The sequence below is a fragment of the Bubalus kerabau genome, chromosome 16, assembly GCF_029407905.1.
Source record: "Bubalus kerabau isolate K-KA32 ecotype Philippines breed swamp buffalo chromosome 16, PCC_UOA_SB_1v2, whole genome shotgun sequence".
NCBI lineage: Eukaryota > Metazoa > Chordata > Mammalia > Artiodactyla > Bovidae > Bubalus > Bubalus kerabau.
In genome coordinates, this window is record NC_073639.1 from 57,978,205 (window position 1) to 58,120,794 (window position 142,590).

Here is a 142,590-nt window from a genome sequence, read left to right on the forward strand (position 1 = left end):
CGGGCGGAGGCAAAGTTGCAGTCCTGTCTCCCGCGCTCCCGCGCCCCGGCAGGTCTCTGCCCTCCTCGCGGGTCCGCAACCTGTCCCGACCCCGCTCCAGGCCCTGCCTCACTTCCCTCTCCTCCGCCTCCTCCCCTATCTTCTCCTTGCCCTCAGCCGCGCCGCTACTTTCGTCTCCTCAGGCTCCCGCCTCCTTCCCCTCCTCGGCGCGCGGCCGAGCCCTCGGGGGCGCGCGGCAGGCGCGGGTGGCTCCGCGCCGGGGTTTCCAGAGGCCGCAGCCAATCTCCGCGCAGCCCGCGGCCGCGTCGCGCCCGAGCCGGGACCCGCCGGCTCCTCCCTCCCTGCCCCCCGCGCGCCCGTCAGGGCCGCGGAGAGGAGCGCGCGTCCGCGCCGAGCCGAGCCGAGCGGAGCCGAGCCGGGGACGCAGAGCGCGGGAGGCGGCGGCGGCGGCAGCGCGGAGCCCAGGTGAGCCGGCGGGAGCTGGGCCGCGGGCGGGGGACGCGGCCGCCGCAGCCCCGGCGGGCGCCCTCGCCCTCTCAGGGTGCGGGACTACGGCCCGTATTGCAGACAAAGCCCTGAGGCCGACCCCGGGTTCCCGAAGCCCAGAGGACCCCACGTGCGCCGCCCCACGCCCCGCCACGTGGGGACGCGGCCCCTGGCGCCCCTTCCCCCTCGTCTTCGGGGCGCAGGGGGCCTGGGGGTGGCCGCCTCGGCTGGGCCGCGCCCGGCCCAGGGTGGCAGGGGCGGTCCCGGAGTTTGGAACCGTTGTCACCGGCGGTCGGGGCAGTTAAGGATTTCGGAGGCGGCCTAGGCCCACCCCCTCGCGTTTGACAGGTGGCGAAAGCCGGGGCGTGCAGGCGGAGAGGGCTGACAGACTTTGAGCGGCCCATCCCCGCTCCTCTCCTGTCTCGGGGTGGGGAGTGGGGGGGGGGCGGGTGCACACCGGCGCCGTGGTGGGTTGGACATCTGGCGGCGGGACCCTGGACCGGTTGCTGTGGGACCGGGGGGCCCTCAGCCTCTCCTCTCTTGGCCCTCTCTGCCCCCGCCCCCTTCTCTCAGCCGGAACCTCACAAGCTTGGTCTTTTTTTGACCTAAATTCACCTCGGGGCCGCTGCATTCTGTGAACGCGGGGAGGTGCCTTCGCCGGTACCCTCCACCTGACTCTTGGGGACGCGGGGATGCTGGGCCCGGTCCCCGCTCAGCTTTGGTCTAGGTGCCTGGGCTGCCCGCCGTGCCCGCCCCCCGCCCCCCCGCGCCCGGTTCCAGCCTTGCGCTTTTTCTGGCTTCCCCACCCCCTGCACTGCCCAGTTTGGGAAGCGGAGTGTTTTCACAGTTCTGCCAGCGGCCCTGCTGCTCTCACTTGGTGCTGAAGAGGTGGCGCCGAAGCCCCTCCTATCTCCTTGGTAAGGTTGGGGCAGAGGGATGATGCTTGCGGGGCCGGGGATCTCGGTGCCCGCAGTAAGAGGGGCACGCTGGCCCGGGGTGGGTCGTGCAGTGCCCTCCTCCTTAGGGGCAACTTTTACCTTCCTCAATCTGGAAGTTCCCACAGCCCTAGAGATAGAAACTTCTGTTTCTATCTAGAGCTAAATAGAGCTTTGCTGTTATTTACCACCCACCTCAGGTGGCTCTGCCTCCAGGGGAGAGAGAAGTAGATAGCTGTGTCCCCATAGAGTCCCTTGTTCCTAGGGGGAGGCAGGGGCAGCACCACGGGGAGGGCTTTGCGGGAGTTACCCCCTACCCCGCACCCCACCCCGCCAAAGCGCCTCACAAAAACATTCAACTTAGGAACAAACTGTGCATGCTTCCTGATGGGTCCTAGAACTTCTTTCCGGACCGAGGGTCCTAAACCCTTCCTGTATAGAGAGCAGCCTTTTGTAGGGAGAGCGCACAGCCTGTTTTTGTGATAAAAAGTAAAGCCCATCATTTGATGGGCCCCTAACTTGGATAATAATAATAGTGTTCATAACCAGCATTTATGGAGTTCTTACTGTGTGTTAGATGGGCTTCCCAGATGGCTCAGTAGTAAAGAATCTGCCTGCCAAAGCAGGTTCGATCCCTGGGTTGGGAGGATCCCCTGGAGGAGGAAATGGCAACCCGCTCCAGTATTCTTGCCTGGAAAATTCCATGGGCTACAGTCCATGGGGTCACAAAGAGTCAGATATGACTGATTGACTGAGAGCATGTGTTAAATACTATACTGTGTGTTGCAGGCATTATCCCATTTATTGCCTACCAAAATCTTGTAGGGTGGGGATTTTTATCTCCATTGTATAGAGATGAGGAAACTGAGGCTAAAAACAATCCTGCAGTTTGCTAGGAGTTAGCCCATTTTATAGAAAGGCTCAGGGAAGCTAAGTAACTTGCTCACGGTCACACAGCCAACCCAGGTTGTGGTCCTAAAGCCGGTGCACTTTACCACCTGTTCTAGAACAGAGGCCTTTGCAAGGCTGCCCTAGGCTTCTTGAGGAGCCCAGAAAAGTTTGCTAAAACAGCTTGAGGTGTCACGGTGGTGATGCTGATTGACTTGGGCTTGTGTTTGTTTCCAGGTTGTTAGTGGGCTGTTAGACAAGTATATTCACTAATAACTATGCAGTAGTTCTCATCAGAGGTGTTTCCATCTTCCTGGTGAGCATTTGGAGAAGTGTGGGGGTGACTTTTGGTTGTCAAAATGAAGCTGAGCACTCCTGACTTCTGGTAGGCAGAAGCTGGGGATGCCAAATATCCTGCAGGCAGGCCAGATTCACAGCAGGCGTGAAGAATTGCCCTGCCGTAAATGGCTAAGAGTGCTCCTGCTGAGAAATACCAGGAGGAATAAGTGCTGTGGAAATGAGGAAGCAGAGGGCAGTGGGGGTTCTGGAGAAATCCCTTCTGGCAGGTGTGAATACAGGAGGCTTTCTGAAGGAGGTGTCATTCGTGCTGAACTTTGAAGGATGGGCTGAAAAGTGGAGATTGGATAGGACGAGGGAAGGGGAGTAGGATGGGATGACCTACCAGAGGGAGCTTTCTGGAGTAACCTGGAATCCCCTTCTTGAGAACTGCATCCCAGATGGGCTGGTTGGTGGGGAAGCGCCTCTCTCAGGAGGAAGGGATAGGCGGGTGGGGCAGGCCAAGCCTGTTTTCAAGGCTTTTTGGCTGAGATTTTAACGTGGGCCATGGAGTTGCCCTGACCGCATCATGAACCCATTTCATGGATGGGCTTGGAGAGGCTGAGTAGCTCGTTCAGGATCATGGTGGTTGTGGGAAGCATATGGTTCTCGTTTCCTGATGCCGGTGATTTCGGGCACATGCTATTTCAGATTTTCCTTTGGGTCAGAGGGCCTTGTTTTGCTATTTTGCACAGATGTTTTGCTTTTCCCAGTAGCTCCTCCCCTTTGGGCTGGGCCAGATAACCCAGATGCAGGCTTCGGCCTTCAGCCTCACTTCTGTGCCTTCTTAACTGGAAAGTTGAGGAAATGCCATTTTCCTTTGGGAACTGACTTTTCTCCCTTCAGGCTGTGCTTGTTATATACTGACCTGTTAGGAATGTAGGACCTATTGTGTCTGGCTTTCATTGAACAAAATGTTTTCAAGGTTGTCCCTTGTTGTAGAATATATCACTGCTTCCTTTCTATGACTGAATAATCTGTGTATGGATACACTATATTTTGTTTATCCATTCATCTGTTGACTGACACTTGTATTGTTTCTGCCATAAGAGCTTCTTCTTTTCTTTTTTAAATTTTAATTAATTAATTTACTTATTTTTGGCTGTGCTGGGTCCTCATTGCTGCATTTGGGCTTTCTCTCATTGTGGCGAGCAGGGGCTGCTCTCTAGTTGGGGTGTGTGGGCTTCTCACTGCGGTGGCTTCTTTTATTGTGGAGCATGGGCTCAAGAGCTCGGGCTCAGTAGTTGTGGCTTAGTTGCCCTGTGGCATGTAGAGTCTTCCTGGATCATTGGTAGGTGGATTCCCATCCACTGGACCACCAGGGAAGCCCCATAAGAGCTTCTTAAGGCCTTTGCACTTTAAACTTCTTTGTACTTTCCTTTGCCTCCGCAGCCCCCAACTAATAAACTTCTGAGTACACGACATTACTTTGTCACTCTGTTTGCAGGGAGAAAGTGATGGAAGAAAGGTTCTCCGAAATCAACTGGAGACCAGCTTCCTGGAACAAGGAAACTCCCTTACTTTTCAAAACTCTCTCACTTTATCCTCCTAGCTCCAGTCTAAGCCCATCACTTCCCAGGTCAGCTCACAGTGTGATTTTCAGGGAGAGCCTGGATTTTATTCAGTTTCATTCATTTCAGTCATGATTTGTTAAATGCAGGTTCCTGTGTGATTTTATTGGTATGTATACTGTGAGATCCTTTTCCAGGTAAGGAAATCCACAGAGTAGAGAAAGCCTCACCAGACAGATGGTGCTGGCACCCTGTGGCCAGGCATGGAGCCAGCTCAGGTCCTGATAGCTTTGCCAGGAAAGCCCACCAAGAACATGGAAATGGAGTGGTGTGATCAATGAGCTGGGAGGAAGCCCAGAGAATTCCAGCCCCTCAACCCCTCCTATATGATGGCTGGGAAAAGTGGAGCACAGAGAAGAAGGGAAGGGAGAACGTAGTCTTTTTAGAGAGAGCATTGCTTATGGGCCATGTTGTATGTTGGGCATTTTTCTAGAAGATTGACTCTACAGCTACCCTCTAGGTAGGTTGCCGCAGCTCCGTTTTACAGATGAGAAAATCAAGGCCCAAGTCCCCTGAGATCTGTATAGTTTCCTGACGTACCTTCTCATCCTGAGCACTCGTGTCTCCCTTGGCCTCCTTATGCTGCCAAACGATGCCCATGTTCTCATGGAGTGGAATCAACCTTCCCCAGGAGATTATGGTGTGGAAATGATTTCCAAATGGTTGTGCTCTCAAAAAAATAAAAAGATTTTGAATGGTTACTTTTTCTTCCTTCCCTGATTGGATCCCTTCCTTGATAAAACCAAAAAGAAGGGCATATTTAAAAGGAGCGCTGTTTGACTTCACAGAAAAGACCTCTGGTATTCCCTGCTGCGGGATGCTAGTGACCAAAACGGGGAAGGAATTATTTTAGCTGCCAGTGTTTTCAGTTTCAGTCATGTGTGTAGTGTTGCTGCTGAATTTTTCTTGTCAATTATGAAACATTTTAAGGATAGAGAAAAAAAAAAGTGGATAGAGGAAAAAAATTTTTCGTTGTTGACTGGCTCATGGTTTTGGAAGGCTGGAAGGAGGCCCAGGGGCAGAAATGAGGCAGAGCAGGGTGCTGGTGATCTTTCACTGAACCCACACTTTCGGGAGGGGCTGGTGACAAGCTCCGTCCTGGGAACCAAGGAATGCTGGGACTTGATCCTTGTCCCTAAGGAGCGCCTGAGTGAGCGGTCTGGAACTGTTGAGGATCCGTTTGGAAAAGATGAACAATTCTAGCATTTTTCCATTTTGAAAAGAAAGAAGAAAGAAAATGGGAAGAGTGTGTTGTGCCCCTACCCTCCTCACCCCCAGAAAGCTGCTGAGCAACTATTTTTATGTTGTCCCTTTTTATCCCTGTTGGCTTCTGTAAATAGTTGAGAGATGGCGGTTGCAGAGATAAAAATGCTAATTCCAACCTGGGGAGGAGACACTGATAGTCCCCCAAGGAAATGGGGAGGAAGGCCAAGGTCTTGCCCCTCTGCCCCTCCTGCTTGGGCATGGGGTGGGAAGTGAGTGGGGGTGGGGTGGGGAAGGCACACAGTGGGAGGTGCCTGAGATAAGCCTTTGTTGGAGAAGTTTAACTGGGGAACCAGTGGTTTGGTTGGGGGGCAGGGTGTGGAGGAAAGGACATCTCCCTTGTGAGTTTTTAAAACCGCTTCGGGATTTTGCCATTAAGGCCTCTGGCAGAGATTTTATTTAGATTTGTTCCCAGACAATTCTACTGCCCTCTGGGTCCAAGTGTGGGGGACACGATTGGACCCCCAGAGCCAGCTCCCAGCCCGTCTTTGCCCCGGGCTGGGGCTGCTTTGTGCTGGAAGCTGGGAAGGGAGGAAGCTAGATTTAGCATCACCTCCAAACAGCAGGGAAGAGGAAGGGAGAAGGGCTGTGGGTGGGCGAGGCCCAGATGCCTGTAGATTCCCAGTTGGCCCCCTCCCTCTGATTTGTCAAGCTGCAGAATGTTGGAGTCAAGTCTTTTTCTTTTCATTACAAATTGAAATTTCAATTGTTTCCCACTTCTTCCTTGTTGTTGTCATCGTTTAGTCATGTCCGGCTCTTTTTGGGACCCCATGAACTGCTGGACTTCTTCCTTAGGTTCAGTAAAAGACTGGGAGGGATTCGGTGGGAAAAGAGGAAGTAAGATGATTCCTACCTCGCTTTTCTAAGTACCCTCAACATCCACACCCACACTTACCCATTCATTCATGCTCTTCAAGGCAAGGACCATCTGCACACACCTGGCCTTAGGTACCTGGCATGAGATGGGGGATGCTCTCTCTCTGCTATACGTCATTATTGACCTAACAGTAGCAGTCTAGGAACTCTTAAGACAGTGGAGGTTCTTACTCTGCCAGCATCCAGGGCAGAAGGGGACACTGCAGGGGTCAGGGGTCATACCCTGGCCTAGCCTGGGACCTGCTGGGCTGCCTAGGAGAGGTCATCTCACCTCCCTGGGTCTCAACCACTACTTTTGAAGCCCTAGTGTGTTGATTATGAAAGCTGTGAGAGTGTGTGCAAAATTCTTGACACAGATAAGCAAGGATGCGAAATTATAGGCACACTCTGCTTTTAATTTTGTAAAAAGTGATGCATATGGATAAGAATTAGAAGGGAAGATGGAAAGAGTTAAGTTAGCATGGTGTGATTAGAAAAAAAATTATTTTAATATAAATTGAAGGGGCTTGAACTTGATAGCCACTGAAGTGCTTTCTTGGCAACAGCTTCTGTTTAGGGAGCATTTGCTGTGTGCAGGGCCCTGTGTGGTGGTAGGTGAGGTAGGCATTGTTATCCTCAAGGTCACCAGCTAAGAAGGGCTGTGCCCTGGATCACAAATGTTTCCCCCTCTCTGGGAGCCTTTGATTTCACACCTGTACTTTCCCAAATCACTGTGTGATTTGGTACAGTTCAGTTCAGTCGATCAGTGTCCGACTCTTCGAGACCCCATGAATCGCAGCATGCCAGGCCTCCCTGTCCATCATCAACTCCCGGAGTTCACTCAGACTCATGTCCATCGAGTCAGTGATGCCATCCAGCCATCTCATCCTCTGTCGTCCCCTTCTCCTCCTGCCCCCAATCCCTCCCAGCATCAGAGTCTTTTCCAATGAGTCAACTCTTCGCATGAGGTAGCCAAAATACTGGAGTTTCAGCTTCAGCATCATTCCCTCCAAAGAAATCCCAGGACTGATCTCCTTCAGAATGGACTGGTTGGATCTCCTTGCAGTCCAAGGGACTCTCAAGAGTCTTCTCCAGCACCACAGTTCAAAAGCATCAATTCTTCGGCACTCAGCCTTCTTCACAGTCCAACTCTCACATCCATACATGACCACAGGAAAAACCATAGCCTTGACTAGAGGGACCTTTTTTGGCAAAGTAATGTCTCTGCTTTTGAATATGCTATCTAGGTTGGTCATAACTTACCTTCCAAGGAGTAAGCGTCTTTTAATTTCATGGCTGCAGTCACCATCTGTAGTGATTTTGGAGCCCAGAAAAATAAAGTCTGACACTGTTTCCACTGTTTCCCCATCTATTTGCCATGAAGTGATGGGACCAGATGCCATGATCTTTGTTTTCTGAATGTTGAGCTTTAAGCCAACTTTTTCACTCTCCACTTTCACTTTCATCAAGAGGCTTTTGAGTTCCTCTTCACTTTCTGCCATAAGGGTGGTGTCATCTGCATATCTGAGGTTATTGATATTTCTCCCGGCAATCTTGATTCCAGCTTGTGTTTCTTGCAGTCCAGTGTTTCTCATGATGTACTCTGCATATAAGTTAAATAAGCAGGGTGATAATATACAGCCTTGACGTACTCCTTTTCCTATTTGGAACCAGTCTGTTGTTGCATGTCCAGTTCTAATTGTTGCTTCCTGATCTGCATACAAATTTCTCAAGAGGCAGATCAGGTGGTCTGGTAGTCCCATCTCTTTCAGAATTTTCCACAGTTTATTGTGATCCACACAGTCAAAGGCTTTGGCATAGTCAATAAAGCAGAAAAAGATGTTTTTCTGGAACTCTATTGCTTTTTCCATGATCCAGCGGATATTGGCAATTTGATCTGGTTCCTCTGCCTTTTCTAAAACCAGCTTGAACATCAGGAAGTTCATGGTTCACAAATTGCTGAAGCCTGGCTTGGAGAATTTTGAGTATTACAAGTCACTCAGATTCTGTGTTTCAGTTTTCCTTATCCGTGAGATAAGCATGATAATAGTACCTAACTCATAAGGTTGTTGTGATGGTTAAATGAGATGATACATGTACGGTGTGGTAGTGCCTGCCACTCGGCCAGCACTAAAGACTAGTTATCACTATTATTGCATCTACAACTCCTATGGCTGCTGCTATAGTGATGTCATTAAAAAAAAATTTTTTTTAATTGGAAGAAAATTGCTTTACAATGTTGTGTTGGTATCTGCCTACAACAACGTGAATCAGCCTTAATTCTGTACATATCCTCTCCCTCTTGAGTTTCCCTCCCCTCCCGCCTTCCCACCCCTCTAGGTCATCACAGAGTGCCAGGCTGAGCGCCCTCTGTTATATAGCTCCCTCTGTTATATGTCAATGCCACTTTCTCAACTTGTTGATTCTTGTGTTAAAAATACTAGTCAGTTTCTTCCCTTCATTCCATCCTGTTGATAAGCCTTTTCCTTCCCTGTTTTTGATTTTTTTTTCCGCTGTTAAAATTAAAAAAAAATTGAAAAGCAACTTGAAAATGCTGGTGTCTGCCAAACTGTCAGTGTGAAGGCTGTCAGGGGTTTCAGCTGCTTGGCAGTTTGGCCTGGTTGGGAGCCTTAAAGTGTAGGGAACTGATCATCTGTCAGGGAGCTTAGTGGATAAGCTTTTCTGTCAATCAACTCTGTATCATTTATCTGTTAGGACTTTTGGTTGTAAATGTCAGAAAACCAACTGCGAACTAGCTTATGCAATAAATGGGAATTTACTGGCTCATGTAGATTAAAAACTCCTGGGGATACATGGACTGCAGGCAGGGCTGGATCCAGGTGCCACACAGTGTCTCCAACTTTAATTCTTTTCTGTCTCTCTCCTCTCTCTCTCTCAGCTTCATTCTAACGAAGGGTTCTCTCAAGCCCTTGGTAACTCTAGAAGTACATCTTCACTGCTCTGTGTTCCACAGAAAGAGACATTCTTAATACTTCCACAAAATCCTAGAATAAGACTTTAGTAGACTGACTTGGGTCACACATCCACTCTTGAAACAATCACTTGAATAGAGCAGTTGATGCCCAGTTGACCAGACTTGAGTCATAGTGGAACCCCTAAAGCTGACAGCACGGCCAGCTCCACGGAGTCCCCTTTGACACAGAAGGATTGGTTCCTGATGTGAATCAGGCTGCTGTTATCATACTAAAGGAACTTGGATGGATTCAAGGCCGGCTAAAGAAAACGTCTGACCTTCTGAGTGGTCTTGGGATAAATAAAATAAACAGTGACCTCTGGCCAGTATTTATTGAGTGCTGGCAGTGTTCTGGAAAGTTCTAGGTCCTGGAGTCCAATAAACAAGAAAGGGAAAGGCAACGCTCTCACAAGTTCAGTTGCACTGACATCTCTGTGCCCAGGCACATCTTCCCGAGCACTGTAAGACACCGCACCTTCACATTCTCGCTTCTCACACAGGTTGGAGTGTCGGGGAGCCAGAGGAATGGGCTCAGATATCCCTCTTTGTTAGAGATTTTGGCTCAGCCTGGACTTCCTTCTGGACACAATATGTGGACATTGCAAGGCTGTACCTGTCATTTTTAGCCCCTTTCTGAAAAACTCAACCAGTTTTAGCCCTGCTTGGAACACTGCGTAACTTTGGACAAATCAATAAATCTGTCTGAGCCTTCCTTTTCTCGTTGGTGAAATAAAACGGTTGGAATAGGTGATCACTGACGTGTGCCCTTTATAGCACTAAGGTCCAGTGCATCTCAGAGTAGGGCCTGTAGGGGTGAGATAGGTGGTGAGAGGTGGAAAAGAAGGAGGATGTGTAACATGGCACTCAGCCTGTCCTTGGCGTTGGGAAGCCAAGGGGGAGCGGTGAGGACTGCGGCATGCAGGCCAGTGTGTCTACTGTCCACAGCTACAGGGAGAATTCAGGCCCAGTGCTATCAGTGTTCAGTTTTTCAAGAGCCTGGACATTTTGATTTTTTATCTGAAATCTCCTGGCTCTGAAATGTTGGCATCTCATTCAAACAGTTTTAAACACAGTGTAGGCCAAGCAAAATACATCGGGTGGCCAGACATCACATGAGAGGCACTTTGGGCTCCAGGGACTGTGATGGGGATGGAGTCTGTTCACTCCAAAGCCAGCACTATGGGAATTCCCTGGTGGTCCAGTGGTTAGGACTCTGCGCTTTCATTGCTCAGGGCCCTGGTTCAATCCCTGGTCAGAGCACTAAGATCCTGCAAGCTGTGCAGTGCAGCCAAAAATAAATAAATAGTAGATTAAAGAAAGAAAAAAAAGCCAGCACCATCCCTCATGTCCTCTGTCAAGGAAGGACCCTTGTCTCGGGGGGAAACAATCAGTTTCAGTGCCTCCAAACTAAAGACTATATAAGGAGAGACAGTTTTAAGAGTCTGTCACTAAGTCTGATAAAGACTGCTTGGCTGGGCCAAGGCCCAGAATCTGGAATATTCCTGCTGATGTCAAGTCTCAGCGTTGTGTCAACTGCTACAGCTACAGCCGAGCCTCCCAGTTCTCCCACTTAAGTTCTGGGAGACACCCTCTGCATCGTGGCCTCTGGGGCAGCAGGCTTGTGTGGTTGGGTGGGGAGCTGTGTTAGTTTGCTAGGATTGCCATGACAGAGTACCACAAACTGGGCAGCTTCAGTGACAGAAATGCATTAGCTCACAGTCCTGAAGGCCGGAAGTCCAACAGGCCAGAAGTCCCAGAGGCTGAAAGTCCCAGAGGCCGGAAGCCCCAGATGGAGGTGTTATAGGGCTGGGTCTTCCCAGGGCCGTGAAGGAGAATCTGTTCCTGTCTCTCTTCTGACGTCTGGTGGCTGTTGGCAGTCTTGAGCATTCCTTGACTTGTGGGTGCAGGACCCCCGTCTCTATCTTCACATTCTCATGGTGTTCTCCATGTGGTGTGAGTCTGTCCAGATTTCCCCCTTTTCTTAAGGACACCAGTCATATTGCATTAGGATTCTGGCATATCTTTTTGGGGGGACACAATTCCATGACCCATAACAGGTGCTGAGTGGGGCCTCTGTGGCTTTGCCTGGGCCACCCCACCTGCTCCCATCAGCTTCCAACGAAGTTCTTGTGCTCTGGCCCCTCCAGCTGCCCACTGTCCCCTGGCCCCATTCAGCTCCAGGAGTCTTCTTTCTGCTCCCTCCCTTCTCCCGCCTCTTTCCTGGTGCAGGGCTTTCTCAGAAGCTCTTTCGTCCTCCTGGAACAAGTTGCTACCCCCTTAGTACCAACTCACCAAGTTGGTCTCAGCCGAAATGTAACTGCCCCAAGTGAAGCCTCTCTCGACCCAGACCCTCCCACTCAGACCGTACCCCTCCCCGGGTCCCTGTGTTGTTCTCTTTGATATTATCCTGGTTTTCTCCTCCAGTTTGTGCTTATAGAGTCACTTGTGTGCCTGCTTTTCAGAAATTACATTTATTCTGTTTATCTGGCACATAGTAGGTCCCCAGTAGTTACTTGTTGAAGAAAGGAATGGATGAGTGAATTTCCTTTTGGACTTCCCTAGGCCTCAGTTTCCCCAGGTGAGAGAGGATGTGGCTGGCCAAGCCTGTTATCCCAGGGAGGACATCGTCTCTGGCCTTGGCAGCATCCACACAGCTATTTTGGGCCCCTCTGTTGTCCTGGAGTGTCTGCTGGGACCTCTGGGGAGCCTACAGAGGACCCTGTGACATGGGTCTGGGCATATCGCTGGCTCACTCACTGGCTACTTGCTGTGCTGAGGCTCCCGTGGTGGTGGCTTGGCACTTGGTAAGCAGGGCAGGTTGGAAACTGCCCCCAGGAAACGGGAGCGCATTTCCTGGAGGCCCGTGCACTTGGCTTCCTGGCAGAGGAAGGAGTGTTCCCTTCATCCTGGCCTGTAGCCCGGTCCATCTGCTCCAGGAAGGTTCTGGTCCTCCGTTTGAGCCACCTGTGAAAGGGGAGGGAGTTGAGGGAGGGGTTGCCAGCCAAGGGCGGTAGGGAGGCTTCAGGGCCTGGGGAAGGAACCATAGATTGGGCAGGAGGCTCGAGGAGGGGACTTTGCGAATTTTCTCAAACCTCAACTCTCCCCGCCGCCCCCCCAAAATCGAGTGTTTAGCTGTCCCTCTCTTGCAGAGGGCCTGTGAGGATTAAATGATAACCTAGACAGAGCCTTAACCATGATTGGTAAAGAAGTGCTCAGTTAGATGTAGCTGTTATAATGCAAACCACTGTCTTTTGTGTGATTCCACCCCCCCACCCCCTGCCCCCAGTGTTGATGACTTTCATCAGCTCCTTTAAAGGCTGTGACCTCAGAGGATATGTGACCTTAAAACCAATCAGACTCCAGCTTAGACTCCATGGGGTCAGTGGTGCTGAATGGCCAAGGCCTTGCCTGCCAGGTGGCCTTGAGGCACTGAGGTTTGAGTCCCCTGAGGCTCTTTCTTGAGACCTGGACACACCTGCCCCTCCAGTACAGAGGTCCCGACTTCCATCCCAACTGCTGGCCCTGCCCCAGCAGGTGCATTTTTTCCCCCTCCTTTCTCCTCCAGGCCTCGAGAGCCAAGGCACAGGCCAGACACTAGCTTGTCATGGAGACTGATTAAAAGCAGCTTTGCCTGGAGTGGATGGCTTAGTGTTCTTGGCCTGGAGTGGTGATTGATAAGCAATTGTTTTCCTGTTGGCAAGAAAAAAAGAATTCTCCATTAACTTTCTCAGGTGCTGCCAGACTAGTTTTCTTTTCAGGAACTCCGCAGCCCTGTCAGAAGTGGCCCTGGGAAGGAGGACGGGCCTGTGGAGGGGAAACAGGCCCTCGATGCCAAGGCTGCAGAACACACACAGGAGGAAGAACATTCTGGAACACAGCCTGGCAGGTCGTGGGCATTCAGTAGGTTTTTGTTGGAAGAGGAGGTTTTTGAGCACTTTAAGCACGCACCAGACATGAATATTGAGTTCTTAGCTCAGTTAATCTTCATGACTTGGCTGAGTGCCCATTTTATAGATAAGAACACCGAGGCTGCAACCCCAGGCAGTCAAACTTCAGGGGCTCTGCTTTTCCACTTCTGGGAAATAAGGATGATAAAAAGGATATGTAAACTAACAGCGACTGGGACTATGGAGAACATTGAACTCAGGTTGTGTTCTTTCACTGAAGAGAAAGCCAAGACAGGGGAACCGTTTAATGATTTTTTTCTCAGATGCAGCCAGAGTGGGACAGAGGGTTAGGAGACAAGGTCAACTCTTCCCTCCTCCAACTTCTCCTGCAGTCAGGCCTGATCATCCTAATTCCTCTTGTAGTTACAGTTAACTTTCTTTTAAAAATTCATTTCTGAATAGTTACTATTTGCATACTTACTTTTATAGGAGTAAATGTAAATATAGTGAAAATTTAGTCCCTTCCACCCTGCCCCCAACCCCGACTTCTGCAAACCGGTTGTCTTCTCTTGAGGCCACTGTTATCATTTTCTTGTGTATCTTTTCAGAAATATGCTGTGCATACTCGATAATGTCCGGATGTACGGTCCTTTCTCCCTGTGCCAACAACAGCATGCTGGTGCCTTGGTTTTTTCCCATGGAACAGCATGTTTTGGAGCTAACTCATGTTAGGATGTACAGAGTCATCTCTTTTAAAATAAATGCATGATTTTTTCCTGGGCTACATTACCTCATTTTATTTACTCAGTCCACCATGGACAGTCATTTCAAACCACACTACCAACATAATCTTGTACGTATATCATTTTTTATGTGTGAGATTGCCTATAGGCTGAATACTCAGGTACAGAATTGCTGAGTCAAAGGTATGTGCATTTGGAATCTTATTAGATAGTGGTGAATTTTCCTTCATAAGGATGCTACTAATTCATTTGTTGTTTTCAGTCTCTCAGTCATGTCTGACTCTTTGTGACCCCATGGATTGCAGCACGCCAGGTTTCCCCATCCTTTACCATCTCCCGGAGCTTGCTCAAACTCATGTCCGTTGAGTCAATGATGCCATCCAGCCATCTCGTCCTCTGCTGCTGCTTTCTCCTTTTGCCTTCAGTCTTTTCCAGCATCAGGGTTTTTTCCAAAGAGTCGATTCTTCACATCAGATGGCCAAAGTATTGGAGCTTCAGTTTTATGTCCTTCCAATGAATATTCAGGTTTGATTGCCTCTAGGAGTGATCATCCTCCCCATGAAAATAGTGATGTTACTATATTTTTTGTCTTTGCCAATCTGATAGTTGGAAAAAAGGTATTTTTTTGTAGCTTCATTGTTATTTTCTTAATTTTGGTAAAATATATATAATATAAAACTTACCATTTTAACCGCTTTCAGGTGTGCAATTCAGTGGCCCTGTTTACATTTAGAATGTTGTGCAGCCATCACTGCTAATCCATTTCCTGAACTTTTTCTTCACCCCAAACAGAAACTCTGTGCCTCTTAAGCAATGACTCCCTGTTTCTCTCTCCCCTAGCCTCTGGTAACCTCTGTTTTAAACTTCCTGTCTCTCTGAATTTGCCTGTTATCTAAGTGAAGTCATACAGTATTTGGCTTTTTAAATGTTTGGTTTGTTTCACTTAGCATGTTTCCAAGGCTCATCCATATTATAGCACGTGTCAGAATGTTATTCCTTTTTATAGCTGACTGATATTTTATTGTCTAAACAAACCACATACTGTTTATCCATTCTTCCACTGATAGACCCTTGAGATGTTTCTAGCTTTTGGCTATTGTGAATAATGCTGCTGTGAACATGGGTGTATAAGTTTCTGTTTGAATTCTTGCTTTCAGTTTTTTGGGGTGTGTGTGTGTGTGTGTGTGTGTGTGTGTGTGTATATATATATATATATTATATATATATATGGAATTGCTGAGTCAAATGATAATCCTACATTTAACTTTTTGATGAACCCCAAACCATTTCCTTGTAGTTTATTTATTTGGGGCTGTGCTGGGTCTGCGTTGCTGCGTGTGAGCTTCTCTAGTTGTGGTGAGCAGGGGCTACTCTCTGGTTGCGTTGCTGAGGCTTCTCATTTTGGCGGCTTCTCCTGTTGCAGCGCACGACCTCTAGGGCACACAGGCTTCAGTAGTTGTGGCTCATGGGCTCCGGAGCGTAGGCTCAGTAGTTGAGATGCATGGACTTAGTTGCCCCACAGCATGTGGAATCTTCCTGGACCAGGGATCAAACCAGTGTCCCCTGCATTGCAAGGCAGACTCAACCACTGGATCACCAGGGAAGCTCTTCTTGTAGTTTGAATTTGCACTTCTCTTATTGTAACTGAGGCTGAGCATCTTGTCACATGATTGGGTACTTTGTCATTCCTTTACATGGAACTCTGTGGGTTCATAAATCATGCCATGTCTGGGCTAGGATGCTGTTTTTATTTCCTTAATGCCTTTCCCAGTCGTCTTTCCCTGCTCCACAAGGGACCCCCATCTGCCCAGTCATGGTCCAGATTGCATACATGGTAATTATTCCATAAATACTTCTCATAGGACTGACCCAAGAAGGCAGGTTGCACTTCTCTGGCCCTCAACCAGGCCCTCCAGGAAGCACTGGCTTTCTGCTCCCATCTGTGCTTTCTTCTCCACGACCCCCCACCACTCTCACCCAGTGTCCTAAAGAGAGATATCATTATATTCATTCATAAAATATCTCTCCTCGGTCCTCACTGTTTTCCTGGCACCTTCGTGACGTGGGTGATCAGTGTGGTGCTGCCATCTGTGGGTGTACTTCCTGAATTCCAGTGGTACCTGTGACATTTGTCCAGCAGAATTTGTCAAACATACGAACCAAAGGTTAATATTCTGTCCCAGAGTCAGAAGGAATTGACAGTCTGAGGGAGTGTCAATCTTTTTTTTTCTTTTTCTAAATTCATGTAACATAAAATTAACTTTTAAAAAATGTATAATTCAGGGATTTCCCTGGTGGTCTAGTGGCTAAGACTCTGCTCTCCCAATGCAGGGGGCCCGGGTTCGATCCCTGGTCAGGGAACTAGATCCCGCATGCTGCAACAAAGACCTGCTGCAGCCACATAAATAATTAAATAAATATTACAATAAAAATAGTTTTTAAAAAATCTACAATTCAATGGCATTTAGTCCATTCACAGTGTTGGGCAACCATCACCTCTGTCTAGGTCCAAAATATTTTCATCACCCCCAAAGGAGACCCCATACCCACTGGCAGTCACTCCCTATTTCCCCCAACACCTCTCCACTCCTAGGCAACCACTAATCTGCTCCCTGTCTGTATGGATTTGCCTGTTCTGAAAACTTCATATAAATAGGATCATGCACATGTGATCTTTTGTGTCAGGCACCTTTCCCTTAGCATCATGTTTTTGAGGTTCATGGGGGTTGTAGCCTGTGTCGGTTCCTTTTTAGTCATATTCCATTGTGTAGACAGACCACATTTTGCTTACCCATCATCTGTCAGTGGATGTGTGGGTTGGTTTTCTCCCTTTTGGCTGTTGTGAGTAAAGCTATTTGGGTATATACCTAGGAACAGAATTGTTTGGTCATATGGTAATTCTCTGTTTAATCTTTTGAGGAACCACCAAGTTATTTGATGTTAACTTCTTTTTTTTTAGTCTCATGTTTGCCTTTCATCTTGCAGGTACTAGTTGGGGGCTGAACTAGGGGAACATTAGATCATAGGTATGTGGAGCCTGACTCTTCACACAACACAAATCACCCAGGCTCACATACTCTGAGTGCCTGTTCTTCTTCTGGTATGACCCCTGACCCCTTACTCCTCAGTTGAGAATTGTTGGCCTGAGATCAGGCCAGGCGACTGGACGCCCGTGTGCATGGTCTTCACATTAGGAGACCTGGACAAATCCCTCTCCCTCTCTTGAGCCACAGTCTCCCCATTTACAAAATGAGGTTATAATGGCAAACCAACAACGTAGAGTGCCTGTGAGATTATCCTGATGTGTGGAAGATATGTTATAAACTGTAAAGTGCTGTCTGAATTGTTGCTGTTATGAAATGATGCAGCCTAGAGGTCACCATGCAAAAGTGTTTCATTTCACCTGCCCAGCATTTTAAAATATTTAAAATAACTGCTGACTTAAACAAAAAAAAGAGATCTCATTTAACATCCTGGCTTTAGATCTTCTCTTGGGAAAAAAAAAAAGAGAGAGAGAGGTGAGGAGGTAACCAGAAAATTCTAGGCTCCAGTCCTTGCTTAACAATTGGCTTGAGCTAGAAGTAGGTGCCACCTCTGTAGGGATGTGGGTGCTCAATTTTGGAGGTTTTCTCATACTTGGTTTCTACAGGATTGAATTTGGGATTTTTGTTTTGTGTGAGGAGGAGCTTTTAAAATAAGGAAATGTGAAACTACCAGGGGCTACTGTATAGTCCAGGGAACTAGATTCAGTGTTCTGTGATACGTCATAGGGCTTCCCAGGTGCTAAAGAGCCCGCATGTCAATGCAGGAGACACAGGTTTGACCCCTGGGCCAAGAAGATACCCTGGAGGAGATTATGGCAACCCACTTCAGTATTCTCGCTTGGAAAATTCTCTGGACAGAGGAACCTGGCGGGCTGTAGTCCATGGGGGTCTCCAAGAGTCAGACACAACCAAAGCGACTTAGCATACATGATAGGTCATAATGGAAAAGAATATAAAAAAGAATGTATACAATACATAACTGAATCACTTTTGCTGTACAGCAGTAACTAATGTAACTGCTGTGTAAATCAGCTATACATTAAAAAAAAAAAAAGGATACAATGAGGAAGAGTGCCCTAAGCTCTTGTATATAGACTCAAAAGATGTATGATCACACAGTTTTTTAAGCTTTTTTTTTTTTTTAAGGACGTCAACTCAAAGCAGGAATGAAGTATGGGCCTGGGCCAACAGGAGAGACCCCTCTTGGCTATAGCCCTGCCGCCCAGGGTGGGGGCAACTGACCCTTCCTCTCCCTGCAGGTGGCTCTGCTGCCGGATGGGAGTGCCTGGGCGTGTCTGTCTTGCATGAGGTCCGCACATGCACCATGTCATCATGCGTCTCTAGCCAGCCCAGCAGCGACCGGGCCGCCCCCCAGGATGAGCTGGGGGGCGGGGGCGGCAGCAGCAGCAGCAGCGAAGGCCAGAAGCCCTGTGAGGCTCTGAGGGGCCTCTCCTCCCTGAGCATTCGCCTGGGCATGGAGTCCTTCATCGTGGTCACTGAGTGCGAGCCGGCCTGCGCTGTGGACCACGGCCTGACCCGGGACCGGCCCCTGGAGGCCCATGGCGGAGATATCACCCTTGACGCCTCGGGGTCTCAGGCCCGGCCCCACCTCTCCGGTCGCAAGCTCTCTCTGCAGGAGCGGTCCCTGCTGGATGCCAACGGGCGCTGCGTCTACCCGGCGCTGCCCCACTCTCCAGTGGGCTCCCCGCAGTCCTCGCCACGGCTGCCCCGGCGGCCCACGGTGGAGTCGCACCACGTCTCCATCACTGGGATGCAGGTGCGTGAGCGGCGGCCCCTGGTGCCCTACCCTGCACCCAGAATGTCTCTACCTTGGGCTGGGGTCCCCCGGAAGGATCCCGGTGCAACCAGTTGACTGGAAAGGCTACCCTAGGAAATCCAGAGAGATGTCAATAAAACATACATGATGGAGCCAGTTATCACTGTGGACAACTGGGGCCCCCCCACCACTCTGGGCAGCCCTGTGGGACAATGTAGGACATGAGCCCCAGACTTATTCCACCTGAGGGCGAGGGAGCTGGGCCTTTTACACCAGCTGCTGGCAGTCCCTGGACCCAGAGCCTCTCCCGGTCAGAGAGAGCCTCTAGCAAAGAGACCCTCACGATGGCAGTTAGAAGTTGTGCCAGGGACTCTGACATGGGGCTGACGGGTCAGTGAGAGGCCTCGGCACTGTAAGTGCACTTCTCCCATGGTTTTTACTGTAAACTTCTGGGAGGTAGGTTGAAACTCAGACCCCCAGCTGGTTCACAGGGCCTGATCCACCCCTACCCCACCTCCTACCTTTGTACTGCCAACTCAGGGCTCCAACCTTACCCACTTCTTTGTCTTCCTCAGATGTCCAAGCTCATTCGCTCCCTTAGGCCTTTACCTTCTTGTGCCCTCTGTTTGAAACCCCTCCCTCCTGCAAATCTCTTCAAGGCCATCTCCATCTGGCTTCCAAATCTCAACTCAGATGTCACCTCCTTGGAAAGGCCTCTCAGACACCCCTTCTAAGCAGCCTTCAGCCCCTCTCTGGCCTGTTGACTGTCCTTCATAGCACTTGTCACCATCTGATTATCTGTGTCTGTTAAGTTGTTTATTGCTGTCCCTCTGCCGCCCCCAGCTAGGATGTTAGGAACAGTCCTGTTCACCACAGGGTCCCTAGCACCTGGCATAGTGCCTGGTAAATGGTGGCTCAAAAATATTTGTTGAAGGAAGAAATAAATTTAACTGGGAGAAGGCTGGAAATCCAGAATGACATTCTAAAGGAGCTGATATTTAACTACCATCTGAGGGCTAGGTATAATTTTCTCAGTTGGAGATGGGTACACACTCAGAGTTCACTGCAGGGGAGTGAGCACAGCATGAGCAAAGACCCCCAAGGGAGAAAGCCATTTTTAAATTGTTATTGTTTGTTTCATTTCCTAGTTTATTAACTAGCCACAGGCCACCTAGGTGACAGAGGTAGTCTCATTCCTCTAATATTTTCGTTTTAAAAGTATGATTACCATACTCCAGCTAAGTACCAGCTATGTACACCAACATATTTCTTTTCCATAGAATTCAGGAAAGGTTAGGGATTCAGTTAGCAAGAGTGTGGGGCCCCAAAGGGGAACACTGTGGCAACAAGGCTGGAGGGAGAATTTCCGTTTATATCAGCTTAGAGAAACAAATCTCCCAACAACAGTGGCTTTAACACAATAAGGCTTATTTATCATGTAAAATAAATGCATAGGGTTAGGCATTGGGTATTGGTGAGATGGTTCTGTTGTTGCTTTGGTCCTTAAAACCTCATGATGTCAAGATGGCTGTTGTGGCTCAAGCCTTCACAGCTCCATTCCAGGCAAGAAGAATGAACAGGGAAGGAAAGCAAAAGCTGTGTGCCATCTGAGTCAGTCCTCTTTCCTGGAAACTCTACCCAGCAATTTCTACCTGTCTCACATTAGCCAGAACATAGTGACATGGCCACCTTATGTGTAAGAGAAGCTGGAAAATGCAGTTTTCCAGCCTGGACTGTTGCCACCCAGTGTTCCAGTTATAAGGAAGAAAGGAGAGACTGGTATTTGGTGGGCAACTAGTCACCTCTGCCAAGGTCAGAGCTTTTGAGGGTCTGAAGGCCAGACCATGAAGTCAGGACTTGACCCTGGAAACAGCAGAGAGCTGGGCTGATGTGGTCAGAGTGGATTCTTGAAGATGAATTCAGCAGTATGTGGGGGTTGGATTCGAAGGCAGTGAGACCCCCAAGACAGTTCTGCAGGGCCCCACCTCTGCCTGTCACATCCCTTCAGGACTCGGTGGAATGAAACAGTACTGGAGAGAAACATGAAACAAACTAAAAAGCCCAGCAGTGAGGGGAGAGCTCTGTGGGCCTGACCTGGCCAGGTCAAAGATACTGATCTGACGGAACCACCTCCAGTCAAAGGGAGTTGAGAACTGATTTAGTGTGACACTGTTTAGGCCTCCCCAACCCCATCCCAAAACAGTGCACTGTATTTTCTGCAGGTGCATGTATGCGTGCATGTACACAGAAAAAGACCTGGAAGTTTATACATCAAACTGATATCAAGGTTCGGGGAGAGGGATAGAACTGGGGCTTGGGAGGGGGTTCAAGGGAAAGTTGGGCTTCTCTGAAACACTTGATGGTTTGCTTTCTATCATGCTTCTCTTCCCAGTTTCCTATATCACTTAACATTTCCCCCTAACTCTATTGAGGTATAATTGAAGTGAGATAAACTGCACATATTTCAGATGTGCAGTATGGTCAGTTCTGATGTATGTATACATCTATAAAACCATCAACCCTATCAAGATCCCAGACCTTTCCAGCACACCCAGCAATGCATCCCTCCCCCACTTCCCCTTTCCCAGGTACTCGCTGACTTGCTTTTGATCATTATAGATTAGCTTTCAAATTCTGGAATTTTATATATGTGGAATCATTTAGTACATACTTTTTTTTTTTTTTTTTTTGCTTAGCTTCTTTCATGGTATAGTGATTTTTGTGATTTATCCATGTTTTTGCACATATCAGTAGTTCATTCCTTTTTATTGCTAAATAGTATTGGACTGTATGGATATACCATGGCTTATCCATTTACCTGTTGGTGGGCATTTGGATGGTTTCCAGCTTTTGACTACTACAAATAAAGCTGTTGTGAACATTTGTATACCCATCTCTACATAGACACGGGTTTTCCTTTTCTTTCTTTAGAGTAAGCACCTGGATGTAGAGTGACTGGGTTATATGGGAAATGCCTGTTGAGAAGTTTTGCCAAACTATTTTCCAAAGAGGCTGTACCTTTTAAATTCCCACCAGTAGCCTCTGAAAGTTTCATTTGCCCTACATTCTGACAATACTTGATTTGGTTAGTCTGTTTCACTTTAGCCAATTTGGTGAATGTGGTTTTAATTTGCATTTCCCCAATGAGTAATGATGCTGAGCATCTTTTCATGTGCTTATTGATCATTTGTGTATCTTCATTAGAGAAATATCAGATCTTTAGCCAATTTTTTTTTTTAACTGATGAGTTATAGGAGTTCTTTATATATTCTGATTACCAGTCCTTTGACTATGTATTGCAATTCGTTTCTCTCAGTCTATGGCTTGCCTTTTGTTTTCTTAGTAGTGTTTCAAAGAGCAAAGGTCTTAATTTTGATTGAAATCCAATTTATCATTTGTTTCCTTTTATATTTTGCACTTCTTGTACAAAAGAGACCCTTTCAGAAACTGTTAAGAAACCTTTCTCCTCCCTAAGGCCATTCAGATTTTCTCTTCTTGTATCATTTTGCATTTTTTTTTTTACAGAATAGCACAGTCATGGATTATTGTTTAATTTTACCTTAACTTTTAAAAAATAAGTAAATAAAATGAACTTTTGAAAAATGGGAAGAACCTTTAAAATGGGTATTAAAAGAGTACGTACTATATGATTACACTCTCACAATGTAAAAAAAACTGTGCTGGTAGAGACTTCTCTGGAGGTCCAGTGGTTAAGACTCCATACTTCCATCGGGCACAAGTTCAATCCCTGGTTGGGCAACTAAGCTCCCACGCGCTTCGTGGCATGGCCAAAAGAAAAACAACTGTGGTACTAGAAGTCAGGATAATGGTCGCCCCGGACAGGGGCCAGCATATGGGAGGTGCCTCTGGGGAGCTAGGAATGTTCTCTTTCTTGACTTGGATTCTGGTTCAGGCGTTTGTTTGTGAAAAATATATCTTGCTACAAATTGACAATTCATATTCTGTGCGTTTCTACTTACTTTCCAGGATTGTGTACAGCTGAATCAGTACACACTGAAGGATGAGATTGGAAAGGTAACTATCCCAGGAGACAGGCTGGTTTTCTGTACCTACCAAGGATGTCTTGGATACTGTGGCTCTACCCGGCTAGAGCTGGGAGTGAGCGAGGAATCCTTGGAGAACAGGCTGGGAGGGGGAGGGTTTTGTTATTAATGGCCCGTCTGTTTTGCTTTATTTTGTTTTGTTTTTGCATCAGACTGTGTTTCTACAAAAGCTCACAAAGTTTCCAGAGTAATTCTGTATCACCAACACTGGTGTTGGTTTTTTTTTCCTTCTTAAGGTATTCTCATATCTGTTTTTGCTTTTACATCAGTATCAAAAGTATCAAGTGGACAGTATCAGTGGACAGTATCAAAATTCAAAAACTCAAATGTCAATAGAGAGCAAGTGAGTAATATATGTGAAAAAAACATGCTAGGTGTAATACAATAGGGAGTGGTGAGGACCGTGGCAAACTGTTAACACATGGAAATGATTATGACTCCATATCCACATCAGAATCTGGATTTTTATATCTGAACTGTTTTAAATGTTGGCCATTCATTCAAACATTCTAAAAACCGGAGATCCAACACAATACAGGGCAGATTTTGCCAACAGGCTACCACTTTGTCACCTCTGTATTAGGGTCCTTATTTTGTGGATCATAATGTCTGGATACTGTGTCACGGGCATCTCCCTTTCTCCAGGGCTCATATGGCGTAGTCAAGTTGGCCTACAATGAAAATGACAATACCTACTACGTGAGTACCCACATCCTCCTCCCTGCCCTCCTCCTTGTCCAGAGAAAAGGCCTTCTATCCAGAACTTGGTTTCCTGGAAGGTTTTCTTAGCTGTTGTCTCATTTTATTTTTAGGTCATGTTTATTTTATGCATTAGGAAGGAAGTGGGGAAGTGGGAAGGTGAAGCAATTGGCCCAGGAAGATTGAGTGAATAAATCCAGCAAATATCTCATATCCTTTCTCTGGGCTGCCCTTTCTACATCCTCCATAGCACCAAGAACTAATTAGTCATGAGATAAAATGCCCTTGTTTCTGGAGCTTTGGAATCGGTCCAGTATGGGTTCATATCCTGACTCTCCCATGTGCCAGTTGTGTGTCCCTGGGCAAATGATCTAAATGCCGAACATCAGTTTCTCCACATGTGAAATATCCCTTGCCCATCACGCCAGCTCACTCATGTCTTGATTTAGTGGTAGCCAGTCCCAGGGCTTGTGGTCTCCCAGATGGGAGAGCTGATCTGGAACCTTAGAAGTACCTTCTAGGCTGGAGGGACCCCGAACGTCCAGCCTCCACATAACCTGTGGGGTTGACCCATTCCAATGGCAAGGTGCTCACTACGTGGTCCCAAGGCTGCTGGTGTGCCGAGAGCTTGGGCAGGCTCAGGAGTGGAAGGAACTCTCCCTCCATCCTCCTCTCCATTTTAATCAAGATGCGGGGTCTTTTCTCCCACAGGCAATGAAGGTGCTGTCCAAAAAGAAACTGATCCGACAGGCGGGCTTTCCACGTGAGTTTGCCGGGCCTTTGTTTTTAGTTGCAGAGGCTGGGGCAAGACAGGGAAGACTCACTGAATGGTGTCCCCTGCAGAGTGTGCCCTGGGTGGGTTCCCCAAAGATAGTGCTGGGCCTCCGGCTGAGGTTTTTAAAAAATTCATTTTCTTGTAAAAATATTTATGAAAGGAATATAGGTATCAAGTAAAAAAAAAATCTGTTAGAGGAAAACAGTCTGGTGGTTCCTCAGAAAGTTAAACGTACTATTACCATATGACCCAACAATTCTACTCTTGGGCATATGTACCCAAGAGAACTGAAAACACAGTCACACAAGCTCATACATGAAGGCTCGTAGCAGCATGATTCAAAATAGCCAAAATGTAGAAGCAATCCTAAATGTCTGTCAGCAGATGAATGAGTAAACAAAAGGTGGTCTGTCTAGCCAATGGAGTATTACTCAGCCATAAAAAGGGATGAAATTCTGATATATACCTCAACACAGATAACTTTGAAAACATACTGAATGAAAGAAGCCAGACACAAAAGGCCATATATTGTATGATTCCACTTACATGAAATGTCCAGAATAGGTAAATCCAGAGACAGAAAGCAAATTAGTGATTCCTAGAACCTGGGGTTAAGAGGGAGTTGGGTATGACTGATGATAGATAAGGGTTGTGTGTTTTTTTTTTTTGAGGGGGGCCGTTGAAAATGTTTAGGACTTAGTGGTGATGGTTGCAGAACCTTGTGAATGTACTAAAAAGCATTGCATTACACATTTTAAAATGCTCAATTTACAAAATTTAATTACCATAAGGTATTTCAGTTATATCTACAACATGCAAAAGAACAGAAGGATGTATAATGGAGGTTACACATTTCTTGCTGTACTCCTCCGTCTCTCTATAGGCACCCTACCCACCACTTTTAGCTCTTTCAGGAGCTGGTAATTACCGCATGTGATCGGGTGTAGGTGAGCATATCAGAGGCGGCTCCAGCATAAGCTCCCTGCCAGTGGAGCTGAGCAAAATGTCCGCTTGAGCCAAAAAGAGAAAATAGATAAATGTAAATCCCCCAACCCCACCCTGTCACTACCAGCACCCTGATCCTGCTTACCTGAACTCTGAGCCAGATAATATCCTTATGTCATTATTTCTTGATTCATTAATTTCTGACATTTACTTCTGACTTCCTCTAGGACAGCTCAAACCAGTCCTTTCTCCTCCCTTCCGCAGCTGGGCAATGAGGTGATACCAGGATGTTCAGCTCCCTTGTCGCTACCATTGTCACTTTCCTTCTTGTTCCAGCAGGTGCAGCAGGTTTCTTTCCTTTGAACTTGCCTTTCCTCAGTCCACATCTCACTTCTGATACCTGCACCTCAGCTTTTACTTTCCAAGGCTGACACATCTACATTCGGTTCTGTTAGTCACATTTAGATCCTTACTTACATGTAATAGGGCTTCCCTGGTAGCTCAGCTGGTAAAGGATCCACCTGCAATGTGGGAGACCTGGGTTTGATCCCTGGGTTGGGAAGATCCCCTGAAGAAGAGAAGGGTTACCCACTCTAGTATTTTGGCCTGGAGAATTCCATGGACTGTATAGTCCATGGGGTCACAATGAGTTGGACAACTGAGCAACTTTCACTTTCACTTTTCACTTACATGTAATATGCAGTGTGTTTTCACTGTGGACCTTTCCATCATTGTGACCTTCTGACTGTCAGTCACTACTGGGCCAAGCAAGTTTGTTTTTTTCCTCTCATCAGTTCTTACTTCTTTTCCTATCCCTGACTTTTTTTTATCACCTATATTTCCACATGAGTTGTGGAGGCAAGGAATAATATTTTTGTCCCTCTTATGGAGTGGGAATACTGAGCCCCAGAGAGGGAATGTTGAGATTGATCCACTAGACCCCAGACTTCTTTTCCTTGTACCTCAGTGAACTTTTGATGCTCACTGTGACCCAGAGCATGGGACAGGAAGAAGAGAATTAACAGAAGGCTGGGCAAGGGGACTGGGTCTCCAGCCTCATTAGTTTCCAGCATCAGAGAAGACAGATGAAAAGAAGGCTGATTAAAGCCCCTGGTGGCATCAGCCACTCCATCTTTCTGAGACACCACCCCCCATAAATTGTCCTGCTTACAGTCCCCCTCTGCAGAGGAGAGTCTCTTTGTCCTGACTCTGGGATGGTTCATGTTTCCTCCAGGTCGCCCCCCTCCCCGAGGTACCCGACCAGCCCCTGGGGGCTGCATCCAGCCCAGGGGCCCAATTGAGCAGGTGTACCAGGAAATTGCCATCCTCAAGAAGCTGGACCACCCCAACGTAGTGAAGCTGGTGGAGGTGAGATGAGGGGGACACGGAGGCGGGAGGAGGAATGGGGATGGTCCAGCCTTGGCTCTGTGATTACCAAAATGCGACACCACTGGTTCCCGGGGAGAGCCACGTCACATCCAGCACTGTTACAGGGCTGAGTGGTGGTTACTTCTCCAGGCTCCTTCACCCTGTCATTGCATGTAATCCTTGCCCCGTGCTTAGACTGTTTATTACTCCCATTTTACAGATGAAGGAATTGAGGCTCAGAGGAGTACTGAGGCTTGCCCTTTACCTGTTTGTCTTTTTGGAGCTGGTTCTTTTTCTACTACACAAATGTGTATAGTTGTAGCATGAAAGCAGCCATTTGCCTGTAAACAAATGCGCCTGGCTATGTTTTGATAAAACTTTACTTATAAAACTGTTTGATATCAGCATTTCTTATGCTTTTGGTCTCCAGACCCTCTTATGCTCTTTTTTTGAAGCATTTTTTTAAAAATGTATTTTTAGTTGGAAGATAGTTGCTTTAGTCCATGAGGTCACAAAGAGTTGAACATGACTGAGCGACTGAACTGAATTGCTTTACAATGTTGTATTGGCTTCTGCCATACAACAATGTGAATCAACCATGAATATACATAAAGTCCCCGCACTCTTGAACCACCCTCCCACCCCATGCTCTTAAAAATAATTGAAGATTGTAAAAACCTTTTGCTTATGGGGGTTATATTTATCACATTAGGATTTAAAATTGAGAAGCTAAAAATTATTTTTTAATTCATTTAAAATCAACAATAATCCTATACATTAATGTGATTTTTTAAAAAAGAAAAATAACAGAACTCTATAGATAGGCAAGTGCCTGGGTCTGACTTTTCCTGGAAGGGCAGGGCTTAGGGGTTCCAGGCTGGCTGTCCTGGGCCTCTGCCTCGGGTGCGTCCCTTTCTCACGGTTCTTGTCCTGTGACTCTTGGCTGACTGGGGAAGTTGAGTATGATGTGTCAAGAGGTGGGAGGATCAGTCTAGCCCAGGAGCCTGCCTTTGTTTCTTCCCAAAAGGAGAGATGGCAGGTGCAGGCCATCTCCATCTGCCACAACAACTCTCACAACTTCAACCCATGGATGCTTGGGTTGCCGTCCTAGAGAAAACCCAAGGGCGCTTGGTTGGGGTGTGTGTCGGGTCCTGGCGGGATCTCCCTCCTCCTTCATGCCTTGTGGTGTGTGGGCTCCCAACAAGACCTTTTGACAGCTTGCCTGTTCATTCACCCGTCAGACATTCCCTGAGCATCTACTAGGTCCCTAGTCGTGTACAGGGCACCATGGAGGCAGCCGAGGTGGATGCAACCTGGTGCCTGCTCTTTGAAGAGAGGAAGATAGAAATTGTGATAAGGTGAAAACAGGAAGGCTGTGAAAGAGAGAAAGAAGGCACTGCAGCAGTTCCAGGCAAGAGGACATCATTTCCTGCTGGGGCAGGGGGATGGGGAGAGAATTTGAATTTTGACAATTCTGACAGCCAATCCATTGTCTCCTAGGAGACAAGTGGGTTTCTTATTCAAGCTGAGACATTTTCCAGGGGAGGAATCTGCCCCCTCCCTTATGTAACCTCCTTTCTGGGTGCTTTGGACCCTTGAAAATTGGGCTAGAAAGCGCTTATTTTCCAGATGGCCGTTTGGATCACACATTCCTGTGCCCTTCATCTTAACTGGGAAAAACAGTGGAAAGCACAGCCCTCCCGTTGGCAAGTGCAGTCATGTGGATGCTGCTTCCTCCCTGCTCATGTCTTCTCTCTCTCTTCCTTTCCCCTGCTTCTCATCTCCGGCCTGTTCCATGCGGCTGTGCCAACAGGTCTTGGATGACCCCAATGAGGACCATCTGTACATGGGTAAGAGAGCCCTTGCCTTCTGCCACCCTTGCTCATGCAGCTACACCTGCCCAAAGCCCAGGGGAACTCTCCATCCGGCCCCTGTGCCTGGAATCTCCCACCCTTTCCTGCTCCAGTGGGGCCCCACACAGAAGGCTGTACCCGAGGTTTAAAGCAGGAGGTGGAGAGGAGTTCTTGCTGGGACTTTATCTGGGTGTCCTGTTCATCCGTCTTCTGATATCTGTTGAGTGCCTACTGTGTGCTGGGTACCGTTCTAGGCACTAAGGATGCACTGATGAGTAAGAAAGATGAAGCTGGTGTTCTGATCAGGGGAAACAGCCAGTCAACAACTATAGTTGGCCTTCTGTGTCTGCACGTTCTGCAACTGCAGATTCAACCACCTGTGGATCAAAAATATTACAAAGAAAAAATTCCAGAATGTTCCCAAAAGTAAAACTTGAATTTGGCATGCACTGGCAACTATTTACATAGCATTTACATTGTATTAGGTATTATAAAGTAATCCAGAGATCATTTAAAGTATAGGGGAGGATGTGTGTAGGTTATATGCAACTACTACACCATTTAAGGGACTTGAGCAGCTGTAGAGTTTGGTATCTACAGGGTTCCTGGAGCCAATTCCCTGTGAATACCTAGGGATAACTAAATAAAGCAGATGATCAACTTCAGACTGATGCTCTGAAGAAGATTAAACAGGGTGATGTGAGAGAAAGATGGAGGGGCCGCTGCAGATAGGAGGTGAGCATTTAGCACCTGAATGTCGAGGACTCAGCCCTGTTAAATCTGGGAAAGAGCATTCCAGGTAGAGGAAATAGCAGGTCAAAGGCCCCAGGGCTGGTGAGAGCTTAGAGTTTAAAAAATGTGGCTGCAGGAGAGAAAACCATGTATGGAGGGAAGGTGAGGATGGAGGGTCTGGGGTGGGGGTGGGTGGCCCTGGTGGGGCATTTGGAGCCTTGAGGGGCTGTTGAAGGGTCCTGCACACAGACCTAGAAGGACTCAGGTATGTCCTCAGAGACCTTATTTTAAAAAATGATAGGGACACAGGACAGCGCTCAGTTCTCAGTATAAGCACTGATGAGGGAGGGAAGAACAGGACTAATGCAAAGCTGGACAGCAGACTATTAGGCCCAGGAAGGCATGATCAGCAGGTCATGTGTCCCGGTGATGTGTGGCTGGGGGAGGCATTCAGACAAGCTTGTGTATTTCGAGTGGGTACAGATGACAGCCAGGAGGGGAATCAAGGAGATGAGTGGTGTGGGCAGGGCCAAGCCCAGCCCGGAATCCAGATGTCTGCTGGATGAGCACAGCACGATCCTTTGCTGCACAGGGAGTGATGAATCATAAAGTAATGGGTCTGGTTTGGAACTGGAGCTCAGAGCTCAGTTTCCCCTAAAGTAGTTGCTATGGTTTCATTCCAAGGATGCTGTTGTTGCTTAGGATATTTTATTTCTCTTGTCCCCACGCAGGTATTTTTTGTTGGTTTGTTTTTTAAATTTGGCTGTGCTGGGTCTTAGTTGTGGCATGTGGAATCTAGTTCCCTGACCATACAGTTGAATCTGGGCCCTCTGCATTGGGAGCTCAGAATCTTAGCCACTGGACTATGAGGGAAGTTCCCTCACCCAGGTTTTATTATGAAAAATGTTAAAGTTGAAAGAAGAGTACAGGGAATACCTGTTTACCTATCACCCAGATTCAATAGTTAGTAACTTTTTGTCATATTTGCTTTATCAGTTTAGCCACCCACCCATCCATTTCTCTATTTTTTTTTTCTGAACCATCCAAAAGTAAAGTAGCAGACATCCTGACACATTAGTTCCTAAAAACCTTAGCCTGCATCTCCTAGTCACTTCAGTTGTGTCTGCCCCTTTGCCACCCTATGGGCTGTAGGGGCTTCCCTGGTAGTTCAGTCGGTAAAGAATCTGCCTGCAATGCAGGGGACCTGGGTTCGATCCCTGGGCTGGGAAGATCCCCTGGAGAAGGAAATGGCAACCCATTCTAGTATTCTTGCCTGGAAAATCTTAGGGACAGAGGAGTCTTGAGGGCTATGTCCATGGTGCATTGCAAGAGTTGGACATGACTTAGCGACTAAACCATCACCACCATGGACTATAGTCTGCCAGGCTCCTCTGTCCATGGGATTCTCCAGGCAAGAATACTTGAGTCATGCCTTCCTCCAGGGGATCTTCCCAACCCAGGGGTCAAACCCATGTCTCTTATGTCTCCTGCATTGGCAGGTGGGTTCTTTACCTCTTGTGCCACCTGGGCAGCCCTCACAATACCACAATACCACAATCGCACCTGAAAAGTTAATGCCAATTCCTTAGGAGCATCTAGTGTGTAGGTCATCCTCAAATTTTAGAACTTTAAAACCCTTCCTTAAGAAACATTTTAGAAGTACACAATAAATACCATTAGGTATGAAAACCTAAAAAAATTGTGAAACATTCATATAAAATTATGAACATCACAGAGTCACAATTTCTCAATGTGGTACATGCACCACTTTAAATGTATGAGACAGGAACTTCCCTGATGGTCCATTGGTAATGAATCTGCCTGTTGGTGCAGGGGACACAGGTTTGATCCCTGGCTCTGGGAATGTCCACGTGCTGCAGGACAATTAAGCCCATGTGCCCCAACTACTGAGCTTGTGCTCTAGAGCCCGTGCTTTGTAACAAAAGAAGCCACCACAATGAGAAGCCTATGCATCGCCACGAGGAGTAGCCCCTGCTTGCTGCAATGAAGACCCAACACAGACAAAAATAAATACAATTTAAGAAGAAAGATGATTTGAAAAAAATATATGAGATCATTTTAGGTGGTATATGGACAACCATTTAAAACATTTTTTAGACTTATTTTACCATTTGTATAGGAAAAACTATAACCAGCACACTAAACTCATGATTTCATGGATTTTATTACCTGAGATAAGACTAAAAGTTTTCATACTAAATCAATTTAAAAGTGTGAAATAAATGATAGTTTACATAGTATATAAATATAGCCAGATTATAACCATGGTAGGCAAACAAGTGAAGTTTGGGGGAACACAGAAGAAAACACAAAATATAAAAGGTCATTTGGGGCCCAGAATGGCATCCCCAGCATTGTTCACTCACCTGAGGCCCCGGACCTGACTCTGAATGGCTTTGAGCTGTTTTTGAGGAGGTGGGTTGTCCATTCAACAAATGTCACAGTTTGTCAGGCCCTGATCCCGGCTCTTCAGGGAATGAAACTCAAACCCTGGCCCTCCACCCTCAGGGCATTTTAGTGCTCTGATGAGGGCAGACGGATACATGCGACCTAAGTATTAGAGGTGACAGCTATGCTGTGTGTTTAGTTATTTAGTCGTGTCCGATTCTGTGACCCCATGCACTGTACAGTCCATGGGATTCTCCAGGCCAGAACACTGGAGTGGGTAGCCATTCCCTTCTCCAGGGGATCTTCCCAACCCAGGGATTGAACCCAGGTCTCCCACATTGCAGGCAGATTCTTTACCAGCTGAGCCACCAGGGAAGCTCGAAGGTGACAGCACCATGGACAAAAGCTAACCTGAGCAGGGTCAGGGGACTCAGGAGTTCCAGGTTGGAGGCTTGGGAAACAGTGGTTCCTGGGATGCTTCATGGAGGTGAGACCTGTGCAGGACCCTGGGAACCAGATGGCAAAGGGCATTTCATGTCATTGTAAGACTGCCTTTTACTCTGAGAGAGAAGGGGGCCCTTGGAGGACTTTTTTTTTTTTTTAATATTTATTTATTTGGCTGTGATTGGTCTTAGTTGTGGCATGCAGGCTTCTCTAGTTGTGGTACGTAGGTTTAGTTGCTTCATAGCATGTGGGATCTTAGTTCCTTGACTGGGGATTGAACCTGCATGCCCTGCATTGCAGGGCTGATTCTTAACCACTGGACTGCCAAGCATGTCCCCCTTGGAGGGTACTGAGCTGAGGAGTTGAATGAGTATGTAAAGAACATGACTCAAGCCTCAAAGAGGAGTTGCCTAAGCCGTTTGGACCAGGCAGCTTCATGGACAGAGTTTTTCACTTCTTGAGGTGGCAAAGTGGGATGGAGCCATGTGGTTTTGGTGTGTTGATTCCAGTGATTTTGAAACAATCCCAATACTTTATTTTTTCATTTCCAGCCATAGCTGTGTGTGGCTAGGACAGAATAGGCAGCGTGTGAAGCCAGTTAGCAGATATCGGCAAGGGTTCTGCACCTGCAGGCCTGACTCTCAAAGGGTAGAGAACATGATCAGTATTTCTCGAGGTTAAAAACTTCCCACCTGCCACTCAGGCCCAGGAGGGGTTAAACTGTGAGTGACTTGAAAATACACCTGTTTCAACAGGCCAGCTTCCCTCATGCCAACTGAGTTTTGGTGCTTGGGAGGAAACATTGAAATTCATGAAGCAGCTCTTGAAAGTTAAGTTTACAAGGTGGGAAAGCGGGAGCTGAGGGGCCCAGCGCTCCTCTTGGTGGGAGCCTTGCCATTGCCTTTGCTTCTAACCACAGCCTGAAGCCACAGCAGATTTGCCCTAACTCGGGTTTGGCCATTGCTGGTTGATGAACCTGAAAACAGGGTGTGGCCCTGGGGGAGTTAAGTTCCTTTTCTGATCTGAGCCTTTAAGCCTTCTTTTTGTCTGAGGAGCTGGTTCTTTCCCTTTGGCCATCTCAGCCTTTGGACAGCTTTGAAACACTTTTCTTCCATAAGAAGCTCAAGTGTTTGCTTCTAGAAAACAGAAAACTCCAAAATCATTCTCCATGGGACTTTGAAATCCACTGTCCTGTTTTTTTTCATTTCCTAAAGTACTGCTTCATAGTCCCAGTTATATCTGTTCAAGCAGAACAAAATTAAAATAACTACGCCACGTGACCTGGCAATTCTGCTCCTAGGTACCCCCAAAGAATTGAAAACAGCCACACATAAACACTTGTGCAGGAATTCTTGTGCATGAATGTTCATAGCAGCATTATTCATAATAGCCAAAATGTGGAAATAGCCCAGGTGTTCATCAGCTGATGAACAGGTAAACAAAATGTAGCATATCCATACTATGGAATATTATACAGCCATTAAAAGGGAGAAAGTACTGATACATGCTACAATGTGGATGAATTCTGAAAACATGCTAAGTGAAAAAGCATGTTACTAGGGGTCACATATTGTATGAGTCAATATATATGACATGTCCAGAATAGGCAAATCTATAGAAACAGAAAGCAGATTAGTGGTTGCCAGGGGCTGTGGGAAGGGGTGTGGGGAGTGACTACTAATGGGCACAGGGTTTCTTTTTAGGGGACTGAAAATGTGCTGGAATTAGAGGCGATGCTTGCCCTGGAGGCAGTGGACTGCTAGATACCACTAAATCATGCACTTTAGAATAGTTGTATATTCTGAAATTTCACCTCAACTTTTAGAAATGCAAAAAATACCGCCCTTCTCCAACAACAAAAACCCTGTGCATTCCCTAAACGTAGTGTATCTAATACTTGATGGTGGGGTGGGGAATCCCACATACACAGGGCTGTGAGGAAGCTAGCAGGCAGTGAGTCAAGAAAGGCCCTGTTGAGGAGGAACAGAATCAGCTGGCCTTTGAGGTGGCAGGGAGATCACCCTCCCCACCTCTAGCTCCAAGTCTTGATTTGATTCGAAGTCACTGGTTGGAGCGCCAGCTGACACAGAGTGCTAAAGAGCTGGAACAACATTATCCGACAATTCTTGGTTTACGTAGCCTGACATAGCCTAGCAGCTTGGAAAATGTGAGAGGGGTCATTGAAATTTGTTCTTGCTGTTTCTTGAACTGAAACTTTGCTAGGGTTCAGTAGACCCCTAGGGCTGCTGCTTTTGTGTCCACATAAATCCACATTAGACCTGTTCTTTGGCAGGTCTTTGGCTCAGGACGTGGATGAGTGACAGGACATAGTTTAGCATCAGTCGTATCCCTGGGACTCCCCTCCCACCCCCTCCCACCTAGGTATGAGAAGACAATGAAAGAGGCTGTCCCCACCTGTTTCCAGTCTCCCTGCTTTGTCTCCTCTGGCAGAGGGTCCTCAGCTGTTTTGAGGACCAGATGTATAGCCAGCCTGGGGTCCCAGGGACACCAGAAATCTCTGACCCCTAGCTTCCTGATGGGAACTTAGAAAAGCAGAACCTTCTGTGGTTTTGGTTCAGTGGACTGTTCCCCTCCCCAGCCCCCATGTTAGTTTCAGTGCTTCTCAGTGTTTCTAGGGGTGGTTGGGAGCTGGGGAGGAGGGGAGGAAGATGGATTTCCATTTTTCCAGTGTAACCATTCACCCCCTTCTCTCTCCTACAGTGTTTGAACTGGTCAACCAAGGGTGAGTGTCCCCATTCCCAGCAGGTATGAGGCCCGAAGCTTCTTGAGCTTTAAAGCTGAATGAGGTGGTGGGAGGGGGCAAAGGCTGGTGTTTCTGGTTTGCTTTTCATGTGTGTGTCGACCTTTCAGGCCTGTGATGGAAGTGCCCACCCTCAAACCACTCTCTGAAGACCAGGCCCGTTTCTACTTCCAGGATCTAATCAAAGGCATCGAGTACTGTAAGCGGGGCTCACAGGAGGACTCTCACCCAGGGGGTGGTTAGTGTTCCCAGATAGTGGATGGAAAGTGGAAGGTTTCTTACTTCCCTCCTGGAGCACAGGGAGGTGGGCAGGAAACAGAGCTGCCTGAGCTATGGCGACACCCCCTCCAAGCAGAAACCCTTCTTCTGGCCACACAGAAAAACTAAGAGCAATAGTGTTAGTGACTGTTTATCCAGTTCTTTCTACCAGGCACTGTTAATTTCCTAGCATCACCCTTTATTCCCAGGAACCCTGGGATCCTGTTAACCTCTGGGAACCTTAGTTCCTCATCTGTAAAATGGGAATAAAATATCTCTCACAAGGTCTGAAATCAGCCAGGACATCAGTGTTCTGATTGGCAGGGTGTCCTTTCTGCTACTGGTTGTTAAACATTTTGACTTACACCCTTTGCCTGGTGTTACACAGGCTTGTTGTGACACTGAAATGGGGTGAATGAGGAGCACTTAACACTTAGCATTCAGTAAAAGCAGCTGCTGCTCCTGTTACCAGTATCATCATCATCATCATCACCACCCCGGAAACACAGTTGGGTCTTCCAGATTGTAGGATTGTCCTTGCCCATGGGCAGACACCCAGGCAGGAACCGTTGGCCAAGTCCCAATCCTGCTGTGTTTCACACTTCAAATCATACCTGTTCCAGTCATTGTTGGTTTGGTGAACAGGTTGTGAGGTGGCGTTAATAAATGAAAACATGCTTGACTGTCACAAGTTTTAAGGCTTCTAGCTGGGAGCCAAGCTCAGCAAAAGCTCTCCATGCACACATGACTTAGACTGTGGCAGGCGGTTACCAATTACTATTGGCAGTCAGTATTTCACTCCTCACTTTGGAGGATGGGCCAGCTTCCTTAGAGACATTCCCCTTAACTTTTAGAGCTGAGGGTGTTTCACAGGTTTGGGAGGGGAAGGCTGGGAAGGGCCTGGGACCCTGGAAGAACAGAGGGCCTCCTGCCTGTGTCTCTGGGCTCTGTGGGCCGCATGGAGCTCCTCGTGTGGATTCTCTGTCCCCTCTCTCCCATCCTGCCCCCAGTACACTACCAGAAGATCATCCACCGGGACATCAAACCTTCCAACCTGCTGGTGGGAGAAGATGGGCACATCAAGATCGCGGACTTTGGTGTGAGCAATGAGTTCAAGGGCAGTGATGCCCTTCTCTCTAACACTGTGGGCACCCCGGCCTTCATGGCTCCTGAGTCGCTCTCGGAAACCCGGAAGATCTTCTCTGGGAAGGTAGGTTTGGACCTGCCTGAGATGTGCAGTTCTGCCTGTGTTAGGGTCCTTTCAGTTGTAAGTGGCAAAAATCTAACTCACTGGTAAAGAGTGATCTGTGGGTGAGGAGTGGGGTTCAGCTCTGTTTTCCTGAATTAGTTTCCTCCCCAGGTGAACGTCATTAGCAATTCCAGGCTATTTTCTACCAGTTTACAAGCCTCAGTGGAAAGAGCATTTTTCTTTCTGTAGGACTCAAATGAAAATCCTAGGATTGGCTGTAATTGGCCCAGTGTGGCCCATCCTCGAACCAATCACTGTGCCTGACGAAGTGTTGCTCTGATAGGACAGTTCCGGGTCATGTGCCCATCCTTGAACAAATCACACTGCCTGGGGAAAGTGTTGCTTTCATTGGCCAGGCCTGAATCATGTGCTCAGTCAGATGTGGGGTTTGATGGGCAGGAACAACCCTATTCAAACTCCCATGGTCTGAGCAGTGAAAAAGAGATGCTTCCCCAAAGGAAAGCTGGAGGATTGGATCCTGGACAGGTGAAAGAAGGTTATGCCCTTTACTGCCCCTTGCCCCCTCACACTGAGCTCTCTTTTTCTTGCAGGCACTGGATGTTTGGGCCATGGGTGTGACACTGTACTGCTTTGTGTTTGGCCAGGTAAGGTGGGATGTCCTGTGTCCTGGGTGTTGTGGGTGGCTCCCTTGGACTAATAGTTACCCTTGCAGGGAGATAGTACTTACTCATTTAAAAGTTATTTTATTTCCACAGTTAGATCTGAATATAAAAAAGTATGCCTTCCCAAATATACATAGCTGTGCATGACAGTCATATCTGTGAAAAGACAACCTGCTAAAACGGGGTTTTGGCAGAGGCTCTAGAGGTTGTAAATACAGTTGATGAATTTAGGTCAAGGACAGCAAATGTGCACCTCTTTCCACTTCTAAACAGGAGATAGGCATCACTAATCAATAACTGCAATCTTTCTTTCTGAGCCTGGTACTGCTTTGATGTTCTTCTCAACAGTGTTCCTAGAAGCTGTTGTTGGAAGAATAGAATTGGAATGGAATTTAAAACATTTGGCATTATTGATTTAGGGAGTGCTGTTTGTCTTCATTTTGTTGTTCTTTTGTTATTTTTATATTACTCGTATTTAGGGGCTTCTATTTTTAATTCTTGGAGAAGGCAATGGCACCCCACTCCAGTACTCTTGCCTGGAAAATCCCATGGATGGAGGAGCCTGGTGGGCTGCAGTCCATGGGGTCGAGAAGAGTCAGACACGACTGAGCGATTTCACGTTCACTTTTCACTTTCATGCATTGGAGAAGGAAAAGGCAACCCACTCTAGTGTTCTTGCCTGGAGAATCCCAGGGACGGGGGAGCCTGGTGGGCTGCCGTCTATGGGGTTGCACAGAGTTGGACACAACTGAAGCGACTTAGCAGCAGCAGCAGCATTTTTAATTCTACAGTTCAGACTGATTATGTGAGCAGTAAAAGTGAGAATTATTCCTTCTCCTGAGCTTATGCTCCTGTTGAGGAAAGCTTAAGAAACTGATCCCATGGAGAAGTAAAGGAGTTTATAATCTCCCCACAACCCAACATTTGATTAGAAAATTTTCAATCCTGTAGTCAAGTTGTAAGAATTATACCTTCTTACATATGCTTCAGAGTGCAGTCATTTGCCAGAGTTCACTATCTGTGGCTTTCATTTTTTTCTTTTGGGCTAACATTTACACATCAGGGAATCTACAGATGTTAAAAGTGTACTATTTGCTGAGTTGTCAAATGGATGCACCTGTGCAATCTTGACATATCAAGTTATTGTTTTTCATGGCATCATTTTCCTTGGACAGGAGTAGACAAGGTCACTTTCTGTGACCTTTTGCAGCCTTTTGAGCACCCTGCATAAAGGTTTCTTTTTCCAAAACAATCCCTGAGCTCCTCCTGGGTCAGGCCCTTCCCCCTGTGAGAAGATCGCCTTGTCACCCAGGAGGTGGTGTGTGAATAGGCTTCAGGGTACAGTCTAGGCTTAAATACCAGTTTCATGCTTTCTAGGACATGGCACCTCTCTGAGCTTCTGTTTTTTCTCTTCTGTAAAATGAGAATAATATTTGCTATTTTTTAAATTATTTATTTACTCATTTTTGGCTGCCCTGGGTCTTCGTTGCTGTGTGCAGGTTTTCTCTAGTTGCGGTGAGTGGGAGCTGCGCTCTAGCTGTGTCGCGTGGGCTCAGTAGCTGCAGTGTGCCTTCTCTAGGGTGCAGGCTCAGTAGTTGGGACTTGCAGGTTTAGTTCCCCTGTGGCATGTGGGATCTTCTTGGACCAGGTATGGAACCCGGGTCTGCTGCATTAGCAGGCAGATTCTTAACCACTTGACCACCATGGAAGTCCAGTATTTACTATTTTTTATGGCTTCTGAGAGGATCAGCAGAAATAATTCAAGCATTCATTAATTCACCAGCTATTTATTGAGCCCCTACTTTGTGCCAGGGATGTTCTTGGGCACTGGGTGTCAGCAGTGAGCAAGACAGACAAAAATCCATGCCCTCTTGGAGCTGACATTCCCGTGCAGGAATTAAACAGTGAATAAATCCATATGGTTTTATGTTTTGGCCACACCATGTGGCATGTGGGATCTTAGTTCCCCAATCAGGGATTGAACCTGTGTCCCTAGCAGTGGGAACGCAGAATCCTAACCACTGACCACAGGGAAATTTCCCTAATACATATGGAATATAATGTCAGGAGGGGACATGTGATGGTGAGAAATCATATGGAGGTGGAGTGGGTGTCCATTTTAGACAGGAGCTCTGGAAGACCTCCCTGAGAGGCTGAGCTTTGATCAGACACCTAAATGATGGAATAAAACAAGCCATGCAGATACTGGTATGAAGAACATTCCAGGCAGAGGTAACAGCCAAATGAGACGTTGGTCCTGAGAAACCTCAATACAATGCCTGGCCCAGGCTGAGCCCTCACCAATCACAGCTACTGCTGCTTTGTCTTTTGTATTTTTCTTTGTATTATTAATGTTCACAGGGCAGGTGGGTGAAGTGAGTGTTTGCTTTCGGTCTTTGCTTTATGATCTTCCTTGATGGCTCAGATGGTAAAGAATCTGCCTGCAGTGGGAGAGCCCCAGGTGCAATTCCTAGGTTGGGAAGATTCTCTGAAGAAGGGAATGGCTACCCTCTCCAGTATTCTTGCCTGGAGAATTCCATGGACAGAGGAGACTGGCGGGCTGTGGTCCATGGGGTCACAAAGAGTCAGACACGACTGAGTGACTAACATTTTATGTAGGTAAATTAAAGCACAGGTACAGAGGAAAGCCAGTGTAGTTAGAAAGGCTCTAACCCTTCTGGAAAGATACTCCTGGTCCTTTTAGATCTCTGGGGTATAGGAACTGCCTCCTCCCTGGACTGGGCTGCTGGGCTGTTTCTTTCTCTGCTGTGACCCATGTGGAGTGCCGCCTGCCCTTGAAGGACAGCTGTGCCAGCCCTTGATGGCCGCTGTGTCCCTGACCTCTCTTCGCAGTGCCCGTTCATGGACGAGCGGATCATGTGTTTACACAGTAAGATCAAGAGCCAGGCTCTGGAATTTCCAGATCAGTGAGTATCCTTCACGTACCATAAGTCGCTACCTTCTCCGAGCCCTTGGTGACGTCTCCCACCCTTGATGTATCTCCTCCCCCAAGGCCTGACATAGCCGAGGACTTGAAGGACCTGATCACACGCATGTTGGACAAGAACCCTGAGTCGAGGATTGTGGTGCCAGAGATCAAGGTATCTGCTGTCCCTTGGGGCGTGTTCCAGGGGCTCAGCCTGTCTCCTCTGCTTGGGTTTTTTGGCTCAACCCTGCCTCGGTCAGGCCCCATATTCCGCTGTTGACAGTGCCACACTCTCTTCTGCACCACTGCCCTCCAATGCCCTGTGGCCTCTAGGGTGCTGGGAGCCAGTGGGGGAGGATTTGGGACTTGTGTTCACTGTGATTGTGGAAGTGGGATCTGCTACCAGCCAAGCAGCTAGCACTTGCTCCACTTGGCTTAAATTGATGGCCTCTACCTCCCTAGACCAGACCAGAGTCTCTGTATGCTCCATTGTGGCTGCCGAAATCTTGGGGTCTTTTCCTTGACGCTTCCTATCCCTTTGAGAAAATACAGTTAGTAGAGGAAGTTAGTGAGCAATTTGACTGTCTACCTCTGACCCTTGCCTGCTGAATTCCGCTATGTTGTAAGAACAGCATTAGATAAGATCCCTACTGATCCCTTGCAGCCACGTGCACACACATGGACCTTTCAGAAATCTAGAGATTTCCTTCGGGAGCTAGGCACCTCAGCTAACTAGCAGTTGAAGAGGGGGCTGCCCAAAATGTTACAGATAAAGGCTTGGATCCAAGAGGCAGGTAGTTGGGGGGCAGACCTCTGCTGAAGTCCCCTCCCAATTGTGTTCTTCTCAGTGTTCTCCCTGTGCCACCCTGAGCCTCAGTTTCCCTTTCTGTAAAATGGGAAGGATGCTGCCTGCTCTGAGCTGAGCCTTCCAGGCATCAGAGAGAATTGCAGAGGAGTGATAGGTGCTCCTTGGACAACCATGCAAGGCAGATGGCAAATTCCAGGCCCTTTTGCCAAGACACGGGGCGAGATGGAGAATCCGGTCCAGCTCACATTCTGGCCTCGTGGCTCCCTCCCTCCATCTATCTCATGTTTCCTCCCACCTGGCTCACCCCCACCTTCTGCCTGGCTTGCCTGCTCTCTTGCATCCCTGACCTCAGGCCACTGGCTCTCCCCTCCCGCGTCCCCTCCCTGGCTCTGCTCACAGGCAGGGTCTCTGGGAGCCAGTGGCAACGGCCCCTCACCCCTCCTGTCCTTCGTTGAAGCTGCACCCCTGGGTCACGAGGCATGGGGCGGAGCCGCTGCCATCGGAGGACGAGAACTGCACGCTGGTCGAGGTGACCGAAGAGGAGGTCGAGAATTCAGTCAAACACATTCCCAGCCTGGCAACCGTGGTAAGGCAGGATGAACCGCTGCTCAAGAGCAGGGCCAGAGAGCCACAGGCAGCCTGGCAGGGATGAACCAGGACACGGGCAGGCAACTGAGAAGCAGGTGTTGGGCCTGAGAGTCAGGGATTGGCCAGGTCTGCCCCTCACCCACAGCTCCCAGCCCCTGGGCCTTGGTCACACAGCAGGCCAGGTGGCCCCTGCATCTTCTAGCTTGAGTTCTCTCTGCAGCTGGGTCCCAGGTTACTTAAACAGAGTAGCCCCTCTCTAAGGATTGTTCTGCCCTTTGTGGAATTCCTGCTTTCAGAGCTTGTCCAGGGGAGAAGGAGGAGCTTTAGAAGGCTCAGGGCAGGTGCCTGGGGGGAGCTGGAGCCAAGGTGTCTTTAGAGGGGCTATCCCTGACTGGGTCTCCTGTCCCCAGAGCAGACGGCTTAGCTCTTCTCATCTCTGCAGTGTGGGCAACTGCCGGGGTGACTCTTCCCATCTCCTAGAGGGGGGTGTTTGCTCAGGGACTACTGGATCCCCTTTTATGGCCTTAAATTTGGGTCCTGATCCAGGAAGATGGAGCTAGAGAATCACCTTGGAGACTCAGAGAATCACCCACTTGCCAAGACTGTGCCCAGAGGGTGTCTGACTCCAGGAGGGAGACCCTCAGGGGGCCGGGGGTTGGGCAACAGTCCTAGGGGAGCAATCCAGTGGGCTGCCTCACCATGGCCACCTCGGGAGTCCTGGGTGTGTTCAGTTAGCACCAGCCCCAGCAGGCAGGGCCCTGGGCTCTGCGGGGGGACCAGATACTGCATCCAGCCTCGAGTGACCTTAGGAGCCCCAGTGCTGGCTCCTTCGCTCCCAGCTTTGCACCTCGCCCTCTGCTTCCCCACACACTCTCTCTCCCTCTAGAACCTGAGCCCTGGGGGATCTATTCACATCCTCCTTCTCCTCCTCCTCCTCCTCCCCGACCAGGGGCCTCTGCATGATCTTCACTGTTGAAAACTCACCCACACCCACCCACTCCTTCTCCTCCGCCCACCACACCCATGTCCTGAGCCTGTGGTGGGGAAGGCAGCTGACGTCGGGCTCCCAGCACCCGCTGTGGGTTATTCTGTTCCTGGTTGTGAATATTCTTGGGAGAAGGTGTCTGATCCTAGAGGTCTGAAATAGGCGTTGATTATTCAGGAAACAGTTCTTGAACAGAGTGGTGTCTCAGGCCTGTGGTGGGAGCGGGGAATACAGAGGTGAATAAAACCAAGATGGTGCCTGCAGATGCTGGGCAAAGAACCAACAAGTAAACGTGCAAGTAACAGAGGGGCTGCGAGGGGAACCTCCTGGGGGGATGCAGCCCAGGTGATGGGTTGGGGAAAGCCTCCTGGAAGGCGTATGCTAAGAGGATGGCGGGGTGTTCAGGCCAAGAGGGTAAAGGGTGGGGTGTTCCTGAAAAGGGAGCAGCAAATGCAGCGACCCTCTGTTGGGAGGTGGCAAGGCCCACGAGGAACCTTAAGAAAAGCAGGGCAGCTGAAACAGGGCTAAGGAGGTGGATGGAGGGTGGCATGAGGCTGGACAGGAGGTGGGGCCAGAGCACACAGGTCCTGAGGCCACAGCAGAAATTTAAATCTTGGTCCCAGAAGTGTGGGAAGCATCTGCAGGATTTGATTCAGGGGAGTGGCATGATCAGTGTTGGCCTGAGGAAGGTCCCACGTGGAGACTGACTTTTGGGGGACAAGGAGGCCGTGGGGGCTTCAGCTGTGTGTGCCAGGCATGAGGTTACAGAGATGAGCACGGGACAGTGCCAGCCCTCATAGGGCTTCTGGCCTCTTGAGGAAGATGAATCTGGAAAGATTCACCCTCTGGTGCCATCACACACTGAGTGTCCACACAGTGACAGGCCAGCGGGGAGAGGGGCGGGACTGGGAGGCTTCGCAGGGTAGGAGCCCCTTCCGCTGGGTCCTGAGGGCTGGCCAGGCTCACTGGGGGAGCGAAACAGGTCCAAATGTTCCAGGAACCACAGAGCTTGGGCCTTGGCAAGTGAGGCACCATGCGTGCTTGTCAAGGGGCATGGCCTTCGTTCTCTTATCTCAGCATTTTTCTTTTCTTTCTTTAAATTGAGGTCAAATTCGTGTAATATAAAATTAACCATTTTGAAGTGAACAATACAGTGGCATTTAATACATTTACAGTATTTGCAGCCATCACGTCTCTAGTTCTGGAACATTTTCATCATCCCCAAGAGAAACCCCATACCTGTTGACAGTCACTCACTCTTCCCTCCCCAACCACCCCCAACCCCTGGCATCTACTGTTGCTATAGACTTGCCTATTCTGGACATTTCATATAAATGGAATCATACAGTAAGTGGCCTTTTGTGTCTGGTTTCTTTCACTCAACATAATGTTTTCAAGATTCATCCACATTGTACCCAGTCATTCCTTTTTAGGGCCAAATAGTGTTCCATTATAGGAGTAGAGCATATTTTATCTATTCATCAGTTGATGGACATTTGGTGGTTTCCACCTTTTAGTAAATCAGTGGTTTTTAAAAACACTTCCCCCTACTCTTTTAGCATGAAAATTTTTTTTTTTTTTTTTTTAAAGTCCAGAGGCTTAGTATATGAAACAGCTTGAAGAGACATCATACTTTACTTGGAAGGGAGGCCAGAGCCTTACAGGTGTTGAGGCCACTTCTTTGAAAATTCTTTCATGAACGACAGCAGCCAAAAGCATCATGAACCTTCCATGGCTCCGTGGCCTGTAACAGGTTAAGTTCCAAACTCATAGGGGTGAGAGATACCAAGTCAGGGGGTGAGGGAATCAGATACGGGTTTCAGAAAGGATAGGGCGAGAGACTTCCCTGATGGTCCAGTGGTTAAGAATCTGCCTTGCAGTGCAGGGGACATGGGTTCAATCCTTGGTCAGGGAACTAAGATCCCACATGCTTCTGCAGCTAAGCCCTTGCGTTCCAACTACTGAGCCCACATGCTCTGGAGCCCGAGCGCCCAAAGTAGAGAGTCTATGCACTGCAACAAACAATCCCACGTGATGCAGTGAAGACCCCCCTCGAGCCACAACTAAAGATCCGATGCAGCCAAATTAACTTTTTTTTTAAAAAAGAAAGGATGCGCTGAGGGGCAGACTGGGAGGCAGAGGAGGGAAGCTGAGCAGTGGCTGAGGGACGTGATAGAGGGATAGTGACCCTTTCCCCAAAGATCGCCTCCTCTGGCATGTGTTTCCCAACCAAGCTGCGGACCCTGTCTGTCTCCCAGTGGGCGGGGTGGGGGACACCAAAGAGTTCCATCTCACGGCCGTGGACAGGCTGGCTCCCAGCGCCTCTCAGGCGTAGAAGGGCTTTCAGGACCTCAGACCTCTCTTGCCCTCACATCACACCAACTTGTGGATGGGCCACCCTCCATATCCTGGGATGCCTCCTCAGCTCCTTAGACTGGGACCAAAGCTTCTCATCCTCAACAAAAATGCACCCCCACCCCCACCCCGAGGAACTGGTGCCCTTTTGTATTGCTCCTGGGACTGTAGAATGGTGCAGCCGCTGTAGAAGACAATCGGGCAGCTCCGTAAAGTGTTACACAGAGTTACCAGATGATCTGAGAATTCCACTCCTAGGTGTACATCCAAGAGAAATGAAAACATTTTGTGTGGAAAGTATGTCCACACAAACTCTTGTACACAGATGTACATAGTAGCGTTAGTCATAATAGCCCCAAAGCGGAAATGGTCCAAATATCCAGCAATGGATGAACAAATAAGCAAAATGTGTATCCACACAAAGGATTATTACCAGGCCATACAAAGGAATAAAGCAATGCAGCATGGTGGACCTTGCAAACATCATGCTTGCTGAGTAAAAGAAGCCAGACCCCAGAGGCTACATACTGAATGATTGCATTTATCCGAAATGAGAAAAGACAAACCCATAGAGACAGAAAGTGGATTGGTGGTTGCCAGGGACTGGGGAGGAGGAATGTGGGTGGCTGCTAATGGGTACTGGGTTTCTCTTGGCGGTGATGTAAATGTTCTGAAATTAGATAGTGGTGATGTGAATATACTAAAAACCATTGAACTGTACACTTTAAAGTGGTGAATTTTAAGCCGTGTGAATTACATTTAAATTAAAAGTGCAGTGATCCCCCTCCCTCTCAGATTATACCTGGGAAGCAGTAATTGGTTGCCTTTTGGGGTGGTTGTAGACGGCTTTCACCGCCAGGAAAAGCCTCGCCTTGAAGAGGAGACAGGTCGACGGGCCAGGAGGGCCTGTCCAGCGATGGCTCAGGTGAGACAGATGGTACCACGGACACTGGACAAACAGTGCAGGCCAGCTCTCCTGCAGTTGGGTAGGCTGAGACTAGACTGTGACGGGCTCTGGATGTCAGACTGAGGAGTTTAGACCATATCTTGTTGACAACCAGGGAGCCGTGGAAGATTCTGGCTGTGGGCCAGTAAGACTTGGTGATGGCTTTGGCTCCTGTATCCTGGGTGGATGTTTCTCAAAGGCTCGCCATCAGCAATCAGTCCTGGGAACTGGCAGGGGGCAGGGTGTTTGTGTGCAGGTGGGTGGGAATGAGGGGAGGGGAAGGGAAAAAGATGGGAGACTTGTGCTATGGCACGAGGGAGGCTGTTGCCTGGAGTCCCCCCACCCCCAGGTGGCTGAGCCTCCTCCTCTCCTTTCCAGATCCTGGTGAAGACCATGATACGAAAACGCTCCTTCGGGAACCCGTTTGAGGGCAGCCGGCGGGAGGAGCGTTCCTTGTCAGCACCTGGAAACCTGCTCAGGTGAGTATCCCTGGGGTGGGGAGCTGGAGGCCGCCCTGCCCCACCATCTCTGGGCCCATTCTCTCAGCAGCAGTGTCCAGACTCAGATCAGCCCTGCCAGGCTCTCTGGGGAAGTCAGAGCAAAGCTGCTGGCTTTGGTATTTGCCCCACCCTGGACCCAGCCTGCCTCCTTGACTGACAGAGAACTTTTACCTTTCTCCGGGGGTACATGCATTTTAACAGGGGTGGGAGAATGGTTGATTATCAGGCTGTTAGACCCCAGAGAATGCATGCTTGATGGTGGGATTGTGGCCCCATGAAGAGTGAGCAAGGACAATCTCACTCATGGGACCACCACCCCCCAAAACGTCTCACAGTGAGGGGGAGTATCCTGCTCCTGACCACCCTGGCAACAGCTCCGTGAAGCTGGTGTTCAGGGTCTGAGTGTCTTTGGGGGTTGGGGGACAGGCATGCCGTGGGTGCCAAGTGTCCCTTCTCACTTCCCTTTTCCCTCCCCTCTGGCGATTCCAGCAAAAAACCAACCAGGGAGTGTGAGCCCTTGTCTGAGCCCAAGGTAACGCCTGCCTGCCTGTGCCTTCGCCTCTGCCGGGGCCTGGGGGCGGGGGCAGCTGCAGAGCACGGGGCATCTGCACCCAGGCGGACCTTCCATCCAGCCCGGGGCCTCCAGACCCAGGAGGAAAACGGGGCATCCAGGGGCTTGGACCTGGTGACGGGTCGTGCATGTGGGCTGGGGCTGCGGGTGCATGGCGCTCCACCCGGAATGCCTGTGAACTCACTCGGGTCTTAGACCTAGTCTGGCACCCACCTAGGCTCGGTGCACGTCAACGGCCTTGAAGCTATGTCATGGGCCGAGGCCGCCCCTGATCTGGTCTGGTGGTCAGAGCCTAGAGCAGGCATGCTGTGCTCGGGGGCTCCCCCCCTGGGCTCTCCAGCATCCACCCCTTCTTCTCTGATGGGTTAAGACCTAGAAAATAAGTCCCCGTCCAGCCTGTTGCAAATGAGTGTGAAAGCTCCCCTGGTTCGGAGGAGGATCCGGTCCGCCATCCTCTTCCAAACACACGCCCAGCCTAGCTGTCCTAGCGCCTCCCAGGACAAAGGAGCATTTCTGTCCCCGCAAGCCTGAGATGACAGGATGATCACTCCCCACCCCGTGCCTGTGACAGGATAGCAGTCCTGGGACTCTCCCCACTGAGCCCATCTCACCACCTCATTCTCAGTTGGGAGCTCCAGGCAATCCTTTCTAAGTCTCAAAAGCTGCTGTGTTGAGCTATAAGTCACATACCATATACTTCACCCATTTAAAGTATGTAACTCAATAGAGTTTAATATATTTGCCGCTGTGTAACCATCACTACAGTCACTTTTAGAATATTTTCATTAGCTCAAGTAGAAACTCTGTACCCTCGTCTCTCACCACCCAACTCCCCCATCCGCCAGCCAGCATGAGGCTACTTGCAGTTTCTATAGATTGACATATTCTGGACATTTCATATCAATGGAATCATACAGTCTGCGGCCTTTGTGTCTGGCTTCTTTCACTCAGCCTAATGTTTCTGAGGTTCATCTGTGGTACAGCATGTGTCAGAACTTCATTCCTTTTTATGGCTCGATCATATTCCGTTGTATGGATATACCCACACTCTGTCTCTCCATTCATTCGGTGATGAATACATTTTCCACTTTGGGGACTGTCACGCATGAATAATGCTGCCCTGAACGATGCCTGTGCAAGCAGCATTTGTTTGTTAGGAGTTTGCTTATGAGATGAAATTTCTTGGCCACCATAGGAGCCAGGTGCTCATACAGTAACGTAGGAAGACCATCTGTGGATCATTTATGCTCTTCCAGAGCAGGGAAAACGGCAGTTAGCCCTCAGAACCGATCATGGACAGCCTGGGAAGGCTGCCTCCGTCCCTGCCACGGTGTTCTCAGGCGTCTCTACAGCCGCGAGATGAGGTGGCCCCACTTACGGTGTGAGCCTTACAAGGTCACAGGTTGAAGCCTGATGGGCTGGCCTGTATTTGTCCCTTCTCTTCTCAACCTGTTTTACGGTTTGCTTCCTTTTTTGTGCAAGTCTGTTTATTTCATCTTCTGTTTTTAATGAGATCAAAGTTACAGGACACCAAAGACTGAGATTGGCCCAAAAGACCTTACTGCCTCTCTCTTCCCTCATCTCCATCCCAGAAGCACCTGGGGATTATCTGCCCTTGCTCTTAGCCCACGGGTGGATGCTTTTGCTTGTCCCAGTAGTCCAGCACTCTGGAGCTCTTAGGGCTTAGGCAGTCTTTGGAGGGCTTAGGCAGTCTTTGGAGGCCTTGGGCCCATGGCCCGTCAGTAGTGAGACCAGCTGGTATGAGCAGACAGCTGTTGGGCCTCACTGGATATCCAATTACATCTCTCCTCCCCAGAGACTTGACCCTCTCTTCTTTGGCAGAAACATAATAGCCAATGTGTGTGATTTTTAAACAAAGAGGAGTTTCTTCCTAGGAATGTACGGACATCATGCCCTTGCCTGATGCACAGGGCAGTGCCCCTTCTGGCCAAAGACACTCAGTAGATACCAGTCCTGTGTGGCAAGCCCAGTGGCTGTCCTTAGGACAGGCATTCTTTGCTTAATGTTGGTAAAGTGTTTGGGCCTCTCCTTAGGGACTTCCCCTCACATTTCCCATCACGCAGCCCACATCCGTCACCCCAGGCAGCTCTAGCTGGGGGCACTTCAGGGTATGGCCTCTTGGGAACATGGGGACATTTCCCACCAACCTAGTCTCTTCTGCTCTGGTCACACATTGCCAAGATGAGGGCCCTTCTCTCTGTCAGAGGCATCCCTTGGGCCTGTGTGCTCAGCACATTTCTGTTGACAACCATGTCCTAAAGGTTGGCTTTGTGTCAGGCCGAGTCGGGTGGTCCTGCTTGTGTCCCCCACGAAACACACCTGGAGACTGAAGACAGTACAGTTCCTGCCCCGCAAGAGCTTAGAGCCTAAAGCGGGGTAAGCGAAGATGCCTAAATTCTGTGAACAGGGCCCAGTGTGGAGCCCATATGACCTGTATTCTGTGCTATGGTTTCAGGTGTCAGCCCATAGGTTCGCATCTATGTTTATAGTTTATATTCCTGGCACATGATGCTGGTTTTCCATTTACCAAAGGGATGCAAGGTCTCCTCTGAAACTTTCACATAAGCAAGAAAAAAGGGGGAGAGACTCTAAAAACGGAAGTAAATAATGGTCCAGGCAGTGCAGGACTGCCAGAGACAATGGTTCAGGGCCCTGTCCGCGTCGCCCCAGGACTTAATGTGGGTTTTTTTTGTTCGGTGAGCAGGAAGCAAGGCAGCGAAGACAGCCTCCAGGGCCCCGAACCGGCCCCCGTAGGGGAGGAGGAAGTGCTCTCATGAAAGGCGGCCCTGGCGTGGAGAGTTGGGGGGTCCCAGGCCCCAGCTCCCTAGAGCACACTCAGCCTGCGCGGCCGGACGAGGTGATGGAGTAGCGCCGGACCGCGACTGCGCATGCACGTCTCACCTCTGCTGGCGGCGCCCTGTGTTTCCATAGCAGCATGTCCTACGGGAAACCGAGCACGTGTGTAGAGCCTTGACAGTCATCTCTGGTTGTTTTGTTTTTAGTTTGTTTGATTTCTTTCTTGTTTTAAAGGGGACAAAAAAAAAAAAAGACGACTCCATGACATCGACTTTGGCCGCTGGCTGGCTGAATGGGCAGGTGTGAGGAGTTGCAGACCCAAAGCCTCGTGCATTGGGGGACAATTGCTTTTTAAGACGTTTTTATGCCAAAAATCCTTCCTTGTGAACTCAGAATGGTGTCAAGAGATACCAACTGAATGTGTGTGAGGTTTGAACATCGGGAAGAACTGGCGGGAAACTCTGGTGGTGTGGTCCGAGGCCACACTTGGCTGCATTTGAAAGGGAGAGGAAGAGCAGGTGTGACTTCGTGCAAAACCCCAAATCGTGGCACGTTCTAGAATGTGGATTCATGGAGTCAGGACAGGGCTAGCCCTCAGTAGCTGCAGCCTGATTCGACGCAACTTATTCCTAAGAAGGACTATAAATCTTTTTAATGAGTAGAGCTGTAATCAGGAAAATGGAAAGGGCTTGATACATAAGAGCTTGGGTGGGGGGGCGGGGGTACGGATTTTGCATTCCCAGAAGGGCATTTGGTGGTTATGGTGGGACATCTCCTCTCAAGGACTGTTCGAACGAGTGTGTTTATGACAGCCGCTCAGAGCTGAAACTTTTCTTAAATAGTTGAAGGGGCTCTAGTCAATCTCTTGTTAAATTACAGAAACTTCAGGGTGAAATTAAATCCTACACTTCCATGTACATTACATGGCTTAAGAGTAAACAACAACAACAAATACTTTCAATTTTCTAACTAGTCTGAACTCTTGAGCAGTTCAGAAATCATTTCGAGCTTCCAGGAGCTATTCCATGGCTTCAGGTGTATGATCAGAGTTAGCGCCAATGACATCTATCCTGTATATTAGCAGCTCAGCTTGCTTATAACCTGTGTATTCTAGAGGCTGCTAAGATTCTGTTTTCTTTTTCAGCAGTAGCTGATTGTTGTAGTCAGTGAAACAAACAGTTATCCAGTTTGTGGAGGGCTAGTTAGGAAGTACTTTCATTCAGCTGAGGCATAAATGATCATCCTTATTGGCAAAGCTCTGTTAGGATCTAAACAATAACTATAGGATACCCTTTTAGAGAAGATTCTTGAAACCTAGAGCAGTCCTTGGGTCCAAGACAACCAGAGCTTGGCACAGGAAGTCCCCTTTTGTAGCCAGCAGTCCAGAAAGAAAAAAGTTTACGTTTTTGACTTCCAACTAACATTGGGAAGTTTGGTTGCAGTTCAAGTGTGACTTCTTCCAGAGTCCTGTGTGGGTAACTGTGAAGTTCAAGAGGGAGGAAAATTGGAAGGACTTGGCCTGGGGGATTCCCAGTGCTTTGTGGAATCTGCCTTGAGGAAAATAGTGTCGGTAATCAGGATCAGAAGCATGAGCTCTCCTGTAGCTTCTGGCTGATCCCTGTTGAAAGGGGCACTTTCTGCAGAGACAGAGCAGCAGGTCTTGTGTCTGCTGCCAAGTACGTTCACAGAGCTTCCACAGATCTTCGTAAGCTCTTGACTGTCATTTAGCCAGACTCTTCTACTTTATAAGCAGTACAGAGTTAGAGAAGGCTGGTTTCCTAAAGCCAAGGACACCCATCTGATGGAGGGTCCTCTGGCCTGCTTTCTTTATTTCTGTAATCCAGTACTTCTTCCTCCTGTGCTTGTTTAAATCTACAGGCTCCACCCCTCCTGGGAACAAATGGGTCTGGTTAGTTTGCAATAAGCACCTTGCAGTGGTTCAAGTCAGCCGGCTCTTCATCTTAGTCCATGTGGACGCTGACCTGGCAGTGGGGGTGCTCGCCTGGAGGGGCGGGGGCTGGCAGCATGCAGAGCCTCTGCAGAACTCCTCCTGTGTTTACACAACTGCATCGGCGATGCCATTTCTCCCACCATGAAACTCTCCGTCGAAGATTTCACATGTGGAAAGCCAGCGATCAGACGGCACTGAACTGTTCAGGCAGGTGGGTTGGGGGAGGCCCATGTTCATTACTATTTTTTTTTTTTTTTTAACACTAAGACACACCAAAGAAAGCTGTGGAAAAGAACCACCCCACTGAGCAAAGGATAAGCAGAGAGGGCTGTAACAAAAAGCATTAGAGCTACTTGGAGCGCAGACTCTTGGGGTTTGTCTACACTCCTTAGAGCACAAACATTGATTTTTCCCCCCAAACCCAACTCTGTCAGGAAAGGGCAGAAGCTGATATGAGCAACTTTTCTAGGTAAGCAAAAAAGGATGCCTATCCTTCTCTTCCATTACTGGCTCATCTGTGGGACCAATTTTTAAGCAAGCAGTGGCCTGCACCTGTGGCCTTGAAGAAGCACATGTTCTCTATCCATCTTTCTTCCACCCTGTTTCACTTCCCCGTCTGTTCCACAGCCTGGCCAGTGGCTCCCACAAAGCCTTATCTAGCCCCTTGCTGGCACCTGGGGCCGGAGAGGCCATCTACCCGCTGGTCTGGCCTTTCTCATAAGCTAGGGCTCTCGTCCTCCAAGCCTTTCAGGACGAGGCGAAGAACTGTGCAATTTAGACACATAGGCTCCACCTGTCGCTCTCACCCATCTTCCAAAGGGGAGCTTCTTGTCACCAGGGGGAAGAACCAAGACCTCCACTCGCTTCCAAGGTGCTAGGGAAGGTTTCAAGGTCGTTGATTTCAATCTTCTCTCCAGCTTTACAGGCTGAGTTTCATGGGACTACTGACTTTTCTATTCTGTGGTTGATTTCATGCCCGATGCTTCTGTTTTATTCCTGATCCTTTCTACTATGCATTTTCCTTTTATCAGGTGTACAAAGTTAAATACTGTGTATTTATCACTGAAAAGTACATGAACTTAAGAAAAAATAAGCCTTCAGTGTTTTTCCACAAATGTTTAAGCTTCTCTGTAAACTTGAAATAAACAGCAAAATGGTGCAAAGTCTGGGCCTCTTGGGGATTTTTTTTTTTTGGTTGTTTTAAGTCAGTGGTCTTGAGGTCGCCTGTCCTCATGTCTGTTTGCCTTCTTTAGGCTGGCAGCAAAGTTGAATGCCCGAGTCAGGGCTGATGTACTCAGCAAGTCCCTAATTTAAGCATGTCCTAGTACCTCGCTGGGTCATCTTGGTGGTGCAGTGGTAAAGAATCCACCTGCCAATGCAGAGACACAGGAGATGAGGATTCGATCTCTGGATCCAGACGATCTCCTGGAGTAGGAAGTGGCAACCCGTTCCAATATTCTTGCCTGGAAAATCGCATGGACAGAGGAGCCTGGTGGGCCACAGTCCATGGGGTCAAAAAGAGTTGGACACGACTGAGCATGAGAGTACCTCCCTACTGAGAGGGTGGTCCCCACGTCAGCAGTACCAGCGTCACCTGGGAGTGGCTTAGCAATTCAGATTCACAGGCCCCATTCAAACAGGGCCCCAGGTGACTCACTTGATGCTGATGTTTGCAACGCACTGCTCTGAGGCAGCTCACTGCCAGATAGTCTTCTGGTGGAGCCCAAACAGGTGAGCCGCTATGGGAGCAGTTTTAATCACACACTGAATACATCTTGTGGGCAGTCATACTGCGTGACACTCCACCGCATAAGCTGGGTATTGAGCCCATTTTACGGGTCATCATCTGTAAACAGGCTCAGAAAAGGCTCCAAATTTATCAACCAATTCAGTGTTCTGCAGAGCCTTGATGGTTGCCAGTTTTCATGACGTCTGGAGACTGTTTTAGAACTGCTGCTTTCTCCAGACTGTGGGCTGAAGGTTCCCTGCACTTCAAATGTGAATCCAGCCCACGGCACTGCGTTACTGGCTTTGAACTTCAGTTCTCTGTTATCAGGGGACAGTGGATGAAGTCTGAAAGACTCCTGTTCCGTTATTGCAGAAATAACAGCCCTGAAATACTGGCCTTCGAGTCAAGAGCAGCTGTTGCTATTTAAAGGCTCCCCTCCCCCCACAGAGAATCTGATGAAAGCGAGAAGAAATGCCCACAGGTGCCTAACTTTGCAGAGTTTTAGGGGTTTCAGAGTCTCCTGGAAGGTCATCCATAGATGCAAGGCTGAAAAAGCTCTACTTAAGAGGCAGTGCCAAGGAGTGCCAACAAGCGGGGCTGTTAGCAGAACACAAGGCAGTTCTGGCGAGTTCAAGATCAGTGCCCCAGCCCTCACCCCATCTTTAGAAAGGGGGGGGCATAAGAAGTCTCTCCCACTCCAGCAACCATGACTCCTTAGCCTGCAAGAGAATAAACTTTTCCTAAACAGTCCAGCTCCATGGGACCTGTGTATTCAAGCAGGCATTTTTCAAAAACAGTAGCTCAAGGAACTTCCCTGGTGGTCCAGTGGTTAAGAATCTGTCTTTCAATGCAGGGGGCGTAGGTTTGATCCCTGGTCAGGGAACTAAGATCCACACTGTGTCCCATGGCTGGTGGGAGAAGGTAGCTTGAACCAAAACTTTTTCAAAGGGGTTGGTAAACTTTTTCTTTCCCTCCCAAAGCAAGAAAAGCCCAGGTTGTCATTTACCCCACAGAAGCAGAGCACTTCTAAAATAAATGTTCCCTTTAACAGTTGGAAATGAATTCCTGACAAGGCGGAGGGGCGGGCTGCTTCCTTTAAGGAGACGCTGAACACCTGATGCAGAATGAAGTCGGTGTGAAGGCCAGGCCAGAAATAGCTTCATTAACATTTCAAACCGGTGGCAAGGTAGATGGAGCTGGTGCTGCTTTTGGTTCAAGGCTTCTGGAAGGCAAATGGGGAGGGAGCATAAGCCAACTTCGTGTCCCCTAAAACTGTGTTCCCTGTAGTATACACCCACACTTTTATGTAAAATGTAAGCACAGGTAAGACACCACTGGAAAAAAAATCCTGTAAACTCCATAGGAACATAAGCTAATGAAGAACCAGACTTCTTAGGCTTTTAAGAGAAGGTTAAAGTAGGGGGAAAAAAAAAAATAAGCTCCAGCAATAGACTTGTTTCAGGAACCTTTCTGAACACAGTGAGCTGGGGTAACAGGTGGATTTACTGGTTGAAATAAAAGGGAAGGAAGGAAAGTTCTAGCCCATGCTGTGAAACCACACAGAGATTAAGAAAGTCAATTGTTTTAATGTTTGGTCCTCAGTCATCTTAGTGTAGCTCTTCACAAAGGAAAAACGCTGGCTCCGCCCCACGAGTGTGGGGTTGAAGCCTCGGTCGGGGAAGAGGAACAGTGGCCCAGAGTGCTAAAGAGCTACGACCATACCCGGGGTCCTGCCTTCCTCATAAAGTGCTTAATGGAGCTGTCGGGCCTTGGAGGACCGGCCTGGTCTCCCAGGGGGCTAGAGATGGAAGATTCTGAGGAAAGCCAGCCTTGGAGACGGCCCCCATGCAGCCATTGCTGCATCACTGGCCTTGGGCCGGAGCTCAGCCCAGTGATGCTGAACTGAAGGCACGGCAGAGGTGAGCTGGCTGCCACTGTGCAGAGTGGTTTACTGCACAAACCCTACACAGAGAACGCAGGAGCAGCTGGGCAACCCTGCAGTGCTTCTGGAGATAACTCAGAATCTGGAACTTTCTCTGGGATGACGTGGCAGCCTTTTCTCCTTCCTCGCTGTGCTCTGATGAGGCCTGTGGAGAGCCCAGGTGAGGGGTGGGCATCATTGGTCCATCTGATTACCAAGACCCTACAAAGAGCAACATGCCTGTTGTCAGTTGATGTGCTTATGGATATGTGTGCACCCACCAGTTGCTGCCTACAGGCAAGCCTAGACCATTTGGGACAAAGGAGGGTTGGGCACGTTCCCCGAGGACATCTGGATGACCCTCCACAACTGAAAGTACTCAGGCAGATCCTAGAGGTACCCAACCTTTCTTGCGCTACAAGTCAAATTTAAGTAGAGTGTGGATACAGATTTCGTCATGCTACATTCTCATAAATAACCTGTGCTTAGTCGCTCAGTCGACTCTTTGCAACCCCATGAACTGTAGCCCGCCAGGGTCCTCTGTCCATGGGGATTCTCCAGGCAAGAATATTGGAGTGGGTTGCCATGCCCTCCTCCAGGAGATCTTCCCAACCCAGGGATCAAACCTAGGTCTCCTGCATTGCAGGTGGATTCTTTACCAGCTGAGCTACCAGGGAAGCCCTAACTAGCCTGAGACGTCACTGTTTAAAATGATGCTAGATTTTAAAGGGTGAGTCCATCTGAAGAAAAGTATGAAGCAAATGTTAGTACGGATGGTCCAGAAATGGAGTGGATGATGAGAGTGGTGTGTGACTGCCTGGGTGGACAATACACCTAAATGTGCTGGGTTCTCACCACTGGTACAAGAGGCAGGTGAGGTCAGGTGCTTTGGCCTGCCTGCTGGGAGTTCAGGAGGCGGCCTACCTGCTCATAGTCTTCCACGTATTTATATTTCTTCTCGCGATAGTAGTATCTCTTCTTCATGCAGTAGAGGACTATGACGTCACACAGCACTGTCGCCTGAACGTGGCGCAGGGCGAGAAAGAATGAGCCAAGTTGCTGTGGTCTCTGCTCTTCTGTGTGTGCCCCTTCCCATGACACCTGGGATCCTCCAAGGAAAGGAAAGGCTCCCCCATCTCTCGGGGGAAACGATTAGGCCCCAAGGGGCATGGTCTTAGAGAATGGCATGTGGAGGCAGCAGGATGGGGAAAGGGAAACAAGGCTGGAGGGCTGAGTCTAGAAACAAGTCTGGGGTCGTGGGGAAGGACCGGGGTGGCAGTGGAGAGTCTCAACTTGCTGTGCTAGCCACTGCTGGGAGGGCTGCAACCCTGGGGCAGGGTGGGGGGTGGGGATGAGTAACTGGAAAGTCTAAATGAGCCACTCACCACCCCCAAGAGCGCCAAGCCAGAACCAATGTTGATCATGGTGGGGATGATGTCAAATTTCCCAGCCTGCGAGTGATAGGAGAAAAAGAAAAAGTTGTGATGCAGGTAGAGAGTGGGCCCTCTGCCCCCCAACCAACCCAGAAGAAGACTAGTGGGCTCTGAACAAGGGGAGCCAGTGGCCAGGCTACCTTTCCAAACACGATGATGTCAAAGCGGATGCCATAGGCTTTGATGAGCGTGCGGCGCTCAGCACCGTTCAGGTCGCTGTAGTACTTGGCAAACCTGTGGAGAGAAGGCCAGGTTACAGTGCAAAGGCACAGGCGGCCTGAGACAGCATCTGGATCCTGGCAAGGGTTGTCAGAGTGAACTGCTGAGGCCCTGGCGGAGTTGGCACGAGCTAAGGATTCACTCATGCCTGCATGCTATATAGACCACACTCTAGTATTCTTACCTGGAAAATCCCATGGATGGAGGAGCCTGGTAGACTACAGTCCATAGGGTCGCAAAGAGTCGGACACAACTGAGCAACTTCACTTCACTTCACGTCTTCTAGCTCCTCAAGGCCTTTCCTGGCTAATGTGAGCCATGTGGGAGAAGGGCTGGCCTGCTGAGGAGGAGGGTGCCTGGGCCCACAGTGCAGAATGCCTGGAATGCAGGCAGAAGGGCACACAAAGAGATCTCCCCTCTGTCATCTCTGTCACCTGCTACGACTTAAAACCAGAACTTCCTCCTCTGAAAGTCATTCCTGACACTGCTGAGCCCCCTGCCTCTCTGAGTAAGGAGACCGTGGCCGCTAATAAAAGGTGGCCAGGCAGCAGCAATCATGAAGACTGCTTTGTGGGTGGGACAGACAGCATCAGCATTGGACCTTTTTTTTTAAATTAAAGAACCTTTGACCCATCAGTAGGAAGAGTAGATGAAAAAAAAATGTGGTATGTCCACACAGTGGAATATTATTTAGCCATAAAAAGAGAGGTACTGATAAATGCTACAACATGGATGAGCCTGGAAAAAAATGATGCTAAGTGAAAGAAGCCAGTCACAGAAGGCCACCTATGATATGAGTCCATTCCTATGAAATTCAAGAATTGGTAAATTAGGTAGATTACTGGTTGCCAGGGGCTGAGGTAGATGGAAGGATAGAGCGGTGAAAGCTTAAGAGGCTGGGGTTTCTTTCTGAGGTGATGAAAACATTCTAAAATTGCAGTAATCATCGCACAACTCTGAATATGAATATGCTTTAAAAAAAACCCCTCTGAATTCTACTTTAAATGAGTGAACTGTGTAGAATATGAACTATATCTCAATAAAGCCATTTAAAAAGAACGAGAGAGGGAACGTTGTGGGGAGAACCACTGAGATTTTTACCATTTGCTGCCCATGTTACACAGGGGATCCACCAGGAGCCTAAGCTGTGGCCTGAGATCTGTCTGGCCCCCAACTTCCATGCCGTGGTCCAGGCCTGGGGAACTCAGGTGGGACTAATGCTGACAGGTGTCCTTGTGAGGACTTTTCTCTGTTCTGGGGTTCCAGCCCAAGCTGGAGGTTTTTCCACAGTGGTTTCTACAAGAACTGTGTAACCACAGAGATAGAGCAGTGCAAATCAGACTTCCTTATTAGGAAAAAATGTAAGTATCTTCCCTTCTAATCAGTGAACCAGATGGTTCAAAAGGACAACAGATCCTGTGTGCATTTGATTCCACTCATCATCACTAGGCTTCTCTGATAGCTCGGTTGGCAAAGAATCCGCCTGCACTGCAGGAGACCCCGGTTAGATTCCTGGGTCAGGAAGATCCACTAGAGAAGGGATAGGCTACCTACTCCAGTATTCTTGGGCTTCCCTTGTGGCTCAGCTGGTAAAGAATCTGCCTGAAATCGGGAGACCTGGGTTCTATCACTGGGTTGGGAAGATCCTCTGGAGAAGAAAGGCTACCCACTCCAGTATTCTGGCCTGGAGAAGTCCATGGACTTTCTAGTCCATGGGTCCCAAAGAGGACAGGACTGAGCGACTTTCACGTCACTTCACTTCATCACCACTAGAGGGCGATAAGTGCAGGACAAGAGCACCATTCTTCATTCTTGCTTGGAGAATTCCACAGACAGAGGAGCCCGGCAGGCTATACAGTCCACAGGGTCACAAAGAGTCGGACATGACTGAAACGACTTAGCAAACAACAGCACAGCCTGCTCAGGTGGTCCTTCCTGGTGCTTGGTTTTGGTGTGGAAAATGCAACAAAGACGGCATGAAAATGTACGTGGTGCAGATTTCATTGGGTCAAGGAAGTGACAATTGTTAGCCAAAAAGTGACTGGTCCCTCAGCCCTCTCCTCAGATTACCAGCTGCACTGGTTTGAATACTGTCCCCCAAGTTCATGTCTACCTAGAACCTGTGGGTGCGACCTTACTTACAAATAGGGTCTCTGCAGATGTAATCACAGTTAAGATGAGGTCATACTGGATTGGGGTGGACCCCAAATCCTATACAACTGGTGTCCTTATAAAAGACGAAGGACACACAGGGACACAGACACAGAAAGGAGGAGGCCATGGGATGACAGAGGCAGAGACTGGAGCGATGCATCTGTAAGCCAGGGACCACCAAGGGTTGTCAGGAGCCATCAGAAGCAGGAAGAGGCCAGGAGATACACTGGCCTGTACATACAGGAGCCTGGCCTGCAGATACACTGATCTGCGGCTTCTGTTCTCCAGAACTGTGAGAAGATAGAGTCCTGCCACTTGGAGCCAGCCAGTCTGTCGTCATTTGTTAGGGCAGTCATGGGAAACAAACGCACAGCACTTCCCACGTGGATGTACCAGCAAAGGCCTTTCCTGAGACGAAAACCTGTATCCCTGCTCCTTGGAGATTCTAGGGGCCAGATCACCTAAGAAGCCAATTCACGAGTCAGGCCCCAGAGGCCTTTGGACTGGAGGACCACAGACTCAGCCACTCCTCAGAATTAATGGCACGGTCCTGGTGGAGGCTGGTCTGGGAAAGCTAAAGCAGGCAGACTCTCCTGGAGGCAAGAAAAGGCAGGGAGGGCTCTCACGGGTTGGAATGCCACAGGGGCGAGGCCCTGCTTGGACCACTCTCCCTGGAGCATGCCTCCCCTCCTGCCCTTGGTCTTGGGTGGGCGTGGAGGCCCCCACTGGGGAGTGATCCAGTTGCCATCACCCCCAACACATGAGGCATGGGGCCCAAGCTCGCACCCACCTGAAATTGTAGCCTGGGGATACGTTGTGGGCCACGTCGCGGGTGTCCAGGCGGCGGAAGGAATACCTGGGCAGGCAGAAGGAGGCGGCCCTGTCCAGGTTGCAGTTCCACTTGATCTGGATGCCCATGATGCCTCCCTGTGGGGTGCGAGCAGAGCCCGTTCTAGAAGGTGATGTGTCAAAGGTCGTGCTAGAACAGCCAGGACTGGGACTTCCCTGGTGGTTCAGTGGCCAAGACTCTCCACTCCCAAAGCTGGAGGCCTGGGTTCAATCCCTAATCAGAGAACTAGGTCCCACATGCCGCAACTAAAACCCTGCATGAGGCAGCTAAGGACCCCGAATGCCACAGTGTAGATCCCATGCACTCCAACTAAGACCGTGTGTGCATGCTAAGCCGCTTCAGTCGTGTCCGACTCTTTGCGACCCCATGGACTGTAGCCCGCCAGGCTACTCTGTCCATGAGATTCTCCAGGCAAGAATACTGGAGTGGGTTGCTATGCCCTCCTCTGGGGGATCTTCCCCACTCAGGGATCAAACCCGGGTCTCCTACATTGCAGGCGGATTCTTTACCAGCTGAGCCACCAGGGAAGCCACAACTAAGACCTAGTACAGCCAAATAAATAAATACATAATTTTTTTTTTTTTTTAAAGAAAAGCCAAGACCTGCACCCACCTCAATGGCTATGTCCTGGAAGCTGTGCCCTGCGCTCTCCACAATTTTTCCAAGTTGGAATATAGGGCAGAAGGGATCTGTTTTCGCATCATAAATGCACGTTTTGAGGTAGGCGGTGGTGATGTTGGGAAGGATATTCCTCCTAAAGTCAGGAGGAAGCAGAAAATAGGAGCGAGGAAAACCTCAAAGAAGAGCCAGAAGTTTCTCCAAGACATTGGTGAACTCACACGGCTGGTCGCCACTTACTTGCTGAAGTTAAATTTGGGATACCAGATGTTGTTCTTAACCAAAAGAGTGAAGTTTTCTGCAGCCTTTAAAAAAGCAGGCCTGAAAAAAATGATAACATATTGTTAATAAAAGTACAAACATATGTACACTCCTAATATACCTAGGTAATATTTTTAAGCAGCAGACACACGTGTGTCTTACAATATCACTTTGCCAAGAAAAAAGTAAAACGTTTCTCATGGGTTTTTTTTTTTTGCTACTCTCCTCTGCACAAACACTAGGTCAAGAGAGGAGACAGTAAACCAAGGTTTCTAGTTTCTTCCAAGCACAGAAGGGCACGGCCTTTTCCTTGAGGCCATGGGAATTTAAGAACCTGAGGAACAGCTACCGACATGGGTGGGAGGGGCAGGGCCTCCTGGCCTCCCTAGCAATCACTGGGTCCGGCAGGTGCTGGGTTTCAGGGCTTACCTCAGGTGTCCGCAACAGATCTGGTTTAACAAGTGAAAGCAAAGGCGAGTTCACCTAGAGGCTGGAAACGGCATGTGGCGCGTGACTGCTGCTGCACCACCTCTTCCCGGAAGTGCCACGTCAGCCCCTGCTGAGGCAGGAGCAGACTCTGTCCCGGGATGGGGGGCGGGTACTCTGCCTTAGAGCATTTCTACAGGGGGATGTGGCACTGTGAAGTGACCCCTCGGTGGAGGAGGCCCCCCGACCCTGGTCGATTTTTTTTTTTTTTTTTGGCTGCATCACCTGGCATGCAGAATCTCTGTTCCTCAACCAAGGATTGAACCTGTGCCCCCTGCAGCGTAAGTGCAGAGTCAGCCACTGGACCACCAGAGAATCCCTCAACTCACTTTTTTTTTTAATTGACATTCATTTCAAAATAAAACTTTCCATCATGACTATAAAAAAATATCATTTGCCACAAGTCAGAGGTCATCATTCAAATACATATAACTAAGTCAGAACAATGTCATTACAAACCGTGGTTCCCATTTTGTCGTGTACTGAGCCTGGGGCTTGTTCTTGGTGAGAAATGGAAATCAGTGAGGGATACAGACTCCTGACCAGCACCTCCTCCTTGACATCGGCTCAGGGCTGAATAAGAGTGAAGACGGGAATGCCTTTCTCTCCATGTGACTCAGTGTTATTTCATGTTATCAGTAAACACTTAAAAACCATCCTACACTGATGCCATCTATAATAGTGCTCTGCAGTGAAAATATACTGTGAGACACAAAGTGTTAGTCGCTCAGCTGTGTCTGACTCTCTGCAACCCCATGGACTGTACCCTGCCAGGCTCCTCTGTCCATGGAATTCTCCAGGCAAGAATACTGGAGTGGGGTGCCATTCCCTTCTCCAGGGGATCTTCCCAACCCAGGGATCAAGACACAAACTGTGTTGTAATTTAAGTTTCCTGACAGTCACATTAAAAAGTAACAAGTGAAATGAACTTTTCTATAATAACTCAATATGTCTAAAATAATATTCCAACACGTAAACAACAAAGAATATTATTAATGAGATACTGTGATTTGGTCGCTAAGTTGTGTCTGACTCTTGTGACCCCATGGACTGTACCCCACCAGGCTCCTCTGTCCACTGTATTTCCCAGGCAAGAATACTGGAATGGGTTGCCATTTCTTTCTCTAGGGGGTCTTCCTGACCCAAGGATGTAACCGACATCTCCTGCATTGCAGGTGGATTCTTTACTGCTGAGCCATCTGGGAAGCCCTAATTAGATATTACATATCCTTTTCTTAAATAATTTAAAGTATGCAGAACCTGGAGTGTATTTTACCCTGAGAGCTCATTTTGGACCCAGCTGCATTTCCTCCTTCCTTTCTTTCCTAGGCATGCAGCATGTTAATTTCCTGGCCGTGATGGAACCCATGGCCCCTGCATTGATAGCACGGAGTCTTAACCACCTACTCACCAGGTAAGTCCCCCAGGCTGCATTTCAAGCACTCAGTAGCCACACGTGGCCACCAGCTCCATAAGGTCCTTTCCAGCCCCAGAATGCTAGGATTCCTTGTCTTGTGGAATTCCCTTCCGTAGCCAGAGCTGCTGCCCTCAGCAACCTGCAGATCTCAACACCGTCTTGTGTTGAGACACACCCAGGATGATGTTCACCTGGTTACCTGCTCCCCTGGGCTTATCTAGGCCTCAGTCTAAATTCTGAGTAAGGAAGGCCTCCAGGTTGCTAGCGATTCCAGACTCCAAAAGCGTTACCTCTAGCTCCACCCACTCACAGCACAGATGATCAGTTAGGCTGTGTTACTCAATGTTACTCAAGGCAACCTTGAACCTGCTCTAGTTTATCAAATACATGTCCATGAACATTAATAATCTTCCTGCCCAGCATCTGATCCCCTTTTTTCTGGTAACAGAACAACATGCTTCCTTTAGAATCCACTCAGCCTGTGTCATCTGGGTGGATCTGACTTCACCTCTAGCCAGGAAGGCCTGTGACCCAGGCCCAAGTCATAAGCAAAATCCATCCCCCAACCACAGGAATGGACTGGATGGGTTGACAGATGTGGCTGAAGATGTAAAGACGGACAGGTCTAGAATCTCTATGGGTTTTCCAGGTGGCATAGTGGTAAAGAATCTGTCTGCCAATGCAGGAGACTCAAGAGACACAAGTTTGATCCCTGGGTTGGGAAGATCCCTGGGAGGAAGGCATGGCAACCCACTCCAGTACTCTTGCCTAGAGAATCCTCATGGACAGAGTAGCCTGGTGGGCTACAGTCCATAGGGTTGCAAAGAGTCGGACATGACTGAGCACACACAGAACCTCTATGGACAGCTGGGCAGGGAGACCTGGGATACTTCATGGGTCCTGGGAATGAAGCTAACATGGAAGAAAGCAGAGCCCAGAGGTGGAGACTCAGACGCTGTCCCCTGAGGTCCAGATCTAGCCATGCTGGGATCTCTGTGGTTAGCTGAACAATAAACCGCCCCCACTGTGAATGCATGTGTGTGAGCATGCATGTATGTGTGTGTGTGTGTGTGTGTGTGTGTGTGTGCACATACCCGCTTAAGGCCCTGAGAACTGTTTCCTGTCAGTTACTTGCAACTGACAGATTTCTAACATAGAAATAAGTCATCTGCACTCTTATCATGGGTGATAAACACCGTGGCCCATCCGCCACTGATGGTTGAGAACCGTCAGCCCAGGGAAGCCTGCCAGCACAGGCTGACACCGAGAGCACAAAAACCAGTTCCCGCTTGCCGCCCCCAAGACCGAGACCCAGCCTTGAGGACACTTGCGTTCCTTGAGTAGGACTCACTTTGGCACTTCTGTGTCGTCCTCCACCGGGCACCAGGCTGCTACCTCACATGTCTTCAAGGTCCTATTGAACGACACGCACCTCCCTGTCGCGACTCCTACAGGGGAGAGGGGCACCCAGGTCTGTGGGGGTCTTCTACTTTCTACTTTGTGAGTCAGAGTGGAAGCTCTGCCATGCATCCTATGCAGTCAGTCTCAAGCTATTCCAATCCTGGGATTTACACTGTCCAGAGATTCAAACTGGAGGAAAAGATCTGCCTGAGACCTAGCCACATCTCTGCTTTGCCGATCACAGGGTGATGCTGAGCCACAGGACAGGGCAAGATCTGGGATGGTTTCTGGAGTGCAAAGGACAGAGATGAATTTCGAGAGGGTCCCGGGAGCCCCGTCTGGGTCATGTGAAGGCACTGGGGGGTGCGGGGGATTCCTCCACCACGGAGATCTCCCTCTGAGAGGGCCCCTCCCCCACCACGGGGAGGCAGTCTGGCTGGAGGCTGCCCTCCCCACTAAGCGTCTCCTGTGGGGTCACGGTCACAGATTCCTACCGCTGCTGTGGGTGCCTGCAGAGCCGGCAGTGCACTTGGCATCAGTTTCACACACCGTGGTCTTACCCGGGATCTGGAGGAGGAAGAACCAGTGAAAACAGGTTTCACACAGCCTGGCCCCACCTACTGAGGGACAAGGATGGAGAGGGGGGTATGAGGCCCAAGGCTCTTCTCCAGGAAGCTCCCTACCTCAGGACAGAGGCCTTGCGTCTGATTCATGGTGATGACCATGTTGGTCATGATGAAGACAGAATTTTCCTCCTGCAGAGAGGGTAGAGGGGAGACAGAGCTGCGTGTGACCTTCAGGGGAGCCAGGCAGAGCCACAAGGAGAGTCGGACATTATTAAGACAGCACCTTTCACTTCTCCCACATGCCACACCAGAAGTAGTTAAATACTGATCTTAGGGTCTCCCATTCTTGCCTATGAGAGTTTATAACCGACTGGAAACAGGGACTCAAACACCTGCACGTGTGTTCACAGCAGCAGCATTTACAACAGGCCAAAGGTGGAAATAACTCTGCATCTATCAAGGGGTGAATGGATAAATAAATTGTCTAATGGGTGAATGGATAAACAAACTGCAGTCCACACCTGTAATGGAATATGACTCAGCCATACAAAGGAGCAAAGCACTGACATGGCTACAAGGTGGATGAACTTCAGAATATGACGCTGAATCCAAGAAGTCAGATACAAAAGCCCGCGTAGTCTGTGAGCCCATCGATATGAAACGTACACAAGAGGCAAATCCAGAGACAGAAAGTAGGTTAGTGGTTGTAAGGGGGTCGGGGTGTGGGGGAAGGTGGACGAGAAGGTGATAACTTAATGAGTGTGGGGTTTTCTTTCAGACTGATAAAAATGTTCTGGAGCTAGATTGAGGTGATGTTGGACATCCCTGTGAATGTGCTAAATGCCACTGAATTTGTCATTCTGAACTGGTTAATAATGCAATACATGAATTTCACCTCCATTAAAAAAAAATAAAACATGTCTACACTCTGAAACAGTTCCTTAATAAAGCTTGACTTATTGAGGGGAAAGAGCCAAGAAGTGCCTGGAATATCCTCTGCCAACTGGACTACCTCAGAGGCCCAGAAACATGAGAGCGCAAGTTTGGCTGGTTCTCTTTCCTAACAGGAACTAAAGTAAATACATCAAACATACTATACAGAAGACCCAATCAGGGTTAGCCACTGATACTTCTCCCTTAGAGAAGGTTCTGTTTCCTCCTCCCAAGGCAGCCCACCAGGCTCCTCCATCCCTGGGATTCTCCAGGCAAGAACACCAGAGTGGGTAGTGACCTTCTAGTATATGGAATAAAAGACAAAGGTCCTGCAAATTCAAGTTGGGCCTTCCACAATGGCCACTGATACTCTAAAATGAAATGCTCTGAGCAGTTCACACTTCCAGGAAGAGCAGTCAGTGCGGGGAGCCATCAAGGAAACTCAGGGACCAAAGAGTTTCCAGATGTCTCCACCCCCAGGTCTGACAAGGTGATGGAAGCTCTGGGAACAGTTAGCATCTTTCAAGGACACGTGAATGTGAAGTCGCTCAGTCGTGTCTGACTCTTTGCGACCCCATGGACTGTAGCCTACCAGGCTCCTCAGTCCATGGAATTTTCCAGGCAAGAGTACTGGAGTGGGTTGCCATTTCCTTCTCCAGGGGATCTTCCCAACCCAGGGATCAAACCCAGGTCTCCTGCACTGTAGGCAGATGCTTTACTGTCTGAGCCACCAGGGAAGCCCCTTTCAAGGACAGGCCTGGAGCAAAGCACGTTAGGAGTGGAGGAAATAGCCGGAGGGGGAGGCATGATGATGGGGCAGGAGGCCCAGGTCAGGTGCCCTGTCAGGCTCCCGTGTTCTATACACAGACACATTGCTCGCTCGGTGTTTACAGAAGACTGCTCCCACATCGCTCCTGAGTTAGACCTGAACAAGTCAGTGAGATTTACTTTTTGTTTCCTATTTCTTATCTCCTTTAAGTTTAGAGAAATTTCGGTCTGGAGGTGAGCTGAGTAGATGTGGTGCAAACAGATATTTGTGTTCTGTCTTTGGAGAAGCAGAAGGGTATCGTGAGAGCTCGTGAGGAGAACCCTGCAGAACTCACGTGGCCCCCAGCCCTGATCCGAGATGGAAGGCGAAGTTGCTGTATTTTCCCTTCCACCGAGGGTCACAAGCAGGGTGCTGTATCCTTCTGTGTGTTCAGTAAACAGGCTGAGCGTGATATTCCTAGAACCTGCCTCGATGAGGCTGTGGCTTCGCAGGAAGCAGAGGTCTCTCTGTCGGGACAGGCGCCTACAGGACCAGCTGCCTCCAGCAAACTATAAATCCTCTGTTCCATTTGACCTTTATGGCTCCATTAGCTCTGACTTCTCTCTGGGCATTCCCCTAGACCCTTTCCTTGAGAAGGCAGAAGGAAAATGAACACACTTGAAGAAAAAAAAGAGTTTCTAAAGTCCTTGCTCTGAGCCAAGAGTTGGCAGCTTATCTGCACCTGGCCAGCCCAGTCACCTGAGCATGGGGGCCATCTGGAAAGATATGTGGGGACTGGCTATGGATCACAGTCATATCATGGTTAAAGAGAGTCAATATTTAACTTGGAGCTTGTGGATTAACATATGGAAGACTACGATGCTGTGTCAGCTTCTTCCCTTCCCTTTGTTCCTGATGGAATCCCATGTGGGTAGGTCTGTTTCCTTCTTGTTTGGCTTTGGGTCTCTAATGGCTGGGGCTTCCCAGGTGGCTCAGTGGTAAAGAATCTGCCTACAATGCAAGAGATGTGGGTTAGATCCCTGGGTAGGGAAGATCCCTTGGAAAAGGAAATGGCAACCCACTGTAGAATTCTTGCCTGGGAAATCACATGGACAGAGGAGCCTGGTGAGCTACAGTCCATGGGGTCGCAAAAGAGTTGGACACAACTCCGCAACTCAACAACAACAACTCTAATGACTGAAAAGATTTACCTTGCAGGTTTACAACAATAAAGTTAAATCATAAAATGTGGAAAGGTGAAAGTTTCACCTGCACTTTTCCCAGGATTTAAAACATATGCTTTTTCACCTTTCAGGGCCTGAGACAGACCGAGATGTCCATATGGAAAGCTTCCTATGTTTAAGCCAGCCATGTTTTAGGGCTGAAGAAACACAGCTGACTGAATATTGCCTGTTGGACCCTAAGCCAAAAAGAGGCCTGTCTACACTGCTTTCTTGGACTAGAACAATCAGTGTGGGCACTGGTGATCTTTAGCACTCTGGGCATGCCAATCACCAGTCAGGTGGGCAAAGTCAAAGGGAAAGCAGCGAACTACAAGCCTGAGCTTTAAAAGACAGAGTCACAGTGGGAGGCTTACCTGAGCTGGAATCACGTAATCAGCTACATCCCAGATCCGGAATCCAAGTTTAGAGGTGTTGGTCATGGTGACGCCCTTGGCTTTCACAGTAACTGAGCTGACCACAGAGTCCGTTTCCTGGTAACCCTTTTCCCACACAAACACCCACCTATAAAATAAAACAGGTCTCTTAAATTGCAGATATGGAGAGCCTACTGGACAGTGAGTTGCTGTCAGAAGTCAGAAACAGATGGTTTCACAGCAGTCGCTATATAAATAAATATTACCTCATCCTGTGACTGATAACACAATTAGATAACTGAGAAGTGTTCAGTCTCTTTTTGAAGGAAGAATTACCTTTGATCACATTTGGAAAAGAGATCACAATTTCACCAAGGGGAACTGAATCAGGAAGTTAAGAGATGGTGTTTTTCTTTTTTTTCTTTTCCAAATCCCCTAAATTCAGATCCTGAGTCAGATTTGATCACAGCAAGACGTATAAAAGCAAAGCATTTACTGCTTAAAAAATCCTCATAACAGAGGCAGACAACCCTCCACAGGAACCCTATAAAGCTACACTGCCCAGGAACTTCACTGGTGGCCCAGTGGTTAAGAATCTGCCTGTTAACACAAAGGACATGGGTTCAATCCCTGGTCAGGGTAGATTCCACATGCCTCGGGGCAACTAAGCCCGTGTAACACAACTACTGAGCCGGTGCTCTAGAGCCCATGCTCCACAATAAGAGAAGCAACCACAATGAGAAGCCCGAGCTCAGCAGCGCAGAACAGCCCCCACTTGCCGCAACTAGACAAAGCTGGTGTTGCAGCAGTGAAGACCCAGTGCAGCCCAAAATAAACTGATTTTTAAAAAAAGCTGCATTGCCCAACAGAAATACAACACAAGTCATATATGTAATTTAAACACTTCTAGTAGCAATGCTAAAAAGAAACAGGTAAAATTAATTTTAAGGATATATTTTATGTAACTCAATATGTCCAATATATCTTAACATTATCAATATAAGATGTGTTAATGTGATATTTAACTTTTTTTTCGTACTATGTCCTTGAAACCTGGCGTGCATTTTACAGTGACAGCACATTTCGATTCGGAGCAGGAACACTTCAAATGCTCAACAGCCTCGTGGGACTTCTGGCTACCATACAGTACAAGTGCCAATGGACTGTATGTAGTCTAGAACTTTAAGATACCCCAAAGTAGGTGTAAACTGATCCTCCTACGAGCAGCAAAAGCCAAAAGGAAAAAGCTGCATGACAATTTCTGATTCCAAAGGTCCAACCTAGCACCGTGAGTTTAGTGAACCCATTAGCGGTGATGGTTTACTCACTAAGTCGTGTCTGACTCTTGAGACCCCATGGACTGTAGCCCGCCAGGCTCCTCTGTCCATGGGATTTTCCAGGCAAGAATACTGAAGTGGATTGCCATTTCCTTCTCCAAGGGATCTTCCCAACCCATGAATCGAACCCAGGTCTCTTGCATTCCAGGCAGATTCTTTACCAACTGAGCTATGAGGGAAGCCCAACCCATTAGTAATGGGTTTCAAAATTGAGGGGTCCATCACAATCACTGGGTTGGTTGTGACGATACTTTATGTGACTTAATGAGTCCAAACCTGGGGGCTGGCCAGGTGGTTGTGATGTAGACTCCATACCTGGAAAGCCATTTTAGTGAACACTGTCAGTACCTACTGCTGCTGTGCCGATAGATAGTAGAAGCCAAACCTGCCAGATCATGTAGATTCTTTCAGGCAGTGTTAACAGATTCCAAGCCCCACCCCAGTGGAGGGGGGTGGATTCCTGTTACCGTTAAACAATTCCTCAGATGAGTCTCTCATGATCAGATACGTTTGGGAAACACTAAGACACTGGTTCCTAAACTTTGCTGCACATCAGAATCACCTGGGGAGGTGGTCATACTCGACAGCACTTCAATCAGAAGATCTGGGTCTGAGAGCCGGTAATCAGTATATTTTAAAGATCCCCAAATGGCTCTATGTGCAGTTTGGGGAACACTGTATTAGGCCTTTTAACAAAACAAAACAAACAAACAAACAAAAATGATGCAGCAGATAACATCTGTCAGCTCAGCACCTGTAGACACTCCAGGTGGACCATGAAGGCGGACCCAGTTGGTAAATTAATTTCCACCTCCTGGCTAGAGTTTAATTTTAGTGTAATGGGTACATCAATTAAAGTTAAGCACTTGGTAAGGACTTATGGTGGCAGGACAGGTAAGCAAAGAGGGCAGCATGGCAAATGATGAGGTTAGGGCTGGTGCCTATACCAAAGACTCCAACAACCCCACAATATGAAGGAAATGAACTTTAAGTGATTTTTCAAAGTGTGACCTGGTATCTTGGGTTACCACATGATGCTCAAAGGAAAGGACAGGAAGCCACAGACCCCAAAGGAACCAAGTGGAAGTCTCAAAACTTGGCTTCTGTCAGCTGACCATCAGAATGGGAAGTGAAGAGCAAAGAGTGAGAGGTTTAGGGCGAAGCCCTCCCAGCCCCCGTCAAAGGCCATCAGGGAGCAAGTCAGAAGGGCAAGAAGCAGGAATGGCGAGGATGAAGGTCTAGCTAGGCTTTGCCTTCAAGACACATCATCAAAGCAGCCTCCGGACCCAGACCCGGGACAGAGCCGGTCCCCCTCGAGGCTGGGGGTGGAGTGGAGTAGATGGAGGATTCGGGGAGTGGGGATATGTCACAGGCTTCGGGTCGCTGTCCCCAGGACCCCACCTGGAGGGCGCTCGCGGGGCTCAGCCGAGGACCTAGGCCAGGATGAGCAGGTGCGCGGCCGGGACCCAGGAGGAGTTCCCGGCCTTCGGGCCACGCCCTGACCCCAGGACCCCCGCGGGGTGGATGCCCGCGGCCGCGCTCACCCGATGACGTAGGCCAGGATGAGCAGCTGCACCGTGCGGTTCATGAGCCCCACTTTACGGCTGCGGATGAGCACTATGCGCGGCGTGTCGTACTCGAACAGGAAGGCCCCCAGCACCGCGCAGCAGCCCGCCATGGCGCCGCCGCCGCGCCGCCCGGCTCTGCGCTCTAGGCCCGGTTGCCGGCCCCGCCGCCGCGTCCCTGCCCGGGAGCCCCGCCTGGAACCGCCGTTCGCGGTGGGGAGGGCCCGGAAGGAGGCGGCGCTGACCCTGAGGGGACGGGGCCGGGCGGAAGGCGTGACCTGACCCTCGGGTACGAGTACCCTGCGGCCTCAGGGGGGCCGGAGGACGAGACACCTTCTCAGGGGGAATGAGCCCGGGGGCTGAGGTGACCTCCTCCTTGGGAACGAATGATCCCTGAGGAGAGGGGCGAGCGACCCCCTTCAAGGGGGATGAACTCTAAGGGGACGAATGACCCCAAGAGGAGGTCCAGGGAGGACCAATGAAGCTCAGGGGAGATAGAGCCCTCAGAGAGTGACCTCCCCATTGGGAACAAGATACCCTGCCCCCCCAACACACACACCCCTTAGACGGGCAATGCGACCCCCGTGGGATGTCTAGAAGTGACTGCAGGCGGAGAGGAGGGAAGCTAAGGATGGGGGCAGCTTAGGAGAAAGTGTAGTCCGACTGGAAGTTCAAACTCGTGCAGGCTCCAATGGGGGCGGTGCAGCGGACGCCTTCTGTATTGCGGGGTGCGGGGGTGGGGGTGGGGCAGAGTTAGTTGCTCAGTCATGTAGGACTCTCTGCGACCCCATGGACGGTAGCCCGCCAGGCTTCTCTGTTTATGGAAATCTGGAGTGGGTAGTCATTCCCTTCTCTATCTTCCCCCACCCTCCCCCCCGGGGACCCAGAGATCGAACCCCAGTCTTCTGCATTGCAGGTGGACTCTTTACCATCTGAGCCACCAGGGGGAAAAGCCTAAATACTTGGTACCCCAGGAGCTCTTGGCTGGTGGAGAAGGAAATGGCAACCCACTCCAATATTCTTCCCTGGAGAATCCCGGGTAAGGAGGAGCCTGGTGAGCTGCCGTCTATGGGGTCGCACAGAGTTGAACGCGACTTAGCAGCAGCAGCAGCAGCAGCAGCAGCAGTAGCTCTTGGCTGGAGCCACAAACGCTGTAAAATACCCCTCCCCAGACTGAAGGCAGGCACATCCCTACTCCAATCCGGATGCTTCCTTAGTTGCAGGACAGAGGAGGAAGCAGCCTGAGCCTGGTGAGGGATTTCTGTGACCATCCTTTGAACTGAGAAAGTTTTATCACAACTTTAGGGAGAATTGGAAAATAGAGGGAAAGTGGAAGGAACACCCACAGTTGCACCACTTGAACATAATTTTCCACCTGTGTTCATTCCCTTCAGGTATGTTTCCATAAGTATGTTTTATATTTCGTTTCATTGATTCGTTCAACAAGTGTTAATAAACACCTTGCATATACCAGGGACTGTCTAGTGAACAGAACAAACCCAAACATCCTACCCTTATGGAGTAAGTTTTCTAGCAGGTAGTTGTATATAATTTGTAAGCATAGTCAGTGATAGTGCTTTCCAGTTCCTAATTCACACTTCATTTTCCATGTTACCACAGACTTGTCATTAAAAATCTATGGATTGTTTCCTCAGTTAGGGATAATTTCCCTAACTGCTCTCATCTGATTGCTTCTAGTTTGTGGATCCTGTGCATAATCTTTGACACACCCTTTTAGTTCTTTTCCTGGAAGTGAGATTCCTAAGCCACATCACCTTGTTTTTCCAAATATAAGAAGGTGAATAATAAAATTTGAGGAAAACAGTACGTGCCTCTGGAGATGGACTTGTCATGTTAGAGGGAGGAATAGAGCTGCCATCTCCCTCAGTCCAAAACGGCCCCAGGAAAAGGTGGTAATAATTTAAATGGGATTTTATTTCATTCTTTGACAGATATTTACTGAGTGCCTATTGTATGTTGGACAGTGTTCTAGGCATAGGAGGGGAACAGACAGATGAAGTCTCTGCTGAAATGAAACTTTGTGCCATTGGGGTGGAGGTGGGGCTTAAATTTTATGCAGAAAAGGAAAACTGAGTCACTCAGTTCTCATTGGAAAGAGACTTCAAAATACTTTTCCTTAAAAGTCAAACACAGTTCCAGCTCTCAGTACTTATCTCATAGTAATGATGGTCCCTGCCTTACAGATCTGAAATTTAAATGTTTGATTGTGTTCTGAAACAATACTCAGTTAAGAGAAATGTAGAAATAAAAAGTTTTTGTGAGTGCCTAGTTGATAGTGTACCCCTAGGGCCAACCAGAGAAGCTGATCCTGAAAAATAATTAGGAAAAGAAAATTATTTCATTTACTTGCCCTTAGTTCATCTCTTTTAAAAACAGCTTTCTTAAGGCATAATTGACATACAATAAACTGCACATATTTAAAGTATACAATTTTATAGTTTGACATATGTACACACCCATGAAACCATCACCACAATTAAGATAGTGAATATCCAATATGTTAGCCAGAATAATTTTAGTGTATAAAGTGAAAGTGACTGCAGATGACAGTGGGGACTTTTTGCATTGAGTTCCGTATTGTGTGCCTGAGTGTAGTCAGTTATTGAGAAAACTTTGGAAATTTTTCTTGAAAAGATTTTAGTAAAGATAACTCAATAAGGAAAGAATAGTCTTTCCAACAAATGGTGCTGGAACAACTGGATATCTAAACACAAATGATGAATTTGTACCCCTACCTCTTACCATCTATGAGAATTAACTCAAAATGGATCAAAGACCTAAATATAAAAGTTAAAACTATGGGTCATATGAAAACATAGGTGTAAATTTTTGTGACCTTGGATTAGACAGTGGCTTTTAAGGACACCTGCAGTACAACTGACAAAAAGAAAAAAAGATAAATTAACTTCATCAAAATTTAAAACTTTTGTGCATCAAAGGACACTACTGAAAAAAGACAACCCGCATAATAGGGAAAACCATATATCTGATAGGGATCTAGAATCTTAAATAAGAGTTCTCTAACTCATGACTCATCTGTAAAATGACAACAAAAAATGGGCAAAAGGTTTGAACAGCCATTTCTACAAAGACGATACACAAATGGCAGTAAGGATATGAAAAGATGTTCAGTATCACTGGTCACTAGGGAAGTACAAATTAAAATTACAGTGAGATGCCACTTCATCCGACTAGCATGGCTGTAATCAAACCAATTGACAATCAAAAAGATGAGGCTGGAGAAAATTGGGATATTCACATCCTGCTGGTGGGAAAGTAAAATGGTGCAGCTGCTTTAGAAAAACAGTTTGGCAATTTCTCAATACGTTGAACAATTACCATATGACCTAGCATTTCTACTTCTAGGTATATACCCAAGAAAATGAAAAAGATACGTTCGTGTAAAAACTCATGCATAAATGTTCATAGTAGCATTATTTGTAAGCTCCAAAAAGGGGAATTAACTTAAATGTCCATCAACTGATGAATGGATAAATAAATATGGTCCATCTATATAATGAAATCTTCAGCCATAAAAAGAAATGAAACACTGATACATACTACCATGTGCATGAATCTTGAAAACTATGCTAAGCGAAAGAAGCCAAGTACAAAAGGCCACAAATTGTACGGTTCTGTTTTTATGAAATGTCCAGAATAGGCAAATCCATAGGGACAGAAAGTTGATCTGTAGTTGCCTAGAACTAGGGAAACAAAATAATCAGGAGTGACTGCTGCTGAGTTTGAGGTTCCCATTTGGGATCATAAAAATGGTCTGAAAAATAGATAATGGGGATAGTTGCAGAACTCTTGTGAATCTTTTAAAAGTCACTGAACTGCACATTTTTAAAAAGGTGGCTTTTATGGTATGTGTGTGTGTGTGTGTGTGCTCATTTCTGTCCAACTCTGCGACCCCACGGACTGTAGCCAGCCAGGCTCCTCTGTCCATGGGAGACAGGCAAGAATATTAAAGTGGGTTGCCATTTCCTACTCCAGGGGATCTCCCAGACCTAGGGATTGAACCTGCGTCTCCTGCATCAGCAGGTGGATTCTTTACTGCTGAGCCACCAGGGAAGCTCTTTATGGTATGTGAAGTATATCAAGTTAAAAAAAGAAAGAAAGACACAGGGAGTAGGCAATCAAAGACCTAAAAAAAAAAAAAAAGAAGTACCTACCACATAATGGGGCCAAACCTCATGTTCTTTCCTAATAGGGGAGCACCTCAGGCCCTCATATGGAGTTAATTCTTATTTTAGAATCTTAAGCTCCAGCAGTCTGGATTATCTGATTCCTTTGTTGCACATTAAGCCAGTTTATCACAACATTTGTCCTCTAAAAACTGCCCTTCCTCACCAAGGTGGCCCCAGCAGCCATTTTTATACTACACGATCTTATCAACTGGACCACAGGGGAACTTAACTCAAAGGCCTTCCTCTCCTCTAGATTGGTTTCTCTCCTCTAGATTGGCACTGGGAGAGAGGTAGCTCTTGGTTCTCTGCAAGTGAGTTGATGTAACTTCAGGGTTTGTAGAGTTGGAAGCCGAAAAAGGGAGTTTACAGAATCAAAAGAAAGAAATGGGCAGGCAAAGGGAGCAGAGGTGAGGATACTAAGAAAATGGCCTTTTTGGTTTCTGCTGAGTTTCCACTTCCTGGTTCTGACTCCTTGGTTCCCTTTTGCCCTCAAGGTACCCCCATAAGCTTGTAATAACTGTTCGTTTTTTTCTTAAGCTAGTAAACTTTAAAAGTTGTGGTTGGAAAGGCTTTGGCTATGGCACTAGGTTCCAAGAGATGAAAAATGTACTGTCACTGGTAATGTGGGTGTTAAAACAAATGTTTGTACGAATGCAGCATCTTAGAGGTAGGAGGCACTGCTTGAGGCTACCAGTGCTAAAAGCAGCAATAAATTAATGAATAGCCCATAAAAAGAAAGAAGTTCCTATAAAAAGCAGAGCCAGGAACTCCAAAAACCTCATCTCTCTGGGATCATTTAGTCGAGAGGCCAGCAGTAGCTGACCCTGTTGCATGTTAGGGCGTTTAATTGCATGTCATTACAGTGGCCTTGAGCTGCAAACGGTCAGCCAGATGAAGCTGTATCTTTTGTTGCAGGAGTATCTTCAATGAAAAAAAAAAAGTTTAAATTACCGTTCAGGCATTTATAGATGCAAGATTCACTTATCTGGCACTGTAGACATTGTAAAATATGTCATTGTATAACATAATGACAGATGCATGAGCTCCACATGTATAATTATATATCTCCAGAAACAGCACATTCCCTAAATAAAGAACAAGTTGGTAGCAAAAGTGAGGAATAAGTTACTTTTAATTTTACTGTTGCTTTTCCCATGGAGTCCTTAAGGCTGAAGCCTTTGTGGAACACAGCAGAGGAAAAAACCCTGACTCTTATCTAACAGGCCATGTGTTGATCGTATCTGCTAGATCACTGGATCGCAACCCTGTCAGACTCAACATCCCTTTAAGAAGAAATATTTTCTAATACCCCATTAGGAGACTTGAAAAAAATTAATATGAAATATGATTGGCCTACACTCATATATATATATGAATGTGCATTGTGCGTGTATATATATAAACATTTAGTTTACGTTTTCATAATGATTAATGTTGAACTTTTCATGTGCTTATTGGCCATTTGTACATCTTTCAGATCCTTTGCCCATTTTGTATTTGAGTTATGTGTCTATTTTAAGTTGTAAGTGTTCTTTATATATTGTAGTTTCAGTTTCTTATCAGGTGTATGATCAGCAGTGGGGAGGAGTTATAGCTTATCGAAATGGAAAAAGTGGAGAGTATATTCTTGCAGACGAGCTGGACCTGTTTTTGAAACTGTGTCTTGAAATCTCAGCACATTTGGTTTCTTGGAAGCGAAATGATATCAGAGACCACATCCTTTGAATAGAGGACGGATAGGGGAAAAAGCTGTGAATACTCGAGATGATGAAACAATTGTGAGGTCAGCCTGTAGGGAATTGTATTTGACGTTGCTGAAAGCAAAGGTATTCAGGAGTGGATACACTGTGTGCCAGGCACTGGGATATGTATAAGATTATTTACTAGTTATACATCCTTTAGATGAGCTGTTTATATTGGGGGAGTTGGTTTCTTTATATGTAAAATGGGGGTCGATGTTACTGTTGTCAAGTATATCGCTTTTATGACAGTGATAAGAGCTAACATGCTGCTAAAAACTTTATAGGATTCCTTTCATTCAGTCTCACATGAACTGTGAGGTAGACACTGAGAAGTAAAACTGGGACTTGATCATGCAAGGGGTTGAGTCAGGATTTGAGTCCATGTCTGTTTTATTTCAAGATTTTTGCTCTGAAAGATTTCGTTATGTAGTTTTAAAATGCTGTGAAATTTTGTCCGTTCTAAATAATTGTGTGATATTACATGGGACTCTTTTTGTGATTCCATTGCTTGGTATGTAATGTTAGTTTAAGCAATAATGAGGATTATGGGGGTCACCTTGAAATGGGAGAAGTTGTGCTTGTGGAGGTGATCATTATTGGAACCCCCATACATTTCATCCTGTTCCCTGACGTTAGCCTGTGATGTAATATCTTTTCAGATTTACTTAGAAACTATTAGATACCTAAATGTTTGGAAGGATTACCTAACAGATTTAAGATAATAGGACTTCAAGAAAATAGGACCTCAAGATACAATCCTATTAATGTCAAATCTGATAACTTTCCAAGATGGTGTCTTAATTACCGTGGGAGGCAGAACAATGACCGCCTTGAGATATCCAGGTTCTCCTCCCCACTACCTGTGAATATGTTACCTCATATGGCATAAGGGACTTTGCTAATGTAATTAAGTTAAAGATTTTGAGAGAGTGTCTTGAATTATCCAGTTGATTTTAATCACGAGGGTTCTTTAAAAAATGGAAGAGAGGAACTGAAGAATCAGAGTCAGAAAAGGCCAGTGACAACAGAAGCACAGGTGAGCATGATGAGACTGCTAATTGGAGGCCGTGAGCCAAGCAATGAAGCTTTTTTCAAAAAGGTGAGAAGTGGATTTCCCCCAGTGCCTCCCTGAAGGAACACAGCCCTGCCAACACCTTGATTTTTGCCCATTAGACCCATTTTGGATTTCTGATCCCCAGAACTGTAAAATAACATCTGCATTTTCTTAAGCCACTGTAGTTTGTTATAGCATCAGTAGGAAGCTAATACAGTTACTAACTCTATAGAAACACTATGAGCACAAGATTCTTAATTCAGTTTAAGCCACAGAGAATTTAATTTACTATCTTTTAGTCTTTAATCTTGGGACAGCTTGATTTATTGACTTTGGGGAGGATTTTGGTGTTGTTCTTCTATATATACTCAAATACATGGCAAGGGACCGGAGCTTGACGGAGATGTACAAAGCTAACTCAACTAGGTAAATCATTGTTCCTCCAGGAAAATCATTATTTCTCCCCACAACATATTTTTTGTAAACACAGAAAATAAATCAGCCAAACAGGTTTGAAGTTTTAAAAAAAATTCAAGACTATTTGCATGAATTTAGATTTTTTTCTTTAAAAAAATGTGGAAAATAAAGATCTTTAACTGAGTAAAAATGTTGCACCATTTAGCGTTCTTTATGACTTTTTTGTGGTAACTAGATGGGCCTCCTATTCAGTGGTAGAAAGAGGCTGATGATGAGATTGGTAACACACAGAAACAAAGGCTGCAAAATACAGACATTTAACTTGAAATGTTTGCAGTACTTTGAATCCTGCTTTCGGTGTCTTGTTTAAACAAGGTATAGCTTCTGCAAGGGAGGTAAATCTTCAGATGATTGATAAACATCCTGGTTTGCCTGGGACTAAGAAGTTTCCTGGGATGTGCTTGCGTGCAGGCTAAGTAGCTTCAGTCATGTCCGACTCTTTGTGACCCTATGGACCGTAACCAGCCAGGCTCCTAGGCAAGAATACTGGTATGGGTGGCCGTGCCCTCCTCCAGGGGATCTTCCCAACCCAGGGATCAAACCCACGTCTCATATGTCTCTTGCATTGGCAGGCAGGTTCTTTACCACTAGTGCCACCCAGGAAGCCCAGGGACGTGGGACTTTGCTAAAACTGGGAAAGTCCATGGCAAACAGGATGAGTTGGCGAATGCCAGAATGAGTCAGCGAGCTTCGGGAAGGCTCATCATAGTGTGGATTCTGACCCAGGGCCCCACAGGCTGTTGACGCCACCCACCCCACTCGACTCATCCACTTCAAGCTTCATTCTCTGGGGACTGGTACGGGTTAAACTGGAACTGCTGCTGCTGCTGCTGCTGCTGCTAAGTCACTTCAGTCGTGTCCGACCCCATAGACAGCAGCCCACCAGGCTCCCCCATCCCTGGGATTCTCCAGGCAAGAACACTGGAGTGAGTTGCCATTTCCTTCTCCAATGCATGGAAGTGAAAAGTGAAAGTGAAGTCGCTCAGTCGTGTCCGACCCTCAGCAACCCCATGGACTACATACAGCCCACCAGGCTCCTCCTTCCATGGGATTTTCCAGGCAAGAGTACTGGAGTGGGGTGCCATTGCCTTCTCCGAAACTGGAACTAGATCTGTTTAAAAAATAAAAAGACTTTTGCAAGAAGCAGGGAGCCTTTGTAAGAAATGTAGCCTCTAACTCATACTTCTCCTGATCTTGTATCAGATAACCTCATGCTTTCTTGGAAGCCTGAGTGAAAATGAAACACAACAACAAAAACCATCAAAGGTGTATCTTTTATATGACTTGTCTCAAATGAAAACCCATCAGCTTTCTTCTCTAGTAAAGACAAAAGACTTTTCTGGAATATATAGACTGTCTCTCCCCATCCTCCATCCCTGCCCCACCCCTGCAATTTTTGGATTATTAGCCAAATAAACAGCCTGTAGCAAATCTAATGGAGAAGGCAATGGCACCCCACTCCAGCACTCTTGCCTGGAAAATCTCATGGATGGAGGAGCCTGGTGGGCCGCAGTCCATGGGGTCGCTAAGAGTTGGACAAGACTCAGCGACTTCACTTTCACTTTTCACTTTCATGCATTGGAGAAGGAAATGGCAACCCACTCCAGTGTTCTTGCCTGGAGAATCCCAGGGATGGGGGAGCCTTGTGGGCTGCCGTCTATGGGGTCGCACAGAGTCGGACATGACTGAAGCGACTTAGCAGTAGCAGCAGCAAATCTAAATCCAGCATAGTGGGAATTCAGGTTTCTTTGGCTCTTCACAGCAGTTTCTATTTTGCAAACCACTTTCAAGTGAGTGATACTCAGAATCCCTTTTTATAGTCGAGTGTAAGCTCAGCCTCATGGTGTGTGTGTGTGCGTGTTCAGTCTTTGCAACCCTATGGATTTTAGCCCACCAGGCTCCTCTGTCCATGGGATTTCCCAGGCAGGAATACTGGGATAGGTTGCTATTTTCTTCTCCAGGGGATCTTCCCGACCCAGGGAATAACCCACATCTCATGCATTGCAGGTGAATTCTTTACCTCTGAGCCACCGAAGAAGCCCAAACCTCATAAATGTTTTATAAGACATCCTGGAGTTTCTTGCTTTTTCTAGTTATTAGGCCTCTGTCAGTAAGAGATTTCTCTTCCTAATTGGTGGCTGGGAGAGGATGAAAGCACAGAGGAAAGCAAGGATTCATTAGACTCTAAAACCATCCACCTGATAATAATGACTGAATTTCTGTTGTCTGGACGCAGACAAGAATAACCTCTGAGTTCACATAAGCAAATAACAAAGCATCCTCTTGGATTTTCTCAATTTTCTAACCTTAAGTGTAGGCCCTGAAAACTTAGTGAACACTGTGCACCTGAGTAGTTTTAGAACTCTCAGTGTTAGGTGTGTGTGCCGAGAGCTGTGCTGTAGGGTGTGCTGACGTGAGCTGTATAAGTTTTAGTACAAACAACAGGAAGTGTTTGTGGAGGGTAGCATCCTACCTCTTTGCTTGCTTCCCTTTTTCTGTTTCCTTGTCAGTAGGAAATTCCATGGAAAATGGGGTGACAAACTGCAGTCACTTTCTTTGGGTCAGTGAGGGCAAAAATTGCCTCTTTTCTACCCTGAGAATTATCCAGCTTGCTCAGCTCCCCTGGCTCCCTGGTCTCGCCTCTTTACTAGGGGTGAAACACCATCAGCCTCAGCCTTCTGTTTTGCCCAAATCTGTCATTTGGCTTGGGTTTTAGTCTCAGCCTTGGGAAGGACAGGTGGTCAAATGACTACTTCAGCACAGTGTGTGGCCTCTCTGAACTTGCACGTGAATGTTGTGTCCCATGTTGTGTGTGCTGTGCTGTGCTTAGCCGCTCAGTTGTGTTTTGACTCTTTGTGACCCCATGGACTATAGCCCGCCAGCCTCCTCTGTCCATGGGGATTCTTCAGGCAAGAATACTGGAGTGGATTGCCATGCCCCCCTCCAGGCTCAGGGATGAATCCAGGTCTCCCACATTGCAGGTGGATTCTTTACCAGCTGAGCCACCAAGGAAGCCCTTGAGTAACCATCATCTCTAATCAGAGCATCAAAATGTGATATGAATGAGGCCTGGGATATGTTGTTAGTATGTGAACATTTAGTTTCAAATGTAGATGAGCATTCTAGTTATAAGTGAAGTGGAAGATCTCCTTACATGTTGAAGTTCTATCAATAGTTTATACGTTTAATAGAATAAATTGATGGGTAGACCATTAGGAGAGAGTTTTGTTGGCTAGATAATAATTTGGATAATAATAAAGGCCTCAAGATGTTAGGAATTTAAAATGTGAGTGAAGGAATAATCTTTCACTTGGTCTGGAAAATATTCAGAAAGTATCTTCAAGCAGTGCACAAAGCTTCATTTGTGGGATTGCTCCAACATCATCACCCAGTTTTCAAGTTATGGAAGTTGAAGAGGACATAAGTCTTTATCATGGTCATGTGCTGGCAACATGACAAGCTCTGTCCTGTTCTGACAGAACAGCCAAAAATATCTTACTTAGCTCCACCCGCCAACTGTCAAAAGCAAATATCTAAGCAATATCCAGATGTTCAGTGGAGCAATCATAGGAGCAGTCTTGAGGAATGAATGCTTGTATAGTATTGAAACCAAACTGTAAAACTTGATTAGCAAGGTATAAGAATAAAATGGAAATAGTAAATAAACATCAGGACAATTTTCTGATTTATTTTTGTCCCATGGACACAGGAGCTGTGCATGGAGTCACAGAAGAGTCAGATACAACTGAGCAATTAAACAACAACAGTAACAGTAACAGTATTCTCTTGTATGGATACATCACATTTTGTGGGTGGATTCCCTGGTGGCTCAGATGGTAGAGTGCCTGCAATGCGGGAGACCTGGGTTCGATCCCTGGGTTGGGAAGATCCGCTGGAGAAAGAAATGGCAACCCACTCCAGTATTCTTGCCCGGGAAATTCCATGGACAGAGGAACCTGTCCTCTGTAGACTGGCAGGCTACAGTCCGTGGGGTCACAAAGAGTTGGACACGACTGAGCGACTTCACTTTCATATCCACATTTGGGTGGCTTCCACCTTTTGGCTGTCATGAATAGTGCTGCTGTGAGCATTCGTCTATTAGTGTTGCTCTGAATTGGGTTTTCAGTTCTTTGGGGTATATACCTAAGAGTGGAGTTGCTGAGTCATACAGTAAATCTATGTTTGGCTTTTTGAGGGACCACCAAACTGTTTTACTTCTTTGGTCTTCATATTCAGGATTGCTGCACACTTGTGGCCTGCTGAGGCAGAAATTCGTAGTTCCTCTGAGTTGCTCTTGAAATTACTAAGGTACAGAACAGTGTGCCAGTGGTGTGATCAGATCCCAGACACCTTTAGCGGGATTCCTTCCCATTTGTCTTTGTTCTGGGCAAATCTGCAGAAGACCAAAACATCTGTGTTGAGAACTTATCTGACCTCATTGTGCTGGCTTATTGGGGACATTCATCTGTGCATTCATCAAATAGTTGCTGGTCATCTGTGAACCAAAGAGACAAAAATCTCTGCCTCAAGGAGCTTACATTTCAATTCCAGGGGACAGATAATAGACGATAACAATACTAAGTAGGAGCAGTCAGGGAAAGCCACGTGGATTTATTACCCCATGATCGTTTATAACTTTTAATATGTATTTTTTAAATCCGTTGTGACTGTGGTTATATTCTATTTTTTATTCTATAATTTGTTTGCTCCCCCCACCCTTTTCTTAGACACACCTCCAGTAAGACTTCTATCTTATTAAACTTCTCATGGAAGCGTTTAGTTTTGGTAGCCGTCTCAGCTGTTCTGTATTTTGTTGATTTCTGCTCTCCTAATTATTTTCTTTTTGTTTCTTTCCGTTGGTTCTGCTGCTGCTTTCCCCGTATTTGAGTTGAATGCTTAGCTCGTGTCTTTTTCAACCTTTCTGGTTTTCTGATAAGTGTATGTGAAGCTATAAATTTGCCTTTAATGTAGTACTTTCGATGTCTGTGCCCCACCCATGTTGACATGTGGTGTTTTCACTATCATCCAATTTAAAATATTTCCAAGAGTCATTGAGCCATATTTTATTTGGTTTCCTAATATTCTAAACAATTATCTTTCAAAAATTAATTTCAAATTTCACTGAAATGCCATTGGAGAACCTGATCTATATCATATTGTTCATTGGGAATATGTTGAAGGAGATACATACATGTTTATTTTTGTAACTGTTCCATGTGTACCCTAAAAGAATTTGGATTCTTGGTGGGTGTTGAATTCTCTGTATATCTATTAGCTTCAGGGAGACCCTCTGTAAAGAAGTACTTTTGAACTGAGATCTGAATGCCCGGAAAGAGTCAACTTGCTGGAAATCAGTGGGGAAAGATTCTCAGGCAAAGGGGACAGCAAGTGCAAAGGCCCTGAGGTAGGAATGAGCTTGATGTGTTCCAGGAATGTAAAGAAGGCCTGGAGCAAAGTGGGCAAGGAGGGGAGTGAGGTGACGTCAGACCCTGAGATGTAGTCAGGGGCCTGATCAAGCAGGGCCTCAGAGGCCATGGTATGGATGTTTGATTTTAAGTAACAGAGTAAATTCATTGACCACACTAACCAGATGATGTGCTATGTACTTTGTGTAAGCCTGATGCCAAGTACAAGTTCAGTTCAGTTCAGTTGCTCAGTCTTGTCAGACTCTTTGCGACCCCAGGAACCACAGCACGCCAGGCCTCCCTGTCCATCACCAACTCCCGGAGTTTACCCAAACTCATGTCCATTGAGTCGGTGATGCCATCCAGCCATCTCATCCTCTGTCGTCCCCTTCTCCTCCTGCCTTCAATCTTTCCCAACATCAGGGTCTTTTCAAATGAGTTAGCTCTTCACATCAGGTGACCAAAATATTGGAGTTTCAGCTTCAACAGCAGTCCTTCCAATGAACACCTAGGACTGATCTCCTTTAGGATGGACTGGTTGGATCTTCTTGCAGTCCCAAGGGACTCTCAAGAGTCTTCTCCAACACCACAGTTCAAAAGCATCAATTCTTCATTGCTCAGCTTTCTTTATAGTCCAACTCTCACATCCATACATGACTACTGCAAAATCCATAGCCTTGACTAGATGGACCTTTGTTGACAAAGTAATATCTCTGCTTTTTAATATGCTGTCTAGGTTGGTCATAACTTTCCTTCCAAGGAGTAAGCGTCTTTTAATTTCATGGCTGCAATCACCATCTGCAGTGATTTTGGAGCCCCAAAAAATAAAGTCAGCCACTGTTTCCCCATCTATTTGCCAGGAAGTGACAGGACTGGATCTTAGTTTTCTGAATGTTGAGCTTTAAGCCAACTTTTTCACTCTCCTCTTTCGGTTTCATCAAGAGGCTCTTTAGTTCTTCTTCACTTTCTGCCATGAGGGTGGTGTCATCTGCATATCTGAGGTTACTGGTATTTCTCCTGGCAATCTTGATTCCAGCTTGTGCTTCTTCCAGCCCAGTGTTTCTCATGATGTACTCTGCATATAAGTTAAATAAGCAGGGTGACAATATACAGCCTTGACATACTCCTTTTCCTATTTGGAACCAGTCTGTTGTTCCATGTCCAGTTCTAACTGTTGCTTCCTGACCTGCATACAGGTTTCTCAAGAGGCAGGTCAGGTGGTCTGGTATTCCCATCTCTTTCAGAATTTTCCACAGTTTATTGTGATCCACACAGTCAAAGGCTTTGGCATAGTCAGTAAAGCAGAAATAGATGTTTTTCTGGAACTCTCTAGCTTTTTCCATGATCCAGCAGATGTTGGCAATTTGATCTCTGGTTCCTCTGCCTTTTCTAAAACCAGCTTGAACATCTGGAAGTTCACGGTTCATGTATTGCTGAAGCCTGGCTTGGAGAATTTTGAGCATTACTTTACTAGCATGTGAGATGAGTGCAATTGTGCGGTAGTTTGAGCATTCTTTGGCATTGCCTTTCTTTGGGATTGGAATGAAAACTGACCATTTCCAGTCCTTTGGCCATGGCTGAGTTTTCCAAATTTGCTGACATATTGAGTGCAGCACTTTCACAGCATCATCTTTTAGGATTTGAAATAGCTCAACTGGAATTCCATCACCTCCACTAGCTTTGTTCGTAGTGATACTTCCTAAGACACACTTGACTTCACATTCCAGGATGTCTGGCTCTAGGTGAGTGATCACATCATCGTGATTATCTGGGTCATGAAGATCTTTTTTGTACAGTTCTTCTGTGTATTCTTGCCACCTCTTCTTAATATCTTCTGCTTCTGTTAGGTCCCTACCATTTCTGTCCTTTATTGAGCCCATCTTTGCATGAAATGTTCCCTTGGTATCTCTAATTTTCTTGAAGAGATCTCTAGTCTTTCCCATTCTGTTGTTTTCCTCTATTTCTGTGCATTGACTGCTGAGGAAGGTTTTCTTATCTCTCCTTGCTATTATTTGGAACTCTGCATTCAAATGGGTATATCTTTCCTTTTTTCCTTTGCTTTTCACTTCTCTTCTTTTCACAGCCATTTGTAAGGCTTCCCCAGACAGCCATTTTGCTTTTTTGCATTTCTTTTCCATGGGGATGGTCTTGATCCCTGTCTCCGTCCTAAATTCATCAGGCACTCTGTCTATCAGATCTAGTCCCTTAAATCTATTTCTCACTTCTACTGTATAATCATAAGGGATTTGATTTAGGTTATACCTGAATGGTCTAGTGGTTTTCTCCACTTTCTTCAATTTAAGTCTGAATTTGGCAATAAGAAGTTCATGATCTGAGCCACAGTCAGCTCCCGGTCTTGTTTTTGCTGACTGTATAGAGCTTCTCCATCTCTGGCTGCAAAGAATATAATCAGTCTGATTTCGGTGTTTACCATCTGGTGATGTCCATGTGTAGAGTCTTTTGTTATTGGAAGAGGGTGTTTGCTATGACCAGTGCATTCTCTTGTCAAAGCTCTATTAGCCTTTGCCCTGCTTCATTCTGTACTCCAAGGCCAAATTTGCCTGTTACTCCAGGTATTTCTTGACTTCCTACTTTTGCCTTCCAGTCTCCTATAAGGAAAAGGACATCTTTTTTGGGTGTTAGTTCTAAAAGGTCTTGTAGAGTACAAGTACAAACAGATTTTATGCACTGGAGGAAGCACTATGAGATTAAAGGTAGCTTAGAGATCATATTTAGCCCAATCCTTTTGCAAATATGAAAACTAAGTTGAGGTTTAGAGGGGTTTCACAGCTAGCCAATTGAAGTTCAGGCTTTGGACATCTCCTGTTACTCTGATAGATAAAATCCTAAAAGAGAGGACTCCATGTTTATATAATTTCATTCAAATGTTATTGAAAGGAATCTTACCTTGTTATAAGCAAAAATCATGCTTACCCATCCTATTTACTTATTTTGTAAATCTAGACTTTTATAGATGAGGTTTATTCAAACCCAGTTATTTTATAAACTGAGTTTCCCAGGACTTCCCTGGGGGTCTAGAGTTAAGAATTCACCTTCCAGTGCAGGTAACATGGGTTTGATCTCTGGTCAGGGAACTAAGATCCCACATGCCAGGGGGTAGCTAACCCCACGTGCTGCTGCAACTCCCGAATCTGTGAGTGCCTCAACTAGAGAAAAATCCATGTGCCGTAACTAAGACCTGATGCAACCAAGTAAGTAAATAAGTTTTTTTTTTTTTTTTTAATCAGCTCTCCATAAGAAAAAAAAAAATCCAAAAAACAACATGAGTTTCCCACAGGGATTCCTTCCTCCGCTCAAATGTTCTGCTCACTCTGATTATACCCCTCTCTGCTTCACTTCAATATTTGGATCTGTTTCTTTGAGGCAGCAGCTTCAACCCACCTTATACTCTCCAGGCCACCGCTGTCCCTTTCCAGGACAACCTACCCCAGCACTTTTTTTTTTTGATGAGGCCTTTGTGGCAAATTCTGAAACCTCTGCATCGCAAAGACACTCAAAGTTACCCACCAGCGCTGCCTGACTGCATGTGGGTTTTCTCACCTTACCCACCTTGGAGGCCGAGCCACTTTGCTCTCCCAGCAGCACAGGAGCTAATGTGGATGCACCCTGAGCAAGCAAAGCTGATTCAGGTGCCTCTCTAGGCAGTTCTCAGACTGTGAATGGGCATGGTATGCATGTGCCCATGGTATGCATGGATGCCTCCCTACCTATGAGCCTGAATCCTCACAGGCAGCAGCAAGTGCCTGTGGGAACCAAGTCCTTTAGTGCTTTATCTGAAGCTGAAGGCAGATTTATTCCCAGAAGAGGGAAAATGTCTTTCCTGATAGTGGATGGCAAAGTCAGTGCCTCAGGCAAGGCCAATGCCTCAAATTCCACACTAAGAAAGCCCAAGGTAAGATATATATCTCCCAACCACTGGCTTATCCCTTCTACCTTGCATGTCCTGAACAAATATTGTTCTCCTGGCTTGCTGACCAGGCTGGGGATCTCCATTGGAATGTTTTCTGACAGGATACATTTATATGTGTTTGGAGGGAACAAAATGTATGAACAACAAGCTGAGCCAAGCCTCCAACTGAAACTCAGACTAAAACAATGTATTGTTGCTGTTGTTCAATTGCTAAGTCCTGTTAGACTCTTTGCAGCCCCACAGACTGCAGCACACCGGGGCTCCTGTGTCCTCCACTATCTCCCAGAATTTGCTCACATTCATGTCCTTTGAGTCGGTGATGCTACCTAACCATTTCATCCTCTGTTGTCACAAAGACTCTAGATGCTGTAAAAAAAAGTTTATACTTTTAATGATATACGTAAATTTCCATGAAATGTAAAAATCCTACCGTTGCCTAAGCATTGGTTTCTGCTTTTGCAGATGTAAAAAATTGTGGTAAATATACATAACATAAATTTAACTACTTTTCAGTGTACAATTTAGTGGAGTTAAACACATTGAGTGTTGTATAACTGTGGTCATTATCCAGTTCTAGAATTTTTTCATCATCAGGAGCTTTGTTCCCATTAAACACGAACTCCTCATTTTCTTCTCTCACCAGCAGCCCCTGGTAATCTTTATTCTACTTTCTGTCTGTATGAATTTGTCTTTTCTGGATATTTCATATCAATGGAGTCATACAACATGTGGCCTTTGTGTCTTGCTTACTTCAATTACTATAATGTTTTCAAGGTTCATCCATGCTATAGCATAATGTCAATACTCCATTCCTTTTTATGGCCAAATAATATTCCATTGTATGTGTATAACCCATTTTGTTCATCCATTCATCTCTCCATGGACACTTGGGTTGTTTTCATCTTTGGGCTATTGTCAATAGTACTGCTATGATCATTTGTGTACAAGTCCTTGCCTTCAGTTCTTTTGGGTATATACCTAGGAGCAAAATAGCTGGATCGTAAGGTAATTCTGTATATAAGTATTTGAGTAACAAATACTTGACAAACTCAAGCATTAGATTTTGTACTTAAAATATATTCATCACAGTTAAAAGGAAGAGAGTTATTTGGTAGGACTACCATAATAAAGCACCATAGACTTGGGGCATGTATGGGGGCTCAGTTGATTCAGTCGTGTCCTACTCTTTGTGACCCCATGGACTGTAGCCCACCAGGCTCCTCTGTCCATGGGATTCTCCAGGTGAGAATACTGGAGCAGGTTGCCATTTCCTTCTCCAGGGGATCTTCCCGATCCAGGATAGGCTGTGGCGGGGGGTGGGGGTGGGGCTTAAATAGCAGAAATTTGATGTATGAGATCAAGGTGTGAGCAGAGTTGATTTTTCCTGAGGCTCCTCTCCCTGTTTCTTAGATAGCCATCTTCTCCCTGTATCTTCATCTGATCTTCCCTCTTTGCCTGTGTCCTAATCACCTCTTCTTATAAGGACACCAGTCAGATTGGATTAGGAGCTACCCATGTGATCTCATCTTACCTTAATTGCCTCATTAAAGACTATATCTCCAAACATAGTCATTTTTTGAGATAATGGGGGCTAGGACTTCAATATATACATTTTGGTGGTGGTGGGTATGCTATTAGTGACTTACCCAAGACAAATCAGGGTATAGGAAAACCCAAAAGATGGTTTTTAAACTTGATTTCTGGATTTCAAGAAATGCCATCAACCTTTCCTGCTGTCTCTGAATTTGTCGTTATCCGTGACATTTTCCAGTGTGGAATGAGGTGATTCTTTGTCTCTTTAGATGTGCATTCAGGGTTAAAGGTTTGTAATAAATACTATCTTTGCAAGAAAAAAATGAACTCTAATTGAAGATTCACATTTCCCTTAAGCAAGAAACATCATGCAGATTGTGTTTTGTCTTGAACATATTTCAGTGTCACTTACTGTCCTTCTATGGCATCATTTTAAATAGCTGCATACAACTCTGTTATATGAGTGTTCCATAATTTATTTAACCAACCTTCTAGTGTTGGAGTTAATGGAATTTTTAAAATTCTTACTCAGATTCTTTTCTTTCTATCACCACCACCCAATTAGTAGTCCAGGTTGCTGTTTTGAATCCCTCTAACATGATTCCAGCAGACGTCTGAAAGTAATCTTCGTTCCTGGGATCTCCCCCTTCACCCACCATCCTCATAGCTGCCTGAAGACTGTTCTTAAGTCACTGCTTTCTTCACCTCACCCGCCAACCCAAGAATGGCTCCATCTTAACTTGCAGTCGCTGCAGTGGAAGCACAGAGTCCTAACCACTGAACCACTACTAAATTCCCTTTTTTTTTTTTTAATTTATTTTTAAAATTTTGGCTGAGCTGGGTCTTTGCAGCACTCAGGCTTCCTTTAGTTGCCTTGTGATATGTGGGATCTTAGTTCCCCAACCAGGGATTGACCCTGTGTCCACTGCATTGCATGGTGGATTCTTAACCACTGGACCACCAGGGAAGTCCTCCCCTCCCCCAACCCCCGCCTTTTTAAAAAAAAGATTTCTCCAAATCACTCTTTATTTAATTTTCATCCACTTAATTCCCAACATGGGGAGCCTACCAAGTCTACTTGTAATCTCAGCACATATCATACTTAACTTCTCTGGACCTGGCTGGTGCCACGTCCTGTTGGGAATCCCTCTTCTCATCTCACTGAATATTTGCAGTCTTCATCTAGGAGGGCCAGCACATGTATCATAAGCTGTATGAAGCCCCCTGTGGTTATTCTTGTCAGTATGGATTTTTATTTTGCCTTTCTTTGAGCTTCTGTCTCACTGAGATGGGACCACACAGTTTATGAAGCAGTAAGAAAATAAGTAAGTTTGTGTCCCTTCCTGGCTAGACTAGAAGGTAAGGGCTTTGTTGTAAATGTCCCAGTCACACTGGCCATCCACCCATTCTTGGGATGTACTCATTTCTTTCCCACTTTGGTGCTTGGTGCTTGCCGTCCCTCTGCCTGAAATGTTCTGCCTCCAACTCATCATGGTTAGTTCCTTCTTATTATTCAGATCTAGTTTAAATGTCATTTCCTTGGAGAGGCCATCCCTGACCCCTGTCAGAAGTAACCCCATTGCTGGGACTTCCCTGGGGGTCCAGTGGCTAAGACTCTCCTCTCCCAATTCAGGTTCAATCCCTAGTCAAGGAATTAGATCACACGTGGTGCACCTGAGGATCCCACATGATGCAGTGAAGATAGAAGATCCAAAGTGCTGCAACTCAGACCTGACACAACGAAATAAATAAATATTCTTTTAAAAAGAGATAAGTAATTCCATTTAAAAAAAATTAAAGAACATTGCTTTTTTCCTTCAGACCCTGTGTCCCAGGCTGTGTTCATTTCATTTATTTACACATTGCTTGCCCATCTTTCCCATTGCACCTAACCTCTTGTTCACTTGTTTAACCTGGTACCATACCTACATAGTGCCAAGGTGTTCAATAAATTTTTGCTGAATGAGTTGGTGTGGGATTGGATTGAATGGAGAAAGAGATGGGGGATGCTGAGGCTGTCCCTTGGATTTCTGGCTTGGGAAAAATTGAGCTGATGGCAGGTGTTGCTGCTAACCGAGCTTCAGAGTTCTAGAAGAGCACCTGTGGGCGGAGTGGAGGAAACAGAGATGATGATTTCTCCTCTGTGCTTATTTGAGGTGCCTCTACACTGTTTAAGTAGAATATTCACCCACAGGCAGTTAAATATAGGGGCCTAGAGCTTAGGACAGAGAAGGCAATGGCACCCCACTCCAGTACTCTTGCCTGGAAAATCCCATGGACGAAGGAGCCTGGTAGGCTGCAGTCCATGGGGTCACTAAGTCGGACACGACTGAGCGACTTCACTTTCACTTTTCACTTCCATGCATTGGAGAAGGAAATGGCAACCCACTCCAGTGTTCTTGCCTAGAGAATCCCAGGGACGGCGGGGCCTAGTGGGCTGCCGTCTCTTGGGTCTCACAGAGTTGGACATGACTGAAGCGACTTAGCAGCAGCAGCTGCAGCACAGCTTAGGAGTGATGCTTGGGTACTGTCCAAATAACAATATAGCCAGCATCGTTAGACATAGTTAAACTTAAATAATAATCATGCCTCACATTTATTGATCGCATAGTCTGTACCAGGCAGTGTGCTGAGTGCTTCACATACATTTACACTTAGAACATTTAATATTTAATACAACCCTTGGACACAAAGATACAGTGAAAGTTTCTAAGGATTTGATAAATTGCCTGAAGCCACTTGGCTAATTAATGGGCAAGCTAGGATTTGAACCCAGGTGGTCAGTTTCCAGCATCCCAGCTCTTCCCCACTGCACCACTGTGCTGGAGTAGGCAAGCAGGCACGCAGAGCCAAGCCCTTTGCCTTTGAGGAGCTTCTTGTTTGCTTGGGGAGGTAAAATATAACTCATAATTTAAACTGTCCTCCACAGGCTTGCCTCAGGCTCATATCCAAGCCTGTCAAGTATAGTAATTATTTGATTAAAATGACTAGTGTTAGCCTCCTCTGATTCCTGAAGACTCAGATTCATGTGACCTTCATAATTCATTTAAAAGAAGTAAGAAGGTTGGAAATGCAAAATCCTCTCCACAGATCATCATCTGTTTTGGAAACAAGATTCATAACCCTCCTGGGACTAAAAAAGAGGAATCTGAAAGATCACAGTAAAAGTGAAAGAAGACAGTGATGACTACGTCCATTCAAAAGGGAGCGGAAGGATTTCAGTCAGGGGACTCGGGATTCCCAGAATGATGACTGCATAGGATCAGAGTATGCACTGAAAAACACACAAGCAGCAGAAAGTGTAACCACACCCAGTGCCCTCAAATGGTTAATTGAGTAAACGGGGGTAATGGTCCCAGGTCTCGTGGGCTCTAGGAAACAGGACTTTGCACAGTGACTACACAGAAGCCAAGCCTCTAACTTTTTAGGGCAACTGGAATTAAGGGTACCTGAATCACCTCCTCTTCACCCCATTGGTAAGGGAGGGATTCCCACCCTAAGGGTATGGGGATGGCCAAGCATACAACACCTAGCACTGGATAGATGAAACAGGCAGCAATTCATTAGTCACATATACTCACAGCACAGGGAAGATGGACACCACATGCCTTGCGGGGTCACATGGGGATGGCATTTAGGGACAGAGTGCACAACCAGAAGCAGTGGGAGTCATGCTTGTTTGGTAGTATCAGGAAGGTGCGGTGTCCTGTACTTCCCGCAGGAGGATGTCATTGGCTCTTCTGGATAATTCCATGGCCTGCTGGGGAACTCAAATCGACTCTGCAGGGATCAGCAGGAACTGCATCTGGTCCATCTAATAAGGAGGGAAAGCTGTTGAACTAGGTGACCTTTTCTATCAGAAGAGAAACTTGCAGTTAAGCCAAGCTAGACCCTCCTGATTTCACCAGATGTTAAGGCTGCATGTGATATTAGACCTTGATTTTAGGCTTTACACTACAGGATGGAATGCATCTGTAGGCTCTGTTGACTGCCCCTTGTCTCTAGATTTGGCACATTCCTGCCCCTGACTCTAAGTCAATGAATGTTCTCATCCCCATCTACCTGGGACAGGAGATACTCTAAAATTCAAGGCACAATGGGAATTCCCTGGCTGTCCAATGTTTAGGACTTGAGAGGCCCTTGATTTGATCCCTAAGAATTGATGCTTTTGAACTGTGGTGTTGGAGAAGACTCTTGAGAGTCCCTTGGACTGCAAGGAGATCCAACCAGTCCATTCTGAAGGAGATCAGCCCTGGGTGTTCTTTGGAAGGAATGATGCTAAAGCTGAAACTCCAGTACTTTGGCCACCTCATGCGAAGTGTTGACTCATTGGAAAAGACTCTGATGCTGGGAGGGGTTGGGGTCAGGAGGAGAAGGGGACGACAGAGGATGAGATGGCTGGATGGCATCACTGACTCGATGGACGTGAGTCTGAGTGAACTCCGGGAGTTGGTGATGGACAGGGAGGACTGGCATGCTGCGATTCATGGGGTCGCAAAGAGTCGGACATGACTGAGCGACTGAACTGAACTGAACAGGGAACTAAGATCCTGCAAGCCCAAGGGGAAGAGCAAGAGAGAATAGAAAATCAGTCTGTTTTGCTGCATGTTTGGGACAGATGTTTCATGGAGTAGGGAAAGACTGAAATGAAAATTAAAACTATATCTACCACCACTCTTAATGATCAGAATTATCTTTTAAAAACCAAATATAATCTTACCAGGCTCCTACCTAACACCTATCAATGGGTCTCCATTGGTCTTTCTTAAGAGAAGGACAAAACTCCTTGCCATGGCCTTCAAGACCCTATGCAGTCCAACCCCTGCCTATTCAGTCTTACCTCATTCTTTACTTCTCCATACTATTTATGGAACAGGCATACAAGTCTTCTTAAGTTCTACAAAGCTTCTGTGGTTTTTATCAGCCCCAGGACCTTTGCACATTCTATTCTCTTTGTCTAGATTGCTCTCTCCTCCCCAGCTCTTCTAACTCATCTAGAATTTATCCTTTGGATTTCAGCTGAAGGTCTCCTTCCTCAGGGAAGACTTCTCTGATTTTCCCAAATAGGTCAAGTCCCCCTATTACAGGCTCTCAAAACATCTTCTTCATCATGATACTTATCATAAGTTACAAGTTTACATTTATTTGAATTATTTGATTAACATTTATCTCCTCACATCACCATGAGAGCAGCAATTTATCTATCTTTGATCTCTAGTAAATGCCTAAAAGAAAACTCCTGTTTACCTGTAGTCTGCTCATAGCACTTCTGACACCAAAAGTGTGTGAGGTTTTCCAACACAAGCAATTCTCCAAAACTCTCTAGACACCAACTGGGTATCTTGCAATTCAGTTATGACATGAATTACCTGGAGTTAGCATAAACCTCACAGGTTAAGGGCTCAGTGCCATAAGATTGTCCCCCACTTCAGACATCCAAGGCTGTCACCTGTATTTCTGACCAACTTGTTATAAATTGGGGGTTCATATAACCCCCTCCTCAGGTTCAATAGTGGCTCATAGAACTCAGGAAAACACATTTACTCACTTATTATAAAAGATATAATAAAAGATACAGATGAATAGCCAGATGAAGAGTTACATAGAGTGAGGGCCAGAAGGGTCCTGAGTATAGAAGCTTTTGTCCTTGTGGAGTTGGGGGTGTACCACTCTCCCCAAATGTGGATTTGTTCTTCAATATGAAAGGTTTCTTAATCCCATAAGGTAGGGATTTTTACGGAACCTTCATTACATAGTCAAACTCAGTGACTAACTGAATTTCCATCCCACCCCTCTCCCCCACTCTGGAGGATAAGGGAATAGAACTGAAAGTTCCAAGCTTCTAATCATGGCTTGGTCTTTTGGTGACCAGCCCCCTTCCTGAAGTTATCCAGGAGCCCATCAAGACTGGCTTCATTAGAATACAAGACAGCTCTATCTCCAGGAAATTCCGGGGGATTTAGGAGATCTGTGTCAGGAACTGGGGGCAGAGACTAAAATACATCTTTGTGTCATAGTGCCTCAGGGTGTATATGTTGAATGAATGTGTCAGTGAATAAGACTGCTGATTTGGGGATCTTCTGAGAAAAGAAAGTAAAAGGAATACTTCAATAAATACAAATTGCACATTTTTTTTTATTATTATCAAAACAGTTAAGACATCTGCATTGCCAAGCTAGAATTAGGAAGGGTTTTAAGAAGGATTCCCTCTAAAGAGAGGAATACAAGTCTATAACCAATGCTACATGAAATCAGGCAGGCTTACAAGAAAGCAGATCTCCGATACAGAGATGAAGCAGTGAATACTGTGCAATTACTATAACAGAAGAATGGATTTAAGTACAAAAACCAGACCCTATAAAATGTGACTTTAATTAGGATGCCTTTGGCGATGACACTGTTTTCTACAGTAGACTAAAAATAAGAATATAAATGTGATGCATGTTATTCTAGGAAGTGTCAGACATGCAGTTGACGTAACACTTCACCCTCTCACCCAGAGCATCTGGGAAAGGTGAAGGAAAACAGTAGGTGGATCCAGTGATTATTTGTCATTCCAAATTCTGACTCCATCTGGGGCCTCCACAAGGTGAGAGAAACACACTAGGAATAAGGCACCAAAAAATTTCATGTGAAGGCTCAGAGGCTATCAGAATGGAAATCTGTAGCAGGTACATAGAATTCTTGGAGTAAAAAAGTTCAGTTCTGAAGAAGTCATATATAATTCACTTTTCAAAAATATCTCTGAAAGGTAGTAAAAATGAGAGTTAAATCTGGCCCAATTAACTTGATTCCTGAGTTTAAAGCCAGATAAAATGCTAGGTCAAAAAAGGAAGGTTTTTGTTCATATTATTTTACATTAATACAGTAGAAAGCTGGTGATTTTTAAAAAGTATCAAAATGCTAAATATTAAAGAGTATATATAAAAACTCACACACCATTTATTAGTCACAGTTTTGAATAGTGCTCTGTATTTATTGTTTAAAATAGTTGTCATTTAGAAACAGTCTGTTCTAGTGCTAAAACCTTGAAAAGGAAATCCTGAGGAGGATCCTAAAACCTGCTATTCATTTTTATACTCTCAGTGGTTGATGGATAGAAATGGTAAGAGCTTTGAGTGTCAATTGCTTTTTAAGTAGCAATCAGACTGTATCCATTGTAATTGGTTGCAAAGTACAGGATGTTAAAGGCATAAAGGTGGCTTTTATTTTTTCCAGTTTTTAACAGCAATAGTTACTTCCAGTCATAGAAATGTGATGTGGATTGCAATGTACTGGGTAGCTCAGCAGTTAGATTTGATGGATTCCAGAGCTGGTCTGGTGAGTTACCTGATTTGGTCTGCAGTCACATATATATTGCTGAAGATATATATGGTGCATATATATATACACATATATATATTGCTGGCTTAAAACTCAACATTCAAAAAATGAAGATCATGGCATCCAGTCCCATCACTCCATGGCAAATAGATAAGGAAACAATGGAAACAGTGACAGATTTTATTTTCTTGGGCTCCAAAATCATCGCAGATGGTGACTGCAACCACGAAATTAAAAGATGCTTGCTCCTTGGAGGAAAAGCTATGACAAACCTAGACAGTGTATTAAAAAGCAGAGACATTACTTTGCCAACAAAGGTCCATCTAGTCAAAGCTATGGTTTTTCCAGGAGTCATGTATGGATGTGAGAGTTGCACCATAAAGAAGACTGAGCACTGAAGAATTGATGCTTTTGAACTGTGGTGTTGAAGAATACTCTTGAGAGTCCCTTGGGCTATAAGGAGATCAAACCAGTCAATCCTAAAGGAAATCAGTCCTAAATATTCATTGGAAGGACTGATGCTGAAGCTGAAGCTCCAATACTTCAGCCACCTGATGTGAAGAGCCAACTCATTAGAAAAGATCCTGATGTGGGGAAAGATTGAACGCAGGAGAAAGGGAAGACAGAGGATGAGATGGTTGGATGGCATCACTGACTCAATGGACATGAGTTTGAGCAAGCTCTGGAAGATGGTGAAGGACAGGGAAGCCTGGCCTGCTGCAGTCCATGGGGTCACTAAAAGTCAGACACGACTAAGGAACTGAACAGTAACAACATATATATATATATATATATATATATATATATATATATATATATATATATATTATGGCTGATTCGCATTGTTCTACAGTAGAAACCAACACAACTTTGTAAAGCAAGTATCCTCCAATTAAAATAAAAGGAAACCTAAGCCCTCGAGGGGCTCCAGGGATGTCCAGGCTGCCTAAGAACCTTAGAACCAGAGAGGGTGTAGGCTGAGTCTACATCCTATGAGTCGGGCTTGCTGTCTGTCCCAGTTATCTGTTGCTGTATAACAGACAACCCCAAACATAGTTTAAGATAACAATTCTGTTCTGTGGGTTCACTGGGAAACTCTCACTTAGGGTGTCTGTGCAGCTGCAGTCATATGTTAGCAGGATCTGAAATAGTCTAGAGGCTTCTTCTCTCCCATGTCTAGTGACAGGCTCAGATGTCTTGAGTGCTGGGCGCTGGTCAGGCATCTCTCCTCTCCACGTGACTGCTTGGGCTTCCTCACAGCAAGGTGGACTCCAAATGGCCAGGTTTTTACATGAGAGCTGGTTTTCTTTGCAGCAAGAGTTTCAAGGGACAGGAAATAAAAGCTGTCAGCATCTTAGGACCAAGACCCTGAATCAGATACAGCATCACTTTATCATTGGATAAAGTGAGCAAAGCTGTCAAGACCCAAGGGGAGGAGATATAACCCTCAGGTCCTGTGTAACAGATGTCAAAAAAATTTGTGGCCACTTTTAACCCTCCTCATTCTTTAACCAGGACCCAAAGGGTTTGTTCATGCTTGGGCACTATCCTAGTCTCACCTCAAAATGATCTGCCTTGTATTCATCTAGTTAAAAAAAACATTATTTTTTAAAAAATTCATTTTTGGCTCTTCTGGGGTCTTCATTGCTATGCAGGCGTGGGCTTTCTCTAGTTGCAGAGAGCAGGGGCTACTCTTCGTTGCAGTATGCGGGCTTCTCATTGCAGTGGCTTCTCGTTGCGGAGCATGGGCTCTAGGGCATGGGCTTCAGTAGTTGTGGTGCATGGGCTTAGTTGCTCTGCAGCATGTGGGGTCGTCCTGGATCAGGGATTGAACCCATATCCCCTGCATTGGCAGGTGGATTCTTAACCACTTGACCACCAGGGAAGCCCATATTCATGTAGCTTTTATGCATTAATAAGAAAATTTGTGTACACTGTCTCAATTTGCTCTCCTAATTGTGAAACAGTAGGTTGGCTAATAAGGCAACTAAGGTACAGAGGTTAAAGGCCTGGGATCTCAACCTCCTAGGGATAGAACGGAGAAATGAATCTGAATCTCTTGACTCTCATCCATGCTGAGGGATTCTGGTTTATCTGTTGTTTGTTTACCCGGTCACTTTGCTCTCTGACACATGTAGAGCTGGGGGAGAGGAAAGCCCATTTCCCTTTGGCTGAAAATCTGGACACACATCCTTGCAGGTGAAGCTCAAGGTGCAAGCAAAGGCAACGTTCTGTGCCTGCTCAGCGCATCAGTAAGGACTCTTGAAGCCGCTGTACTGGCCTTCACTCTTGGGGAACTCGCTCCGGATCCTCCAGCGGCAGCAACTGGGCAGGATGGCGAAGTCGGCCAGGTCCTGGGAGCCAAAGCGCCAGGTGGTGTAGCTCCTGTAGGCACAGTGCCGCAGCCGGCTGTTGGCAGAATCTGCATCCAGCACCAGCAAGGGCTCCTGGTACTGCAGTAGGAACTGCAGGGCCCGCCTGGACAGCACAAGGTCCCTGAAGAGCTTTGAGGTGGTGATACAGGCACCCGGCTTTTTCCGGCAGCATAGCTCCTCCAGGCATCTTTGGTTCTCAGGGAGTTGGGATGGAAGGCAGTTTCCGCACTGGCACCAATCCGGGCAGTCCCTGGATTTACGGTGCACCTCTTCACCAAGCAGCTGGATCTCCTCTGGTTGTCCAGGAATGGGGGGTGAGTCGTGAAGAGACAGAGGCAGCCAGGACAAGTCTGCAAAGTCCAGCTGGGGTCTCTGAAAAAGGCAAGTTTCCAAACCCATCAGCAGTGACAACCCCTAGGGTCCTGGGTTCTTTAATTTTCTTATGAACTTATAAAATTACATTTAATACTACATTAATACTAGTAGCTCTCATTTTTTTTCTTTTGTACCATTTATTTTACTTTATTATTTTTTAGGTTTATTTTAATTTTATTTTTATTATTATTATTATTTTTATTTTTAAACTTTACAGAATTGTATTAGTTTTGCCAAATATCAAAATGAATCCGCCACAGGTATACATGTGTTCCCCATCCTGAACCCTCCTCCCTCCTCCCTCCCCATACCATCCCTCTGGGTCGTCCCAGTGCACTAGCCCCAAGCATCCAGTATCGTGCATTGAACCTGGACTGGCAACTCGTTTCATACATGATATTTTACATGTTTCAATGCCATTCTCCCAAATCTTCCCACCCTCTCCCTCTCCCACAGAGTCCATAAGACTGTTCTATACATCAGTGTCTCTTTTGCTGTCTCGTACACAGGGTTATTGTTACCATCTTTCTAAATTCCATATATATGTGTTAGTATACTGTATTGGTGTTTTTCTTTCTGGCTTACTTCACTCTGTATAATAGGCTCCAGTTTCATCCACCTCATTAGAACTGATTCAAATGTATTCTTTTTAATGGCTGAGTAATACTCCATTGTGTATATGTACCATATTATTATTATTTTTTACTTTACAATATTGTATTGGTTTTGCCATACATCAACATGCATCTGCCATGGGTGTACACGTGTTCCCAATCCTGAACCTCCCTCCCACCTCCCTCCTCATACCATCCCTCTGGGTCATCCCAGTGCACCAGCCCCAAGCTTCCTGTATCCTGCATCGAACCTGGGCTGGCGATTTGTTTCTTATGTGATATTATACATGTTTTAATGCCATTCTCCCAAATCATCCCCCCTCCCTCTCCCACAGAGTCCAAAAGACATACAGATGGCTAACAAACACATGAAAAGATGCTCAACATCACTCATTATCAGAGAAATACAAATCAAAACCACAATGAGGTACCATTTCACGCCAGTCAGAATGGCTGCGATCCACAAGTCTACAAGCAATAAATGCTGGAGAGGATGTGGAGAAAAGAGAACCCTCTTACACTATTGGTGGGAATGCAAACTGGTACAGCCACTATGGAGAACAGTGTGGAGACTCCTTAAAAAACTGGAAATAGAACTGCCATATGACCCAGCAATCCCACTGCTGGGCATACACACCGAGGAAACCAGAATTGAAAGAGACATGTGTACCCCAATGTTCATCGCAGCACTGTTTATAATAGCCAGGACATGGAAGCAACCTAGATGTCCATCAGCAGATGAATGGATAAGAAAGCTGTGGTACATATACATAATGGAGTATTACTCAGCCATTAAAAAGAATACATTTGAATCAGTTCTAATGAGGTGGATGAAACTGGAGCCTATTATACAGAGTGAAGTAAGCCAGAAAGAAAAACACCAATATAGTATACTAACGCATATATATGGAATTTAAAAAGATGGTAACGACAACCCTGAATACAAGACAGCAAAAGAAAAAAAAAAAAAAAAAAGACAGCAAAAGAGACACAGACGTATAGCTCTCATTTATTAAATGTACACGTCAAGTCTGTGTTTCACAAGCATTGCCTCATTTAAGCTTTCGAAAAACCTCATGAGGGCTTCCCTGGTAGCGCAGTGGGTGAGAATCTGCCTGCCAATGCAAGGGACAAGGTTTGATTCCTGGTCTGTGAAGATTCCACATGCCACGGAACAACTAAAGCCCGTGAGCCACAATTTCTGAGCCCATGTGCCTGGAGCCTGTGCTCCGAAACAGGAGAAGCCACTGCAGTGAGAGGCCCGTGCACCTCGGTGAAGAGTGGCCCCTGTTCACTGAAACTGGAGAGGGCCAGCGTGTAGCAACGAAGGCCCAGAGCAACCAAAAATAAATAAATAAAATTTTTTTTTAAAAAAGGAAAACCTCGTGAGCTATGTGTCCTGATCTCTATTTTACAGGTTTGGAAAGTGAAATTCAGAAAAGCCAGGGCTTAGTGCCTATATCCTCTGTCAGAGACCTCTGGGCCCCGCCCACCTGATCTAGGCAGTTCCTCTCCTCTCAGGTCCTTCTCTTACCACACGATGATGTTCTATGCTCTTCATTAGTACTTACCACCATCTGAAATGATCTTATGAACTGGTATGTTTCCTGGATGATTCTTCTTCCACAGGAAAACAGGGGCCCTGTTTGCTTTGTTTACTGCCTGTGTCCCCAGTGCCTAGGACAGTGCCCAGCACATGGTAGACAATAAATATTTGCTGACTTAGCTCTCCTTTCTCACCATTTTCCCTTTTCTGAAAAGTCCCTTTGTTATCCTCCAAGGGAATTTGCCATAATTGCCATCATTTATGTCTATTCTTTGTGACATATACCTTCATTCACCAGACAAAGAGAGTGTGAGTTGAGTACATTAAAACTAAATGGTTCATGTACATGACTGTACACAGCACCATTTTTATAATAGCCAAAGGGTGAAAATAACCCATGTCCATCAGTGAATGAATGGATAAAAAAACTGTCATGTTCAGGACTTCCCTGGTGGTACAGTGGTTGAGAATCCACCTGCCAGTGCAGGGGATGTGGGTTTGATCCCTGGTCTGGGAAGATCTCATATGCCACAGGGCAGCTAAGCCTGAGCACCACAACTACTGAACCCGTGCTCTGCCAACAAGAGAAGCCACCACAGTGAGAAGCCCACACGCCACAAGAGAGTAGCCCTTGCTTGCCACAGCTAGAGAAAGCCCACATGCAGCAACAAGACCTACACAGACCCAAAAAAAAAAAAAAAATTATGTTCATACAGCTGTGAAAAGGAATAAATTACTGACAAATACTAAACGTGGCTGTTTAGCTAAACATGGATGGAACCTTGAAGACATTATGCTAAATGAAAGGAACCAGACATAAGGAGACAAGTAAGATTCAATTTACATGAAATGTCCAAAATAGGCAAATTCATGGATACAGAAAGCAGATTAGTGGTTGCAGAGGGCCTGGGGAGAAGTGAGTGGGAGTGGCTGCTGAATGGATTCAAAGTTTCCTTTTGGGGTGATGAAAAAGTTCTGGAGCAAGGCAGTGGTGATGGTTGCTCAGCATTGTGTATATGCTAAATGTCACTGAATTGTACTCTGTAAAATGGTTTAAAAGGTAGATTTTATGTTATGTGTCTTTTACTGCCCTTCCCCAACATATGAGAGTTCACTTTATACCCAGACCTGATAAAAACATTACAAGAATGGAAAAATTTTGGCCAGTTTCTCTCAAGAAGAGATGTAAAGTTCTTAAATATTAGTGAATTGAATTCAGCAGTAAATACAAAGAATAATACATTGCATTCAATGTATTTTATTGCAGCAATGAAAGGTTGGCTTAATCTTTGAAAACCAATCAGTGTAATGTACTAAAAAACAACAAAAAAAAGAAAACTCATTATTTGAAAAGCCTGAAAAAATACATTATTTAAAACTCAGTATCCAGTCATGATAAAAATTCTTAGTGAACTAGGAGCAGAGGGGAATTTTCTTAATCTGATAGGGTATTCTTTAAAAACCTGCAACAGGGAATTGCCGGGGCTCAGCACTTTCACTGTGGTGGGCCAGGTTCAACCCCTGGTCAGGGAACTAGGATCCCTGCAAGCCATGAGGGAAGCCAAAAAACAAAAACCCTACAGCAAATACAATAGTAAAATAAAAAAAACTTTATTCCTGAGATAGGAAATGAGACAAAGATGCCTGCTTTTATCATTTCTGATCAGTATCCTGCTGGACGTCCTAACAGGTGAAATAAACATCTGGAGCTGGAATAAAAAAGAAAGGAGACTCCCCCTAGAGCCTTCAGAGAGAGTACAGCCCTTCTGACACCTTATTTCAGACTTCTAATGTCCAGAACTGTGAGAGAATACACTTCTGTTGTTTCAGGCTCCCTAGTTAGTGGTAATGTATTACCGCAGCTGGAGAAAACGAATGCAGTCAGTGAAGATGTCCAGCAGCCAAAACTGCTGGGGAGAGTGTGAATGAGAACACCCCCTTTAGAGAACTTATAGGTAGTAACTATGAAAGCTGCACACAGGCCTGCCTCATGACTCAGCAGTTCCGTTCTCAGGTGCCATATGTCTACTGTAGCGGCAGCACTGGCATGAACCCCAGAGTGGAAACTAACCAAATGGGTAGTTCATTCAACAATTGAATGGATAAATAAATTGAATGTTTATAAAACAAAAATTATACAACAATGAGAATGAACCACTGCTACACACAACATCATGGATGACTCTCACAAAAATAATGTTGAGTGAGGGAAGCCACTCAACAGGGTGTGTACTGAATACATACTATAGGATTCAAATTTTGTAAAATTCTATAAGAGGGAAAATGTTTGAATGCAGGATAATGTCTACTTTTAAGGGAAGATAGTAATTGGGTAGACGCATTAAAGGGCCTTCTGCTAGTAATATTCACTTTTAAAGTCTGGGTGCTGGTACCATGTGTTGCATGGTGTTTACTTTGTCATCAGTTGTGATTTATACACATTTCTAGATATATTTACATTTAATAGTAAGTATTCTTTTAAAAAGACTGGGATTTCCCTGGTGGTCTAGTGGTTAAGAATCCACCTTGCAATGCAGGAGACACAGGTTCAATACCTGGTCGGAGAGCTAAGATCCCACATGCGGCGGGGCAGCTAAGCCCACACACTGCAACTGCTGAAGCCAGAGCACCACAATTAGAGAGGCTGAGAGCCTCGACCAAAGATCCCACATGATGCAAGGAAGATCCTGTGTGCCACAGCTAAGACCCCACACAACCAAATTAAATAATTAATTAGTTTGAAAAGACTAATGAGAATTCCCTGGGGATCCAGTGGTTAGGACTCCAGGCCTCCACTGCAGGGCGTGTGGGTTCCATCAGGGAACTAAAATCCCGCAGGCTGTGCCGCGCAGCCGAAAAACAAAAAGCAAGCACCTAACAACTTACCAGGACTTTTTCACCTTTGACATCTTGCAGACTTCTCCCAAGCAGTCTTTCATTTACCATCCTAATACAGGGTTCATCCACAAAGGACACATATTTTAATGTCTAGGAGATAAAAATTAAAGGGTTAGCCATTTTAGTACAGCGTTACACCTACTGTGTATCTGAACATATCTAAAGGCAACTGTTATTCCTACTTGCCAAATGACAACCCATTAAACAAGCTAACCAGAAACTCTTGCTAACTAAGAAAGAATTGATTCTGAGTATCAGAAATGGAGCCCCCGCCACCTTAATTTGTAGACTTAGAGTATCCACAGCTTACTGCCTATTATCTCCAGGTACCCCAAGTGCTATATAAAAATTCCTTTGATATGTTCCCTCAATTTCAGTTATGCTAAGGTTGAATATCTCCAGAAAGTTATACTATTGCAACTTAAATTATTTACATCTTCATTAAATTGCCTCCCATCTTGGGCCATGAAATGGTGATTAATTTTAGTTGCAAAGATGAACTTTGATTTTAATTGCAAATACATGTACAATGAACAATAAATTGTGCATTCAGCCGCTACAAAAGGACAGCAGTGTTCTTGGACAAGGTAAAGAAACCCTCTTTGTTGTTTTTAAAGTACCAGAGATTTCTCTTTGATTGGAGGAAATCATGGATTCCAAAATTAATCAAATTCCAAATGAATCAAATCAAAACCATACAGGTGAACTAAAATTTCCTTTGACTACTCCCCCATCCGAGGCTCCTTTCCATAAGCAATCACTGTGAGTGATTTGTGAGTGTCCCAACCTTTTTGTATACATTTATTACTTCCCCACACATTTACATGTGTGTGTATAATGCACATAAAAATATACAGAATATATATGTATGTATATAAATAGACATATATATGTGTAGAAAATACATTAAATAGTTTTGGTGTATAGTTGCTTTTTAGCCTATATATCATACCACAGATATTGTTCCATAGTTTGCTTTTTCACTTTCAGCAATCTTGGATATTTGCTCATGTCAGTACCTCTAACATAATAGTTATCAACATGGATTCTGAAACCAGCCTGCCTGAGTTAGAATTCGATCTCTGCCAACTGTATGACTTTGGGCAAATAATTTATCCTTCCTGTGCCTCAGTTTCCTCATCTGCAGAAAGATAACAGTAGTACCTATCTAGAGTTCTACTGATGATCACACAATCCTATAAACCCACCTGTAAGGCTGTGTGAAGGTTCAGTGAGTTAACGTATACATAGCACTGGGAACTCTATATGAGCATTTGCTTTTATAATTATCTGTGTCATGTTTTAAAACTGGTGCTAGGCATTCCCTACTATGGACTTATCATAGTTCATTTCACCATTCACCTGTTGGGCATTTGGGCAGATGCTCTTCATCACCGTCACACATAGCACTGTGATAGACATCTTGTACATGTGCACCACTTGGGTTCCCATGTGAGTGTTTCTCTAGGGCAGGTATGGAGAACCAGAAATGCCAGGGTGTAAAGAATGTCCTGTTTAAATGTTACTAGATTGACAAATTGTTCTCCAAAGTTATTATACTTTTATTGCACAACCAGTTTAATAAATCTGACCAAACTGACAAATCCTGGAACACAAACATTTTGTTTTCCCTATATCGTGCTTCTCCATTTTTGCCTGTTTTCTTCACTACAATGAAAGGATTCATCTGACGGAGAATGTGGATTGGGGTAGGGTCCTGATACTTATCCACCACGGGATTGACTGCACCTGTGATCGTGGCCTTATTTCTGCACTCTCCTCAGTGATCCAATAGGCCCTTCAGGTGTTTTGATTTTGATATCCCGTAGACATATCGAGTCTTACCCGTGTTGGCTCCACAATGGATTCATACTTCTTCTTGTAGTAGTATTCATTGACTGCGCAGGGTTGACAGCACTTGCACCAGGGATAAACATGCGATCGACAGTATTTACTTGAATAAGTGTTGATGAGCATGTCAATGAACACGGTGGCCTGGAAAGAACCAGACAAGCACCTTGTCAGTGAAACTTTCTTTAGCCACATCATTTTCATAAAGTGTGAGAAAAAGAATCTCTTACCAAACCAAAGTAGGAGAGGGTTGAACCAATGTACACGATCAGCTGGATGATGTCAAATTTCCCCCCCTTGAAAAGAGAGTACAAAAGATTACTTGGTTGAAATTCAGAATCATGCTTTTCTGCTCTAACATGTAATTGTAAGTTCCAGCAGAGGAGGGAGTCTAGTGCCATGAATTTGACAACTGCATCCAATGTGTTCACAGCAACAACGATTAAGGAGACTGAAAAATGAATCCCATTCCTTCTGCTTCTGTCTCTCAGGATGTGCTTGAAAACATGGGTGTTTTAAACTAAGAAGCACTGGAACCCACACACTGAGAGGAGAGCCACTGAAAGTTTATTTTTCCATTCAAGGTGAGGGTTTCAGAAGAGCTTTCCCTAAAAGTGATTTGAAATTACTTTGGAAACAGAGGGAAGGAATGTCTGCACAAAGTCTCCCCTTAGATGTCCTTGTGATTTTTATTCTCAGTGTCTTTGTATCTTCTCACTATATCTCATTGATTCTTGTGGGGCTTATTACCACGTTAGGTAAATAATATGCTGTCAGACAAGATATGTGGGCATCCATTGGTTTTTGCATCTCTCCTCCTTCTGGAGACAGCATGCCAATTTTCCTCTGGAGAACCATCTCTGTGCATACTCAGTCCCTGTAGTTTGCAGGGAAGAGGCTGGTTCAGGGCTGGTCTAAGACCCATTGTGAGTGACCATAGTCATAGTGATTAGTTCATCAGTGAGTATGTGGCTCATACTGGGCCAGTCAAAGCCAGTGGCATCTGCTGAGGTTTTTGCTGAGATGTTCTCTTTCTGTGGAGGTTGCTAAATTACAAAGATATAAGTAGCTGCTGACACTACCACCTAGAGATGACCCACTGGGAATGACACCACAACAGAGGAGAAAAATGTAAGAGATGGAGGGGGGCAGATTCCTCATGATGTTATTAAAACATCTGGATTCAGCGATATCTGAAGCCTGAAAATTGCCTCTGGATTTATCAGTTATATGAACTAAAAAAAAGGACTTTTTTTTCTTTTTTCCTAACCCAATTTGAACTGGGTTCTGTTCCTTACAAACTGTTTTACAGAGGGATCTCTTTCTCTCTCCTTTTTTAAAAAATTATTTTTAATTAAAGGATAATTGTTTTACAGTATTGAGTTTGTTTCTGCAACCCATCAGCATGAATCAGCCATAGGTATACATACGTCCCCTCCCTCCTGAATCTCCCTCCCACCTCCCGCCCCTTCCCACCCTTCTCGGTTGTTACAGAGCTCCAGTGTGAGCTCCCTGCGTCATGCAGCAAATTCCCACTGGCTACCTGTTTTACATATGGCAGTGTATATGTTTCCATGCTTCTCTCCCCATCCTCCCCATCCCGCCGTCTCCTTCCTCCCCCTTCCATCCTGCCGTCTCCTTCCTCCCCCCTCCACGTCCATAAGTCTGTTGTCTATGAATGTGTCTCCATTCAGTTCAGTTCAGTTGCTCAGTCGTGTCTGACTCTTTGCGACCCCATGAACCACAGCACGCCAGGCCTCCCTGTCTCCATTGCTGTCCTATAAATAGGTTCGTCACTACCATCTTTCTAGATTCCATATATATGCATTAATATATAATTTCTCTCTCCTTTTTAAGCATCAGAGTATTTTTAAAATTGAGTTATTAGGTTTTTTCCTCAAGCCCACTCTTGTACTCATTAGATGACTTGTCCAGGAACAAGGACATTTCTTCCCCTTTTATATCCCACATGCAAAGTGCATTGTGCCAGCTAATGACTATGACCAAAGCATTCACCCTTTGAGATACTATGGCAGTAATTTAAGACACAGTCATAGGAACGGAGATGCCAGTGGCTGAGAGCGGAGAAGAGACTTACGGTGCCGAAAACCAGGATGTCAAATCGGATCCCGTAAGCCTTTATTAGTGTCCGCTTTTCAGTGTTATTTTCCTTATAGTACTTGGCATATCTGTAGGAGGAAAAAGATCCATATTTATAAAGACCTATCTGAAACTGCTGGTATTTTATGAAAAGAAAAACCAAAACAGTAGCCGATCTAGTCTTCTAGTCTTCTTTCAGCTCTGCTGTTGTTAGCAAAGGGAAGAACACAAATTTCTCTCTCTTCACCTGGAACCAAAGCACCACCTCCCCACATCACCTCCTCTACTTTTGGCAAAACAGAGTGATGGAAAGTCTGCTTTAAAAAAAAAATTATTTTTGTATATTTATTTAGCTTCCTTTGTGGCTCAGCTGGTAAAGAATCTGCCTGCAATGCAGGAGACCTGGGTTCGATCCCTGGGTTGGGAAGAGACCCTGGGAGAAAGGAAGGGCTACCCATTCCAGTATTCTGGCCTGGAGAATTCCATGGACTGTACAGTCCATGGGGTCATAAAGAGTCCAACACAACTGAATGACTTTCACTTGGCTGCTCCAGATCTTAGTTGCAGCATGCAGAACCTCTAGTTGTGATCTTCGAACTCTTAGTTGTGGCATATGGGATCTAGTTCCCTGACCAGAGAGATTGAAGCCAAGCCATCTGCATTGGGAGTTCAGAGTGTTACAGACGTTTACAGCAAAGATATAAGTAGCTGCTGACACCACTGCATAGAGATGACCCACTAGAGATGGACCACCAGGGAAGTCCCAGGACATTGTTTTTTTTTTAGTTTTCTGAATGTGAGTTTTATTTATTTTTTATTTTTTTTCTTTGAGTTATTAACTCATAATCTACTTATAGGTGTGGGGAGAGAAGAAAACAAAAAAATGAATGCTCTGCCAAAATATAGTATGGAACATCTGAAATTCTTATTTTTATCTTTTTTTAAGCTCTCTGGATCTGACATAGAGATGAATTAGATGTTCTCAGCACTTTCCGTGCCTGTTTCTGGCCAAAGAGGTTTCAGTTTCTTTGCATCTGAATGTTCTCATTTAATGACAGCACTTTCTTTTGCTCTATTAACTGATTTGCTTTTTAAAATGCAAGGCAAGCATGCATCACCACTCCATGCCCCAGGGTTGCATAATCTCTCCATGCAAGCTGTTTTTCCTGGAAGGTTAACACTGTAGTAAATACTTGAATTTCAGTTTTCAGGGGTTTGGTATGGTGGTTCTCATACTGAGGGCAAGAATCACTTGGGAAGCATTTTCAAAAGGCAGATTCCAGGGCCTCACCCCCAAAGGGTGGTTTCAAATGGTGTGAAATGTTTCTGGGAACCTGTATGTCCAGGAAAGGGACCAGCTGGTTCTGATACAGGTGAACAGTGGACCACACTCAGAAATACCAGGCCCTCATGGGCAAGGATGCTTTTGCATGCTGTAGTGGGTTGAATAATGCCCACACCAAAGGCAAGTCTCAAGTGCTTAACCCCTGCACCTGCGAATGTGACCTTATTTGGAAATAGGATCTTTGCAAGTGCAGATGAGTTAAGGATCTCAAGATGAGATCATCCTGGATTTAGGGTGGGCCTTAAATGCAATGACTGTATCCTTATAAGAGGAAAGAGAGGGAGAGTTGAAACAGAAACACAGAGGGGAAGCCCATGTAAAGACGGAGGCAGATACTGGAGGGAGGCAGCCACGAGTTAAGAACTAAGCAGTTTCATCTCGTTGGAATTGGCTTGAAACAATATTTTGGGTCAATCAAGTTTTCTGTCTTAGGAATTTGAAATTAAAAAAACCACTAGAATTGGCCTATTTAAAAAAAAAAATTGAAGTTCTAGATGTAGTGCTGGTGCTAGAAAGGCTATGGAGTTAACTTTTGAACAGCACAGGGGTTGGGGTGCCCACCCTCTGCCCAGTGGAAAATCAACTACAGTTGGCCCTTCATATCCATACTCCCTCTGCATCTGTGCATTCAACCAACTGCAGATTGTGTAGTACTATAGTATTAATATTTATTATTTAAAATAGTGTGTGTGAATGGACCCATGCAGTTGAAACCCATATTGTTCAGTTATATATTGCAAGAAGATATCCTTGATAAGCAGAAAAAATAAGCATTAGTCACATTAAGAGCAAAGCACCAGTGAAGATCTATAATTCCCTGGTGGCTCAGTGGTAAAGAATCTGCTTGCCAATGCAGGGAACTCGGGTTCAATTCCTGAGTCAGGAAGATTCCTTGGAGTCGGAGATGGCTACCTACTTCAGTATTCTTGCCTGGAGAATCTCATGGACAGAGGAGTCTGGCGGGTTACAGTCCATGGGGTCGCAGAGTCGGATGCGACTAAGCACAACAAGAGCCATCGGAAGCCAGAAGAAGCAAGGAGAGATCCTCCCTTGGGGCCTTTAGAGAGAGTATGTCCCTGCTGACACCTTGATTTTGGACTTCTTGCCTCCAGAACTGTGAAGTTTCTGTTGTTTAAAGCCACCAAGTTTGTGGTAATTTGTTAAAGCGGCCACAGGAAATGCATGCACATATATACCTGTTCTGAGAGCAGAGAATCCCATCAAGCATTCTGTCCTGCTTTACACATCTTGTAAATAAACTGAATCATTGCCTAAGGACCTTTGGCCACAGATCTTTAAAGGATGAAATTTCTGCAACGTGATCAATTCCTTCAACTTCCTGTATTTTAGAAAGCTTATATTTTCTCATATACCTCATATAACCTCTAATTTCCTTCTCTTTTCTGTGGCTATTTGAAAATAAAGTTACCATTCAGGTCTCCACAATTTATTTTTGGCTACAGATTTCTTCTGGTGCTTGATTCCAGAGAACAAATGCTCTAATACTTTGAGCTGAAAGATCAACCACTTCTTCAGAAAGCTCAGATCTCTCCAGGAGCTAATGTTTTTAGGCTCAGCTCAGAGACTTGAAGGACATTTGCTAACATCTGATGGGTACATTGCCCTGCATGCGTCTGCTGGCTGCTGAAAAAACAGCCTGGGAGGGCAGTCGGGGACCACTGACCCAGGCCTCACTTCCTACTAATGGCCACAAACCTATTCAGTAGAGCAGCAGGGAATGATCAAAACATTACCTAAACTAGGAGCTGGTTTCAGGGCCCTGGATAAGACTCCATGGCCCCAGAAAAGGCAAAAAGCCTCTTATGGGACTTCCCTGGTGGTCCAGTGGTTAAGATTCCAAGCTCCTGATGAAGGGGGCTCATGTTCGATCTTTGGTCAGGGGACTAGATCCTACATATTATAACTAAAAAGATCCCACATGCTGCAACGAAGTTTCCGCTTGCAGCAACTAAGACTCAGGGCAGGAGGGGGAGAAGCCAAATAAATAAATATGAAAAAAATAAAGTCACTGAAGCAAAGACAGTGTTCTTTAAAAATGCCTCTTGTGTGTTGATCTCAGCCAGCTCTTAGTCAGGAGTTTCAAACTCAGATGCCTGTAGGGGCCAGACAGATGAGAGAAATGAGTGATGCAGCCAGATATGAGGCAATAAAGAGTGGTGAGGACTGTGGCAAACCAAGAGGGAACCACTGATACTCAGCTCCAGCTGAGTGCTCTCCTGTGGGATATGAAGCCAGTGTTACATGGTTTGATTTTTTTCCAAATAGTTTAATTTTTCAGAAAAAGCAGGAAGTCCATATTTTTATGTAGAATATCTCAACATTCAAAACATTGTACAGGCAACAACAATAACAACAATAACAAAAAAGTTTGAAGTCTGCTTGCCAGTTAATGATGCTGCTTTACCTAAAATATGAATAGATCCATTTGCTTGAGTGGATAACAAAAAGTCAATAAGAATGCTAGCAGAAGGGTTAGGAGGCAGTGAATGAGTGTGTGTGTGTGTTTGTACATGTACTTTGGCCTGTATTTGCACACTCAGATTAAGTATAGACACCTCATTTTATTCATTCTCCCGGGCAACTAGCAACCTGGTTGTAAGAAACAAAATATAGTCAAACAAAACATCAAAGAAGAAAGCATATTTGGGATGCTAGATGACATAGCCTAGACCAGTGCTTCTCAAATTTTAATGGGCACATGAATCTTTTGGGAATCATAAGATGTAGATTCTAGGCACTAGTGGTAAAGAAACTGCCTGCCAATGCAGGAGACATAGAGAGTAAATTAAGAGTGGAAGCTGAGATTTTTACATCATAACAAGCTCCCATGTTGAGGCAAGGCCCATGTTCCTGGTAACAGGATCACATTTTGAGTATCGAGGGTCTAGATTAGTGATTCTCAAACGAGTTTGCGTACAAATAACCTGGGAGGGACAATCCCCGGAGTGTCTAATTCAGTAGGTCTGAGGAAAGCCTGAGAATTTGCATTTCTAACAAGGTCCCACGTGATGCTGATGTGGGGACTCACACTTTGAGAGTCCAGACCATTAGTAGTAAAAGTATTCAGGGAAGCTAATATGTTTGCAAGTTGATTCCCTAAGATGGACTCCTATGTGTGCAGTTTCCCTTCTTAACTAGGAAAGCTCACTTTTCAGGAAAGTGCACAGTGCCTATGGGGGGTTCCTATCCCGTCCTTGGAGAGGCCTTTTCTGGTTGCATTCCCGCTCCCCACCCTATCAAACTATCTTGTTTGATTTTCTTTGAAGCATGTATCATCATCTGAAATGGTCTTATTGGATTTCTTTGTTTGTTCTTTTGAGATATAATTAACATATCATAAAATGGACGTAAAACGCTTACTCCTTGGATGAAAAGTTATGACCAACCTAGAGAGCATATTAAAAAGCAGAGACATTACTTTGCCAACATAGGTCCATCTAGTCAAGGCTATGGTTTTTCCAGTATTCATGTGTGAATGTGAGAGTTGGACCATAAGGAAAGCTAAGCCCTGAAGAATTGATGCTTTTGAACTGTGGTGTTGAAGAAGACTCTCTAGAGTCCCCTGGACTGTAAGGATATCCAACCAGTCTATCCTAAAGGAAATTAGTCATGAATATTCATTGGAAGGACTGATGCTGAAGCTGAAACGCCAATACCTTGGCCACCTGTTGCGAAGAGCTGACTCATTTCAAAAGACCCTAATGCTGGGGAAGATTGAAGGCAGGAGGAGAAGGGGATGACAGAGGATGAGACGGTTGGATGGCATCACCGACTCAGTGGACATGAGTTGGGTAAACTCCAGGAGTTGGTGATGGACAGGGAAGCCTGGCGTGCTACGGTTCATGGGGTCGCAAAGAGTCGGACACGACTGAGCGACTGAACTGAACTGAACTGGTATATGAAAACACCTCACAGAATACCAGGTTATACATATTATGTGATCTCATATAAGCCTCACAAATGTTGGTTAGACAAAGGAAATTTCACCAGAAGGTTATCTTCGGTTATCTCAGGATAGAGGAATTATATGGGTGATTTTTATCCTCTTTTCTATGGTTATCTCTGTTTCCCAAGTTTTGCTTTTTATCTTACAAAGAGAGTGCAGTTCTTTAATAATTCATACAAAAATTCAGTCACTGCCTAGCTCTCAGAGGAAGTCTTTTACATTCATCTTGTTGCCTTGGGAAACAAAACTAGTCTTACTGGCTGCTGGGGATACAACTCAGCAAGGTCTGGGAGGTCCCTGGGAACCAAGGGCTAGTTACTGGGCAAATCTGACCTGGAGCACTGTTACCTGAAGTTGTAGCCAGGGTACAAAGACTCCTTGGCGGTCTTGTCATCAAGGCGACGGAAACTGTATTTTGGACGGCAGTGATGGAACCATCTGTCCAGGTTGCAGTCCCAGTAGATCTCAATGCCCATGATTCCTCCCTGGGAAGAAAACAAGAGATAATCTCTAAGCCTCGCTGGACATGGGTTATGCAGCTATCAGACATCTCCCTGCATAGTGATGATCACTGAAGGAAAAGTTTGCTTTTGAGGGTAAAAAATGCTGATAAAAAATTTCAGAGCTCTAAGTATCATCCAATTTAACTCATACAATGGCTACTTTGGCAACTACAAATGCATCTCCCTGCTCCTCCTCCCACCTGGAACATACTACCATTAAATTTACTTTCCTAAAATACAACTTTCAAAAAGTAGTAGTAATGTTAGTCGCTCAGTCGTGTCTGACTCTTTGCAATCCCATGGACTGTAGCCCACTAGGCTCCTCTGTCCATGGGATTCTCCAGGCAAGAATACTGGAGTAGGCTGCCATTCTCTTCTCCAGGGGATCTTCCTGATCCAGGGATCGAACCCAGGTCTGTGGTATTGTAGGCAGATCCTTTACCATCAGAGCCACCAGAGAAGCCCAACTTTCAACAAACCCCTCCTGTAATCAGACATTATTAATGCTTCCACCCCCATTAAAGATTATATGAAACGAGTTGCCAGTCCAGGTTCGATGCACGATACTGGATGCTTGGGGCTGGTGCACTGGGACAACCCAGAGGGAGGGTATGGGGAGGGAGGAGGGAGGAGGGTTCAGGATGGGGAACACATGTATACCTGTGGTGGATTCATTTTGATATATGGCAAAACCAATACAATATTGTAAAGTTAAAAAAAAAAAAAAAAGATTAAGTTGAAGCTTATCATACTGGAATTCAGCGTGCTCCATCACTTCCTCTCTGCTTATCTCCAAATTCTCCCTTGGAGAAAGCTGTTACACCAGACTATGCTTTTCCCAGACACACTTTGCATTTTCACTTCTTTTTTATTTTAAAATAAAGCTGTATCTCAACAGCTTTATTGAGATACAATTCACATACAATTCGCCCACCTAACATGTACAATTCCACACTTACATTCATGTATGTGTGCAACTGCTACCACAGTCAATTTTACAGCATTTTCACTACCTCCAAAAAAGAAAAACCATGTAAACTTTAGTTATTACCCCTCTCAACACTAAGCAACCACTAATCTACTTTTTGTCTCTGCAGAGTTCCTTATACTGAACTTTCACATGAATGAAATCATGTAATACATGATCTTTTATGTCTGGCTTCTTGTGCTGAGCATAATGCTTTTAAAGTTCATCCATGTTGTAGCAAATGTCATTACTTCATTCCTTTTTGTGGTGAAAGAATATTCCATTGTATGAATACACTACAGTTTGTTGATCCGTTCATCCTTTGATGGACACTTGGGTCGTTTCTATCTTTTGACTATAATGAACAATACTGCTGTGAATGTTTACATACAAGTTTTTGTGTGAATATAAGGTGTCATTTTTGGGGGGTACATACTTCAGAGTGGAATTACTGGGTATACTTTGCATCTTTTAATCTTGGCCCTTGACCTTTTCTCCCAGTGAAGCATTTCTCCCACCCACTTCTATAGCTAAATTCTGCTCATCCTCCAAGACCCAGCCAACATCCTTCCCCATCCACGCAAGCACCCCTATACTCCTCAATTCATGGTGACCTTTCTCTCCTCGAAACTTCTAAAGAATCTGCTCATCTCTTACCTATACTTGGTACTTCCTTTTTTTTCTACAGACATTTTTTGAGCACTGGCCATCATATTTCACTGAAGCTTAGACACCATTGCTTGTAAGACACACAGGGTTTTTTTTTTTTTAATGTTCCTCCAAGGAAAAAACTGGTGTCAATTAAACTGTGAGATTCCATCAACTGAAAGCACTGATTTCAAAATTATTAAAAGTGAAAAAAGATATCTCTTTGAATCCATGAAATTAGGCATTTCAAGACAGTATGCTAGATGTAGTATTCTGGGGATACAGAAATGAGTAACAAAGAGGTTCTGACTTGGAGAGAAGAGAAATAACACAGAAAAATCACAACTGCCTTTTTTGGGGGGTCAGGCACTAAGCCAAGCACTCTACCTACTATAGTGAATGTATTAATACCTTTGTCACTTGGCATCCATTTTGCTGGCTTCTGGGAAAGCTACCTGGAATTTCTTTTAGGAAACACCTTTCCTAACTCTCCGTGGTTTGAATGGGGCTGTGACCTCTCCCAGGAGTGCACCTGACTCAGTCCTGGCCAATCAGGACAGTGCTTCCCTCTGGACCTGATGATTAGTTCAGATAGATTATGTGGCCCAAGGTAGGGTTAATCAGAACTCTCCTTGAGACATTTTGCCAGAACCATAGGGGAAAAGGTCCTCTATTGGTTGAGACCACTAGCTATGGAGTGTGAAAGTCTAAAGCAGCACTATCTAATAGGATTTTCTCTGCTGATGGATATAGTCTGTATTCATGCCCTATAAGGCAGTAGCCAGCGGTTATTGAAATGAGGCCAGTATGACCAAGGAAATAAGTTTTTAATTTTAATTAAGTTTAAGTTGCTGCATGTGACTTGTGGCTACCATATTGGATAGCAGAGTGCTAGAGCTTTGGTGGCTTTGACTTGACATGTGGAGAATATCATCATTAAGGAAACAGTCAAAAAATGAAAGGAGTCGGATTCCTGAAGACATCATTTGAGTTCTGGGATGCAGCTATGCCTAAATCTATTGTACTCTTCATTCAGCCAACAAATACTTATTGACTGTCCATTATCTGCTGAATGTTATACAAAAATGAACCAAAAAAAAAAAAGAGCTACCTTCATGGAACTTACATTCTAGTCAGAGAAAATAGACAACAGACAAATGGATATGATGTAAAATATATAGTATGTCAGATAATGCTTGGTACCAGGGATAAAAATAAACCTGAAAAGGGCCTGCTGGGATAGAGGTGGGAATTGTCATTGTAAATGTAGCAGTAAGGGAAAGCTTCACTGAGCTATATTTGAGTGAATACTGGAAGTAAGTGTAGAAGGCAGTTAATACTATGTCTGGGGCTAGACTGTTCCAGGCAGAGGGAACAGCAAGGGAAAACTCTCAAGGTAGGAAGATGCTTTGGGTATACTAGAATGTTCATTCCACCTGGTCTTTCTACACAAGTTAATATGGTTTCTTTTTGGTTAAGTCACTTGAATTTTGTTTCTGTTATTTGCCTCTAAATTACTTTTTATTTTTTGCTTAAATCACTTGAGTTGGATTTGTATAATTCGCTACTGGAATAATCCTGAGTAACCAAAGTGTGGTAGTCTCTAAGTTGTGTCTGACTCTTTGCGACCCCATGGGCTGTAGCCTGCCAGGCTCTTCTGTCTGTGGGATTTCCCAGGCAAGGATACTGGAGTAGGTTGCCATTTCCTTCTCCAGGGGATCTTCCTGACCCAAGGGTTGAACCCACATCTCCTGTATTGGCAGGCAGATTCTTTTCCACTGAGCCACCAGGGAAGCCCAGCCTGAGTAGTAGCTCCCCAGATACACCTAATCCTAGGTCCTAATCCCCGCATCTCTGAATATGTTACCTTAAATGGCAAAAGAGACTGCATGCGTGCACACTCAGTTGCTTCAGTCATGTCCGACTCTTTGTGACTCTATGGACTGCAGCCCACCAGGCACCTCTGTCCTTTGGATTCTCCAGGCAAGAATTCTCCTGGAGTGGGTTGCCATGCCCTTCTCCAGGGGATCTTCCTGACCCAAGGATCAAACCCACGTCTCCTGCGTTGCAGGCAGATGTTTTAGCACTGAGCCACTAGGGAACCCCCCAAAGAGATTGCTGCTGCTGCTGCTGCTGCTAAGTTACTTCAGTCGTGTCCGACTCTGTGCAACCCCATAGATGGCAACCCACAAGGCTTCCCCGTCCCTGGGGATTCTCCAGGCAAGAACACTGGAGTGGGTTGCCATTTCCTTCTCCAATGCATGAAAGTGAAAAGTGAAAGTAAAGTCGCTCACTCATGTCTGACTCGTAGCGACCCCATGGACTGCAGCCCACCAGGCTCCTCCGTCCATGGGATTTTCCAGGCAAAAGTACTGGAGTGGGTTGCCATTGCCTTCTCCAAAGAGACTGCAGGTATGATTAAATAAAGATCTTGAGAAGAGGAAATCTGGATTATCTGGGTGGACCCTATAAAGATACTGATCTTTATGAACAGACAGGCAGAGGGAGATTTAACACAGGATAAGAAATCAGTGTAGGGGACTTCCCTGGTGGTCTAGTGGTTAAGACTCCATGCTTCCAGTGCAGGGGACACAGGTTTGATCCCTGATCAGGGAACTAAGATCCCACATGCTGCAGAGCAAATAGGCCTGCAGGCCACAGCGAAGGATCCCATGTGCTGCAACAAGGACCCAGTGCAGCCAAATAAACAAATATAAAAATATTTAAAAAAAAAAAAGAAAAATGAAATCAATGTGACCACTGAAGCAAGATGCTATGCTGGTGGCTTTGAAGCAGGAAGAAGGGGCTATGAGCTAAGAAATGCAAGGAATGCAGTTTTAAAAGGTGGAAAAGGCAAGGAAATGGATTCTCTCCTGGGGCCTCCAGAGAGAGCATGGCTCTGCCGGTATCTTTATTTCGGCCCAGTGATACTCATTTTGGACTTCTGACCTCCAGAAGTATAAAAAATGTGTTGTTTTAAGCCACAAAGTTTGTGTTAATTTGTTACAGCAGCCACAGGAAACTAATAGATGAAGGGTTTCACACATAGGGTTGTTGTGGGATTAGATGTGGTGATGCAGGAAAAGTCCTTGTCATTGAACATGGATTTACAAAATCCTCCATAAATAAGAGCATATTATTAAGACCCAGTGGTCCAGCCTCTTGGCCATTTGTCATCCTCCATCCCTTGACCCACCCTCCCCACATTCCACTTTAAACATCACCAACCTGAATGGCCACTTCTGAAAAATTATCTCCTGTTTCTTGGAAGATATCTCCTAGTCGGAAAATGGGACACTGTGGATCCCGAGTCTTGTGAAAGGTGCAAGTGCTGTTTAAACCCGGCAAGATGTTTCTCCTGCACATGATGAAAAGCAAACAAGCATCTCAATTGAAAACTGGGATCCTTCTCTTTCATGGGAGTGAACCAGTGTGGCCCCTGGCACCGTGAGGGCCTCCAACGATCCTGCCTTCCGGATTCACACCCTTGTGTATTCCCCTCTTACACTGTCCAGTGTTGGTCTGTGTGGCCAGTGATATATGACAGAAGTGATGGTGTGTCACTTCTGAGATTAGATTATAAAATACAGTGGCTTCTCTCCTGGTTACTATCTGGCATGCTTGCTCTTTGGCTTGGATCACTTGCTCTGGGGAAGCCAGCCACCATGTCCCAAGGGGACTCAAGCAGTCTGAAGGAGAAGTCCACATGGTGAAGAACTGAGTTCTCCTGATGACAGTCACTTGAGTGAGCTTGGAAGAGGATTTTCCAGCCCCAGTCAAGTCTGGTGATGGCTGCAGCCCCTATTGACAGCTTGACTGTATCCTGAGAGACCCCGAGCCAGAACCACCCAATGAAGTCATTCCCAGATGTCACTCTGGGATGCCCAGAAACTATGTGGGAAAATTACAGTTTGTTGTTTTTAGCTTCTAAATGTTGGGGTGAATTGTTATGCAACAGTAGATAACAAATACAGCCAAACATTCTGGGCACTTACGTGGTATAATTGTGGCCAGGGAAGTCGATATTATTCTTGATGAGTACAGTAAAGTTTTCAGCACTGACCAAGAGCGCAGGCCTGAGAGAGAGAAATGCAAAATGGGGATCAGTGACTACAGGGACCAAGGGAGTCAGTGAGCCAGTGACCAGAGGCTCTGATTTCTTGCTTGGGTCAATATGATGGTTGCAGAGAAATGCAATCCAGTGGGCAAAACCTTCCAAAATTCTCTAGCTTCCCTAGGAAGAATTTCTCCCTTCTTAAGACCCCATGGAAGGAGTTCCCTGGTGGTCCAGTGGTTGATAATCCTTGCTTCCACTGCAGGGGCATGGGTTCGATCCCTGGTTGGGGAACTAAGATCCCATAGCTGTGTGAGGTGGCATAAGAAGAGACTTTGTGGCATTTACTGTAATACTTGTCACTCTGATATAATGGTATGGTTAGGTATGTACAGTGGTGTGTTGGTAAATGTTTAAAAACCAGCTCTCCAGGAAAACAATAAGCCCTGATATTGTAGCAGTTACTGACTACTGTGGTATAAATACCCCCACCATCGCTGATTTCAAGCTACCCGTAGAACATCACTGAATTGGAATTGGGAAGGGATGAGCATAAATGGCTCAGAGCTGGTATAAGCCAGCTCCAGCACACTCCTGTTTGTATTTTCCACAATCAGCTTGGTGATCCTGCAGGGCTGAGACAATAATTTTCTCATCTTGGCATCCTCAGCCTTTAGCACAGGGCCACACATACATACTTGACTCTACCATTCACTCTCTAGAGGCTCTGAGTGGTATAAAATCCTCCATGAGTGAGAGGAGCCCAAATTCTAGACTGCCAGAAGGTCCACCCACCATCCATGCATTCATTCATTCAACAAATATTTATTGTACCGGGAATGGGGCTGGGCCCTTGGGACGCAGTGATGAACAAGACAATCGAGGATTTTGTTCTGGTGAGGTTGAGAATCTGTTAAAGATGGAAAGAACAGGCTCCACAAAATGATGCCACTGGTATCCTGTTGCCTGGCACACCTGAGTAGGTGGCAAATATGCATGGGAGAAGCACAGGCTAAAGGTGGAGGGTATTTGGAAGGAAACATCAAGAATAATCTGCTCTGGGGGCTTCCCCGGTGATCCGGTGGTTAAGACTCCGTGCTTCCAGGGCAGGGGACATGGGTTCCTTCCCTGGATGGGGAGCTAAGATCCCATATACCACAGAGCAACTAAGCCTGGGCGCTGCAACTACTGAGCCCACACTGTGGAGCCCGTGCTGTCACGAAGATCTCGTGTACTGCAACTAAAATCCAATACAATCGAAAAATGTTTTAAAAAAGAATGATCTGCTTTTTATTTCAGGACTTCCAGAGCCCAACTTTGGCTCTACTGGGGATGTAATTATAGAGAACACTGTAATTTTTGCCTTTCCACATCAATTCCCGCCCTCTAGCAGTAGCACCTCAATTTTTTCCCTTTGGGAAAGCCAGGTCTCTTCCACTCTCAGTCCACTCTCATCTCCTGCCCATTCCTTACAGCTCCCAGGGTGGGCATATGACCCGGAGCTGGTTTAACAGTGTAATCCACAGAGTCCAAAAGTCTGTTCTTTACATCTGTGTCTCTTTTGCTGTCTTGCATATAGGGTCATCTCTGTGGGAGAAGGCAAGGGTGGATGATTTGAGAGAATAGCATTGAAACCTGTATATTACCATATGTGAAATGGATCACCAGTCCAGGTTCAATGCATGAGACAGGGCTCTCAGGGCTGGTGCACTGGGATGACCCTGAGGGATGGGATGCGGAGGGAGGTTGGAGGAGGGTTCAGGATGGGGGACACATGTACATCCATGGCTGATTCATGTCAATGTATGGCAAAAACCACTACAATACTGCAAAGTAATTAGCCTCCAATTAAAATAAATAAATTAATTTTAAAAATCACATCCCAAATGAAGCAGCTTGAATTTCATGGTAGTCTTAATATAGTCTACATTTTTAATAAATCATCAATTAAAAAAAATTTAATCCACCAGCTTTGTAATGAGCCATCTTGACAGAGATAAAATACCATTTTCACTTCAAAGAGTACCTAATCTGATTGGAAAATACTAACATAAAAGCAATAATAAAACTATACAATAATGACAGAAAAAAAACAAACAGTGTAATCCAATCCCCTTGGCTTCAGTGATTGATTCTTTGACTGTCACATGCCTTAGGCCATTGAGAACACCCCAGGATTATTGTGGGAACTATTGGGAAAGAAACACTTGTTTTCTCTAGGATTATTAGTAGCAAGGACAAGGTAGACCTGGAGCGCCCCAGACCACAGTGTGAGGCCAGCCAGCATGGAAGAAAAGAAGAGCTAGAGGTTGGGGAGAGGAGAAAGGTAGAGGAAGAGAGAGAGAAAAATCTTAAGACATCATTTAAAGCCTTGATCAAGCCTTGCCTGAAGCTAGTGTTTCTGGACTTCCCATTTACGTGAGTCAAAAACACAAGCCAAAAATTAACAGTCCCTTTTTTTTTTCCTGAAGCCATTTGAAGTTATATTGTCACTTGCACACACACAAAATCTTGTTTACAACAGATGCCTGCTATTTGCCAGACCCTTTGCCTTTAGAAGATTTCAAACTTCTGGGAAACATGCTCAGAATCAAAGGACTAAATGGTTCCCTTTATTTCTCTTTCATGACACTTAAAAATTTCCTTTTTGGAATGACAGCTCTCTGTGCATGTGTCTTATCTCTTCTATTAGATTGCAAAACCCTTGGGACCTGCTCCATATCTGGGGTCTTCTTGTATTTTACAAAAAAAAAAAAAATGAGCACAGTTCTCCCTACTATCTGATAATGGATGTGCTGGAGAAACAATTGAATGACTCATCTTAGTAATGCTTTTGTATAACATATGAGAAACTGAAGGTAAGGGAGTTACTTGTCCAGGGTCATGTAAAATTGCAGCCCAGGTCACAAAACATCAGAGATGCCCGGTATTTATGTGATGAATGAGTTGCTGGCAGAGCCAGAACTGAAAACCACAGGTAATCAAGAAGCCTCTTGCCTTGAACCAGGGCCTTCTTGAATGTAGGCTCATGTCCCCCCAGGTTTTGGATAATTTCTTCCAGGACCTACAAATGAACCTGGGTGGTGCCATTAGCGAGTGAGAGCCGGATAAGCTGGTACTGCCTGGTGCTTCCCACTCTGACATCAGGAACTTTTGCCCGAAGCTTCTAAGAAGTTAGTTTGGGGAAGTTTTCTCTTTGCCCCACAGATGCTGATGGTGTGGCCCTGAGTCACGTTTCTCTAGAACTACACTGTCTGACATCCCCTAGGCATGTGTGGCGTGTGTGACTATTTAAATTGTGTCTGTGTGTGCTCAGTCTCTCAGTCGTGTCCGACTCTTTGTGACCCCATGGACTATAGTCCGCCAGGCTCCTCTGTCCATGGGATTCTCCAGGCAAGAATACTAAGTGGGTGGCCATTTCCTCCTCCAGGGGATCTTTCCGACCTAGGGATTGGACCCATGTCTCCTATGTCTCCTGCACTGGAGGCAGATTCTTTACCACTGAGCCACTGGGGAAGCCCAACTATTGAAATTAAATTAAACTCAAAATTCAGTTCAGTTGTGGTAACCACATTTCGGGTGCTTAGTAGCCACATGTACTAGTGGCTACCGGATTGGATGGTGGAGGTACAGAATCTTTCTGTCATTGCAGAAAGTTCACTGGACAGTGCTGGTCTAGAACCACCACACGTCGAGGGGCAGGTCCTGTGTGTGTTTGTGTTATTGGGCACTTTACAGTGTGCCAAACACAGGGCTCACTGTGCAATCACCGTGCAATTATCATCTCATTTAATTCTCACAACAGCCCAGGAAGGTTGGTGCAGTTATTATCCTCATTTTATTTTTAACTGAAAAAAATATATTTTGGCCACGCTGCATGTGGGATCTTAGTTCTCCGACCAGGAATGGAACCTGTGCCTCCTGCGTGGGAAGTGCAGAGTCTGAATCACTGGGCCTGCTGGGGAAGGCCTGTTATTCTCATTTTAAAGACAAGGAAACTGAAACCCAAAGGGGTTAAGGCACTTGTTCAAGGTCACATAGCAAGGGTGCATTAAAACTTGGATTTCAATCCAGCTCCCCTTATTCTCTGCTGAAATGCAGCCCTCCCAGTGTTTTCTGAGGTTTAACATCAAGTTCTGCTTTCTGGGCCTGACCTTGAGAAGAATCAGCACAGGGGAATACCAAATGTGTACGTCACTGTGAACATTTAAGGAAACTTCCTTTGCCTTCCCTTCCTTCTCTCCTCCCTTCCCTTCTTCTTCCTTTTTCCTATTTCCCCTCCCACCTTCTCTTCCTTAAGCACTCAGTACAGACACTGACAGTCAAAATGGACCTGCTATAGCACTGGAGGTGGTGTCTGGAGGTGCCCTGGAAAGTGCTGGAACACTCAAGGGGCAGGGGCACCCGAGGGTGCTCAAAGCAGTAGCTATTTATCAGCTGGTCCATTATGTCAGTATTTTGACCACAAGCAAGGCCCTCTCAGAGACTGCTAGTGTGTCTGGCCTGGGAGTCACTAAGCCAGTAAGACCCAGGTCTTGGGGAGGGAGGGTGGTGCTGAGAAGGGAGGCTGGGGCAGTGCCTCGCAGGGCTTCATCTGCTTGAAGCTGCGGGCCACTGTGTCTGTCCCCTCCCTACAACTCACTCCGGAGCCTTTTCCGCTGTCTCGACAGGACACCAGGTGAAGACTTCACAGGTCTTCTGCTTCTCATTATAATCTATACACCTGCCGGTCTGGATTCCTGTGAAGGGTCAAGGGGTTGTAGAAGCACAGGTGTGAAAGAACTGTGGGAGGAAACTCCACTCCACTCAAGCAAGAGGCTGTTTCTCAATCCAAGCAGTTTTAGTTTCTGTGTAACCTCATCCAAACCACAGGCTTACATAAGAAAAACCAAGCAAGCAACACATCGAACAGTAAGGTTTTCAAAGAAGGATCAAAGAGAAGACATAAAGACCACAGATGCTGTTAGATTTTTGCTTGCTTGTTTGTTTCTTCACAAGAAAAGATGCCTGAGAGGAAGGCAGAACAGGGTATATTCTTTTGCCTGGTATAAATGGACTAGCACATGACTTCTAAACAGACATCTGAGTTCCTCTAGGTGTGTACAGCAGGGACCAGGATGTACAGGGCCATGCAGTAAGCATGGCACATCTTCCTGGAGCATCAGTGTCACTAACAGATATTTAAGGGGAAAGTTAAATAGTAAATAGTGTTAGTTAACTCTCCTCCAACTCAAATGCACAAGCATTATGGAATGGAATTGAATATTAATATGCCTTTCTGTGTACATGTGTGTTATAAACTGGCTTTTAAGGCAATGGCACCCCACTCCAGTACTCTTGCCTGGAAAATCCCATGGACGGAGGAGCCTAGTGGGATGCAGTCCATGGGGTCGCAAAGAGTCAGACACAATCAAGTGACTTCACTTTCACTTTTCACTTTCATGCATTGGAGAAGGAAATGGCAACCCACTCCAGTGTTCTTGCCTGGAGAACCCCAGGGACGGGGGAACCTGGTGGGCTGCCGTCTATGGGGTCGCACAGAGTCGGACGCGACTGAACTGACTTAGTGGCAGCAGCAGCAGCAGCAGTGATAAAGAACCCACCTTCCAATGCAGGAGACATAAGAAACATGGGTTCGATCCCTGGGTTGGGAAGACCCCCTGGAGGAGAGCATGGCAACCCACTCCAGTAGTCTTGCCTGGAAAATCCCCATGGACAGAGGAGCCTGGAAGGCTACAGTCCATAGGGTTGCAAAGAGTTGGACACAACTAAAGTGACTTAGCACATGTTATAAACACTGATGGCTGGAGAGGATGTGGAGAAAAGGGAACCCTCCTACACTGTTGGTGGGAATGTAAACTGATACATCCATTATGGAGAACATACAACCATTATGGAGAACAGTGTGAGATTCCTTAAAAAACTAGGAATAAATCTACCATATGACCCAGCAATCCCAGTACTGGGCATATACCCTGAGAAAGTCACAGTTCTAAAAGACACGTGCACCCCAATGTTCATTGCAGCACTGTTTAGAATAGCCAGGATATAGAAGCAACCTAGATGTCCATCTACAGATGAACGGATAAAGAAAATGTAGTACATATACACAATGGAATATTACTCAGCCATATAAAAGAACAAATGAGTCACGTCTAGTGAGGTGGGTAAACCTAGAGCCTGTTGTACAGAATGAAGTAAGTCAGAAAGAGAAAAACAAATATCATATATTAACTCACATATATGGAATCTAGAAAAATGATATCAATGAACCTATCTGAAGGGAAGGAATGGAGAAGCAGATGTATAAAATGGACTTGTGGACACAGTGGGCTAAAGAGAGAGTGGGACGAATGGAGTAAGTAGCATTGACATATATACACTGTCATGTGTAAAATAGATAGCTGATGAAAAGTTGCTGTATAACACAGGGAGCCCAGCCTGGTGCTGTGTGATGACCTAGAGGGATGTAAAGGAGGGAGGGGAGAGAGGCTCAGGAGGGAGAGGATATATGTATATCATGGCTGATTCAAGTTGTTATACGACAGAAACTAACACAACATTGTAAAGCAGTTTTCCTCCACTTAAAGCAATGATATTTTTCCTTTTTCTTGTTCTTTTTTGCGAAATTTGTTTTAATTTTATGTGCCTTTTTAAGTTAAAACAAGATCTCTGGAAACTCTGAAGGTTGATATAGGGGCCCTGGGCGGGGTACACGTTCATGCTTCTCAACCTTTGGGGAAATTCAAGAGGAAACGTGTAGAATACTCAGATGATGCTACTGGGAAGTTCAAATTTTCTATCAGTGAGAACCCTGAAGGGGCTAATTCTGTGAGGTTTTCAGGAGCTGCCCTCACTGGGAATTAGAGTCACATTCATAGTCAGCAGTTGGTCTTCTGGGTTCAGAGTCGAGGCAGGGAGCAGGCACAGGCTCATCCATGGCCCAAGGAAGGTGGACAAAGGCAGCTGAGAGCCAGAAGCTAAAGAGCTGGTCTTCTCAAACATCACCAGGATCCCAGACCATCCCCCTGCAGGTCTCAGAAAAAGAAACAGAACATACCTTTGCTCTGCGGGCCCAGCCATCCCTTTTTACAACCCCGATCAGAGGAACAGAGCGTCCTGCGGGTGGGGTACTGCAGAAAGAAGGACAAAATAGTGGGGAATAAGTTGTGTCTCTAAGATATAGGAGAGCAGATGTCTATCTTCACACAAACAGTTGTGTGCAGATAATGCTCAAAAATCCAAACAGCCCAAACAGCCACCAATAGATGAATGGACAACCAAAATCTAGGACATTCATGCAATAGAATGTTATTTGGCCATGAAAAGGAATGAATGAGTACTGATACCTGCTACAGTGTAGATGAAACTTGAAACATGATGCTAAGTGAAAGAAGCCAGACAGGAAAGACCACGTATTATTGTATGATTCTGTGTATATAAAATGTTCTGAACAGGCAAGTCCATAGATAGAAGGGTGATTGGTGGTCGCCAGGAGCTGAGGGAAGTAGAGTACTGAGTGTGACTGCTAGTGGGTATGATGTTCCTTTTTGGAATGATGAAAATGTTCTGGAAACTGACTCAGATGATGTTTGCCCAATTCAGTGAATATACTAAAAACCACTGAGTTAAATGCTTGAAAATGGTGTGTTTTATGGTACGTGACTTATATCTCAATAAAAAATAAAAATAGGGACTTCCTTGGTGGTCAAGTGGCTAAGACTCTGCACTCCCAATGGAGGAGGCCAGGGTTCGATCCCTGGTAAGGAAACTAAATCCCTCTCATACGAAGATTTTACATGCAGCAATGAAGATCCTGCATGCTGCAACTAAGACCTGATGCAGCCAAATAAATGAATACTTTTTAAATTAATAAATATATAAAAATAAGTAAAAGTCTAAGAAGCATATGCCAGGGGCCACTTTCAGGGAACAGCCCTTGGTTTGGAGAGTGGGGGCCTGGATCATGCAGCCTTGTGGCTGAGGAACCAAGTGAAGCAGACAGGTGCAATGGCTCAGCAGGAAATGTGGAAATAAAGGACTCCAGCCAGCCCTCTCTCCTGGCCTGAGAAAAATGAGGTCAGTCAGCTTCTAAGACTAAGGGCTGAGGGCAGAATGAGGAAGAGAAAAGTGAGATGGCTTGGTTTATGCATTCTCGACTTCCCGATTTCTGAGGACCAGGTTTAATGGCCAGTCTTAGGGAGACCAGGAGTTTCGTGAAAATAGGCTGTTACAGAAATTCAGGGGAGGGTCCAGGCTTGGACGCAGGTGCAACCAGGTCTGGCGATAGCTGCACCATTTTCTAGCTGAGTGGCCTCAGCCAGGTTACTTTGCCTCTCTGCACCTCAGTTTCCTCACCCGTAGAAGGGGAATGGACGGATTTGTCTGATATGTTTGTTGTGAAGATTAAATGAGTTATGATGAGAAAGGGGTTAGCCCGTGGCTTTTGTTTAGTGAATGTTTCCTGTAGTTTCCAATCTCTTTCACTTTCATGTTCTCTCTTCTTCCCAAGTTGCCTTCTTCCTGTCACCCAGCATGTCCTTGGTTTGCTGCTCTTGTGATCCCCAACAATATTGTGAACCCTTTGAACACAAAGCCTGGGTTGTTCTTTGTAGTCTGAGTGCCTGACACATAGTCGGTCTGGATAAACGTGGAAAGAATGAATGAATGATCATTCACCATGGCTCATGGGAAGTTACGTTATTTTGATTATCAACTGGAAAGAAATCTCAGGAAAGAAGATAAACTGACTCTATTTTACTCTCAAGGTGAAATTCCAAAATTAAAAAAAAAGAAAAAACAATAGACATTCGAATCATCTCTTTTGTGATTGTCACATGCATCAACGATGGCCACAAATTCTTTGTCACTCTTGCTGTTGGGAGGTAGAGCATCTTCCCTTCCCTTTGAAGCTAGGTCTGACTCTGAGTGAATAACCAACAGAAGGCAGTGGGAGTAACGCTGTGTCAGCTCTAGTCCTGAGCCTGGGAGGCCTGGAAGCTTCTTTTGGTCTGGCGGATCCTAAGCTGCTGTGAGGAAGTTTGGAAAGACTACATGGAGAGACCCTGAAAGGAGGAGAAGCCTTAGGAGTCCCCAGAGAGGAAGAGAAGGCCAGCCAAGCCCAGGCCATGAGAGCCCCCACACAGATCCCAAGATCAGCAGAACTGCCCAGCAGAGCTCTGTCAACCACTGTACTATGAGAGTCCCTAAAATGCTCATGGCTTTAGGGACTTCCCTAATGGTTGAGTGGTTGAGACTTCACCTTCTAATGCAAGGGGTACAGGTTCCGTGCCTGGTCAGGGAGCTAAAATCCCATATATCTCACTGCCAGAAACATAAAACATAAAACAGAAGCAATATTGTAACAAATTCAGAGAAGACTTTTTTAAAAATGGTCCACATCAAAAAAAAAAAAAATTAAAAAAAAGAAATGCTCGTGGCTTTAAGTCCAGCAGGTTCAGGGCAGTTTGTTATGTAGCAATAGATTATTAGGACCAATGTCTCTTCATTTTGGTGTACACCTGGGGCTTGGCCATATTTACTGGAGACAGATGTCAAGCCCTATCCTTGACTTCCACCTTCTGATAAGAGTTGCGGGGCCGGGGCTGCGGGGAGGGGACTGTGGGGGGGCTGGCTGTCGATATGCAAAGAGAGGAGGCAAATTTCCCATTAGAGCAACCCAAACCAGCTCGGATCACAGATAAAAATCCCAAGAGTTACATAGTATTCCCCAGGCTGGCATTGCCTCCACAGAGCTCAGTCTGAGTGACATCCTGTCTGAGAAGGAGTAACTTGTCATTTGGGTCATAACAGCTAGCATTGGAGTGCTTTTTACAATGTATCATGCTTTGTTTCCATCCTGTCACAGAGATGCGCTCATTTGTTTCAATAATCCCAAGACCTAGGTTTTGCAATCAGCCCCTTCTTGCAAATGAATACACCAGCGCACAGAGCCGTGAAGTTACCTGCCCAGAGTCACAAAGTATTACAAAGTCAAGTTTTGAACCATTTGCAGTCTAGCTCCTAAAACCCAGGCTCTTAATCTCTGCACTATCTTGACTCTCTTCCTTGACTTCTTTTACAAGTCTCTTTATTAATTTCTTGTAAGTCTCAATAACTTGAAAAGTATCTGTGAAAAGTGCTACGGCGCGGGGGTGGGGGTGGGGTGGGGAGGAGTGTGAGTAGCAATTTCAGAGTATGGGACAGGAGGGAACCAAAGGCCCCAAATTGGATTCAACTTCAGATGCTGCTGGGTAGGGAGATGGAAGGGAATATTTAGTTGGACAGGTACCTGGCTACTTCATTAGAGTAGCAGGGACATTTAAGGGGAAATGGAGGCAAAATAAACGTAGAGAGGTCTCTTTTTAGGGGAGCATTATTGAGACAGACCTGAAGGGAATGTTCGCTTATTTCCAAATTTAGGTAGAAATGATGGCAAGGACTGTGATGCAAGAAAGCATATCCACACTGAGTTCTCACTCAGAAATCTAGGCCTTGTCACCAGAGAGGGCTGATGAGCAAGACCCACAGGCAAGGCCGGTCTTCCCCACAGGCGCTGCACCTCACCTCTCGGTGTTGGGACAGTCCCTGGTAAAACACAGGTGTCTTACTTGAGAGGGGAACAACAGGAGGGTATTGCCTAGGAAGACATCACTATAGACAAACTTATCAGAATAGCTAGTTGTCATTTTACAGAGCAGTGAACAAGACTGGGGTGGGACAGAATAAGATACACATGGTTTTATAGGGAAGAAAGTTTTCCAGAAGAAGGCAGAAAGTTGAGAGAGAGTATGGAGAGGGCAAAGCAAGGTGGGGAGAGTGAGTGGATGGTGGTAGTGAGGGTGGGAGATATCGGGGCTTCCCCACTTCACATAGAGCCTAAAACTAAAGAAGTGCAATGAAATACCAGACTTGCACTGTCTGACATCTTCCCTGGCTGGCCCTGCAGGCAGTTCAGAGTGAACAGTGGGAGAAGTTGTGAATGAGGACAGGTGGATTCTAAGTCTGGCTCTGCCTCCAGCAAGCTGTGTGATATTGGGAAGGTCCCTGATCCCAATATCAGTGCTGATCTTTGTGCTGACCTGTAAAATAAGGCTGGGAGTGCTGTTACCCCCTAAAGTTGTTGTGAGGCTCTGCTAAAACATGAGACACTATGCAAATGCCAAGGTTCCATGCTGTCCCAAGCTGCTCCGGGAGCAAGTGGCGGAGAAAGCAGGCCTCGAGCTGCACAGGCTCCTAGTGCTACAGCTGGAGACCCAGGGCAACAGACAGAGATCTGGTGGTTACAGAGCGAGAAATGCAGGGTCTTCTCACCCTTACCAGCCACCCCAGATCTACACCCCTGCTCTGTAACAAGCAGAGGCTCAGTCAATATTTGTGGGCTCCACAACACCCCTGGTCCCAATTTCCATTTCCTCTGACCTGCGCCTCCTCCAGGATCTCTTATCACCCATCCCTCTCTCCTTACCTCGGGACACAACCCTTGCTCTTGGCCTTCTGTCTTGAGAAAGTTTGTCATCATAAAAAAGGAGTTCCCCTGCAGAGAAAAAGGAGAGAAGGCAAAATGGCAAGCCCTTTGAGAACAGAACTACTTAATCATAGTGATCCAACTGGCTAAGTGCCTGGGGGTGAACCTTTCCACTCTTCTAAGCTTCAGTCTAGAAATCTGGGTCTGGAAGCAAATCGATTACCCAGAGCGCTTAATATCCAAGCTGGATGAGCTGCCCTAATGAGCTGAGGGAGAGCGGAGGAACATTCAAATCGATTGAGCACTCATTTTCCATTCCAGCCTCAAAAGCAGCCTTTTCATTTTGGGGGACACAATAAGTCCCATTACGTTGAAAACCAAAAGATGTGGGGAGGTAGAGGTGGGGGTGTTACCTCCATCAGAACGCTGTTCAGATTATCCAGGACTTTAATGAAAGGGTCATAGGGCATCCCACCACCTCCTCCATCAGAATGCTGTTCAGATTATCCAGGACTTTAATGAAAGGGTCATAGGGCATCCCACCACCTGGGCAATAGGTGGAGATTTTAATGACCCTCTGTTAGAAACAAATGGATAGCAGCTTGGCTTTTATGGTTTTTCAAAGCTTTCCAGCTTCCAGGGGCTGCCAATGGGCCCTTTTGTCCCTCTTACCACCCTCCTCCATCTGTTCTTTGGTGTTCTCAACTCCACTTCAATCTTTCCCTTTTGAGAATTCTATGTTCGTTTTATCTTTTCGCAGATTGAGACAATATCAAGCCCTTTCGCTATGGTCCACACCTTTCCATTCTTTGTCATCTATAGCCTTCCCTTGTGCAAAACTGTAGCCAAGATTTTTCCTGGAGACATTTTTGTTGATAAAATGCTGCACAAACAATACAGAAGGGCTGGTCCCCTCAAGGCAGAAAGTTCTTTGCCTTTCTGGATCTAGGCAAAACTTGCTGACTTGATGGCCCTGGTTCTGAAAAGCTATGTATAAATAAAGTTTGAGTGAATCAAATCATGTTTTCAATGCACCAGGACACACTGCTATTTTGAGAAACCCTGTAGGAATTGATAAAACAAAGTGTCATCTCCTTTGAGTTGCTGCATCTGACCCAATTTTGCAATTTTTAGGTTTTCTCAGTTGGGATTTTCACAGAGATTTTTAAACGGGGCCAGTGTTTTTCTGGAGCGAGTCTCTAGGTCCCAGGGGAGGAGGAAGAGGCCCTGGGGACAGTGACCGGGGACGAGTCCTGGGAGGATGCTGACAGGTGCTCACCTGCAAGGGGAAGGTGTAATCCGCCATATCAAAGACACTCTGCACAACCTTCTTCTGCCCGTTCTCCATAATCTCCTTTTTCACCTCTGCTATCCCTTTTATCTTGCTGTGCACAGAACTGATGACAGGCTCTTTCCGTTGGTACCGCTTGTCACTCACCAAAGCAAAGCTAAATGACAGACACAGAAAAGCATCAGCGATTTTCTCAAGGGAGACACAGTGCCATGGTTTTGGAGGCAGGAACTGAAAGCCAGCTCCATTAAAATCCAGGCTTTGCTGGGTGACTTTGGTCAAGTGACTCACCTTCACTGTGACTCATTTTCCTTACCTGTAACTTGGGAAGAATAGTCATACCTACCTCATGGGGTTGTTTTGAGGATGGACTGAGATACCCATGCAAACTCCTCAGCACTGTATCTGGCTCCTAGTGAGCTTTCACCATGTGGAAACTGTTGTCCCCAATACCAGTCTCTAATATCACCTAATATAGACCTTAATTTATAGATTGCCTTCTCAAATAGTAAAGTCCACTCCCAGGTCAGTCCACCAGCTTTGTTATGGGACTCAGCAACACATTAGCATCTACCTAAGGGTTTGTTCCAGGTTTCCCAGATGGCGCTAGTGGTAAAGAACCTGCCTGCCTAATGCAAGAGACATAAGAGACCTGGGTTCAATCCCTGGATCAGGAAGATCCTCTGGAGGAGGGCATGGCAACCCACTCTAGTATTCTTGCCTGGGGAATCCCATGGACAGAGGAGCCTGGCAAGCTACAGTCCATAGTGTCACAAAGAGTCAGACAAGACTGAAGTGACTTAACATGCACACACACACGTAAGGGTCTGTCCAGCAGGTCAGCTTCCTGTTTTCCAGAAACACCTGCCTAGTTTAAAATAGCATTGGTAATAGCAGCTTACCCTTTATTGAGTACTTAGTACATGTTCTAAATGCATCACCTCCTTTAGTGCTCACAACAGTGATAGGAGACAGTTCCTGTAATCATCCCCTTTTGTAGATGAGAGAATGGGCTCAAAGAGGTGAAGGAACTTGCCCAAGATCGCACAGGTCATCAGTGGCAGGCCTGAGGTCTTTGACTGGTCTACCGTAGAGCCCAGAGCAAGACCTCTTATTCATGTGCTATATTTGTTCATACATGATGTGGCTTTGCCTCTGGTGTCCTGCCTTCTGATCTATTCATAAGCTATTAAGGCCTTCTTTAGAATATGACTCTAAGTTACTATGGTGGGGGGAAGAGAGGGAAAAAGTAGAATTGATAACTAAAAATGGTAGATTCCATCTCCATTTATCCATTTCCTGTTTCCCATTGCCCTGAATAATTGAATTTATTTTATTTTATTTATTTATTTTTTGCTGTCCCGTGCATCATATGGGATCCTAGTTCCCAAACCGGGGATCAAACACATGCCTCCCCTGCAGTGGAGGTGTGGAGTCTTAACCACTGGACCACCAGGGAAATCCCCTAAGAGTTTGTTTTAAATGCTTTGTTTATTCATTGAGCATGTATCTATTTGGTCTCTTCCCTCTGCTCAGCCTCTAATATCTGAATGTTGTTAGGCAGTCAGTAGCTGTCCTCTATGAGCTGACCTTGGGAAACTGGAATACTGTGGGCCAAGGCTTGGTCCCAGCTGTTCTCAACCTTGGCTGTACAGTGTAATTACTTAGGGAGCTTTCAAAATTGCAGCTCCCTGGTCTCATCCCTGGAAACTCTGATTCAATAGGTCTGGGGAGTTATCCAGGTGCCTATGTATTTTTCTAAAATTGATTCTAATACACACTCAGGGTTGAAAACCCCTAAGAGACTCATGGAAAAACAGCTCACATTTGGCAATATGAAGTACTGTACATTTGAGGTGCATTCCCCACGCCCCAACAATTTCACTCTTAGGTATATGCCCCAGAGGAACCCTGAAAGATGGCGCCCAACAAGTTATGTACAGGAAATTGTAAAGCTGCACTATTTATAACAGGGAAAACTGGAAATCAGGGAAATATCCTCGAACACTGAGTGGGTGAATAAATTGTTGGATTTATTTGCTGGAATGTTCTGTAAGAGTGAAAGTGAATGGAGAACTGCTCGCATCAATGTGGAAATAACGTAACATTGAGTAAGGAAAGCATGCCACAGAACGAGATAGAGTTTAAAGAAATTAAAAATGACATTATCTGCTTAAACAAATACCTGTTCACACATATTCATGGCAGCACTATTCACAATAGTCAAAAGGTGAAACAACCCACACATTTATTAAAAGACGATGGACAATCATCTACCCATGAAAAGGAATGAAAGGAGACACATGCAGTACTGTGGAAGAACCTCAAAAAACTTTGTGCTAAGTGAAAAAAGACAGACATAAAAGACCATGTAGTGTATGACCCCACTTATATGAAACATCCAGAATAGGCAAATCCACCGAGACAGTAGACTGATGGCTCCCTGGGGCTGGCGGAAGGGGTAAATGGGAAGTAAGTGCATAATGAGGTTGTCGTTGGGTTTTAAATTTATTTTTGGCTCTGCTGGGTCTTCATTGTTGTGGGGGGTTTTCATCTAGTTGTGGCGGGCAGAATAGGGGGCTACTCTCTAGTTGCGGTATGCTGGCTTCTCATCATGGTGGCTTCTCTTGTTGTGGTGCATGGGTTTAGTTGCCCCACAGCATGTGGAATCTTCCCAGACCAAGGACTGAACCCACGTCCCCTGCATTGGCAGGCGGATTCTTAACCATTGGACCCCCCAGGGAAATCCACATAATGAGGTTTGCAGAAAGCCCAGTTTGAGATCCAATGAGCATATATGAGACAGAGCTAGCCAGTGTAATTCCATAGACAAATATGATGATGCTTATTCAACAGTGTATTTAAGCCTATCATCACAAAGTGCAATGTTCTTCTGTGTTGGGTATTGCAACAGTCTCCCAGAATAACCATGTCCATTTGACCCTCCATTTGGGAAGCTCAGTCTCTTGTTGGTTAGTTGCTCAGTCACATCCAACTCTTTTGTGATCACATGGGCTGTAGCCCACCAAACTCCTCTGTCCATGGGATTCCCAGGCAAGAATACTGGAGTGGGTTGCCATTTCCTTCTCTAGGGGATCTTCCCGACCTTCTCTAGGGGATCAAACCTGCTTCTCCTGCATTGGCAGGCAGGTTCTTTGCCACTGAGACACCTGGGAAGCCCTTAGTCTCTCATATTCATCCCCAAATGTATGATGTGGTGTAGATCAGCCTTAATGGAATCCAACCCTCTCAGAAATCAGAAAACTTGTCTTTATATATTCATGGTTCAGTGTTTTAAGACTCCACACTCCCAATGCAAGGGCCTAGGTTTGGTCCCTGGTCAGGAAACTAGATCCCACATGCCATAGCTAAAAGGTCTAAAGATCTTAATGTGACTGAAAGGTCCTAACGCAACGAAAACTGAAGATCCTATGTGCCACAACTAAGAACTGATGTAGCCAAATAAAGAAATAAATGTTTTTCAAGAAGAATCAAAATGCTTCAGAGATGCATCAAGAAAATAAAGAGGAAACGAAAGAGTCCGCATATGGAAAGAATATTCTAATGGTTGCCCCAGCAGCTGTCTCCCGATCTCCTTGGTGAATCAGACAAGCCGTGCCACCTCTCTGGGAAATGGATTTAGTCCCTGAATGGGGAGATAACTTGGACAGCAAAGAGATCAAACCAAATAATCCTAGTGGAAATCAACCCTGAATATTCATTGGAAGGACTGATGCTGAAGCTGAAGCTCCAGTACTTTGGCCATTTGATGCTAAGAGCCGACTCATTGGAAAAGACCTTGACGCTGAAAAGACTGAATGCAAAAGGAGCAGGGGTCAGCAGAGGATGAGATGGTTAGGTAGTATCACTGACTCAATGGAAGTGAATTTGAGCAAACTCCCAGAGATAGTGAAGGACAGAGAAGCCTGGCATGCTACAGTCCATGGGGTGGCAAAATGTCAGACACGACTTAGCGACTGAACAGCAACAACAACAACAGGGGGATAACTCCCTGGCTCCCTAATCCCTATGACTGTTCAGCTCTAAGAAGCTACAATTCTCTGCATTCAGAAGAGGGCAAAACCAGTGGTCCCTGGAGTGAACAGGGGCATGACGGAGCTGGGGGAATTCAGCTGGGCCTTGTAGGATGGATAGGTGGAGATGGGGGAGAAGAAAGCTGAAGAGTCTGGGAAGATGGAAGAGAATAAAAGTGAGAGAAGCCTGGGTCCTCACAGACCAGTCTAGCTGAAGAGGAGGGCTGTGGAGGGGCGGCAGGAGGACAGAAGGATGGAGGGGAAGGTCCGCTGGGGGAGTCCCCAGACTGGCACACTGCACCTGACTCACCAGTTGTAGACCACGATGCCCACCATAAAGAGGTTTTTCAGAAACCCAATCCACGAATTCTCAATGAGAAGGACTTTCACAGACATGAACTGGCATCTCAGGGGGGTTTGGCTGCATGCACCCATGGTGAGAGAGTCCTCAACGTGCCACGGGAAGGAAGTGCCTCTCAGCAAAGCCAGACTTCACTCACACGGTGCCTGAGCTCACCGAACAAAGGTAACGCTAGAGTGAAAGGGTGTGACCTGAAAGTGAACCATCCTCCCATCCGGTTAACTGATGCCTACCCCAGGGCCCATAGACTTCTGTGGGCCCCTAAGAGAACTGTGGGTCCTGGGCCCTCTGTGCCTCGTGGAGTAGTCGAGCCTGCAGCCTATGTATCTTATATTTAAAATCCCAAGAGAAGAATCTGATCGTGTCCAACCCTGGTCCACTCAGCTGTGTGTGTGTGTGCGGGGGTGGTCAGAAAGGCGCCGAGGCAGTCAGAGATGTACTGCGAAGAAAGTGGAGGAGAGCCTGCACCCTGAAAGGCAAGTTATATGCTGGCTTCCTGTGGCTGCTGTAATAAGCCACCAAGAACTTAGTGACTTAAAATAACACAAACATTTTTTCTCTTAGTTCTGGGGAGTCAGATGCTTAAAATCATTCTTAGAGGATTCAGATCAAGGTGACAGCAGGCCTGCTCCCTTCTGGAGTCTCCACTAGAGAGTCTGTTCTCACCTCTTCCAGCTTCTAGACCATCCCTGGGTTCCCAACCACAACTCTCTACCCTCAACTCTTCTTGGCACGTTTTCTTTTTTTGACTTCAACTCTCTTGCCCCTCCCCCTTCTGAGGACTCCTGGGATCATGCTGGGGCCACTCAGATAATCAAGAATAAGCTCTCCATCTCAAGATCTTGAACTTAATCACATCTTCAGAGTTCCTTTCGCCACATAAAGTACCATATTCACAAGTTCCAGAGATCAGGACATGGAGATTTGGCAAGGGGTGGGGGCCGTTATCCAGCCTCCTACAATATAGGCAGGGCTTTCCTGGTGGTTCAGCAGTAAAGAATCCACCTGCTGATGCAGGAGACGTGGGTTTGATTCCTGGGTCAGGAGGATCCCCTGGAGAAGGAAATGGTGACCCACTTCAGTATTCTTGCCTGGAAAATCCAATGGGGAGAGGAGACTGGTGGGCTATAGTCCATGAAGTCGCTAAAGAGTGGGACATGACTTAGCTACTAAACAACAACAATACACCAAGCCCGTTCTACTCTGCCACACCATTCCTTGAGCTAGCTAATGAAGGGGGTTCAGTTTCCTGTTACTCATAGCTTGGCTAAGACATCATCTGTTCTTCCAATTTTCTTTGACTATTGCACTTCTTATCCACTATCTAGTTCATTTGCAAAAACCTTCCTTTTCATACTTCTTAAACTATCTCTCTATCATTCCAAAAACTCCTACTCCAGAACACAATACTTTCTACACATCCTACTATATGGAGAGAAGAGAGTGAGTCCTAATCTATTAGTTAATGTTTACCGATTAGAAGAAATATTGGACTGGCCAAAATTTTCATTTGGGTTTTTCCAGAACACAGTATGGGGAAATCCAAACGAACTTTTTGGCCAACCCAATATAAAGGATAGGTGTAAAGGCATTGAGTTCAAAAACAGTTATACAGATACAGGCCATGGACCACCCAAATTAGCAGAGGTTTATCTTAGAGGCCCAACGTTTTAAATAAGTCCAAACCCATATTAGCCAAAATTGTGTTACATCCTCTAGTAAACAAAACCCAAAAAACTAGTGTCGTCTTAAGCTTTGGTGAGAGAAGTAGAATATTCTCCTTGAGGGTGGTGATAAGCCAATGACCTATGCCCTAATTAGGCAAGAAGCAGAAGGAGCCTGTGTTCAGGTCTTATGAGGCACACATTTAACGAGAATCCCTTCGGTGTTTGTAAAAGTGTAAACTTCACAGAAAAGCACAAAGAACATGAAAAGTTTCCAACGTTCTCACTCTCAGAGGTTATCTCTATTGAAAATGTGTGCACATGTTCCTGATACCTCTTTATGCCCCCACCTAGACACACAAACATGGCCACACTCTACATGCTATTAAATAACTTGCTGTTTTTGCTCAATAATATGTTATTAACTCTTTTCACAATAGTAGTGTAAAATGGATGATAAAGATAGATCTATGATATGTACCCACTTTGAGTGGTTACAGGGTATTCTAGTGTTTAGGTTGGAACATATGAAATTGCCTGTTTTGCTGACAAAACAATAGAATATTGGCAATTCCATACGGTTCAGCCTAAGAAGTGAATTGTGAAAATTTGCCAGCTGTTCTCTTACTGATGGATATTGAACTGGAACTTTAGTTCAGTTTTGTAAACATTTTTGATAGTCTTGATATAGCTTTTACTATGTGTCAAGCACTCTTCTAAGCATATATTAAGAACAAATACTAACTCTTTCCACCCTCACCTGCCCAAAAGTAACACTGTAAAGAAGGAACAGTCTTACCCTCACCTTGCTGCTGCTGCTGCTAAGTCGCTTCAGTCATGTCCGACTCTGTGCAACCCCATAGACGGCAGCCCACCAGGCTCCGCTGTCCCTGGAATTCTCTAGGCAAGAACACTGGAGTGGGTTGCCATTGCCTTCTCCGTACCCTCACCTTATAGCTGAGCAAACTGTGACACCAAGAAAGTGAGCGCAAGTTCACGTAGTGCTGTAGACTCAATGTTTGTGACCCCCCTCCCCAAAATTCATAAGTTGAAACCTAACCCCGATGCAATGGTATGAGAGGGTGGGGCCTTTAGGAAGTGAGTAGGTCACAAAGATGGAGCGCTTACGAATGAGAGTAGTGCCCTTATAAGAGGCCCCTGAAACAGCTCAGCTCTTCTGCCGTGAGAATACAGCAGAAAGATGGCCATCTGTGAACCAGGAAGTGGGTTTTTACCAGAAACCTTATCTGATGTTGCACTGACCTTAGGATTTCCAGCTTCTCGAACCATGAGAAATAAATTTCTGTTGTTTACAAGCCACTCGGTCTTTAGTATGTGTTACAGTGAACTAAGACATGTGGTAAGTAGCAGCATTAACTCCCAGCTCATGCTCTGTGTGCTATTGTAAATGGAAGTGCTTTCTTAATTTCTTTTTTAGATTGCTCATGGTTGGTGTGTGGAAACATGACTGATTTTTGTGTGTTGATTTTGTGGCTTTAAACTTTACTGATTGGTTTATTGACTTTAATGAGTTTTTTGTGAATTCTTTGTGATTCTCCATATATAGTATCTTTTTTTTTTTTTTTTTAAATTTTGGCTATACCAGGTCTTCCTTCCAGTTCACGGGATCTTTAGTTTCAGCATGCAGACTTCTTAATTGTGGCATGCGTGGGGGATCTAGTTCCCTGACCAGGGATTGAACTGGGGCCCCCTGCATTGGAAGCCCAGAGTCTTACCTACTGGACCTTCCAGGGAAGTCCCCCATATATAGGATCTTATCATCAAAGTATAGTTTACATCTTCCTTTCCAATTTGGATGCCTTTTATTTCTTTTTGTTGCTTAATTGCACTGGCTAGAATCTCGAATACAGTTTTGAATAACAGGCATTTCAGTGGTAAAAAGACTCATCTTTGTCTTGCTCCTGATCTTTGGGGGTGGGGGAAACCCTCAGTCTTTTGAGGCTCAGTCCGTTCTCTTCAACACTATACTTCATTAATTCTCCACTCTCCCCTTTCATGTTGTCAGGCACATGTTTACACAAGAATCTTATCACATTTCAGATAAATTTTACACCTTAAGATAAGTCTCTGAGTCAAAGGTCATGCACATTTTTTTTTTATCTCAGTTCATTTCACCAGACCACAAAAGCTTGAACCATTTCATGTTTCTACCAGCAATGCAAGCGTGCAGGCATCACTTTTTAAGAGAGCCTTGACAAACCAGAGTGTGGTTGCGTGGGCTTGACTGGGATAGTAGAGAGTCTGGATACTGTCTTAGGGGTACAGAGCCAGAGGGACTTCGGCTATTATTTTGGAGAAGTGGAGAAATGTAAGAGCAGGCTGAAGCCATTTGGAAACTGTCAAGTAGAAAATGGACCACAGGGCAGAACTCTAACCAAAAGGGAAAAATTACAGGGAGATAGATTTTGGTTCAGTGTAAGGAAGAAATGTCTAATAATTAGAACAGCCCCAGAACAGAACAAGCTTTCCCTGTAGCTGCTAGTTGGTGACAGTGATGACAATGACAACAATGATAATTTTCATTTATCCCATCATCTCCCTTTCTCTTGAGTCTCCTCTCCATCTGCATTTCAGCATCAATTTCCCATCTTAAAAATAAACCTTCCCTTGACCCCACATTCTTCTCCCACTACTTGCTGCCTCTCTCCTCCTTTGTATCCAAGTCCCTTGAAAAAGTGAGTCACCACATCCATTTCCGAGTCTCCAGTTCACTCCTCTGCTCACTCCAAACTGGCTCCCACCCCTGGAACTTCTATAAATCCTCTCTTGTCAAGTAAACAACAACACCATCACTGAATCCAGTAGACGTGCCATGGACCTGATCCTCCTGGAATTCTCAGCAGCGTTTGACACCAGTGACCATGCCTCCACTTTTCCTCTCACCTTCCCAAATCCACACTCTCCTGACTTTCTTTGGATCTCTGTTTGCCCTTTCTGAGAATCCTTTGGTGACCTCTGTGCTTTTCATCACTTAAAGGTTAGAATTCCTCAGGGGTCTGTTCTAAGCCCTCTTGTCTTCTCATCTACATCCTCTCTTGCTCTCTTTAAGATTCTTTTGTATGGCAAATGGTTCCTCTGCAGACAAAAAAATATATATGTATATTATTCAGCTTAGCAACAATGGCAAAATATATTCATACAGTCTATAACAAACATCTATTAACCAAAGTGTGCTATGTCTGGGAAGGGCTCTGAAGGGAAGGGAAGAGGAAAACAAGGGAAGGGAAGCCCAGACAAAGGAGAACAAGTGGGGCTTCCCTGGGGATCCAGTGGTTAAGAGTGCTACTGCCATGGTTCTAGTTAACCATTTTTATGCTGGTGATATAGAAATCTACATCTCTAGCTCCATATTCACATATCCATCTATCAAATAAGTATCTACATTTGTATGTCGCATAGACTTGTGCCTGTAGTGCCTTCAGTTCTGAATTCATCTTCCACCCTAGATGGGCATTTCCCCCCTTCACATTTCTTATCCCCAATAAGTTCTTCTACCACTCATCAGTGGCCCAAGCCAGAACATGGCAAACCGCCTAATTTATCCTTTCCCTCATCCCCCCCATCCATTCCGTTGTCGAATCTTATTGTTATGTCTTCCTAGCATTATTCAAAACCATTTACTTCTCTCGTCTACCGCTGTTAACTCCTCATTCCAAATCACCATGAACTCTCACCTGGATGGCCCGATCCTCTCCTAAATGGTCTCCCTCCCTCTGTTTGTACTCTTACCTCCTCCGTTTTCTACACTACTTTATGGGGAGCTTGGGCTCTGGGTTCAACATCGGCTATATCACTTACTACTCACATGACCTTGTGTAAGTTACTTAGCCTTTCTTTACTTTTTCTTTAATTTTTAGTTGCAGTGGGTCTTCATCGCTGCACGATGGCTTTCTCTAGTTTCAGTTCATGGGCTTCTCATTGGGTGGCTTCTCTTGTAGCAGAGCACAGGCTCTAGGTGCACGGGCTTCAGTTGTTGCAGCATGGAAACTCAGTAGTTGTGGCACACGGGTTTAGTTACTCCTGGCCCAGGAATCGAACCTATGTCGCCTGCATTGGCAGGTGGATTCTTATCTACTGTACCACCAGGGAAGTCCTACTTAGCCTTTCTGAGTCATCGGTTCTTCTTCTATAATTAGGGGATATTAGATTTATATTGGGCTTCCCTGTTGGCTCAACTGGTAAAGAACCTGCCTGCCAATGCAGGAGATGCAA

General features: G+C 45.9%; 3 protein-coding genes and 1 non-coding gene across 11 annotated transcripts in view; 2 read left to right on the top strand and 2 right to left on the bottom strand.

The window, feature by feature from the left end:
- Positions 1-354: 354 nt before the first annotated feature.
- On the top strand, positions 355-52,549 carry CAMKK2 (calcium/calmodulin dependent protein kinase kinase 2). 6 transcript variants are annotated; one of them, XM_055550959.1, is made up of 17 exons: positions 355-465; positions 18,242-18,759; positions 22,747-22,794; positions 23,469-23,522; positions 24,234-24,285; positions 26,477-26,610; positions 28,424-28,460; positions 34,770-34,791; positions 34,920-35,008; positions 36,078-36,277; positions 36,868-36,921; positions 39,793-39,866; positions 39,953-40,040; positions 41,131-41,259; positions 45,926-46,026; positions 46,537-46,579; positions 49,344-52,549. In XM_055550959.1, exons 2-17 carry the CDS (start codon positions 18,307-18,309, stop codon positions 49,506-49,508), a joined length of 1,743 nt encoding a protein of 580 aa, XP_055406934.1. In that variant the 5' UTR covers positions 355-465; positions 18,242-18,306; the 3' UTR covers positions 49,509-52,549. The 6 variants fall into 6 exon arrangements, with proteins under 6 accessions (XP_055406934.1, XP_055406937.1, XP_055406936.1 ...); XM_055550960.1 differs by lacking the exon at positions 355-465 and adding an exon at positions 1,303-1,403; XM_055550962.1 differs by lacking the exon at positions 46,537-46,579.
- On the top strand, positions 16,227-16,299 carry TRNAG-CCC (transfer RNA glycine (anticodon CCC)). The gene has a single exon. It is a non-coding gene; the product is annotated as a tRNA-Gly (tRNA).
- Positions 52,550-52,917: 368 nt separating the features above from the next.
- P2RX4 (purinergic receptor P2X 4) lies at positions 52,918-70,834 on the bottom strand. 3 transcript variants are annotated; one of them, XR_008703654.1, is made up of 13 exons: positions 70,601-70,834; positions 67,720-67,867; positions 64,559-64,630; positions 64,370-64,442; positions 63,826-63,922; positions 60,551-60,631; positions 60,305-60,446; positions 59,633-59,769; positions 56,610-56,703; positions 56,422-56,487; positions 55,961-56,056; positions 54,838-55,258; positions 52,918-54,337 (listed from the first exon to the last, which is right to left on the bottom strand). XR_008703654.1 is itself a non-coding variant. In XM_055550967.1 (12 exons), exons 1-12 carry the CDS (start codon positions 70,732-70,734, stop codon positions 54,329-54,331), a joined length of 1,149 nt encoding a protein of 382 aa, XP_055406942.1. In that variant the 5' UTR covers positions 70,735-70,834; the 3' UTR covers positions 52,918-54,328. The 3 variants fall into 3 exon arrangements, 2 of the variants coding, with proteins under 2 accessions (XP_055406942.1, XP_055406941.1); XM_055550967.1 differs by lacking the exon at positions 54,838-55,258; XM_055550966.1 differs by lacking the exon at positions 52,918-54,337 and having other exon boundaries at positions 54,686-55,258.
- A 27,131-nt stretch (positions 70,835-97,965) lies between these two features.
- Positions 97,966-142,590, bottom strand: part of P2RX7 (purinergic receptor P2X 7) — a 57,590-nt gene continuing 12,965 nt past the window's right edge. The window contains exons 2-13 of the mRNA XM_055549769.1: positions 132,287-132,455; positions 131,008-131,076; positions 126,601-126,673; positions 124,183-124,279; positions 119,482-119,562; positions 118,715-118,844; positions 113,717-113,853; positions 108,055-108,145; positions 106,187-106,252; positions 105,951-106,100; positions 104,094-104,195; positions 97,966-99,044 (exon numbers count right to left, since the gene is read on the bottom strand). Of these exons, the coding sequence (XP_055405744.1) occupies positions 98,547-99,044; positions 104,094-104,195; positions 105,951-106,100; positions 106,187-106,252; positions 108,055-108,145; positions 113,717-113,853; positions 118,715-118,844; positions 119,482-119,562; positions 124,183-124,279; positions 126,601-126,673; positions 131,008-131,076; positions 132,287-132,455 (1,663 nt within the window). The 3' untranslated portion in view covers positions 97,966-98,546. The remainder of the gene's footprint in view (positions 99,045-104,093; positions 104,196-105,950; positions 106,101-106,186; positions 106,253-108,054; positions 108,146-113,716; positions 113,854-118,714; positions 118,845-119,481; positions 119,563-124,182; positions 124,280-126,600; positions 126,674-131,007; positions 131,077-132,286; positions 132,456-142,590) is intronic.

Coding starts and splice junctions, on each gene's coding strand:
- CAMKK2 (XM_055550959.1), top strand. CDS start 18,307: ATGTCATCATGCGTCTCTAGCCAGCCCAGCAGCGACCGGGCCGCCCCC. Junction 34,792..34,919: donor TTTGAACTGGTCAACCAAGG/GTGAGTGTCCCC, acceptor TCGACCTTTCAG/GCCTGTGATGGAAGTGCCCA. Junction 46,580..49,343: donor AGCCCTTGTCTGAGCCCAAG/GTAACGCCTGCC, acceptor TTCGGTGAGCAG/GAAGCAAGGCAGCGAAGACA.
- P2RX4 (XM_055550966.1), bottom strand. CDS start 70,734: ATGGCGGGCTGCTGCGCGGTGCTGGGGGCCTTCCTGTTCGAGTACGAC. Junction 60,632..63,825: donor GACGACACAGAAGTGCCAAA/GTGAGTCCTACT, acceptor CATTTTTTTCAG/GCCTGCTTTTTTAAAGGCTG. Junction 56,704..59,632: donor TCCCCAGGCTACAATTTCAG/GTGGGTGCGAGC, acceptor TTCTCTCCACAG/GTTTGCCAAGTACTACAGCG.